The 144,179-nt window shown below is 39.3% G+C and overlaps 3 protein-coding genes and 1 pseudogene across 5 annotated transcripts; all 4 read left to right on the top strand.

The window, feature by feature from the left end:
• The first annotated feature begins 51,278 nt into the window (after positions 1 to 51,278).
• On the top strand, positions 51,279 to 53,534 carry LOC136233720 (dehydration-responsive element-binding protein 2D-like). Of its 3 annotated transcripts, XM_066023427.1 has the most exons (4): positions 51,279 to 51,504; positions 51,668 to 51,840; positions 52,176 to 52,273; positions 52,817 to 53,534. In XM_066023427.1, exons 2-4 carry the CDS (start codon positions 51,675 to 51,677, stop codon positions 53,360 to 53,362), a joined length of 810 nt encoding a protein of 269 aa, XP_065879499.1. In that variant the 5' UTR covers positions 51,279 to 51,504; positions 51,668 to 51,674; the 3' UTR covers positions 53,363 to 53,534. The 3 variants fall into 3 exon arrangements, 1 of the variants encoding a protein (XP_065879499.1); XR_010690932.1 differs by lacking the exon at positions 51,279 to 51,504 and having other exon boundaries at positions 51,821 to 51,840; positions 52,176 to 52,431; XR_010690931.1 differs by lacking the exons at positions 51,279 to 51,504; positions 51,668 to 51,840 and having other exon boundaries at positions 51,932 to 52,431.
• A 604-nt stretch (positions 53,535 to 54,138) lies between these two features.
• Positions 54,139 to 115,285, top strand: LOC136233735 (dehydration-responsive element-binding protein 2D-like; annotated as a pseudogene).
• Positions 56,810 to 58,223, top strand: LOC136232572 (uncharacterized). The gene is made up of 5 exons (XM_066021798.1): positions 56,810 to 56,955; positions 57,118 to 57,292; positions 57,756 to 57,853; positions 57,939 to 58,026; positions 58,195 to 58,223. Exons 2-5 carry the CDS (start codon positions 57,163 to 57,165, stop codon positions 58,221 to 58,223), a joined length of 345 nt encoding a protein of 114 aa, XP_065877870.1. The 5' UTR covers positions 56,810 to 56,955; positions 57,118 to 57,162.
• A 25,338-nt stretch (positions 115,286 to 140,623) lies between the features above and the next one.
• Positions 140,624 to 142,384, top strand: LOC136231967 (uncharacterized). Its single transcript, XM_066021004.1, has 4 exons — positions 140,624 to 140,772; positions 140,917 to 141,064; positions 141,566 to 141,772; positions 141,867 to 142,384. Exons 2-4 carry the CDS (start codon positions 140,925 to 140,927, stop codon positions 141,961 to 141,963), a joined length of 444 nt encoding a protein of 147 aa, XP_065877076.1. The 5' UTR covers positions 140,624 to 140,772; positions 140,917 to 140,924; the 3' UTR covers positions 141,964 to 142,384.
• The last annotated feature ends 1,795 nt before the right edge of the window (positions 142,385 to 144,179 follow it).

Raw genomic sequence — 144,179 nt, forward strand, 5'->3', positions numbered from 1 at the left:
GAACTTATGCACCCCAAACCGACACCGCCACCAAGGAGAACTTATGCACCCCAAACCTTGGACCCTCGGGTTCAAGAGGTAAGGTGGACTAATCCCATAATCATTAGAAATGCGGATAGTGATAGTGATGGGGACTTGTTTGATAATTACGATATGCCTAGGATTGCTAGGAATATGGGGATTAAGATTGATGATAATGCCATGTATGATAGACCTAGACATGATGTGCATGTGAATGATGTTGTTGGTCCCGCGCATGTGCGTGCCGGGAATATGGATATTGTGCATAATGATGTTGTAGGTGGTTTTGAGAGGGAGAATGTTGGTTTTAATGACCCGTATGTGGGTCGGGGTAATGCAAGAGGTGGATGTAGGGGCGAACCGAATATGAGGATGGGGTACAGTGGAAACTTTGAGAGGGATGACGCCTTCAAATTGAAAGTTGACTTACCGTCATTCAGAGGAGAACTCGACATAGAGGGTTTCCTCGATTGGTTGCTAGAGGTGGAACGGTTTTTTGATTATGCGGGCATACCGGAGGATCGGAAAGTCCGTCTAGTGGCTTACTGGTTGAAAGGAGGAGCTTCGGTTTGGTGGGATAATATGAAGGAAGGGAGAAGAAGAGGAGGAAGGGAGCCGATTAGATCTTGGCTTAGAATGAAATCGATGTTGCGGGAGAGATTTCTACCACCCGACTGCGAGCAATACATTTACAATTCTTATCGGAATTGCTCACAAGGTGCAAGGAGTGTGCACGAATACACCTCGGAGTTCTTACGGCTTTCGGCAAGGGCTAACTTGTCGGAAACCGAAAGCCAAAAGACTTCAAGGTTGAAGGAAATTAAGGCTAAGGTATAGCAGCGGAAATATAAAATTTTAGCCTACTTCCTTTTAACCATAGGATCCGTTAATCGTTATTTCATATAAAGAGGGATAAGAAGAAATACCTTTTGAAGAACAATCTACCGTTGTTAAAGAAGCGCCCACAATTCTTCTCCGAGTTCCCAAGCACGAAGTATAACACGGTGAGGTTAAGTTAGAATCAACCGTATGAGATGCAACCAAAATAGATTGCCTCTAATTAACCAACACAAGATCAAAGAGAAAGAAAGATAGATGAAATTAATCGATCGATGGAAGCCGTATGAATTCTTGTCCACGAACTAGGGGATGCGAATTCACTTTCTCTCTCTAATTGTATGTTTCGAAAATCACAATGAGGGGAGGGGTTAGGCATAGTCGAAATTCATGTAGTAGGGGGGTATATATAATAACTTGTATCTAAACCCTAGTTAGATAGGAATAGGTTACTTAATAGGAATTCAATTCGGAATAGGATTCCCAATTATTATCTTATAATACATCTAATATATCTAGGATAATAATAAATAACCTAATTGGATAATAATAGGAGTATATTAATCTAATTAAAACTCCTAACTTAATTATCTCTTACTTAATTTAATTCATAAACCTAATCAAATTAGGATTAATGGAATTAAAATAATTCCTTATTTATTATATATAAATTTCGGCCCCCCTCTATTTAAATGGGCCTTACTGGGCTCAATTGGGCTTCCATCTATTAATGACATCCATCTCTCTTTTGGTTCCAAGTCTTATGTGTGATCCATTAGGTTCTTACTACTTCTGGACGTATGCAACTATTAAATTAATTTCTTCAAGAATTATATTTAATCCTTGCATAACGGAATGATGTACTGAGTATGTTATTGGCAAGTCTGTAATCATTCCCCCAGAGTCCGTTAAGAAGACAGGTTGATTCTGTCGTTAACCCTTCCGTATTAATTACAGTATAATTCGATCCTTTATCAACTACATCCTTGAACTGAATCTTATGACTATGGGTGATGTCAAGTCACATATAGCGAGACGTTCATTTTACTTGTATAGGCCGAGTCAACTCAAATAGATAGGTTAAGTGAAATCTGTATTTCTTACTCTTAAGCTATCACCTTGCAAGGATTTAGAGTCGAGTCTTCCACAAGCGATCCTTGGATGTATCTCCCATTAATCGGGAGTGATAAATGCTCAATCCAATGTATAACTACCCTGACATTACCTCCTGTGACACCCAACCTTTGCAGTTCACACCCCAGAGTCATCTCTGTTAAGGATCGTGGGACCGCAGGATCAAAGTCTCACATTCAGTAATTCAGGATGACCAATTAACATTCCTTTGAGTCTGAGGATTAGTTATACCTATTAATACCAATGAGATGAACAGGTGACAAGGATGAATCTACCCATCCTGTTATCTCAAATCAGATCCCCAATCCTAATGAACGACGTTTCATCGGATCTATGTAACTGTCCAGATATCTATATATATGAAGCTTGTGAGATCAGCTTTCTGTCGGACAGAAGACATTGTTACATACAAGTCTCAACAGTGATATATCAATCCTAAACATATCACTTGACTTGGGGTGGTTTTAAGTTTATTAGTTTATTATAAAGTTTTGTCTCACTTCATGCTTGTATGAACACTTTATAATCACTTTAAACAAACTTACGGATTTCCTTTTATTAGACTTTATTTAGTGCTTAAAAGGTATTGCCTTTATATATAGTTATAAAACATATATCTCATTAAAACAAATGATATAAAGAACAATTCATTTACATTAAGTTTGTATCCTGCAACAATTGTCTATAGGACACTAAACCCCAACATACTCCCACTTGGACTAAAGCCAATTGTTTCTAAAACTTATCCCAGTAGAAGTTAAATGACGATCATGTACTTTCTGGGTTAAAGGCTTTGTCAACGGATCTGCAACGTTGTCCTCTGTAGGTACTCTTTCTATTCTCGCATCTCCTCTAGCCACAATCTCTCTTATGATGTGGTATCGATTAGGTAGTGCTTGGATGCATTATGAGACCGTGGTTCCTTTGCTTGTGCAATGGCTCAATTTTTATCACAGTACAGAGTAATGGGATTGACAATTTCAGGCACCACACCTAGTTCTGTAATGAACTTTCTAATCCAAACTGCTTCCGTTGCTGCTTCCGCAGCAGCGATGTACTCTGACTCGGTCGTAGAGAAAGCTACGCTTCCCTGCTTGGAACTTTTCCAACTGACCGCGCCCCCATTCAAGATAAACAGGTATCCTGATTGGGATTTAAAATCATTCTCATCTATGAGATGACTAGCGTCTAAAAATGCTTCAATTTTCAGATCTCTTTCTCCGTACACTAGGAACATATCTTTAGTCCTTCTCAAGTACTTAAGAATGTTCTTGACGGCAATCCAATGCTCGTCTCCCGGATTCCCTTGGTAACGACTCGTTACAAATAACGCGAACGCTACGTCAGGTCTAGTGCATAGCATAGCATACATAATCGAACCGATCACGCTGGCGTACGGGACTACAGCCATGCGTCGTTTGTCATCATCAGTTTTAGGACATTGATGATTATTTAACTTTACTCCATGTAGCATGGGTAAGTTACCTCGTTTCGATTCAAGCATGCTAAACCGATTTAGCACCTTTTCAATGTATGTAGCCTGTGAAAGACCAAGCAGTCTTCTTGATCTATCTCTATAGATCTTTATACCAAGTATATAAGCTGCTTCACCAAGGTCTTTCATTGAGAAGTTACCGGATAACCATACTTTTACCGACTGTAATAGAGCAATGTCATTTCCCATTAATAGTATATCGTCCACATATAGTATGAGAAATGCTATAGAGCTCTCACTTGCTTTCTTGTAAATGCAATCTTCTTCGCAATTTTGTTCGAAACCAAATTGTTTTATGGTTTCGTCAAAACGCTTGTTCCAGCTTCTAGATGCTTGCTTGAGTCCATAAATGGATCTCTGAAGTTTGCAAACTTTATTTGCATCCTTTGATATGAAACCTTCAGGCTGTATCATGTATACATCCTCAAGCAGGTTTCCATTTAGGAAAGCTGTTTTCACATCCATTTGCCAAATCTCATAATCGTAGTGAGCGGCAATAGCAAGCATGATTCTGATTGATTTGGACATAGAAATAGGAGAGAAGGTTTCGTCATAATCAACACCTTGTTTCTGACGATATCCTTTCGCTACCAGCCTAGCCTTGTAGGTGCTAACCTTTCCATCCATGTCAGTCTTCTTTTTGAAGATCCACCTGCACCCAATGGGAATTATCCCTTCGGGTGGATCAACCAAAGTCCACACTTGGTTAGTATACATGGAATCCATTTCAGAATCCATGGCCTCAAGCCATGCTTTAGAATCTGGACTAGTAAGAGCCTCTTCGTAGTTTTCAGGTTCGTCGTCCAACACGGGAACCTCGTTATCATCTCCAACTAGAAAACCATATCTAACTGGGAGTTCACGAACTCTTCGTGATCTACGAATAGGTGCCACTGGAGTCTCATCTAATGGGACTTCTTCGGGTACCTCAACCGCTTCTGTTGTTTCAGTCGGTGTTTCTTCCTGTTGAACTTCGTCGAGTTCAATCACGCTTCCCTTTTGTGTTTCTTCGAAAAACTCTTTCTCTAAGAAGGTTGCGTGCTTGGATACTATTACTTTCTGATCATCTGGATGATAGAAGTAATACCCTACGGTTTCCCTGGGATATCTAATGAAGAAACATTTATCAGATTTAGAATCTAGTTTGTCGAACGCTATGCGTTTGACATACGCTGAACAACCCCATACTCTCATAAATGAGAACACGGGTTTCCTACCAACGAACAATTCATATGGTGTGGAACTAGCGGATTTAGTTGGTACTCGGTTTAGGGTGAAGAGGGCAGTTTCTAAGGCATAGCCCCAGAACGTCTTTGGAAGAGAGGCCATGCTCATCATGGATCGTACCATATCTAATAGGGTACGGTTTCTCCTCTCGGATACACCATTGTGTTGTGGTGTATAGGGAGGTGTCCATTGTGAGCATATCCCACATTCAGTTAGATAATTCAGAAAATCATCAGAAAGATATTCGCCACCTCGATCGGATCGAAGCGTCTTTATTTTCTTTCCTAATTGATTTTCTACTTCATTCTTGAAGCATTTGAACTTGTCAAAAGCTTCTGATTTGTGCCTCATCAAGTAGATGTAACCATATCGAGTATGGTCATCTATGAAGCTTATGAAGTATCTGAATCCTCCTCTTGCTTGGACCGACATAGGACCGCATACATTTGAATGAATGAGTCCTAGAGTGTCTGATACACGCTCACCTTTATTGCTAAAGGGTGTCTTTTGCAATCCTCAGTGAGCGGAGCTTCGGAGGTGTCTTCAATGGTGGTTTGAAGGATATGGAGGAGGTGGAGAGGATTTCTCAAGATGAAAAGCTAAGAAAATTACAAAAGATAAAAGATATCTAATTACATTGGAAAAATCCTATTTATAGGCGTGGCTCGGGCCCTTTTCTTGACCTATTTTCGTGTCCTTATGCAGGTAGGAAGTCGTGGGGTCCATCGTGGCGTCGTGGGGGCGGAATTGGTCTTTTTGACCAATTCCCGCAGGTCTGCTCGCCGAGCAGGGCGAGCTGCTCGGCGAGCAGGCACTGCTCGTCGCGAGCAGGGCAACCTGCTCGGCGAGCAGGAGCAGTGCCTGGGCAGTGCCTGGGCGGTGCCGGGGCAGTGCCTGGGCGGTGCCTAGGCAGTGCCTGGGCAGCTCGCCGAGCAGCGCCTGGGCTGCTCACCGATGCTCAATTCGCCGAGCAACTGCCGGGGGTCCCCGAGACACGATTTTTGCCTGAGATTGATCATGTTTTAACCTTCACACGCACATAAACTCCAAACAACATTAGTCCAAAGGCTAAATTGACCCGCCAATCGCTTATTTTGAGCAAACGCTTCGTTTGGTGCGACTTTTGACGGATCAATTAGCTTCAAAAGATAACGGAATTATAATATGCATGCCATTTTGGTCGTATTTGCCTATATTGATCATAAAACGAGCCTGAACAACGAAAAGTAAATAAAATTTTTCCAATTTCTAACTAACTCACACAAAAGCATTTAAATGCGAGAATTGCTCGCTTATTAACTAAATAACGCTAAAAACCGTTCTAAAACCGTACCCAAAGATAGGGGTTTTTGACCCCTATCAGTGTCCCAAGAGGAGAAGTGCCAATATGGTTGAGCGATACAAAGATGATGATGAGTATGATGATGAAGGGGATGTTTGTTGTGACCCCATTGATGATGAGTATAAGGGAGAGTATGAAGGGGGGCAGGTCATACATATTGTGAGAAGACTCTTGATCTCGAGTAGAGTAGAGACGGACCAAAGACATCAATTGTTCCGAACTCGATGTCTAGTGCAATGTGTGAAATGTAATGTGATCATCGATAGTGGCAGCCAAGAGAACATCATTAGCGACACCGCGTCTAAGAGGTTTGGGTTGGTGATTGAGGTGCACCCTAGTCCGTATAGTGTGGGGTGGATCAAGAACGTGGGAGAGATGAAAGTCACTCAAAGGTGTAGGGTTCCTCTTGAGATAGGGCAATACCGGGATGAGGTTTATTGTGACATTGTGGAGATGGATGCTTGCCATCTATTGTTGGGACGTCCATGGCAATTTGATCGAGATGCTACCCATTTCGAAAGAAAGAACACCTATCGGTTTGTGAAGGACGAGGTTCGTTATGTGCTTACGCCACTTGTAGGGGAATCCAAAGGCAAGGAGAAATCTACGTTGATTGTTTGCCCAATTCATAAGGCGTTTATCAACGAGTGTGAGGAAAGTCAAACGGTTCTATGTAGTGATGGTGAAATCTAGCACACCATCGGAGAGGGTAGGTAGCGAGGGGGAAGAAGTTCCGGAAGAAGTTGGAGAGTTGCTTAATGAGTTTCGTGATGTATTTTCGGAGGAGTTACCATATGGGCTACCACCCCTACGGGACATCCAACACCATATCGATCTTGTGCCGGGAGCTAGTTTGCCTAGTCTTCCTCATTATCGGATGAGTCCCAAAGAGAGTGAAGTGATGAAGGAGAAGGTGGAAGAGTTGATAAGAATGGGCTATGTTAGGGAGAGCATGAGTCCATGTGCGGTACCGGCTTTGTTGACACCTAAGAAAGATGGGTCGTGGAGGATGTGTGTGGACAGCCGAGCCATCAATAAGGTCACTATTTGCTACAAGTTTCCGATTCCCCGACTTGATGACATGCTTGATCAATTGAGTGGGTCCAAGGTCTTTTCCAAGATTGATTTAAGGAGTGGGTACCACCAAATCCGGATGAAAGCGGGAGATGAATGGAAGACGGCGTTTAAGACGCGTGATGGGTTGTATGAGTGGCTAGTGATGCCATTCGGGATGACCAATGCACCAAGCACTTTCATGAGGTTGATGAACCAAGTATTGCGCCCGGTGATTGGAAAGTTTGTGGTGGTCTACTGATAGGGGTCAAAAACCCCTATCTTTGGGTACGGTTTTAGAACGGTTTTTAGCGTTATTTAGTTAATAAGCGAGCAATTCTCGCATTTAAATGCTTTTGTGTGAGTTAGTTAGAAATTGGAAATGTTTTATTTACTTTTCGTTGTTTAGGCTCGTTTATTGATCAATTTTGGCAAATACGGCCAAAATGGCATGCATATTATAATTCCGTTATCTTTTGAAGCTAATTTATCCGTCAAAAGTCGCACCAAATGAAGCGTTTGCTCAAATAAGCGATTGGTGGGTCAATTTAGCCTTTGGACTAATGTCGTCTGGAGTTTTTTGTGCATGCGCAGGGACAAGTTCGGGCGAAAAGACACTTTATTGGCATTCGGCAAACCGCGCGGGGGCGCATCGGGCTAGACTGCTCGACGAACTGACCTATTTTAGGCCAGCTCGCCGAACAGGCCCTCAGGGGCCTGTTCGAGCGAGCTGGCACGGCCAGCTCGCCGAGCAGGCCCTCTGGAGGCCTGCTCGCCAAGCAGGCAATGCCTGCTCGCGGCGAGCAGACCTGCGGGAATTGGTCAAAAAGACCAATTCCGCCCCCACGATGCCACGATGGACCCCATGACTTCCTACCTACATAAGGACACGAAATAGGTCAAGAAAAGGGCCCGAGCCACGCCTATAAATAGGATTTTTCCAATGTAATTAGGCATCTTTCATTATTTGTAAATTACTTTAGCTTTCCCCTTGAATTTCCTCTCCATCTCCTCCATCTTCTTCGACCTCCATTGAAGCTCCTTCAAAGATATTCTCGAGGAATATTCAAGGTCCGTCCTTAAGACCTAGGAAGCCGATTGCAGAGTAGACAGGTTCCTTGAAAGGGATTTTCGTATCTCCTTTTACTTTACTTTGTTTGTACTCTTTGATACAATCTATGAATCCTAGGCTAATTATATCCTGTGACATTATTCTTCATCTTTAATAATACTTTAGCTCTTATTTTGTTCTATGCTTATTGATTTAATCTTTGTCTTACGCTTTATTCAATTGGTTTAACTCATTCAAAAGCCCCAAAATCGAGTAGGCACATGTTGTGAGCTGAATATGACCTAGTCAGAGCCTAGGAGATTGACGACCTCTTAGTTGATTAAGCCCAAATTGCTGAGCCTTAGACCTAGTTTCGGCCTTACAAGGGAATCACGCACTAGGAACTTCAGGAGGGTAAGTAGGGTTAATAGCCTTGAATACAAGTGACTTAGATTAGGTTTTTAATCAATAGACCTAATAACCTAACTTCATTATTATCGTTCATACCATGTTCCTTCGGGTAATTGCATTAGTGAAAGATCAATTAGGAGTAGTTTAACTTAATTAGGCGTAGAATAACTTAGTTAGAACTAGTATAACTTAGCTAGGAGTAGCGTAATTCAACCTAGGAGTAGATTAACTTAAACAAACAAATTCAAAACCCACAAAGCCTAGATAACACCTGAGACCAAGTAATTCGATACTTGTGGTAAATAAGTCATGTGGATTCGATACCTGGACTTTCCAAATTTATTACTTGATAACGACGGGGTACACTTATCCCTTAGTGAGTCTTCTTCACCGAAGGCGCATCAAGTTTTTGGCACCGTTGCCGGGGACTTATTTCTTCTGCAATATCGAACCAAAGGTCGATTTGTTAGTTTAGTCATTCATTGTAAATATCCTTTGTTTATAACATCTATACTTGTCTATATACTTGTCTATATTCATACTTACGTATACAAATACTTGTTTGTTCGTTTATACCTAAAAGTACATATGATCTTTCTATACTTGTTTATATCTACCATGTCTTCTCATAACATGTGTAGTTGTTCATACCTAGTTATACTTGTTTATACAAACGTGTATCTATACTTGTTAAATTCATCTATACCTTTTTGTATGTGCTTGTTTATACCTTTTATACTTGTTCATTCTTATATTTATATTTGTCCATATTCTGAGTCATACTTATACATACTTGTTTATCTCTACTAGTTGTACCATGTACATCAATCTATATCTGTCAGTAATAAGAATACTTCTATAAATCTATGCAACCCTGTATGATGTGTATAATTTTCTTTCCGCTTTCATTTATTTCTTGTATTTATTTCTTCTCAGCATATGCCTACGAGATCAGCGAAAATACCGTGTGTCCCTCTTAACCCTGAACTTGAACGTACTCTTTGCAGGAGCAAACAAATCGGAAAGCTGAAGCAAGACGAGATCATCGAGCCTATCAAGATGACTGACAATGAACGAAACACTGAGAACACCGGGCCAGAAAATGACACTGGTCTGATGACTGAGATCCTGGCACCACACCGGCACCAGCATTTGTCCGGCATTGCCGCTCCAAATATTCCGGCTAATACATACGAAATCAAGTCCGGTATAATTCACTTGATCCAACAGACCGGACTGTTTGGAGGAGAAGCATATGAGAGCCCGAATGATCATCTGGATCGCTTCCTAATGTGCGCAGACACCGTAAGAACAAATGGGGTTCCCCAAGATGCTGCTAGGCTGAAATTGTTCCCGTTTTCTCTGACTGGGCAAGCTTTGGAATGGCTGAGAACACTGGAGCCCGGATCAATCATGACTTGGGCAGGGTTGGAGAAGGAATTCTTGTCCTACTACTTTCCTCCCTCGAAGACAGCAATGCTCAGGGGTGAGATCACATCCTTCCACCAACCCGAGCACGAAGCGCTCCACACATCTTGGACCCGATTCAGAAAAATGCTGCACATATGCCCTCATCATGACATACCCAAGCATCAATTGGTAAGCGTCTTCTATCACGGACTGAAACCCACCAACAGAGCTATTGTAGACTCCGCAGCGGGTGGAGATTTATTTAGGAAGACAGCAACAGAGGCATATGACATGATTAATGAGCTGGCCAGAAAGAGTGTGCAGTGGCAAGAACAGAAGCTCGCTGGCCCCACAAGGCAGCGGGTATTTGCTGTGGAAGAACAAGAACAAAATTCGAGTGTTGCGGATATAAGTAGGAAGATGGACGTCCTATTGGCTCAATTCAGCCAACCTCCCACCTGTGTGCACTGTGGCGGCGACCACCATGGAAAGGAATGTCAAGCAGGTAGCCCTTTCGCTGGAGACGGGATGGAGATGGTCCATTATGTTGGGGGACAACCGAGGTACAACCAGAACTATAACAACTACAACCCCAACAACCATAACTCCTACAGCAACAACAACAACAACAACTACAGGAGGCCTCAACACCCGAACCTATCTTACGGGAATTCAAATCAGAATGTGCTTCGACCCCCTAGCGGTTTTGTTCAGGAGCATAGAGATCAGGGGTTTGGCATGCCCCCATATCAACAGCAGAATCAAGGGCCAATGCAATCTCCTAAGGAATCTGACGATGTGGTCACTCTCTTAAAGGAGATCTCGGCTAGGCTTGCCAACAATGAAGCTTTCTGCAAGGATCTGAGCAATCAGGTAGCCCAGATCAATAGGGACAGGCAGGAAAGGCCACAGGGTTCTCTCCTAAGCACAACGGATAAGAATCCAAAGATCCTGAGAAAGGATTGAGTAAGGGGGAGAAATCGAGTTCTCCTCGGTTTAATTTCAAGCTTGAACAATTGTTTCTGCATTTTTTCCATTCTTTTTGTTTTGATTAAGTTTGATTGTTAGTCTTTGATTTCATATTTTTTTTATATATATTGTCAAACTTTGCACCCCATACTTTCTCTAAAAAAAAAATTTAAGAAATAAAAAGATAAAGATAGGGGATGACTCATCATCGCCTTCCTTATCTTCTTCTTTCTTTCCTTCTTTCTTTTTATTCACTTCTTCTTTCTTTCTTTTCTTCTCTTTTTCCTTTTCACAAAACCTAAACCCCAAATCCTCCATACTAATCCAAATTCAACAACTAAGATATGTATTCTTACCTATTTTTGATTTCTAACATGTTTCTAGGTTTAGATTTTAGTTTAGGGTGTTAATTTTTGGGATTTGGGACAAAACCTAAGTTTTGGGTTTTTATCTTTTTTCTCAAATAACCTTTTACTTGCTTTTAATTCTTGATATTCTTGCAATATATAGTTGCATTATGATCAATATGTGATTTGGGTATGATTTTTGTTCTTAATTTGTGAATATTTGGAGAAATTGCTCAATTTGGGAAAAATCTCCATTTTAGCTCAAAGTTCAACTATTTAGTTTATAGTTGACAACTTACCAATAGAGTTCTATATCACATTCTTAACACATTTTAGTCATTGGGTATCTCTAATTTTGCACGAATTTAAGAATTATGGGTGAAATTACATAGGGACTGAAAGCTTACGGTTTTGGTCCCTAAGTTTCTAAACTATGGTTTTACCTATTTATTGGTTATTTGGAGGTTTATGTTTATGTTTGTGAAGAGATTCTAACTAGTCCGTTTGGTCTATCTCTCAGGCACTATGGGAAGGAAAGGCAAGGCCAAGATCACGGTTGACAATGAAGCCGACTCTGACATCGAATTTAGTGACGCTCTGCAAGCTAAGTATAACCCACCTTTTGGGCTAGTCGATGAGAGAGAGGGGCTATTATATCGTTGGTTTTCTAGGCAAGAACTTGCCACTCTAATCATTGTTGACCAGAAATATCTAGCATCTATAGGTCTGGAAAAGGATTTCAATGAAATCCTAAAATTCCACGGTTGGCATAGACTAGCCACAAAAAGGACCCTAGTGTATTACAATTTCACTGTAGAATTTCTGACCACCTTAAAAAAGGAGTTGCCTGTGGGATGTGGTAAGCATTCTTTCAGACTGAACGGTGTACCCTACCGTCTTAGTGACACTACGTTAGCAGCCTTGATGGGAGTCTATAACCATCCAGAGGCAGTCTCGGGTTTTGAGGAACCCATGACAAAAGATAAAGCTTGGGAACAATTAACAGGCTTATCAGAATTTGACTCCCGCACTGCTAGCCCAATCCACCTCTTAGACCCAGTGCTAAACCTTGTACACAAGTTTGTGGCTCACAACTTGTTAGGCAAAACCGAGAGCAATAAGGTCTCAAAGACAGAATTGCTCATACTGTGGTGTGTGGCCAACCATAAACCCGTTGATAGTATCAAGGCCATCTTTGAAGGCTTTTCAAGCCAAACAAGTAAAAAACGCGGGTCTATTGGCCTTGGACATTTGGTTACCAACTTCCTTGATAACCAATTCAAAGATTTGGATATTCGGGAAGATGGTTTCCACCCCACCTTGCTTAACTCTGCATTTTTGGGAAAATCTACTTTCCATTCAGTTTTGAATATGAACTCATCTGGAGGGGCAAGCTCAAGTGGGAGAGTAAGAAAACGGGTAAGAAACCTACCACAACTAAGAGAGGGAGAGCACGACGAACCTGAGGAAGAAGAAGCTGCAGCAGCAGATGACCAAACGGAACACCAAGGGCCGGGGACGGAGGCCCAATTCCACGCCATTAACACCATGATGGCAGAAATGAGAGACCTTAACCTTCGGACCTTCAATAATGTTCAACAAATGGACCAACGGTTCACTACCTTCGACCAGAACATGGACCAAAGGCTCACGGGCCTTGAATACGTAGCGGCTGACTACTGTGAGCGCTACAACATGCAGTGGCCACCTTCCCCGGCCGATCAGTAAGTTGTCTTCTCCACCCTAACTTTTTACACTTGTTCTTTATGATTTGTGATGCAATGTTGGAACTTATTGCATATTTTTAGTGTGAGGAGGAGGGGTAGACAAACTTATAAAAATTGTATAATTTTTAAATTTTCGTTGCGTCGTGTCTAGTTTAGTTTTGCGCTTTTCTGGTTTTATTTATGTTTTGCATGTTTAGGACCTAAAACCGTGAACCTCCTTCGAATCTAAACTTCGTTATTTGTCCTTGAGGACTGAGAACCGAATCTAAGATTGCATGACAACTAGTTTAGGTGTAGGACACAATCCTTGTATCTGTAAAAGCATGAGCTAAAGTTTACATCTAGACCCTACTTTTGAAGAAATGCTAAAATCATTACTTAGGTAGATAACTTAAGAATTGAAGGCATGTAATGTTAAACTTGAGTTTGGGGAGAACTAGTAAACACAAAATTGAAACCCAAAGAATTGTGAGTTGAATTTGAGCCTAAGAGCGAACATCAAAAAGCTCTTTTTCTTGACACTTTTGTGTGAATGCTTTGACTTGTGGAAGATTACAGATTTTGTACCTAATACTGTTTTGAACCTACATGCAATGATTTGAGATGATAAACGATGAAATCAGCCTCATTAGAATTAACCTTTTTTTACCTTATTTTCTCTTTTTCATCCACTCTAGGAAGCCCCTTTGAACCTATATTTTTGTAGTTTATAGGTTTTTCTTTCGTTCTAACCCAATTTTTGCAAACCATCATTTGGTTTGCTACTTAACCCTAAGTTTTTGCAAAAGCTCACATCGAGCCTTTGTCGTTATAGCGCTTTATCTTTGTTTATGGCATCATAGTAGCAAGCCAAAAGGCTAAAAAGTGAATGAGCATCACTATCCAAAAAAAAAAGAAAAAAAAAGAAAAACAGAAAAACAGAAAAAGAAAAGAAAAGAAAAGAGACGAACAAAAAGGGGAGAACTTCATTCCCCAGTTCTTAAAATCAAAACGTCTCAAGAAAACGTCCTAAAAAGAGAATAATGATTGAATAAAAAGCTCAGTCACTTCATATTTGCTAAAGCCATTTGAACTTTGTTTTTCTAGCGCTAGAACTATTAACCCTTGTTCTACCTTTAACCCTCTAACCACATTACAACCCTAATTCGAGGCTGTTTTTGATATCATCGGAGTCATATAGCATAGTAGAGGAACTCGGATGAACGTGCAAAATCAACGTAATCCTAAGCAAGAACATAAGCCGAGAGTAAACACTTTAGCCACCAAAATTGTGTGAAATGAGTGAACTACCTATGGTGAGGTGTTTTACTGAGCGATCCCCTCAAGCTCGTTTAATTGAACATGTGTCCTTTTTCTTAAAACATATGACCTATGATAATTGAAATGCGGCTTTTGGATATCGTGTCTCTACTTTGTATTTCCGAATGCATGTAATTACAGATGCTCGAAATTGTGTCAAGCACCTAGTCAAACCGGGAGGTTTTCTAGCTTGCTTGTGATTGCGGGTTTAGTTTTTTTAGTTTACTTGGGGACAAGTAAAGTTTTAAGTGCGAGGAGGTTTGATAGGGGTCAAAAACCCCTATCTTTGGGTACGGTTTTAGAACGGTTTTTAGCGTTATTTAGTTAATAAGCGAGCAATTCTCGCATTTAAATGCTTTTGTGTGAGTTAGTTAGAAATTGGAAATGTTTTATTTACTTTTCGTTGTTTAGGCTCGTTTTATGATCAATTTAGGCAAATATGGCCAAAATGGCATGCATATTATAATTCCGTTATCTTTTGAAGCTAATTGATCCGTCAAAAGTCGCACCAAATGAAGCGTTTGCTCAAATAAGCGATTGGCGGGTCAATTTAGCCTTTGGACTAATGTCGTCTGGAGTTTTTTGTGCATGCGCAGGGACAAGTTCGGGCGAAAAGACACTTTATTGGCATTCGGCAAACCGCGCGGGGGCGCATCGGGCTAGACTGCTCGACGAACTGGCCTATTTTAGGCCAGCTCGTCGAGCAGGCTGTGCCTCTAGAGGCCTGCTCGCCGAGCAGGCAGTGCCTGCTCGGCGAGCAGACCTGCGGGAATTGGTCAAAAAGACCAATTCCCCCACGATGCCATGATGGACCCCACGACTTCCTACCTGCATGAGGACACAAAATAGGTCAAGAAAAGGGCCCGAGCCACGCCTATAAATAGGATTTTTCCAATGTAATTAGGCATCTTTCATTATTTGTAAATTACTTTAGCTTTCCCCTTGAATTTCCTCTCCATCTCCTCCATCTTCTTCGACCTCCATTGAAGCTCCTTCAAAGATATTCTCGAGGAATATTCAAGGTCCGTCCTTAAGACCTAGGAAGCCGATTGCAGAGTAGACAGGTTCCTTGAAAGGGATTTTCGTATCTCCTTTTACTTTACTTTGTTTGTACTCTTTGATACAATCTATGAATCCTAGGCTAATTGTATCCTGTGACATTATTCTTCATCTTTAATAATACTTTAGCTCTTATTTTGTTCTATGCTTATTGATTTAATCTTTGTCTTACGCTTTATTCAATTGGTTTAACTCATTCAAAAGCCCCAAAATCGAGTAGGCACATATTGTGAGCTGAATCTGACCTAGTCAGAGCCTAGGAGATTGACGACCTCTTAGTTGATTAAGCCCAAATTGCTGAGCCTTAGACCTAGTTTCGGCCTTACAAGGGAATCACGCACTAGGAACTTCAGGAGGGTAAGTAGGGTTAATCGCCTTGAATACAAGTGACTTAGATTAGGTTTTTAATCAATAGACCTAATAACCTAACTTCATTATTATCGTTCATACCATGTTCCTTCGGGTAATTGCATTAGTGAAAGATCAATTAGGAGTAGTTTAACTTAATTAGGCGTAGAATAACTTAGTTAGAACTAGTATAACTTAGCTAGGAGTAGCGTAATTCAACCTAGGAGTAGATTAACTTAAACAAACAAATTCAAAACCCACAAAGCCTAGATAACACCTGAGACCAAGTAATTCGATACTTGTGGTAAATAAGTCTTGTGGATTCGATACCTGGACTTTCCAGATTTATTACTTGATAACGACGGGGTACACTTATCCCTTAGTGAGTCTTCTTCACCGAAGGCGCATCATCTACTTTGATGATATCCTCATCCATAGTAAGACGTTGGAAGAACATGTGGAGCACTTGAGGACCGTACTAGCTTTGCTCCGGGAGAACCAACTCTTTGCCAACACTAAAATGTGTGACTTTGTGATGGAGAGCTTGGTGTTTTTCGGGTATGTGGTCAGTGGGAGTGGTATCCGGGTTGATGAAGAGAAAGTTAGAGCTATTCGGGAGTGGCCGACTCCGAAGACCGTTGGGGATATTAGAATCTTTCACGGGTTGGCTACTTTCTATAGGCGGTTCATTCGGAATTTCAGCGCTATTGTAGCTCCAATGACTGAGTATTTGAAGAAGGGTAGGGGCTTCAAGTGGGGAGATGAACAAGAGAGTAGTTTCGCCTTGATAAAGGAGAAACTAAGTACCGCTCCAGTGTTAGCATTTCTAGATTTTGATAAGCTCTTTGAAGTTGAGTGTGATGCGAGTGGAGTAGGAGTTGGGGGAGTATTAATGTAAGAGAAGAGGCCCATAGCTTATTTCAGTGAGAAGTTGTGTGATTCAAGACAGAAGTGGGCCACTTATGACAAGGAGTTTTATGCGGTAGTGCGGGCTCTCAAGACTTGGGAGCACTATCTCATCGGGAAGGAGTTTATGTTGTACACCGACCACCAAGCCCTCAAATATTTGGAAAGTCAAAAGCAACTCCGGAGCTCCATGCATGCTAGATGGTCCGCTTTCGTGGATAAGTTCCCTTATCAACTTCTTCACAAAGCGGGTCAACAAAATAAGGTGGCGGATGCCTTGAGCCGAAGGATAGCCCTCTTGAAAACAGTGGCCTTGGAGTTAGTGGATTTTGAGCACATCAAGGGAGAATATGAGGAGGATCCGGACTTTGGGCTTGAATGGGAGAAGTGTAGAAGAGGTACCGAAGAGAGTGTGTATCAATTAGTGGATGGGTAGCCAATTGTGCCTTCCAAACATGTCCATACAAGAAAGAGTGATTCGAGAGTTACACGGAGGGGTGTTGGGGGGACACTTTGGAAGGGACAAAACCTTTGAAGCGGTTAGCTCCCGTTACTATTGGCCTAGAGTACGGAGGGATGTGGCATACATCGTGGAGCGATGTGAGGCGTTCCAAACATCCAAGGGGTATGCTACTAACGCCGAATTACGTATCCAAGTCCCAATCCTGGAGGCCATTTGGGAAGATCTCTCCATGGACTTTGTGTTGGGGCTGCCGAGGACTCAACGAGGTATGGACTCCATCTTTATAGTGGTGGATAGATTCTCGAAAATGGCCCACTTTATCCCATGTAGGAAGACTAATGATGCCACCGCCATCGCTAAGTTGTTCTTCCGTGAGGTAGTGAGACTACATGGGGTCCCAAAGAGCATAGTGTCGGATAGGGACACGAAGTTTGTAAGCCACTTTTGGCGTACTCTTTGGGCCATTCTTGGAACCACATTGAAGTTTAACACCACAGCCCACCCCCAAACGGATGGACAGACCGAAGCGGTAAATCAGACCTTGGGAGATTTATTGAGGAGCAAATGCCGAGACAAACCCAAGATGTGGGATTATGTGCTAACCCAAGCCGAATTTGCCTATAACTCCACCGTGAGTTCCACTACCGGGAAGTCCCCTTTCGAGATAGTATACACCAAGGCACCCAACCACTCACTTGATTTGAGCGAAGTACCCAAGGGGGAAAAGAAGAGCGTAGCCGCACATACCTTGGCCAACGACTATCATAAAATGCTCCAAGAAGTCCGACATAGCATTGAGAAGAAGAATAGTCGGGTCAAAGTCGAGGTGGATGAACATCGAAAGGATGTACAATTTGAGGTGGGGGATAAGGTGATGGTGTACTTGGGGAAAGAATGTCTTATGCATGCCCCAAGTAGTAAGTTGAAGCCGAGGAAGTATGGCCCCTACCGGATCACAAAGAAGATTAGTGCCAACGCGTACCAACTAACCCTCCCCAATTGGCTTGGGAAAATGTCTTCTTTTTTTAATGTGCAGGACCTTAGCTTGTGGAAGCCGGAGGGAACGTTGCCAACCAAGGCCTCGGAGGCGGAGTCTGACTCTTTCCAAGAAGGGGAGAATGATGAGGGCATCCTTTCACTAAGCCCAAATCCGGATCGAGGCGGAACATGGGAGAATCCACCAAAGGAAGGCGAGAGCCAAAGCCATCAACAGAGCACGCGGGGCGTGCCTAGCAATACACGAAGCGTGGCGAGCCCCATCTCCGAAGGAGTGTCGGGTAACTCAGGGACGTGGGGCGTCCTGACCAGTACACGGGGCGTGGGTAGCAACTCTGAGCGAGAATCATCTCAGGAGGTAACATACGCGGGGCGTACGCCCTGGATGCAACGCGTGGAGTCCAACCCATAGAACCACAAAGTTCAAGAGTCCAACGACGCGGGGCGTAGTCTCGTAGACGCCACGAGTAAGGAACATCATCGAGCGTCCCCAAGTTCAGAGACCTGAGAGTGAGAAAGAGTAAACATATGTTATTCATCTGCTTTAAAGTATATCAATCTAAAATTATAGGCCTTTTGTTTATTTTAGATTGCTCCCACTATTTTGCCAAATTAATAGCCCTCCATATTAATTCGAAGAATTTCACAAATCCTTTAGTGAGCTAGGATCCTAACTCTTGAGATTTCGCCTTGAGTTTACCCAACAAGCTAGTCTCATTCGTTAGGTAGATTCATGTAATCAATCATATCTTAAATGTGATTCCTAGGTTATTGGGTTACTAACCACATTAGTAACTAATATGCTATTCATATTAATCCCAACCGTATTGCCCATTAGTTTATGAAAACATGAGTTTACCCATCCAATTATCATAATCTAATTTAAGTATTACCCCATATTCATGAAAAGTGATTTTTGATAATTCAGGTGTTACCATAAGACCCCGAGCTTGAGTTTACCCAACAACCCAAAGGCCCTCAGTACTGCCGGCTGAATTATAATATTAGGAAGGGACAACCGATTTTAATAACTTGCTTATTTACTTAACTTTTTAATGAGAGATTTTATTTTAGCTCTCATAATCTAACTTAGTCTTGATTTTCTTTAGCATACATCAGACACATACATTGGCGTTATGGACATATCATCTAAATTATTCCGTCGAGCCAGAGACGGAATAAAAGGGCAAACCTAAGGAAATACTAACTATTACATATTTCTCTTTAGGTCCTCCGTCTTCTCCATGTCGCCTTGAAATCACATATTAATTTCTATACTACTAAAGAAAAATTCAATTGAATTGAAGAGAATTAGATGAGAGGAGAAATTACAATAGATAGTAGAAAGGCAGGACGCGCAAACCCTATTTCAAAAATACCAAAAGACTAAAAGAGGGTCCAAATATGTCCATAACTCCAAACATGCATAGACTCAATTAAATAAATTTAATTGGTTGATTACATAACTATTTTATGTAATATTTATGTTAATCACATTAACTTATCAAATTAACTTTCATCCAATTTTACTTCTAATAGTTTCGTATCTTCTATATTAATTTTTAGATTAATACAACTATACAAAACTTTAATTATGCACGTCCCAATTATTTTTTATTTTAATTCATTTAATACTTTTGATTTACAAATAGTTAAAACAAACTTTTAAATAAATTTTCATTCGATAACCAAAATAGAAAACTATCAATTTCTGAAACATATATATTTAATTATATATAAAACTGATTTTAAACAATTTAAAATTTAAGTGGGTCTCGGGCCGGGCCCGAGGTTGGGCTGCTGCCGATTGGCAGTAGCCCTAGGGCGGCTGAACCGCCGCTGCCTTGCGGCAGCGGCGGCCAGGCGCCGCATGCGGCTGCTGCCGCGGGGCAGCAGCCGCGCGACAGTGGCCGGTCGCGCCGCGAGGCGCGACTCGAGCTGCTGTCGCATTTATTTATTTTTTTTAATAATTTTAAATATATATATATATATCAGTTCTAAAACGGTTTTAAAACGATTTTCAGAAAATAGGAAAACCTACTATAGATTTCCGTTTTATCTTTAGAATTAATAAAACTGATTTTATCAATCTAACTATAAAACCAATAGATTTTGTTATAATGATTATCAACCAAAATAATTAGGAACATACGCATAATCTATTTTAATGAACAAGTAATTAAAACTTATTTATCTTTAGGATTAATTAATCAAAAACTATTTGTTAATTAACCTAACAATAAATATTTATTCAATCCTATTGAAAAACTTCTAAATTTTCATATATGAAATAACGGATTTAACGATGGCTCTGATACCAATGTTGGAAAAATAGGCTAACGTATAGCAGCGGAAATATAAAATTTTAACCTATTTCCATAAACCATAAGATCTGTTAACCGTTATTTCATATAAAGAGGGATAAGAAGAAATACCTTTTAGATGTTCTATCTACCGTTGCAAACGAAGTGCCCACAACTCTTACTTCGAGTTCCCGAGCACAGAACAAAACAAATATAAGATCAAGTTAGAATCAACCGTTGAATAGCAACCAAAATAGATTGCCTCTAATTAATCAACACAAGATCAAGGATAAAGAAAGTAAGATGAAAATCAATTGAACGGAAGGAAGCCGTGGAAAATCTCATCCTCGAACTGGGGGTCGAAATTCTCTCTCTTGCTCTAGGGTGGAATTCGAAATTCTCTAGGGGTTTTAGCTTGTGGATTTCGAAAATCCTATAAGGGGGGTTATTTATAATCTCTTGTATCTAATCCCTAGTTAGATAGAATTAGGTTATTGAAATAAGAATTCAATTCGGAATAGAATTCATAATCATTATCCATTAATATATCTAATATATAAAGGATAATAATAATAACCTTATTGGATAATAATAGGAGTACTATAATCTAATTAAAACTCCTAACTTATTTATCCTTTAATTAATTTAATTCATAATCCTAATCTAATTAGGATTGATAAAATCAGAATAATTATTTATGTATTTACCATACATAAAATCGCCCCCCTCTAGTGAATGGGCCTTATTGGGCTCAGTTGGGCTTCCATCAATTAATTAACATCTGTCTCTCTTTTGGGTTCCAAGTCTTATGTGTGACCCATTAGGTTCTTATTGCTTCTAGCCGTATGCAACTATTAAAATTAATTTTCAAAGAATTATATTTAATCTTTGCATAACGGAATGATGTACAGAGTATGTGATTAGCAAGTCCGTAATCATTCCCCTAGAGCTATAAGAAGACAGGTTGATTCTGTCATTGACCTTTCAGTATTAGTTACGGTATAATTCGATCCTTTATCAACTACATCCTTGAACTGAATCTTATGACTATGGATAATGTCAAGTCACATATAGCGAGACGTTCGTTTTACTTGTACAGGCCGAGTCAACTCAAATTAGATAGGTTAAGTGAAATCTGTATTTCAAGTCTTAAGCTATCACATTGCAAGGATTTAGAGTCAAGTCTTCCACAAGCGATCCATGGACATATCTCCCATTTATCAGGCACTACAAGAAAACAGTGAGTTAGCAACCGAAATTTCGGTTGCTAATTCGGTTGCTAACACAGTTTAGCAACCGAAATTTGCCATTTAGCGACCGAACACAGTCGGTCGCTAAGTAGCAAGTTGGTAAATTCACCAACCGGAATCTTTTTTAATAGGTTGCAGGTATTGCGTCCGTTTATGCGGTTGCAAAAACGGTCGCAACATTTAGCAACCATGTTCGGTTGCTAACAGGAACCAATTTACTGACTAACTACGACAGAATTATTGTCGGTAATATTTTGGAAATTGTTGAATTTAGATATACCTACAGACTGCAATACTATATTCCATTGTAATTTATAAAAAAATTTATTACCAAATTATAAATTCCAATAAGAATGCAGTGGACCAAATTTTGTATTTTATAATAACAATTACAACTATAATTATGATTACAAATAAACTACACAAAAAGTAACATATTAATTATATTCCTGAAACTAGAAATATAATTTATATATATAATTTGAACTGTATGTCAAAATACATAAATATTAGATTCAAACCTCCTAAGTTAACCTAATAAGTTAAGTCAAAAATATAGATGGCCTGATTTGTGTCTCTAGATATGTCTATCTCTTCCACAGCTCACTGTCATCAACTGCATTAGAACGCAAGTGTATACCTTCAGGCAATCGTTCTTGTCATTCATAATGGAAACAACAATTTTCTCAAAGTTTGTTCAACTTCAACTTGGGTAAGAAGTTCAGAAGTTTCCCTACAATCAATTTAAATAAACAATATAACAAGTTAGTAATATAATAACCATTCATATATATTATAGCAATGGACAAAAATAACTCGAAATTAGTAAGCACGTTGCACCAAAATAGGCCTATGGTTTTTAGAAAGTCTCAATTTAGGATCCACGTACAAAATAGCACCAAAATAAGCTTAAGGTTTAAAAAAGGTACCAGTTTAGGCCTTGATAATGGACTGAGACAGTCATTGATACTACTCCGTTAAGTTCTGTCAATTGTACGTGGAGGGGCAAATCAAAACTTAATGGAGTAATAGGAACGACGTGTCCAATCCGTTATCGAGGCCTAAATTGATACCATTTTTTAAACGTTAAGCCTATATTGGTGCTATTTTGTACGTGGAGCTAAATTGATACTTCCCCAAAAACCATAGGCATATTTTGATACCTTATCACTATTCTCAATATAAATTAACAACTGTCAAAAGAACAATCTCTCATATAATTCCTAACCTTTTTAAGATACTATTTCTAGTGTTAATGTGGATAGAAACAGAAAAGCCAAATATAGAGAAATAGATTGAAACAACCAAACTTAATGCACAAATTAATGGAAAGTTGAAGCACTATTTCTAGAATATATGTGCATAGAAAGGGAGAATTTATGCATCAAGATCATCTACAAGTGTACAAGGGCTTTACATGATGCACAAATTACACAATATTTCTGCTCTTTACCACACTAATATTTGTACCATGCTTGACAACTACAGAGCTAGTGAAAGTAGAATATAAATGACAAACTTCATAACTCTTACAGTCTTACCTAGAGATTGATACCCGATTTCAAATTTCAATTTGAACAACTAAGAGTTCTGTTAGCTTTATAAAAGGCAAACATCATTCAACTTGTGAAAGGATACATTAAAGAAATATACTATAAGTAACCCAAAACATGGAAATAAGCATATCTTCATAAAAAAGAGGAAGTGCTTTCAAGCATATACGTTAAAGAAATATACTATAAGTAACCCAAAACATGGAAATAAGCATATCTTCATAAAAAAGAGGAAGTGATTTCAAACATATATTTGAAACTAAAAAGACAGTTGACAAAATGCACCAAAACTTTAAAAATAAAGGAACCTAAATGATAAATTGTGTCGACTACAGAAATCAAATGTACCTGTGTTCTTTTAGAAATACATGGAAGCAATAAATCTAAAAAAAATGTGCTTTTTAAGAGGTTGGTGCTAGTGAAATCAGATTTAGATTCTCTATAAGTTACAAGGCTATTAATAATCCCAAAAGACAATGTAGAACCATACATTATCAAAATCCTAGCAATCCTTGCTAGGATATTTGTCATGTCATTTCAAGACAATAACAGAACGATCCTGTGCTAAAAAATCATCTTGAGCCTAGGTATTTCACATTCTTCATTCGAAATAACAATCGAGTGTATACGACTGGAGATATATGACTGTTAGACTATTTTCAATTCGCAAAACAATCTTTTGCCTTCAATTTACTAGCTTGAGATTATGTTTACGGTTCAGAACTCATCAACTCCATTTTATGTCAGGGTGACAATGAAAATGCAAAATGACACACAATTAATCTAAAAGGAAGGAGATTGGAAAGTTAGAGAGAGACAAAATTCCGAATTCGGTGCAAGCAAGATTCAGGAACATTATAACTTGTTTTTACGAAACAGAATTCATGTAAATATTGTTAGAATTGCATAAAGCATCTAATGCTTAACCTATATTGTTTGCAAACTTCATAAAGTGATCTCCAAAAGCAAAAAGAGAAAAGATATAAAAATAATTACCTAAAGTATCTTGGAGCTTAATGCGGCTCAAAGCACTCCACAAATAAGCTGCAGAACATAAAAAAGGCCTGATTAAGGACCTACACCATCACAAATCACAACTAAGATCTTTGTCACTCAAAGAACACAGGAACTTGATTAAACAGGAAATTCAACCTTTATCTGCTTATTCCAACATGATCAATTTATCTATACACTTGTAATTGGCTGCTTAAAATCCATCTCTGAGTATATGCACAATAAGACAGGGAAGCTATATATCAATTTCTAAACCAGATATAGTTACATACATCAGTTGAAAGCAATTTCTATACCAATATCAACATCAAGGGCATGTTAACAAACTAAAACTACAATCTTGCTAAAACTTGAAGAAAGATAAAACAAAAGCAGCCAGAAGGCGTGAAGCTATCAGTTCAGTTAGATTGAGAGTTCCATAACTTTAAAAAGCCTCCAACAACCTATACACATGTAAAATTGACAAAAAGATGCAATACAAAATAACAAATGGTTCAATATATCCACAGACCACAATAACAATAATATATACATAATAAACAAAAACACATCTACCATATCTCAGATTCTGACCACAATTAGGGAAAACATAAGAATACTAATGACCAAAAAAAGCAAATGATTGGAAAGAACCCACATGAGATGTATGGCCAGATGGACGAGCATGATATTAACCATCCATAGGTAGATTAGAAAAGCCGAATCCCTAACCAGTTCTGTAATCTGCAAACAAGAAACACCTAATTAAAAATAAGCATACCAATTGGGGACACCTGACCATAAAAAAAGTCGAACCCACCCATAAAAATAAGCCGAATCGTAACCAGATACCTAAGTTGCAAGAATCGGAAGAATGGGATTGCAGAAACTGCTGATTTGAAGAGACCGACCAAAAGCTTCTTCCTGGACTCTGCAATTCTTCTTCCTGGACGACTCCAAAAAACGCTTCCCCTGGTCTCTCCTTTTCTTCTCAAAAACGTAGAAGAGACTGACTATGAGTAGTCATCGAAATCAAGGGAGAGGAACCGCCATGAAGAGAAAGAGAGATTAGCTTTTCAATTTTAGGTCATGAAGGGAGATGAGAGGAAAGATATTACGGGTTAGGGATTGAGAAAGAGGGGAGAACGGCGGCTTTGGAGAAAGAGATTAGCGATTAGGTTTTCTTTATTCTTATAAAGCACAACTTAAAAACAATTTTATTTTTCCTTTAATTTTTAGTATTTATTTTGCAACAGGCGAGGGTCGCTAAGAAAAAAATAAGGTTGGTAAAATGGGCCAAACTTTTACAGCGCCTTTTTGCAACAGGGAGACATGGTTAGCGACCGACTCGGTTGGTATTTAGCGACCGAATATATTTCGGTTGCTAAATTCGGTCGCTAATTCACTGTTTTCTTGTAGTGAGGAGTGATAAATGCTCAATCCAATATATAATGATCCCGCAATCACTTTATGTGATACCCAACGTCTGTTGTTCACACCCCAGAGTCATCTCTGTTAAGGATCGTGTTACACCAGAGTCAAAGCGTCACATTTCGTAATCCAGAATACCAATTAACATTCCTTTGAGTCTGAGGATTATTTACATCTATTAATACCAATGAGATGAACAGGTGACAAGGGTGAATCTACCCATCCTGTTATCTCAAGTCGGGTCCCCAATCCTAATGAACTACTTTTCATGGGATCCATGTCGGACAGAAGACATTGTTGCATGCAAGTCTCAACAGTGATATATCAATCCTAAACATATCACTTGACTTAGGGTGGTTTTAAGTTTATTAGTTTATTATAAAGTTTTGTCTCACTTCATGCTTGTATGAATACTTTATAATCACTTTAAAATAAACTTATGGATTTCCTTTTATTAGACTTTATTCAGTGCTTAAAAGGGATTGCCTTTATATAGTTATAAAACATATATCTCATTAAAACAAATGATATAAAGAACACTTCATTTACATTAAGTTTGTATCTCATTAAACCCCAACAGGCGCCCCACGGAAGAGATGCGGTTTAAGCAAGTTGAGGCCAGAGATGCAGAAACGCGGGGCGTACTCAAAGAGACGCTCCGCGTAAACCGAAAATTAAGCCGTTTATGAAATGGGAAGGTGGGCACGCGGGGCGTAAATGGGGGACGCTCCGCGTGAGCATTATTAAAGCATGCATAAACAGAAATAACAAACACGAAAAGAAGAAATAAACAAAACCAAACACAAAGCACAAGAAGGGGAAATAGATATATATAGGAAAATCAAAGAAAGTACAATACGAAAAGAGAAAAGGCAAACGAAACATGAAAGGAAAAACGGAAAGGAAAAACACACAAATGACAAAAACAGAAAAAACTAAAAACAAAGAGAAACTAAGGTGGAGGCGGAGGAGGATTGCCGTGAATGTTGGAGTGGGTGAAGAAGGTGTGGGTAAAGAGGAAAAGTGGTTATGGGGAGTTATAATCCAAACTCCCCGAGAATCTAATATATGATGGATTTATTAATGTGTTAAGAAAAAAAAAAATAAGCACCTTATAATTGTTTACTAAAAATATTAGGGACATTTTTTTTGCCCCTTGCACCTTTCTTTTTTTTATATTAAATTTCCTTCTGCAAATCACGCACATCATGTGATCCAGCTCTTGCCAGGTTCAGTAGGTGTCATATGATCGAGGCTCTTTCTGCACGTCATCCCTCCAAACTTCTCTTTTTAATGGTCGTCTGGCTCTGTGTTCAAAGAGAGAGAGAGGTGTAAGAATGGCTGCTTCAGAGGCGAGGAAGAAAGGTAACCATTGTAAACTTCTAGCTTGAAATTATTAACAAATGAGAAGAATTCTGAATAGATGGATTATTTAAGAAATGAACAGATCTAGAATAGTTCTTGCGAGCTGGGATGGTTGAGAAGGGAAAACAACTTTCATATGCATCTCATCTGATTCATATGATGATTTTAATTTTCTTTTTGCAGGAAAAACGGTGGTCAAGAAAATGGAAGAAAATTCATGTCCACATATGAGTGCTTCAGCCGATCTTCTGGAAACTCATATCAAATCAGATGAAAAAAAGGATTGCAGAATGTTGTCGGCGAAAACTCCCTTCTCAGGCTGAGGACAAAATAAGAGTTCAAGTAAGCTGATTTGTAGAATAACTAATCCCTTATTGCTTGTTAAATATGCATTATTTAAGGAAAAAAACATGAAGTTTTTGTATTGGTTCCTTTTAATTTATTGGTTTTGGCTTTCAATCGAATTATTTTTGTCTTTTAATCGAATTATTTATTGATGATCAATGCCTTTTGTTTAGTTTCAGATTAGCATTACAGTCTTGTTTAGTTTCGGATTAGTAACATTTATGATCAATGCCTTTTGTTTAGTTTGATTAAAATTTGTATATCAAGCCTTGCAAACTCTTGATATTCAACAGCGATGGTTATTTGAACCTTAAATTTAACTGATAAAAAAAAGTGATATCCTTGTTGTGGAATAAGAAGCCTTCGATCTTAATACATGTAATATATGCTTTTGCTAGGTGCATGTCAATGGGTTGGCCGATATACCTTTCATTGCTATGCTATAAACAACATAGCCTTTGGTGATCCCAGCAATAGACGATGTTGTTGATATGTACATGTTCCTGTGGATGATGTCAATAAAGGGAGATGATGCTTCCCAACCACAACAGCCTCATGTTTATAGGAACGATCAGGGTACAGAAGACCCAACCACAACTGCACAATGCTGGGCATTTTGAATTAGAAGAAGGATATGCAGGAGGGTAAGTATCAATTTAGGCACTACAAAATAGCACAAATATAGGTTAAAGTTTAAAAAATATACCAATTTAAGCCTCGATAACGGAATGTTTCTCTCTCCATGTAAAATTGACACATTCCGTTATGGAGACGTAAATTGGTACTTTTTTAAACCTTAACCCTATATTGGTGCTACTTTGTACCTGGAGCCTAAATTCATACTTTACCAGAAAGACGATAGACCTATTTTGGTAACTAATCCCTGGTATCATAAAACCAAACTTAGAAACCCTTCAAAACCTGCAAACAGAAGTTTTTTCGAATTCTAATGCTGATAAAGAATGTATTGAAGACAAAAAAGAAAAGGAAATAAAATCCATAGTGCAAGTAAATGTGACGTACCGTTTCTTCGAACAAGTTTTGTATAGTAGCAATGAGGCTGCCATCCCAATGCCATTCATTTTCATCTTCTGTAGTTTATAGGCTCTCTAAAATTTGGAGCCGATAATTCTCCTTGAACAAAAATCTCCATGTTGGGGCATTCTTGCACATTTACTTGTTCCAAAGATGGGAAGTTGAAGCTTTCATTTCCTAAGCAGAATCTTGTGAGTTTTGACAAACAATAAAGTTTCAAATGTTTCAGCTGACTGAATCCTATCTCTGCTTCCACTTCATCTCCTGCACCCACGGCGACTATTTGCTCCACCATTTCACATTCTGTTATTTCCAGTCTTGAGTTGCGACAAATTTAACAATCCATGACATTTGGAAACTTTCAAAGTAAGCCTAGAAGGGGTTCTTGATTGTTGTCTGTCTGCACTTCACCTGTTGGATTATTTTCCCCCTCATGCAATTTTGGTGAGGGAAGCCACATCAGAAGGAAACCTAGTAGGGGTTCTTGATCTCTTGCTTATTGAGCCCTTCACGTGGGTTAAGATTGCAGTCAACTATAAGGGTAAATGGAGGTAGCATTTTCTGAACCTTTTTTTCTTGTCTGGCGATGTCTTTTGAAAATGTCACACAGGATGTGGTTGAATTTTGAAGATTTCATTAGAGAGTCAGTCTTATAATTTATATGAGCTGCAGAGATCTTGCTGTTGAGTGGAAGGGTAATGTGTCAATGCTTCTCTTTTTTCTTATAATTTATATGAAGATTTGTAGTTTTTGATTTATTTGGCACATGAACTTTGTAGTCTTTCTTCAAAAAAAAGAAAGTAATCTTGAGTTTGATAGTCAGGCCAATTCATTCTCTTACTAGTTCATTTGGTTTATCACAGTTTATTAATCTCTTGCGCTACTGATTGTTTGGTGTTTTTATGGTCCTGCTTGTTGGTCCCTTATAACGTGACAAGGTTAGTTCCAAGGGGGGATAGGAACTATTTAAAATTTTGTCCGTTAAGGCTGACTTCTTTTCTTAAGAAAAGGTTTACACAGCGGCGCTAAGTAGTTTCAAGACACAAGTTTAGTCAACTTGTGACTAAGTCTGTTTCTTTACTTGAGTCCGGAGATAGCACTTAGAGTCAATTCCTAAACTCATCTTCTTAGTACACTCAACTCAGCGTGAGTTCGTTACTTAGTCAGTTTTATAGCAAGCAATATATAAAGGAGTTTAAGGGTTAGAAATATGTTACTCAGCAGACATATCCTGGTTCAGCCTCTCCGCCTACGTCTAGTCCCCGAAACGCGTTCCGAGCTTTTTGAATTCTCTACTGAGCTCTTTAAAGGTAGAGCACGAAACCTTTTACAATAGAAGCTGAGTATACAAGAGTACCTTCCTCTATACATCTACTCACTCCTATATCTACCGCTGAGTACTATAACCGAGTACTCAGCCTCTGCTTTCTATTCTTCTAGAAATGATAAAGTGTTTGTCCTAAATAACAATTGCTAAGACACTTTAGATGATTGAAATCACTCTAGACTTTTACACAATAATTGGAAATTGGTGTAAGATTTTTGCTTTGCTTTTCTCACAGAACTTCGTGTATGAATTTGGTCAGCGTTTCGACTAATTGAAGATCTGTATCGAATGAAGCAAATGAGAGGCCTTTATATAGTGACACTTCAAGCACCGGTAATTTCGAATTTTGAAATAACCGTTGGAGGGAAACGGCTTCCTGTCGTTGTCACTCAGTACGTGCTCAGTGTCGTCGACTAGATGTCACTAGATAGGGACAAGTGTACCCCATCGTATCAAGTAATAATCAAGTTAAAACCGGGTATCGAATCCACGGGATTTATAACTACAAGTATTAAACGACTCGGTTTTATACGTTATCTAAGCGGTGAATACTTTGGGGTTGATGTGGTAACCAACTACAAACTACTCCTAACCTATTGGTGAGACAGATTTATGTAACGGAAAACTCCACGGAATGATATGGGTGACGATAAGTTATAAATATAATATGCAATAACTCCGAATATATTCGGTTGACGATTTACTCTTGCAAAGACGACTATATGTAGTTCGACCGACCCGTGAAGTATTTAGACTACGTGGTTCCTAGTCAAGGCGTGTCTAATGCTGGGGATCAGAAACTAGGGCCCGTAAGTTCCGTGGTGTGTCAATTCCTACGGTTTCCGGTTTGTCACTCCCGGTAAGGCAACACCTATATGAATCCCTAAAGATAGCCCGAGTGGCATCGGAAATCGCGTTCCCCTACACAATAGTCAATTATGAGTATCAAAACAAGCAATAAACATCAACACGTATATATGAACGGAAATTGCAAATCATATATTATAAATATGGAGAGTAAGAATATCGAATACAACCAAGCCTAGTACATATGATGAGATCAAAGCTAATTAGCAAGTAAAGAGGGGAGAATCGGCCCTCGGAACTAGCTAACCGGACTCAAGACCGTCTCTTAGGTCTTGGAGGTGGAACTCTCGAGCTTGGTGAACGAAGGTGGAACGGAACTTCGAGGAAATGCCGGAATGAACGAACAAGCTCTCAAGGTGGGAGAGTTTTATTACATAAAAACTGAATCTCAAACTATATATCAAAATCTCTATCTACAAAAGTATTTATGAAGAAATATATGATACAAGGTATGTTAAGTGATAGAAGGTGTTGGCTCCTTAAATGAGTGCTAGTCACTGTTATTTATAGATCAAGCTAGGGGCAAGATTGTAATCCCACAAGGTGCAAGCATGGAGGAACATCATTTTGTGCAGAAATCCCATAATACGCCCCGCGTATGATGGTGTACGCCCTGTGTGTATGCCCATTCCATCAGAAATCTCCTGCATGTGGACCAATTCGGATCTTGTTGTCTCAAACACGCCCCGCGCATAGTGATATACGTCGCGCGTGTTTGAGCTCCTGGTGTTTTATTGCTTGAAATACATCATGTACGCCCTGCGTATCCCAAAACACGCCTCGCGTATCGATAGTTGACCTAGGAGACAATGCAGTCTGACTTTCAGGATTGGGCTTATCATTTCTGACATATGTCATACGCCTCGCGTAGGTTGGCATACGCCTCGCGTAGGTTGGCATACACCTCGCGTATGCTGACTAGATTCGACATGGTGCTCGTGGATAGGACAATTATTTCTGACTCCATGTTTCACGCCTCGCGTATTGAGTGGATTCTCACTCCTTGCTCGTACCTGAAATACAAATCTTAGGGGCCGAGTTAGCTTGACGTTTTATTTCATAAATTCAACCAAAAACAAAGATAATTAACTAACACTACGAATTTTATTCTTACTACGTTATTTTATTAAAACACTTCTTTTTTGTAATTAAACTTATTTATTTAGTCTCAAATTAAACCGTAAATCACGCTAAAAGATAGGGGTAAAATACCCCTATCAAACCTCCTCGGGCTTTAAAGTTTTACTTGTCCTCAAGTAAAAGAAATCGAAAGACAAGGGATTGAGATTATTAAGAAACAAACCGACGGTTGGTTTTACCAAGTGCGTGATTTCAAAGTTAAAGTTTTATGCAGAGTTTTCGGCGAGTACCTACGCAAACAATCGAGCGACCAAAACTTGTTTGAAACCTCCATAATTAAAATTAATAGGCAATAATAACGGGGGTTGATTATCTTTTGAGAACCCGATAGTACCTCACCAAGGGATTTCACTCTTACGCTCAAACTTTGGTGGGTCGGTGTTTTAGCACTCTTCTTTGCACTTACCCGAGATCACTTTTGAGTTTGCATTTTCATCCGGGTTTTTCCTCCTAAGTTATGGTTTAGACAATATTAAAAATGAAACCGAAGGGGGGTTGTAATGTGGGTGGCTTTTTAGTAGTTAATTTTTGGAAACTCGAGTTTAAATACCATTTTGGTGATCGCACCGTATTTTTATTTTGGCCTTAGCGAGTTCATAAGATATACTCGAAATTGCTCGGGTGGAGCTTGAGAATGCCTTTTTCTCTTTATTGTATTTTTATTTTTCTTTTCTCTTCGTTTTGAGAGCGGCACAAAAATGATTTCGAGGGTTTAAGGTGTTTACTTAGTAAGGCCTTGACTTATTTCGGGTGCAAATTGATTTCGTTGGTATTTAATCAAGAGGAAAAAGAGGGTTAATTGTTAAAAGGGTGGTAACAAGAAAAGTTGGTTAGTAAGCTCAAGGGGGTTTCCTAGAGGTTGATGAAAACGAGAAAAATAAATTAAGAAAAGAATTAGACTAAGTAGGTTCGTTTTATCATATATTGCCATTTTAACCACAATAGGTGTACTTAACCCGGTATTAAGTGCAAACCCTATGAGTCGAGTGAAGTCAAAGCTCTCGAAAAATTGCGAAAGAATTAGAGTTCTCGTACGAACTCTTTTAGGCTCAAAATTACCTCACGAAATTTCGGGTTTAAATTGTGTACTATCGAGTCTTCGCTAAACTTTCAAACATCCCGTTTTTATTGCCTTTTTAAATTTCATTATGCAGATGACATGTGGGTTAGGACTCGATGCTTTTGTTTAGTATAAACCTAGACTTTGCATAAATTCTAAAACTTCAAAATTAAGACTAAAATTTCATATTAAAACCGATCCTTTGTGTTCCGTCTTTTTATTTTAAGGACAAATAACGGAACTTTTATTTTATTTCCGAGGGGGAGGTAGTGTGTCGGGTCGGGATAGATTTAAGAGTCAATAAATTCATTTAATTATTTTGGTGTTTATTTGATTTTTATTTTTGTTTTGTTAGTGCAAAACAAACGTTAAGTGCGGGGTTGCATGTCCCTCCGCGTTATTAAAATGACGCCTATTCCAAGTGCGTCGCAAAAGAAACAAAAACAAAAATGAGACATGGAATTTAAAAATTAGGCTCTTCAAAGCTTTGAGTTCTACGGGAGGCGTGCCTAAGGGGTGCCCCGTGTAGGTGTTGCGTTTTGAGCTTATTTTGGGCAGAGACCCAAATACGCGGGGCGCACGAAGTGGGGCGCCCCGCGTGTTTGAGTTTCTGGGCATTTTATCTACGAAAAATGATGATCACGCGGGGCGTAAAGGCGAGTACGCCCCGCGTGAATGTTATTTATGGCAGAAAAACTGTGAAAAATAAACACGAAACATGAACGGAAACCATAAAAATACATTACATAGATATTAAAACAGAAAGCAAAGTTCATTACAAGAAAACAAAACGAACTAAAACAAAACGAACGAAAATAAAACGAGTTAAAATAAACACGAAAACACAAAACAAAGGAAAACATAGAAAAGGAAACTATGGTTGAGGCGGATGGGGATTGCGGTGGAGGTTGAAGTAGGAGGCGAAAGAGTTGGTGAGGGCATCAAAGCGAGCATCGAGATGGGCCCGATCCTCACGTTGTTGCGCCTCGATGGAGTTGAAGTGGGTGATGAAGGTGGAGTGGTCCATGAGGCGATTAGCCTCAAGGGTGTCAAAGCGGGTGTTGAGGGTGGCGAAGTGGTTGTCGAAGCGGGCTCGATCGGCACGTTGGTGGCCTTCCAAGGCGTCCAACCGAGCATAGATGGAATTGAAGTCATGGTTAGGCGGAGGACTGAAATTGAGGCCCATATCCGAATTCGAACCCGAACCCCCCTCCTCGTGAGAGTGACCCGCCCCCGAAGTCTCACCCGGGCCCGAAGTGGAACAGTTGAGGGACTTAAAGGCATTTTGGTCCATAGGCCGAGATCCAAGACTCGGGAGGTGCTCAAGGGCAGCCGTGCCAAGAGCGGAGGTGGCGAAGGTAGTGATGAGATGTCCCAACCCAATTTTGCCACGTTTCCGGGTGGAAATGTGATGAAGTTGGACGGCCACGAGAAAGGAAAGGTCGTAGGCACGGTTGTTGGCACAACAATAGAGTGCCAAAAGTTCGTCTTTGTTGACCTTGGTGGATTCGGACTTCCCCGAAAAGTAGAAAGAGATGAAGCGGTGGAGAAGTTGGAGGATGGGATCACGAATGAGGGCCGGACGGAGGTTGGAGATGTCGTAATGATCAGACCCGGTGATGGAGGTCCAAAATTCATGAGCGGAAGCACCCTCGGGCCAATGGGCGATGCCACCCTCCGCTTGTTGGGTGAAATGGTTGCGGATCCATTGGGTGTCAATGGAAAATGGTTGGTTGTGGAGGAGGAAGTTGAAGAGGGCGGCACCGGGGACGTTGTTAGAGGTGAGGGTGGTGTAGAACTCGATCACTAAAGAAGGGTAGATGAGTTGACGGGTGCAAAAATGATCGTACCACCCGAGGTCACGAAGACGAGCTTCGAAAATGCTACCAAGATCGTAGTGATCGAGTGTGCTTCGTTGGATGTACGGGAGCGCCATAATGTAGGCGGCGGAGAGTAGTTGGTAGTTGTGGGCTTCCTCTTCGGTTAGGAGATGAAAAGGAGCCTGGTATTAGCGGGTGAGTGGTGGTGTTTGTTCCCGTTCGGGTGATGGTAGTGGTTGTTGATTTTGGGCGGAACGAGAAGAACAGGCCCTAGTGGACCGTGGGGGACGCATGTCGGTGGTGTGTTTTCGCCTAACCATGGTGTGAGTAAGGGGTTTTAGAGAGTGTGGAGCAAGGTTGTGGGAAGGTTGAGTGAGTTGTGAGGGAGAAGAAGAAGAAAATGAGGGGTTTATATAAGGGGAGAGTGGGGAATCCAAGTAAAACTCGGATTCCCAGAGGGGTACGCGGGGCGTGAAGGGGCCACGCCACACGTATCCCTCCCCCTGAACTTATTTTTCGCAAAAATGGTGCGGTACGCGGGGCGTGAAAGGGGGCACGCCTCGCGTATCGCACCTCCTGCCCCTTTTTGATGGAAAAAAGGGCGAGGAAGCGGGGCGTACATGGGCATACGCCCCGCGTAAGAGGGGGAAGTTGAAGGATTTTTAGGTTTTTGATCAGTTTTCTGATTTTTAATTTTATGGTTTATGATTTTTTATGAGTTTTTATGATTTTTATGTTTAATTATTAATTGTTTTTAATATTTTTATTTTTAAATTGTAATTAAGGAAGTAGTTAATACAAAATTTATTGTGGAGGGAGTTTTGAATTTAAAAAGATGGAGGTTGATTGGATGGAAAAGAAGGTGGAGTGTGGAAGTGGAAAAGGTGTAGAGGGAAGAGGAGTGATGGGAGGTTTGAGGGAAGGAGAGTTGCCATGGGGAGTTGTAATTCACAACTCCTCGAGGATACGCGAGGCGTGCCATGGGGCACGTCCCGCGTGTCCTCCCACGTGGCGTTTATTCAAAAGGAGTTTACTCACCGATGGGTACGCGGGACGTGATAGGAGATACGCCCCGTGTAGTGTGTCTTTTATTGAGTAAACTGAGCAGACACACAACTGCGCGGGGCGCATGGGGTTGTACGTCCCGCGTAGATCAAAATTTTTGGATTAATATGGGATTTGTTTTTCCTTATGAAAAATAGAAATAAAAAATGAAGATAAAAAGTGATAAGACCAACTCAAAGAAATGAAATGAATCGGTCGGAAAACGAAATGTGGAAAGTAAAAGTGGGAACGAAAAACTCCCTTATTCGAGCTTGGGTTGCCTCCCAAGAAGCGCTGCTTTATAGTCGATGAGCTCGACTTAGAATTTCCTCCTAGGTGTATTCTTCCATTCGCGTTAAAAATTCAAATTCTTGAATAAACAACCCGTACCTGCAAAGCGGATTGTTAGCTTCAAAATAATTTAACAAAAACCAAAAACTGTATTTACAGAAATTAATGAAGAGTTTAGTTTGCTCCCTTTTTGACTCCTTTGGTGGTTCATAAAGAGCGAAATATTCCGAGGTAGAAGGAACCTCAAACTCTTCTAGTTTTGGATTCATTTCCATGGGTCCGCGCTCAACCGGCTCATCGATGTCCGTTTCCTTATAACTGAAACAACCTTTATTATTTGGGGAATCCTTTTGAGAAAACTCAATTAACTCGAGCTTCCCATTTTGACAAACCGAATTGGAATCTCGAATTGATTCGTCCGCAGCGGGATCAAGAGGAGACTTCAATCTGGCCAATAGATTTTCCAAATCCCTGAAATATGTCTCAGTGTTAGATAATCCTTCATGAATGTCTTTAAGCATAGAGATTACCACATCGAATTGCGAGGTTGGTTGTTGGTGCGAACATTCGTCCTTCATGTGGTCGTCCCACAGATGACGACTATGAGGCATCATACCATGAAACAAATCATTAATATCAACAAGAAGCAAAATAAATTATTCATAGAAAGAAAGTAATATCTACAAATGCTTAGATTAACAATAAAACGCTTTTGTCTAATATTTTAAGAAATTATAAATCCCCGGCAACGGCGCCAAAAACTTGATGGGTGTCACCTAGTAGTGTTCTTTTTAACGACGAAATGTATATCACGATGATTGCGCTATGACTATGGATATGGTCTTTCTAAGTGCTTTGTATCTACTAGATGTCACTACGTAGGGGCAAGTGTACCCCGTCGTATCAAGTAATAATCCGGTTAAGACCGGGTATCGAATCCACGGGATTTATAACTACAAGTATTAAACGACTCGGTTTTATACGTTATCTAAGCGGTGAATACTTTGGGGTTGATGTGGTAACCAACTACAAACTACTCCTAACCTATTGGTGAGACAGATTTATTTAACGGAAAACTCCACGGAATGATATGGGTGACGATAAGTTATAAATATAATATGCAATAGCTCCGAATATATTCGGTTGACGATTTACTCTTGCAAAGACGACTATGTGTAGTTCGACCGACCCGTGAAGTACTTAGACTACGTGGTTCCTAGTCAAGGCGTGTCTAATGATGGGGATCAGAAACTAGGGCCCGTAAGTTCCGTGGTGTGTCAATTCCTACGGTTTCCGGTTTGTCACTCCTGGTAAGGCAACACCTATATGAATCCCTAAAGATAGCCCGAGTGGCGTCGGAAATCGCGTTCCCCTAGATTAAGCTTGTCAATAGGTTTTCGAATGCCATTTGTCGAACGGGTGATGTATTTTGTGTGAGCTGGTTGGGGAGGATTTATTTGGTTAGGATGGGTGGTGTTTTCATAGTTGATAGGAGGGGTAGGATGGGTGGTGTTTTCATGGTTGATAGGAGGGGAAATAGATGGTGAGGGAAGAGTGGAGGCAGTAGCTTCGTTGGTAGAGAAACTATTTGCAGGGGATGTGTCTTGTTGGGAGGAAGAGTGATTAGCAGCGGAAGTTGGAGAGGAAGTTGAATTTTGTGAGAAGATTGGTGATTGAGGAGCTGTAGGAGAAAAGGAGGCAGAAGGTACATGGTGTTGAGGAGTTTGTTGGAGAATGGAAATAGATAGAGGACACCACTCTTCATATAAGGACTCAATAGATTTAACTTGTTTAGTCATCTCAGAAAACGGAAACTGATTCTCAATAAAGTGCACATGGCGAGAACAAAAAATTTGATTTGTTTGTAAGTTCAGACAATAATAGGGACTTTGGGTGGATGAATAGCCTACAAAAACACAAGGACATGACTTAAGATCAAGCTTATGACTCGTATATGGTTTTAGCCAAGGGTAGCATAAACATCCGAAACACCGCAACTTAGTGTAATTTGGTTCAACCCCAAAGAGTTTGGAATAGGGTGATGAATTTTTTAGTGTAGGGGTAGGAAGGCGATTAATAAGGTAGGCTGCCGTAGCAACAACATTTGACCAGAATTCAAGAGGCATTCTGGCATGGGTGAGGAGAGAAAGAGCTGTTTCGACAATATGTCTATGGCGACGTTCAGCGAAGCCATTGTGTTGAGGGGTATGTGGAGGGGTGGTTAAGCGAGAGATACCATGAGTAGCAAGAAATTCTTTTAAGGCATCATACTCACCTCCATTGTCAGAGTAAAGAGTGATTAAAGGAAGTTGGAAGAATTTTTCAACTAAAGCTTTAAATCGAATAAACACAGTTTTTGTATCTGATTTAAACTTTAAGGGATATAACCAGATGTATTTTGTGAAATGATCAATGAAGATAATATAATATTTGTAATTGTCATGAGAAAAGATGGGCGCCGTCCACAAGTCCATATAAACGTACTGTAGAGGAGCCGTAGAAGAAATGGAAGACACGGAAAAAGGAAGCTGATCACTTTTATTAGAAGCACAAGAATTACATTCTAAAGTTGAAATACTGGAAATATTAAGATTATTCCTAGAAATGAGATGTCGAAAGACTTTTTGAGAGGGATGTCCGAAACGATGGTGCCAGTCAAGAGACTCGATTTTTGTGCTTGCGAAGACTTGTGGAGACACAGACTGAATTTCATAGACCCCGGACTTAACTGGACCCTGGAAGAGAGACGCTCCTGTTTTGAGATCCTTCACAACAAAAGATGAAGATAAGAACTCAATTAAAGCATTATTATCGAGACATAATTGAGAAACTGAGATAACATTACGAGACATGGAGGGAACAAAGAGGACATTATTTAATTTTATTGTGTATGATAAATAGGATATAGACATAGAACCTATATGAGAGATTGTTAGAGCAGTACCATCACCAATAATTAGCTCCTCAGTACCATCATATGGAGTATGCAGGGAGAGGTTGTTGAGGTCATTGGTAACATGGTGCGAGGCACCACTATCAAGAAGCCAGGAAGATGCAGGAGCAACATTGGCCAGGTTGGCTTGTGGTGGAGTTTTGTAGTTTGAGGTTCGGTTGGGATTGTATGCAGAGAAAGATGGTGGTGTAGCATTCGGAAACTTTTGAGTGAAAATCGGGCATTGAGAAACAACGTGTCCTTGCTCGCGACACCATTGACACCTACCCAAATAAGGCTTTGGTTGATGTTTGTTGGAAGTATTAGGAATAGGTGTTGGAAGGAGACCTGTATTGCGGTTGAAGTTTCGACCTTGGTGTCTGGTTGTGGCTGCAAAGGCAGATGCAGGAAGATTCTGTTCGACTTTGGATTGTTGAAGAGTGAGTTCTTTATTGATCAACTTCTCGTGCAGCTCCTCGAAGGAAATTGGAGTATCCCTGGCATTAACAGACTCAACAACAGACTTATATGACTCATCAAGTCCAAAGAGCACACAGTCAATAAGGTCTTCATGCTCGACTTTCTTACCGAGGGCAGCCAATTGATCCGCACAAATTTTAATGGCTTGCATAAAAGCGGTAATCGATTGATTGCCCTTGGTAATACGATGGAGTTGATCTTTGAGTTGTTTTATATGGCCACGGCTTGGTAGAGCATATATTTTGGCAAGGATATCCCACAAATCCTTGGAGGTTTTGGCTTGAGAAACAAGGGGTACCAATGGTGGAGAAAGAGTTCCAATAAGAGCACCAAAGAGAAGTTTATCTTGTCGCACCCAGAAGGAGAAATCAGGATTGGGAGATTCATTATTATTTGTGATGGTAATTGTGGAAGGACATTTAAATGAGCCATCAATATATTTGAACAAATCATGGCCAATAAGAATAGCCTCGATTTGCAGTTTCCAAGAGATATAGTTTGTTGGTTGGAGTTTGATAGTGTTTTGAATATTCAAGAAGGTAAAAGGTTTGGCTGGATTAGTGGTGTTTGGGATTTGGGAGGAGAGAACGTCATCTGTTGCCATTGTGAAGAAGAGAAGAATTTGAAGTGGATCAAGAATCCGATACCATATAGTGAATAATAGAGAAGGATTATAATTCTCATTGATCAGGTGTGTATTTATACAGATTACAGGAAGAGAAAATGCCCTAGGTTTTGTTATAAACAGAAGCTATAAACAAGGAAACTACTTCCTATAATATCTATAATATCTAAGAGATAAACATGAATAACAAATATATAAATAAGATATATATTGAAAACAAATCTAAGGCTTGACCATGGGTCAATCCTTATCAGGTAATGAGCTTCTTTGATCTTTTCTTCTGTGAAAAAGAAATCTAAATCTAGCTTTGATTGTTTAATTTGTGATTAGGGAGAAATTTGAATAGATCTAAGGACTTTCATATGTATAATCTGATTCATAGGATGATTTTAATTTAGTTAAATTTTTCTTTGCAGGTTAAAGGATGGTCAAGAAACCCTAAGAAAATTCATGTCCAGATATGAATGCTTCAACCAATCTTCCGAGAACTCAAATTTCCTTCTCAGACCTCAGACGAGTTGAGACTGCATGTAAGTTGGTGCTGCCCCTGCTATTGCCTATTTACATACAGCCAAAATTTTAGAATACAAGAAACAGACTTATTGTTTTCTAAATTCCCTTTTCTGTAATATTTTTCTCTATTCAAAATTTGTTTGGGAGGAAGTTAATGAAAGGTAGAAAATAGTAATGGAATGTAAAATATCAAATTAACCTTGTTTAAGAGTTGTTTTTGGAGATTAAATAAAGTTTAATGAATGTTAAACTTTTACTTCCTTTGACCTCCAAACTCTCTACTCCAAATTTGGGATTAATGGAATTAACATAAAGTCAATGTCCATTATGATATGATTTATGTCAAACTTTCTATGAGCAAATGCCTTACTCAATCCGAATGAAGTAAAATTGTTCTACTGATGAACAGATGAGTTTTTATATTTGTTTATTGTGTTCAGATTATGGCGCGGTTTGTATTGATTTATTGTTCTATTGAAGTTGCATTATTATTGACCCTTAAACTCATTTATTTCTTTGATGCTTTTGCAGTGTGCATGACAAGGAGGTTGCAGAAATGGAAAAGAAACAAGAGGTTCATTTCATTGCTTGGACAAAAGCAATTAGAGAGAGAACAAAAGAACTAAAAAAGAGGTGCATTTCATTTCATTTCATTGAATGCCCAAAAAAGCTTGTTGCAAGAGGAGCTAAAGACTAAAAAACAGAAGAAAGATGATCTGCAACAAGAATATTATCAAAAGCAGAAAAACTTAAAAACCAAATTGAGGTATTTTTCTTTTGAATCCTCTTAAATTTGAATGGACTAAAACTAGTTTAATGTTCATTATGATTTATTTTAAACTTTGTAACTGGAATGTGCAGACAAAATTAAAAATCAGACAGCTCAGAAGGAAGAATATCTTGAAGAAGCAACCTCATTTGCAGTCTAATGTGATTATTTTTCCATGGGACTGCTGATTTGTTACCAAAGGAATACTCTCTTTTTTTTTGGCAATTGTTTATGCGTCTCTGCAGCCAGAGCACCGCCACATGCATGATATGTATTTAAATCACCAACCTGGTGCTCATTGGTTGTCGTCTGGCTACCGGTTTTGTATTATTTTCCCCTCTTGCAATTTTGATAAGGTGTTCTTGATCTCTTTACTGTTGAGTCCTTCACTTTGGTTAAGATAGAATCAGAAGATTGCTGTCAACTTTAAGGGCAAATGGAGGTAGCATTTTGTGCACCTATTTTTTCTTGTCTGGCTATGTCATTTGAAAATGTCCATGCTTCTTTGTTTACTTTCACTTCCATAGCCACCATGATTGCAGAAAGTTGCTGGCGAAACTCCCTTTCTCAGACTGCGGATGAAATGAGTAAGGGTCATCAGAAGAAGAATATGGAGCAATTAGAGTTTGGTTTGGCTGTAACTCAACAAAAGTCTTCCTCTATGGAGCTAGTTTATTTTTAGTTGTACTCTTTGGATATTTGTAATTGTTCATGCACTTTGCACTTTTTGTCATATTGAGTTGTTTATTTTAATTGTGATCATAAGAAAGGCTGCAGTGCATAAATTAGTTGGTGTCCATGTTGCATGGATAGGGAAACGGACATGGGAACATGAGATGTTATTTCTAAAACATAACCTTTATAAAATAACCTACAAACGAAAATGGACACGCACAATTAAAAGTGTTTGTGCAACATATGTTGGTGTTGGATTCTTTCAAGTTGATGAGATGACATTAGTCTGCTATCTCATATGGAAACTCAGATAACAAAACACCAGTAGGAAAGAGTAATGTTAAAGATTTTATTCATATGGCCTTCGCTAACAATAAGTTTCAGCCAAATGAGACTTATTTTGCCCTAATAAACCCATTTACTCCTAATAAACCCTATAAATAAAGTTAATTAAGTGGGATCAGGTTAATCATTTTCATTGATAAAAAAACAAGTTATAGCACCGCAAATAAGACATTATTTCCCCTATTTAATTAGATGCATTTCACATAGAAATGTTAATTTTTTTTTAAAAGTTAATACATCGTTTTATACATAAGAAAACATCAAGTACAACAACAAAAGTAAGAAATAAACCATTCTATAAGAACTGACTATGCCTAATACAAAATCCATGAAGGTAAACAAACGACTACAAAGAGCAAAATAAATCATTAAAAATACAGATAAAACAAACAATAGATGAAATATATACTTCATCAAACTCCAAATTTGCACAAAAACACCTATAATACATTTAAACTCTTTTTAATCTTCGAATCTGAGTCATTTCTTTTACAGTAGATGTAGTGATCTACAGTATGGTAACACGATATATCTTCTACGGTCTTTTTTCATTAATTTTAAGTGTATTTCATATTCTTTTTACACTTCATTATATATATATATATATATATTATTTTGACGGTGTCATTGAGACTGACCTCTAAATGACATCCTAAATTCATTAATAATATCCCTACTAAAATTGTTGACTAATAAAAAAATATTTTTGGAACCACGATTCGAATTAGAGGACGAACCATGTTAAAACAATCACTTGAAGTCTCATAGTTCCTCTAAAGTCAATTTTTTTATTATTTTGTAATTTTATGCAGGATTCATAACCATTTTTTTTGCAACTTTTTATTCTGTTCATTTAGTTCATAGATAAACCTTTTATTTTATTCATTTTTAATCCCTGATTTGAAACTTTTCATTTCTTTCAATTTAGTCTCTGAATAAACTTTTCAAATTTATTCAGTTTAGTCCTTAACGCATTGTATATTAACATTTTTTATTATATACTTGTGTTCATTGTTTTTAATTTTCTAAATATTAGTTTTATTTCCTTTTTGAGCCCTATGCATATTACACTAGTTAGTTCATATGTTTTTAGAAACACACTATAACATTCTTGCGTTTTGATAAAAATAACGACTTAGTCTCTCCATCCATAAATTTTATATAAAATCACAAGTTTACCCATATAACACTATGGTCACGGGTCACTTGGTCGGACCGGATGGCTCAGATTGATTGAACCGGATGATGTAATAAATAAATAAATAATATTTATATATATTAAATATATATAATTATTTTAAAATTATTTTCTATACATTATATATATCAAAAATAAATTATAAACAACTTTTGGTTTGTTATTTTTTATAATTTGAGTCTTAAATATCTAACTAATAAATTAATCAACGTATTCTATGCCATGAGATCTTTTTAAAAATATATTATAAACTCAAAACGGACAAGTGATGAATGAGAAATTGATACTCAAATTGAACGGCTTGAAATGATTTGGAAGAAAATAAAAGAAAATTAAGCATTCACATCCCACATTGGAAAGAAAGGAAACACTTAACTAGCTTATAAGTAAATGGGCTTTACACGGCTCTAACCAATTACTAGGGAGAAGACTCTGCGCACGGGGTACAATCGATTAATCACTGGGTTAGGGTCGCACCCGCACGACGTGGGTCCCGGAGGTTCTCTCATGCGCAGGGTGGTGCAATCGATTAATCACTAGGTTAGGGGCGCACCCGCACGATGTGGGCAAAGTGGGTCCCGAGTCTCTCCGGTCTGTTGGCTAATCAAATAACCGGACAGGCTCGGATCGGTCTCCTCACCGTCTCCCGATTCGACCGGTCAGACCTGTCCAAGCCTGACAACATTGGTTCTCACCAACGTAAAAATGCCAACTCACTTTGTTTAAACAAAATACCTCCCAAAACCAAAAAAAATTAGTTGCATTGTGGAAAAAAATCAACATTTTTAATGGAAAAACCAAAGTTTTAATCTTTTTCCAGAAAACAGCCACCCTCATCATAGCTCATTTCATAATTTATTATGCTATATATGATATATGTAAACAAGTTGGATTTTAATTCGATAAATACTATTACATGTATGCTATATACGTAATTCCAAATAAAGAATAAATCAATTCGAGATGTTGTCTCGATCAATAAAATTGATCAAAATAAGTTCAAATTAAAATGAAAATATTATTTAAGTTCATAATATATTTTTTTTGTATGAAGGTTGGGACGCGAAGGAAAGCCGGGCATCCTAACTAGGTTAGCACCCCAGCACAACCAACAACCCTTTTATTAGAAAAGAATAAAAAATACAGAATGGGGACGGGGACAAAAGGAAAAATAAAGAAAACAATCAAAAGAAAAAAGGATTACATAACACGAATATGCGCTACATTGCATAAGTCGTCAAAAACAAAAGCCTGACAGAAATATGGAGCTGAGTGCCACCAGCATGGAGAGGTTGCCGATTGCCCATGGTTCGCGAGTCTATCTGCTGGCTGATTCCCTTCCCTAAAAATATGAGTAGCCCTCCAATTCATTGCTGATAAATGTCTTCTGCATCTCTGCCAATCTCTCTTGATTTTCCAGGGGATCTCAGCCTGACAATTGTTTAGCAGCTGCACTGCATACAGAGAATCAGATTCAATCCAGATATTATGCCAATTTCTGTTCCACGCAGCTTCAATTGCATATGCAATAGCCTGGAGTTCAGCGAGGTGAGCCGGCGCATTCTGAATTGGGAAAGCGAAACATCCGACTACAAAGCCCCTCGAGTTTCTAAAGATCCCACCTGCGCCTGCATTACCTGAAACACTTGAAGCACCATCGGTGTTTACCTTGATCCAATAAGCCGGAGGGGCAATCCAACGAACAGTCACAAGATCTGGTTCCCGGGAAGGGCGGACAGAAATGGGAGTCACACCTTTGTATTCGAAGATCAGTCGATACAGCCTGTGCCTAATTGATTGGATTGAAGGAAGCTCATTCTCAAAAATAGCTTGGTTTCTAATATGCCAGATGAACCACACACACGAAACAACCGCAAAAATCCAATGTTTTCTTCTGCTGCGCCTTATGCGATAATCCCGCAGCATTGTAAAGAATTCCGCAAAGGATTCCACATACCTAGTAGTGATATCAAAAACATTAAAAATACTAGACCAGAGTTCTCTAGTAAAAGCACAGGTCACAAAAAGGTGAAAAGTGGATTCTTCATGCGATTTACACAGCTCGCATCTTTGAGCTAACGCAAACCCGCGGGCCTGCAGCAACGGCTGAATAGCCAACTTTCCGTGCAGCAGCATCCAATAGGTTGCAGCGCGTTTGGGAGGGACGAAAAGGTTCCAAACAAACCTGCTCCAAGTCACCTTGTCCCCTTGAATAAAGTTTAAATAAATAGATTTTGCAGTAACCTTTCCTGACTCCGAAGGTTTCCAAACACACAGGTCCGAGCCTTCGATATCTTCCACTTGGCTGATATTGAGCTGCACTTGATCCGGTAACTCATGTAAATTAGCCCAGACTCCGTTTAATCTGAAGTTCTGAATGGGGTCAACCAATTTAGCTTGTATTTTTTTGGGAATGCCAACTTGGTCTGCAACCGACGGCACAATCCATTTGTCTGTCCAAAACTTCAGCCTCGAGTTTTCTCCAATCCACCAAATAGAATCATCATTAATCAGATGAAAATTACTTCTTATCGAGGACCAAATGGAAGAGTTAGAGATGTATCTCTTAGGGATTCCAGAGTGCTCCAGAAATCTGAGACGAATCAGGTTGATGATGAAACCATGTCCCTGAATTAGGTCCCAGCTGAATTTTGCAAGCAAGGCTGTATTAAAAGTTTTCAGCTCTTTGATACCTAAACCTCCATCAACAATTTGCTTGCAGCAGATATTCCAAGGAACCACAATGAGCTTTCTTCGGTCCCTGTCTCCAGTCCAGAGGAAATTACGGATAGCTCTGTTAAGGCGATTCAAGAGCGAAGTGGGCCACCGATACAATAGGAAAGAGTGCACAAGAGCTCCAGTTAGAGCAGATTTGATTAAAGTAAGCCTGCCTGCAAAAGATAGAGAATGGCCCCTCCAGAGACTAAACTTAGAGAGGAATTTATCAACCAGGGGATTTAAGAACCCGGACCTAGGAGCTCCTTAAAACAACGGAACCCCCAGGTAGATAAAAGGTAGCTCAGCCTGACGGATTCCCAGGATGTCAGAAAGACAGGCTCGTCTTGAAGCTGAAATGAACTGACCAAATACAACCTGTGATTTGTTCCAATTAACAACCTGACCAGAAAATTCCTCATAGAGTTTGAAGAAGTCTCTGATGCACCTCATGTTTTTCGTCGAGGCCTTTGCAAAAATCAGCATATCATCTGCATAAAAAAGATGAGAAGGGAAAGCAGTATTATTGGTATATAACATCGGATCAAGATTGCCATCAGCAATCATTTTAGAAATCCATCTACTCAGAAAATCCTCAGCAATCCCAAACAGAGTGGAAGATAGTGGATCTCCCTGTCTAACACCGCATGAATAGGCAAAGAAGCCTTTGATTCCGCCTTGAAGAGAAATAGAAATTCTAGCGAATCTCAGAATCACCAGTATCCAGTTTCTAAATTTCAGAGAGAAGCCAAAAGATTCAAGAACGGCCAGCAGGAAATTCCAGTCAAGTGTGTCGAAGGCCTTTCTGATATCGATTTTGAGGGCCATATTACCCCCAAAGCACTTCTTATTAAGCATGTTGACCCCCTCAGATGCTGCAGCTATGCAGTGGTGGATGCTTCTGCCTGCTATGAAACCAAATTGGTTGTCAGAAATAATTCTAGACGCAATAGGAGCAAGTCTATCAGTAATAATTTTTGAAATGATCTTGTAATTGAAATTTCCCATAGCAACAGGCCTGAATTGATGAATTTCATTAGCTCCTTCCACCTTAGGGATGAGCGCCATTATGCTCGTATTCAGACCAGGTAGCATATGACCAGAGTCAAAGAAGCTATAGACCATTTGACAAACATCGTTACCAATTATGTCCCAAAAATTCTGATAGAATATGCCTCCAAAACCATCAGGACCGGGTGAGCTGTCCTTGCCCATGCTGAAGATGGCTTTGCGAATTTCATCCGCAGAAGGTCGCTGCGTCAGCAGCTCATCATCCAAGTCCGTAACACATTGCGGAATAGCTGATCTAACATCTCCATAGTTGATGTGTCTCACACTGCCAGTGAATAAGTCTTGATAATATCGTATTACATGGCTCGCAATTGTGTTTTCATCACTAATAATTGTGTTGTTAATTAGAAGATTGTCAAGAGTTGGTTGTACCTTTCTAGTTTTGGCAGACCTGTGAAAGTAGGCAGAATTACGATCCCCAGCTTTCAGCCATTTCTCCCTGCTTTTGTCTCTCAGTAGCAATTCTTGTCTGTATATTTGCAGATCAAGATCCTTTTGAGCCTCTAATTCTTGAGCAAACCAAGAATCATTAAGACCCTCTCTCGAGATGCAGTTTTGGATATCCTCAAGTTTTGTTTGAGCGTTTCTAATGTTGCTGTCAACCATCCCAAAAGTATCCTTGTTCCAAGTCCGAAGTTTAGGACGAAGAGATTTCAGTTTGTAACATAACAGTTGTGCCGGCGGAAGAGAGATATTGCAATCAGACCAATGCTCAGCCACCAGATTTCTCAGCGAGTCATGAGTGACCCACATAGAAAGAAAGCGAAACCTGCTTTTTCTGACAGCTCCAGAAACACATGAAAGAAGTATCGGGGAGTGATCAGACTTGCTTCTCGGAAGAATGTGGCAGCTTAATCTATCCCAACTGTCAATGAAATCATCATTCACCAAGGCCCGGTCCAGTTTGCATTCAATATGAGCAGCACCCCTTCTTCCATTAGACCATGTGAATTGAAGACCAGAACTGTCAATTTCCGTTAATTCTCCATTTCTTATGAATTCCCTGAAATCTCGGCAGCTGCTTTCCGAGGGACTGATTCCAGTTTTTTCATGGGCTCCCGTAATTGCATTGAAGTCTCCAAGGACTAGCCTTTTGCTGCAGACCTGCTTAGAGAGGAGAGAGCTCCAGATATCTTGTCTTCTAATGGCCGTATTGCTACCATATACAAATGAAATTTGATAACTCTCCTGATTCAGAGCATATTTGATAGAAATATATTGCTCATGATTGAAAATAATTGAACAGCGACCACTGCAGCCAATTTTGCAGAAGATCCAAATTGAATTATTCTGATTGCAGTCAATGCGTTGCATACCAATAGAGTTCCAGAAGTGGCAGGAGATTCTGTCGAAATCAACCATAGGTTCAGCTAAGCATAGCAGATCAAGCTGATTGGAGATACAAAGCAGTTTAAGAGCCCTCTGGGTTCCCTCATTTAGAATTCCCCTGCAGTTCCAGAATAAGATCTTCATCAGTACTAAACAGTTGATCGAGAGCGTCCTGCCAGACGCGATTCACTTTGTCTACCCTTAGGTTTCTTGCGAGCTATTATCCACTCGCTTCCCTCTGCCGCAAACTCATTTCCAGAGCAAATCTCCCTGTTATGTGACCGAGCCATGTGTTGCGTCCATTCAATCGATTCAGATAGATAGTTAGCCCCTTTGGGAGTCCCTGCCGGTAACTGAATTTTTGTGTTCTCATGGTCAGACTGAGCTTCTGTGTTCTCAGGGTCAGACTCATATCGCCTATCATCATCATTGGGATCATCCCAGGCATCACGAACTCCCTTCGCAGAACCTTGCCTGTATGTCTCAGGCTTGTGAATGGCCAATTGCAGCTCTTTCCTACTTTCCACATTATTCTCGGATTGTAAAGGTGGAACCTCCGCATTCTGCTGTACAGAAACTGCAGGAAGGGCAGGCCTCCAAGCGGAAGAGGGAGGTTTAGCCTTTGAAACCTTCAGTGCTTGAGGCTTGGGATTGATATTTCTCCTGCAAACAGAAGCATTGTGTCCAATAGAAGAGCAAATACTACATAGCATAGGCAGGTTTTCATACTCAATAAAAACCCAATGCTTTTGATTTTCCGTGTCAACCCGTATCCTATCTTGAATGTCCCTAGAGAGTTCAACATCAATGAGCACTCTAGCATAGTGTCCAAACTCACCGTTAACAGTGTTGCTATCAAATCTAATTGGGACTCCTACAGCTCTAGCAATGCTAGTAATAATTCTGGTATCCCAGAATTCCCAGGGCAAATTATAAAATCTTACCCAAACTTGCGCAGAGGTTGTTTTGTGCATGTCAAGATTGAATCCAGGGTACCACGGAGAGAACCTGATAATTCCTGGCTTTAACGAAATAGCTCCATGCTCCCAGATCACCTGCATCGCCTTTTCGTTGGGCATAACGAATTGGTAGAATCCTTTACCTAGAGATATCATTTTCCACTCTAGGCCATGCTTCCATTTTTTATTTAGCAGCTGTTTAAGGTCAGCATGCTTCCATGGTTTCTCACCTTTACTCAAGAATACTCTTCCGATGACCGAGAATTGCACGGCTCTGATCCTTTCCTCGTAAATCTTCTGTGGGACTTTCACTGCTTTAAATCCCCCTTCTTCCGTAACCAGCGGCGGAGAGGAGCAGGCCGAGCTGAGCAGCGGCGGCGTAGGTATCGACTTGGAGGGGATTGATTTCATGACAACATCCGCGAAGGAGGGTGCCGCAGGCAACTGTCTATTGACATCTGATTTGGAGAAGTCGGCGAAAGCTTTCCGGTCGAAAAGGTGAGCAATCGCAATGGATGCGCCGCCACCGGGGGATGAGGTCGCCATCGTTCGACTCTATTTTTGTGGTTTTCAAACAACAATGAAGTTCATAATATATTTAAAATATTCTTTATCAAAATTTGTATTTTATTTTGCCTATATGTAAAATAAAATTGGATTTTAATTCGACAAATAATATTAACATGAACGTTTTATATGTAATTTCAAATAAAAAATAAATCAGTTCGAGATGTTGTCTTGAATCAATAAAATTAATCAAAACAACTCAAATTAACATAGAAATATTATTTGAGTTGATAATATATATATTTAAAATATTCATAGTTAAAATTCATATTCTATTTAGTGTATACATGTATTAAAATTAAATTGCAATTTGATATGTACAATTACATGTATGTTATTTCAATTTTTTTTATGAATATGCTTCTATATTCGTTAGATGAAAAAAATCCAAATACAATAAAGAAACCATAAGGAATAAAACCTTACAAAATCCACGAAAGGACAAAGACGACTACAAAGAGCAAGAAAAAATCATAAAGGTATTAAAAAACACACACAAAAAAAAACAATGAACCATATACTTCTTGGAAATCCAAATTCGTAGAAGAGCAACTGCAATCCGATCTTCATCATTCAAGCCCTTTTGAACATTCGGATCAGAGTCCTTTCTTTTGTTGCAACCACATAGATCTATTGATCCATGTATAAAATAAATGGTTTCTGCTCTTGCTAAATCCGAAAAAGGTATAAATAAAACAATAATTGGGAGCACATATAATTCAGACACATAGAGAGTAGAACGTCCAATCATGTCCACGCGTGCACTACAAAATATGATGGGTGCCGATTCGAAACAAAGAGATCTCACCACGCACCTCGCATGCCCGGACGTGAAACTTTTCACGAGAAAACTAAACATATTAAGATTGATTGTAATTTTGTACGTTACATATTTCTACTCCAAATCAAAATGCCAATAATTAACAAACTTGGTGTACTCACTGTCTCTATGCAAGGAGAAATTATAGTATGTGCCTGGCATACCACCTGGTATGCCAGGCACATACTATAATTTCTCCGACTCAAGTTGGAGGAGGTTACGCAAATGTTAAAGGGTATTTTAGTCTTTTTAAGGTTAAGGATATTGTTGTCTTTTACCTTTATATATAAACAAACTTATACTCTGCTTCTAGGGTTAACGCTCAGTGTCTCCTTTCCTTCTTTTTCAGCCTCTTCCTCCTCAGCTTAGTGTAATTTCATTTCTTTCACCAGTAAGTCCGTCTTCATCATATAAGCGCTAGTCCTCGGCAAGAAAATAATTTGGCCGTGTGTACCGGAATAACAAGCTCAGAAAAGTCATAAAGATTTCAAATCAGAACATCTTGCTAGCGAGCCAATCCATACTGAGCTGTTTCTAGTCAAACCTCCTATCCATCTCTGCACCAGTACCTCCGTTATCACTGAGTGGTAATGAGAATCTTTGATCTTTTCTTATGTGAAAAAGAAATATGGATCTAGCTTTGATCGCTTAATTTGTGATTAGGGAGAAATCTGAATAGATCTAGGGATTTTTATGTCTATAATCTGATTCATATGATGATTTTAAGGTAGTTAAATTTTATTTTACAAGTTAAAGGATGGTCAAGAAACCTTTAGAAAACTCATATTCAGATATGAGTGCTTCAACCAATCTTCAGAGAACTCATACTAAGTCAGATGGAAAAAAAGGATATTCTAGTAACTATTGCAGAATGTCGCCGGCGAAAATTTCCTTCTCAGACCTCAGATGGGTTGAGACTGCATGTAAGTTGGTGCTGCCCTTGCTATTGCCTATTTGCATTGTTTTCTAAATTCTCTTTCCTCTCATATTTTTTCTCTATTCAATACTTTTAGCTCTTGTTTGGGTGGAAGTTAATGAAAGGTAAATGAGAGGATTTACCTTGGTTGGGAGTTTTGTTGGAGATTAAATGAATGTTAATGAAATTTAAACTTTTAGTTGCTTTAACCTCCAAACTCTCACCCCAATTTGGTGTTAATGGAAGTAACAGAAAGTTAATGTTCATTATGATTTGATTTATGTTAAACTTTGTATGAGCAAATGCCTTGTTCAATCATTTATTTCTTTTGTGCTTTTGCAGTGTGCATGGCTGGGCGGTTGAAGAAATTGAGTAGAAACAAGAGGTTCATTTCATTGCTTGAACAAAAGCAATTAGAGAGAGAAGAATATCTTGTTGCGGTATTTTTCTTTTGAAATCTCTTAAATTGAACGGCCTAATACTAGTTTAATGTTCATTGTTAAACTTTGTAACCTGAATGTAGAGGAGACAGCCAAGAAGGAAGAATATCTTAACGAAGCAGCCTCGTTGAAATATCAAGAACAACTTGAAGCCTCTAGTAAATTACTCTTGCCCAAAAATACTTGTTTAGTTCGACTTACATTAATTTCATTGCAGTGTTCTGTTGCATTAATGAGTAATATGTGGCTTCTCAAATTAGAATTGATGATATTTGGAGTCACGTATAAACTTGGAGTTATGTTGATACCTCTTGTAAACAAGATATGTTAATATGTGATTTTGGTAGGTGATAAATTGTTCTGGTCTGAATCTTATATTTGTGAGAGATTTGTTGATATGTTATTATCATATTTTCATTTTCCTAGAGATAAAATGTTAGTTTTAATTACATTCTAATGTGATTTTACATGATTTTTCCATGGGACTGCTCATTTGTAACCAAAGGAACAAGTTGCTTATAAGTTCTCTTCTTTTTTTGGCAGTTGTATAGGGTCTCTGCTCATTGGGTGTCAATATCAAGGATGGGTACTGTTGGGGAGAAAAAACAGGTTAAAAAACAAGCTAGTTCCAGAAAAGGGTGTATGAGAGGCAAAGGCGGCCCTGAGAAGGCACTCTGCACTTATAAGGGTTTCGTCAGAGAACTTGGGGGAAATGGGTTGCTGAAATTAGAGAACCTAATTCTGGTGCTCGTCTTTGGGGGAAATGGGTTAGGTACTCTTGAAACTGCTGCGAGGAAACTCTATGGTCCTGAAGCTAAACTCAATCTTCCCGATCTTAATCGGTTTCCAGCTTCTTCTCATAACACCAAAGTTACCCAATTGGAAAATCAAATTCAAGTTCCGCTTAATTCAGGTCCATCACCAATTATAACAGAGACTGATTCGAATTCGAGTTATATCTCCGATCCAATTATGCCGGGAAAAAACGAAGAGAAATTGGGGGGAAAGGAGGATAACCAATCGGAGATGGAAGAGTTCTGGGAGAATTTGAATGTGAATCTCCCGTTGGAAACTCCTTTCTCAGACTGAGGACAAAATGAAACTTCAAGTGTGTTGATGTTATTAGTATTAACCTGTCCCTCTTGCTTGTTAAATGTGCACTATTTAAAGGAAAAAAGTTGAATTTTTTGTTTGGTTCATTGTATTCCTTTTAATTTATTCTTTTGGCTTTTAATCTGTTGATTCTGTTTCAATCGACTTATTTTTGTCTTTCGATCCGATCATAATCTGTTTGTTAATGAGTGAACATTGATGATCAATGCCTTTTGTTTAGTTTGAGATTAGCATTACAGTTTTGTTTTGTTTCGGCTGGGCATTTTGAATTTGAATTTGAAGAATATTGAGCAATTAGAGTTGGAAGATTTAAGATAAACAAAGTTCGTGAATAAATAAACAAGATGCTTTCAAATAGTTCATCTATTACTCATTTATTATGTTTGTAAACGAACTCATCTAATAGCAAATGAAATAATATTAAGTTTATATATTTGTAAACTAACACAAAACTATATAGTTTTCTACAAAACTAAAATTGTTCATAAATGTTCCAATCAAGCCTGCTAAGCTTGGCTCATTTACGAACTGAGCTAGTAAATCGTGTTCACGAGTGACTCGTTTACAAATCGAGCCGAGTCGACCCAAGCTTTTATTCCGCCGACCACCGAGCTGCTCATGAACGGGTCGGTTCATTTACAACCCTACTTAGAGTAAAAAAAACAAGATTTTGGAGAGAAAAAAAATATTGTGAAAATAGAAGGAGAGAGATAGAAAAGCAAACATGAACAAGATAATGGGAGCAAGACAAAATGGCAGATAAAGATAAAAATAAACGCAAAAGAGCTGTAAGGAAAAAATAATTAATGGAAACATGACTTTAGGGAAGTTTTAATTATCTAGAATTAAATTCATTATTAATAATTATAGAATTTTAATATATTATATTACCTTAACCGTGTAAAATAACCGTCTAGTGACAAAAGTAAGATAAAGTAGTTAGTTTTTGAGAAAATAATTAGGGAAAATTCCGCAGCGGAACGAAATATTTAATTTAGATAAATAAATTGAAAACAAAAATAAAAGAGAATAATAAAATGGCATCTCAAATTTGAATTGATGATATTTGGAGTCACATATAGACTTTGAGTTATGTTGATACCTCTTTTAAACAAGATCGGTCAATATATGATTTTGTTTGTGATAAATTGTTCTGGTCTGTATGATAACTAAATAACATCATAGAAAAGATGTGGTGTTTGTTGAATCTTGTATTTGTGTGAGATTTGTTGATATCTTATTATAATTACAAAGTAATAATATATTTTTCATTTTCCTAGAGATAAATTGCTAAAATGTTAGTTTTAATTACATTCTAACGGATTTTAAATGATTTTTCCATGGGACTGCTCATTTGTAAACAAAGGAACACGTCTCTGCTCATTGGTTGTCGTCTGTCTACGACTGTTGTATTATTTTCCCCTCTTGCAATTTTTGTGGGGGAAGCCTAGTAGGGATTCTTGATCACTTTCTTGTTGAGCCCTTCACTTGGTTAAGATAGAACCAGAAGATTGCAGTCGACTAAGGGCAAATGGAGGTAGCATAATTCTTAATTGGGTGTCAAAATCAAGGATGGGTACTCTTAGGGAGAAAAAACATGTAAAAAACCCAGGACAAGCTAGTTCGAGAAAAGGGTGTATGAGAGGCAAAGGCGGCCCTGAGAATGCACTCTGCACTTATAAGGGTTTCGTCAGAGAACTTGGGGAAAATGGGTTGCTGAAATTAGAGAACCTAATTGTGGTGCTCGTGTATGGTTAGGTACTCTTAAAACTGCTATGGCTTATGATTCTGCTGCGAGGAAACTCTATGGTCCTGAAGCTAAACTCAATCTTCTCATAACACCAAAGTTACCGAATTGGAAAATCAAATTCAAGTCCCGCTGAATTCAGGTCGATCACCAATTATAACCAATAGGATGGGCGAATTTGAATGTGAATCTCCCGTTGGAAACTCCTTTCTCAGACTGAGGACAAAATGAGACTTCAAGTGAGTTGATGTTATTAGTATTAACCTGTCCCTGTTGCTTGTAAATGTGTACTATTTTTTTTTGTATTGGTTCGTTGTGTTCCTTCTGTTGATTCTGTTTCAATCGACTTATTTTTGTCTTTCAATCGGACCATAATCTGTTTGTTAATGAATGAACAATTGATGATCAATGCCTTTTGTTTAGTAATCTGTTTGTTTAATAAAAAAAATAGATAATTAATTTTATAATAATTTAGTATTTTTTTTTTTAATAAAACAAAGACGATGCAACGAGTCCATGACGAGCATACCAACTAAGTTAGCACCCCCAATCTCAGCAAAAGCAAAACCCAAATATATTAAAAAAGGAGAAAATTACAAACTAAAGAGAGATTTAGATATAAACAAGTATGCCCTAAATTACAAAGATCATCGAAAATAAATGAGGAACAAAAGGAATGAGTCGAGCTCCACTGCATGATTTAGATAAAAACAAGTATGCGTTAAAAATAACACGTTTATAAATTGGTGCAATTTCAAACCTAGTTGATGAAAAATGATTTTTTTTCATTGACATTGCAATTTCAAACTATATTAAGTGACTAGAACGATGGAGGTAGGAGCGATGACAAAACATGAAATTACACTTAAAAAAATCTCATTTTCATCAATTAAGTTTGAAATTATACCAACCCATAAATCGTTATGAATACCATCCTTATTGAAACTAAATCATGCACAGTCAATTCAAGCAAATAGGACGCCCAATCAGGCCCACATGTACACTAGAAAATATGATTAGTGACAATTCGAAACAAAGAGATCTCGCTTCACATCTCTCATGCCTAGGCGTGACACTTTTAACGAGAAACGAAAAATATTAAGATCAATTATAATTTTGAACCTTACATATTTCTACTACAAATCAAAATGCCAATAATTAACAAGGTGTACTCACCGTCTCTACTCTAGTTCGAGGTGATTTAAGAGTGACTAAGATATATCATTTCTAACAATAATCCTTATTTATTATTTTATTATTAAGATTATTATTTATTGTTATATCTACCTATATAGTGTGAGGAGAGAGACTCATCAATAATAAATTATAAATAAAAAAATAAAGTTAAAGGTAGTAAAAAGTAGAGAGATGCTCTCTATTAATAGAAAGGATTAAGAGACTCTTAGTAATTTGAGAAGCCATTAAGAGGCTGTTGGAGGTGATTTTTCATTCTCCCTCCTCAAAGTTGAACTTAAGAGACAACAAATTTGATTAAGGCTAATGTTGTCTTTTACATTTATATATAAACAAACTTATACTTAGCTTCTAGGGTTAACTCTCACTGTCTCCTTTCCTTCTTCTTCAGCCTCTTCCTCTTCGCCTTAGTGTAATTTCATTTATTTCACTTGTAAGTCGGTCTTCATCGTATAAGCGCTAGTCCTCGGTAAGAAAAGAATTTGGCGGTGTGCACTGGAATAACAAGCTCAGAAATGTCATAAAGATTTCAAATCAGAACATCTTTCTAGCGAGTCAATCATACTGAGCTGCTTCTAGACAAACCTCGTGTCCATATATGCACCACTACCTCCTTTATCACTGATTGGTAACGAGATTCCTTGATCTTTTCTTCTGTGAAAAATAAATCTGAATCTAGTTTTGATTGTTTATTTTCTGATTAGGGACAAATCTGAATAGATCTAAGGACTTTCATATGTATAATCTGATTCATCTGATGATTTTAAGTAAGTTAAATTTTTCTTTGCAGGTTATGGTCAAGAAACCCTAAGAAAATTCATGTCCATGCCCAGATATGAGTGTTTCAACCAATCTTCGGAGAACTCATACAGAGTCAGATGAAAAAAAAGGATATTCTAGCAGTGATTGTAGAATGTGGCCGCCAAAAATTCCCTTCTCAGACCTGAGACGAGTTGAAACTGCATGTAAGTTGGTGCTGCCCCTGCTATTGCCTATTTACATACAGCCAAAATTTTAGAATACAAGAAAGCACACGCATAGTTTTCTAAATTCCCTTTCCTCTAATATTTTTTCTCTATTCAATACTTTTAGCCCTTGTTTGGGAGGAAGTTAATGAAAGGTAAACGAGAGGATTTACCTTGTTTGGGAGTTTTGTTGGAGATTAAATGAATATTAATGAAATTTAAACTTTTACTTGCTTTAACCTCTAAACTCTCATCTCAATTTGGTGTTAATGGAAGTAACAGAAAGTTAAGGTTCATTATGATATGATTTATGTTAAACTTTGTATGAGCAAATGCCTTACTCAATCCTAATGAAAATAAAATTGTCCTATTGATGAACAAATCAGTTTTTGTATTGGTTTGTGTTTTTAAGTTGCATTATTATTGTCCCTTAAAATCATTTATTTCTTTTGTGCTTTTGCAGTGTGCATGGCTGTGCAGTTGAAGAAATGGAGGAGAAACAAGAGGTTCTTTTCATTGCTTGAACAAAAGCAATTAGAGAGACAAGAATATCTTGTTGCGGTATTTTTCCTTTGAAACCTCTTAAATTGAACTGCCTGATACTAGCTTAATGTTCATTGTTAAACTTTGTAACCGGAATGTGCAGGCCAAAATTGAAGAGGAGACAGCCCAGGAAGAAGAATATCTTAAAGAAGCAGCCTCCTCGAAATATCAAGAACAACTTGAAGCCTCTGGTAAATTACTCTGCCCAAAAATACTTATTTAGGTCGACTTACATTAAGTTCATTGCAGTGTTCTGTTGCATTAATCAGTAATATGTGGCATCTCAAATTAGAATTGATGACTTTGAGTTATGTTGATACCTCTTGTAAACAAGATCTGTTAATATGTGATTTTGGTAGGTGATAAAATGTTTTGGTCTGTATCATGACTGAATAAAATAACTGAAAAGAGGGGTGTTAGTTGAATCTTATATTTGTGTGAGATTTGTTGATATCTTATTATCATTACGAAGTAATAATACATTTTCCATTTTTCTAAAGATATATTGCTAAAATGTTAGTGATACAGATTGAAAGCGATAAATGAAGGTTTTAATCGTAAACCAACAAAGAGGTTCTTCTCTAGCTAAACTAGAAGGAGTGAATCCCAATAAACAAGGTATAAACCTTTGGTTCTCAAAGAGAATGATTTTTTATTGATTAAAAGTTACCTCATCCTTACAAAATGGGGGTTTAAATACATCCCCCTAAAGATAAGAAAAGGACAAGGAATACCCCTACTAGGGTTACAATGAAGTTAACAACAAAAGGGTAAAATAGGTAATACGCCCCGACAATCAGTACAAAGGTACAGGTACGGAGCATCAGGGTTGTTGGTGAATTCCTTCGGGAGGAAGTAAACCTGACGATCCGCCCAGGAATAGCTTGAGGATCCACCTCTCGTACGCCCCAGTGATCCGCCAACTCTAGTGCTCCCCCCTGGATCCGCCAGGATGCGTCTAGGATCCGATGCGCCTAGGATCCACCGGTTCTAGCAAGGATGTCCGCATCATTCTCTCCTTCTTTGAAAAAGCTAGACGCTGGTGTGTTCTTGTCATGCTCCAAAGGACCATCTGGCTTCCACGGGCTAAGGTCACGGACGCTGAACGCTGGTGAGATTTTACCAAGCCAATTCGGCAATGCTATATGATAGGCATTGGTATTGACCTTCTTGGTGACCTTATATGGCCCGTGTTGGTCCCTTGTAAGGTTGCAAGTATAGTTCCAAGGGGGGTTAGGAACTATTCAAACTTTTTTCGCAATTAGGGCAGACTTCTTTTTCTAAGGAGAAAGGTTTTAACAGCGGCGCTGAGTAAACAGCAAGATACTGGCTTAGTCAACTGGTGACTAGGTCAGTTTCTTAGCTTGAGTTAGTAGATAGCACTTAGAGTCTATTCCTGAGCTCAGATGTTCAACACGCACAACTCAACTTGACCTCTTTACTTGGTCAGTTTTTGGTTATTTTAAGCAAGCAATATATATAAGGAGTTAAAGGTAAGAATTACTTTACTCAGCAGATTTATCCAGGTTCGGCTTCTTCTAAGCCTACGTCCTGTCCCCGGAACACGTTCCGAGATTTCGAATCCTCTACTGAGCTCTTTAAAGGTAGAGCCTCAAACCTTTTACAATCTTAGCAACTGAGTATGACAAGAGTACCTTCCTCTATACCTCTACTCAATCCTAATCTCTTGCTTAGTACTATAAACCGAGTACTCAGCCTCTCCTTTCTATTCTCTAGAACTGATAAGTGTTTTGTCCTATACAATGATTTGCTAAGACACTTTAGACGATTGAAATAATCACTCTAGACTTTTACACAAATGTATGAATTGTAGTGTAAGATTTTCTTTGCTTCTTGCTTGCAGAACTTGTGTAGAAATTTGGTCAGCGTAATGGCTTGATCAAGTTCAGTATTGAATGAAGCTTCTGATGGCCCTATTTATAGAGACGTCTGGGCATCGGTCATTTTGAATTTCGAAATAACCGTTGGAGGGAAACGGCTTCCTATCATTGTCATCCTGACTTGCTCAGAGCTCTCGGCCAATCAGATTTGTGTATCTTCTGTCCTCAGTCAGCTCAGCAGACTGTCTCTCCTTTTATGGTAAAGTCAACTAGACAGCATACTGTGTTGTCTGAACTTTACCCAAAGTAGAAATACTTTGTCTGGAAGTTTTCCTTAGCCAGCTGCTGTCTTGTATGCTTTGTCGAATCTACTCAGCAGCTTCATCTTGAAGTTGTTCCCGAAGGTCTTCTAGATCCTTCTTTCATTGAGTTGCGTTTTGTCTAAAGTGACAATGTTTTGACAAACGCGGGCCGAGTTGTACTGAGTTGTTTGACTTGGGCCTTGACTTCCGTATTGGGCTTGGGCCTTTTAATTCTTGTGTCTTATAAACAATTTTAACTCAACATTGAACAAACACATTAGTAGAATAAATCAAAGCATTTAAACTTAGTGTGTTTAGAATATGTATTTCAATTATACTTAAATAATTTTGTCAAATCAAAATTATGTGGAAAGGTGTTTCAACAAACTCCCCCATTTTGATGTTGGCAAAACTATTCAGCGAGGAACTCAGTATTGAGCTCCCCCATGATAGTTGACCTAGTATAACTTAGCAAACTCCCCCGTAAGGGATGAGCTACTGACTTAGTTTTACTCTAAACATTTAACGGTTTGATCGAGTAAGTCTAAGGTCAGTTTTCAGATATAGGTCAGCTTATTCAACATATTCTAATTACTCAGTATTAAGCGGAAGGTTTAATCATTTAGAGTGCGCTGAGTAATTTGTTGTTCAATGAGTTCTTAACATACAATGTTTTATAAACACATAGGTCAATGTCAAACATGTTATCAGCATTTGATTCAGTCAATAAGATTTATAAGTATTAAACATAGCTGATTTAATTGAAGATAAATAATGACTCAGTACACAGTAACGTATATCATAACTCAGGAATAGAATTAAAGATGCAGATATGATATATTGATAGTAGTCAGTGTTTACACAACAAAACTTATAGATAAGGCATATAGATTACATCTGACTTAGTCTATACTGAGCTAGCCTATCTATTTCTTTTTCTTGTGTTGAGACTGACTTCGCTCATGCTGAGCTCTAGCTGCTTGTTCTTTCTCCCCCGTTTTGTCAGCATCAGGAGGAGGAAGTCTGAAGGCATCAGTTAAGACAGCTCGAGTCAGTTCTTGGGACAGCGCCTTAAGTTTCTCAGCGCTTTCATTTACGCTGTCAAAAATTGCAACTCCATCAGTGGATACCTCTTCGAGTACGTTGAGTTCAGCAGCACTGATCATGTTGACGTTAAACGCTTGAGCTTTGCTTTGCCAGATGAGTGCTTCAGTAAGACCAGCAAAGACTTGGTGAAAGGTCTTTAAAAGGGCGGTGTCGTAATACTGACGTTGAATATTGGTATGACGAATGTGGTTGAAGGTTTGGCATGTGATAGACAGCATCTCATTCTGTTTCATTGCGTCAGTATCCATCTCTTGCTTATTCAGATTTAGCAAGCGAATAGCCTCACCAATTTGCTCCACTGAGTACTGATTGTAAGAAACCATTTGCTCATTTGTCTTGAGTTGGTCGGTGTGAAGCTGAGAAAAGAGCATCTTGATTTCAGATGAAGTGGCATAGTCGGTGTTCACAGCTGACAATTTCTGAACTTGTTGTTGTAAAGAGTTCAAGTGTTGCACAGTTGTCAGCTGGATCTCAGCCAGCTTGGCGATTGAATCCTGCTTAGCTTGCTGTGCTTGAAAAGAAATGATGACGTTCAGCAAGTCCTTGAGTCCCTTAACTTCGTTGAGAAGCTGAGTGACCTGGGAGAGCTGAGTAGTCTCAATAGATGAAGACCCAGCAGCAGGAGGAGTGGAATGTTGAAGGTCTCTGATCAACGCTTGCACTGAGTCAATGAGCTTTTTGCCGGACTCAGTGGCATTCAGATAGCTTTGAGAGCCTTCAGGGACATCAGTGTGACCGGAAGGAAGAGGAGTGAAAGGAGTGACCTGGTCAGTGACTGGAATAGCATTTTCAATCTGCACTTGAGTTTTAGGTATAGTTGATTGATCGGCAGATAGATGAGTTGGGGAAGTAGTAATACGAATACTGTCTGTGCTGACGGGGGCGGAAATGTTTAGAGTCAGCACCATGCTTGGAGTAATAGCATTAACAGTAATCGGCTCAACCTGACTTGTTGAGGTGGCAGAGGCATTTTGGTCGGCATGTTCCTGTTGAGAAGAAACAGAGGCTTGCTTTTCTAAGGACGCTGAAGCAGTAGAGGTTTGTTGGCGTTTGAAAAATTTCAGCTTAACTGTAGAGGGGTCCTTAGTTGGCTTTGAAATGACAAAGTCAGGAAGAGTTGGTGGTGGCACAGGAGGTTCACTGACAGGCTTCTCACTGGCCTTAACCAACTTTCTTCTTCTACGAGGTGGAGTGACAGTTTGACTAGGATCTCCTGAGTGAGAAGGAGAAGATTCTTGTTGCTCATCATGAGGCTGGTCAGCTTGCACTTGGACTTGATCATCATTGTGTTGGTCAAGTACTTGCTCTTCTCCAGCAGCATGCTCAGTCTCATGTTCGCTGGCTGTCTCCTCAGAGTCCTCAGCATCATCCTGACCGCTGGCCTCTTCTTCTTCTTCTTCTGTACTGTCACCATCGAGTTCGTCCTCAACTTGGAAGATGAAATGATCATCCAGTTGTACCTCATGTTCGTCATGCTCAGCTACTGTACTTTGACACTGGGTGAAGTGAGAGTCACCAGGTACAACAAAGTCAGTAGGTATAGCATTGAGGGGAGTCAGTGTAGAAGATTTCTGCTTCTTCTGAGGTTGTTCAGTAGTTTCCTTAGTTGCAGGCTCACCTTGCCTGCTTCGTTTCTCCGCTGACTTCTGCCTTTTAGCTGGAGACTCAACATTTTTAGAAGGAGTCTCAGCAGTTTTTCTTTTTCGGGAAGCTGGGGCCTTAGTCCTTTTCCCTTTCTTTGGCACAGCAGTTCCCTCAGCTTGCTGTTCAGCAGCAGCAGCTTTACCTTTCTTCAAAGGCTGTCCGAATTTTAATGCTCTCAGCGAAGCCGCTGTGATCTCAGATCCTCGAGTCTTCTCTTCACCTTCGAGATCAACTTTTTGGTCAATCAGGATTCTGGTGATGATCGATCCTAGCCTCAGCGTACCAGAGCTGCGTAGGAAGCCAGCGACAAGAAAAACTGGCATATTGATTGGTTTATACGTCAGCATATGCCAGATGAAGCATTGTTCGAAGTTCGTTGCTGAGGTAGTGCAGTTGATCTTTGGGTAGATAAAATAGGTCAGCAGATAATGAGCCATCTTCTGGTGCCAACCCATAGATGAAGCTGAGACTTCTCCTGAGTGACCCTCAGGTTTGCAGAAGTTGACCTCGTACCCAGTACCATCTTGATCTCCAGATCTTCTCAGCCTTGCTCCCTCAGTTTTTAATTTGAGCAGATTTCCTAAGTAGAGAGGGTTGATGAAGATGGTTTTCTCTTTCACCACTGTACACAGATAGTCAGTGTTGTCATTTGCAACGCGGAGGTTGTGGTAAAACTCCCTTACCAGGTCAGGGTAGGTGTCATCCCTAATCGAAAACAGCTCCGTCCAGCCATTTTGTGAAATCCACTCGCAGAAGGGTTGTTCGTTTTGTACGAAGGTTTCAGATACCCATCTTGAGGGCTCAACTTTCCATTCACGGACGTTTTCGAAAACCTTTGAGTAGGTTCTGACTTTTATAGGCTTTTCCTGACCAGCTTTTCCTTTGCTGGGTGTTGGAGGATTTTTTGTAGGTTCATCGGAGCTAGGTTTAGAGTGACCAGCGCCGGAGATGTTGAGAGAAATCCTAGTCATTGTTGAAGATTTGAGAGCTTAGAGGGGTTTTTAGAGAGAAAGAATTTCTTTGCCAGAGAGTTCGATAAGCGTAAAGAATAAAAATGGGGAATTACCCATTATTTATAGAGGTGAGGAATGGATCTTATCGAATCCATGTGTCAGTTTTGCCTCGGGATTGTGAACCGACAATAATCCTGGCATTTATGACACATTCGGCGCGTACGTCATCCTAGGTGGCTATACGCGTGCTTTTGCAATTATTCTAACGGATATGACACTCAGCGTTTAGAATGCCAAGCGTTTGATATTCTGACTGGTCAGTATTGCATAAGGGATGATTTCTAAATTTAAGTTTAAACTAACTTACTCAGTGTGCAAGTTTACTCAGTATTTGCTGTTTAATAATTTCAATGAGTACACAGCAAAAACAATCATTCAGCATAGTAATTCACTCAGCATGCATATTCATTTAGTTCAGGAATTTACTGAAGAGGATTAAACATACCAATAGCTTCTCTCAGTATGCTGAACTGCTCACGGGCCAATGGCTTCATGAAGATATCCGCAAGCTGCTCGTTCGTTGGGACAAAGGTCAGCTTGATTTCACCCTTGAGTACATGGTTTCTAATGAAGTGATGTCTGATGCTGACATGCTTCATTCTGCTGTGTTGAATTGGGTTCTTTGAAAGATCAATTGCACTTTTGTTGTCACATTTGACTTCAATTGTCTTCGTTTGAACACCATAGTCTTCAAGCTGTTGCTTAATCCATAGGACTTGAGCAACACAATGACCAGCAGCAATGTACTCAGCTTCAGTGGTAGACAAGGCTACTGACGCCTGCTTTTTGCTGAACCAGGATACAAGATAGCTTCCTAAGAAGTGACATCCTCCAGAGGTGCTTTTACGTTCCAGCTTATCCCGTCCATAGTCAGCGTCAGTGTATCCGATGAGTGTGAAATCATGAGTATTGGGATACCATAAACCTGTGTTCACTGAGCTTTGCAAATATCTAAGGATTCTTTTTACAGCAATGTAATGAGATTCCTTAGGGTTAGATTGATATCTAGCACAGTAGCATACTGAAAACTGAATGTCCGGTCTACTGACTGTTAAGTAAAGTAGAGAGCCTATCATACCTCGATATAATTTGCTGTCTACTGACTTACCATTCTCATCAGCGCAGAGGACAGTGTCAGTGCCCATAGGAGTGGATATTGGCTTGCAATTTTCCAAGTCATATTTCTTTAATATCTCCTTGGCATATTTGGCTTGACTGATGAAGATGCCATTCTTTCCTTGTTTAATTTGAAGACCGAGGAAGAAGTTGAGTTCTCCCATCATGGACATTTCAAACTCAGTCTGCATTTGTTTGCTAAACTCCTTGCACATTGATTCGTTAGTTGCACCAAATATTATATCATCAACATAAATTTGGGCCAGCAGGGTATCTTTACCCTTTCTCTTAATGAATAAGGTTGTATCAGCTTTGCCCTTGACGTAATTTCTAGTCAGCAGGAAACTGGTCAGTCTCTCATACCAAGCACGTGGTGCTTGTTTGAGGCCGTACAGAGCCTTTTTGAGTTTGTAAACATGGTTTGGGAATTTAGGGTCCTCAAAACCTGGAGGTTGATTAACATAAACCTCCTCGTTTATAACTCCATTAAGAAATGCACTTTTGACATCCATTTGGAATAATTTAAAGTTCATGTAAGATGCATATGCACATAGAATTCTAATTGCCTCTAGCCTTGCCACTGGGGCAAAGGTCTCACCGTAGTCAATACCTTCTTACTGACTGTAGCCCTGAGCTACAAGCCTTGCTTTGTTCATGACTATATTCCCTTATTCATCCATCTTGTTCCTGAAGACCCATCTTGTTCCAATGGTCTTTTGACTCTTTGGATGAGGCACTAGCTCCCATACATCGTTTCTTCTGAATTGATCGAGCTCCTCTTGCATTGCGTTCATCCAAAATTCATCTTCCTCAGCATCAGCGAAGTTCTTAGGTTCCTGTACTGAGACGAAGGCTACATTTCTGAGGTACTTCCTGAGTTGATTCCTCGTCATCAGGGTATTCCCAGCAGAATCAAGGATTGCACTTTCTGAGTGCCCTCTTGGAATCCTTATCTCTTTAGGTAGATTCATGTCTTGTGCTGTCTGTGTTTCAACAATCTCTGCAGAAGTAGATGGGTCAGTAAAAGTAATCTTAGGTTCACTCTTACTCTTGGTCAGCCTTTTAGTGAATGACTCAGTAGCTGGTTCTTGGTCAGCGGTGGTTACTGAGTGTGGATCATCTTCGGTCAGCGGCTGGTATCTACCTGCAGGGTTAGTTTCGTCGAACTCTACATGTACTGACTCTTCTAAAACTTGAGTTCGCTTATTAAAAACTCTGTATGCTTTGCTGTTTGTTGAGTAGCCCAAAAAGATAGCCTCATCAGCTTTTGAGTCAAACTTTGCTAAGCTATCTTTGGTATTTAAAATAAAACATTTACAGCCAAAGGCACGAAAGTATCCAATATTGGGCTTTCGTCCTTTCCAAAGTTCATAGGGGGTTTTCTTGAGTATAGGTCTAACTAGAGCCCTATTAAGAATATAGCACGCTGTGTTAACAGCCTCTCCCTAAAAATACTTTGGAAGCCTATGCTCATCCAGCATTGTCCTGGCTATTTCAACCAGAGTTCTGTTCTTCCTTTCAACAACCCCATTTTGTTGAGGTGTTCTAGGAGCAGAAAAATTGTGGTCAATGTCGCTGGCTTCACAGAATTCAACAAACTTTTGGTTTTTGAATTCTCCACCATTATCGCTACGGATGTGAGCTAATTTTAGGTCTTTATCATTTTCAATTTTTCTAACCAAATTTGAAAATGTCTCAAAGGTCTCATCCTTGCTGGTCAGCAAGATGACCCACGTATACCGAGAGAAGTCATCTACAATGACCAAGGAAAATCTTCTTCCACCCAGACTCAGCGGCTGGACTGGACCGAAGAGATCCAAGTGTAGTAACTCTAACGGACGCTTAGTTGAGACAATATTTTTGCTGTGAAAAGATTGTTTGGTTTGTTTTCCAGCTTGGCAAGCGTGGCATAATTGATCTTTTTCAAATTTAAGTTCAGGCAGTCCCTCAACCAATTTCTTTCTTGCTAGTTTGGCCAGGAGGTCCATGCTTACATGACCAAGTCTCCTGTGCCATAGCCAGGAATTCTCTTCCTTTGATACTAAGCACACAGTTTTTGAAAACTTTTTCTCTAAGTCTAGCATAAAGACATTATATATGCGAGGGGCAGTTAAGATTAACTCATTTGTTTTACCCTCGTATATTTTACATCCAGTAGCATCAAATATAACTTTTATCCCATTATCACATAGCTGAGCTACGCTGAGTAAGTTATATTTGAGTCCGCTGACTAGGGAGACAGATTCAATAGTAGGATTACCTCCGATGGTTCCTGACCCTACTATCTTACCCTTCTTGTTGTCTCCAAAACTTACGCTCCCTCCTCGTTTACGCTCAAACGTGATGAACTGAGTTTCATCACCCGTCATATTCCTTGAGCATGCGCTGTCAACATACCACATCTTTGACTTCTCAGCACATCTCAGGCTTACCTGCATTGTAACTAGTTACTTTTAGGTACCCAATTCTTTTTGGGTCCTTGCTTGTTAGGTGCAACAGGTAAAGCATCATATTTTATTTTATGGCGGCATACATGGACAGTATGGCCATTCTTTCCACATAAGTCACAACTGACCTTCTGTTTAGGATGTTTCACTGACTTGTCAGCACCCCAGTGCTGAGCATGCCAGCACACTTTAGTGGTGTGTCCTTTCTTCCCACAAAAGTCACACTGGACTTTTCGCTGGGGATTCCATCTCTGCTGAGTACCTTGGTACTGAGTTCTCAGAGGAATGTTTCTTTTATTTGGAACCTTTAGTTGGTTCTGGATAGTTGTGACGTCCTTTCTCAGTTTCAATGAAACTGATTGGACTTCAGAGACAGACTCATGTATGATCTTCATGTTATCATGCAGAGCTGAATTGTCCTGAAGAAGGAATCTGAGGTCACTCAGTTTGACCTCTTCCACTTCGTCACAGCGCCTGCTGAGTGCTCTAACTTTCTTATTACACTTCTTGACAAGTGTGTAGAGATCACTCAGGGCATTAACCATATCGTTTCTGAGCTGGGGAAGAGTAATTACCTCATTTGATTGTTCTTCGTCATCTGACGCGACGGATAGGTCAGCATGCTCAGAGACGCACGGCTCAGCAAGTTCGTCAGCCATGAAGCATATCTTCGCTGACTCGGTGGCCTCAGTTTCTGTAGATGAAGACTCATCACTGTCGCTCCATGTAGCCACCATTGCCTTTTTGCCGTTCTTCTTGTCTTTCCTCAGTGTGGGGCAGCTTGACTTAATATGGCCGGTTTGATGGCACTTAAAGCATGTAATGGGCTTTGAGTTGTCCTTTTTGTATTTGCTGTCGCTTGAGTCAGCTTTATACTTATCAAACTTTCTGTAAGGCTTCTTAGAATATTTGTCATTTTCCTGAATAGCCTTTTCATCTTCCTTGTGAACATAGCCATCTCCTCATCATTAGTTGAGCTCCCGTCAGTGGAGTTAGCTTTCATGATAAGGGATTTCTGCTTCTTGTCTTCAGATTTTTCCTTCACCTCGAAGTTCTTCATAGATATCTCATGGGTCAGCAACGAGTCGATGAGTTCGTCATATTTGTAGGTGGTTAAATCCTGAGCTTCCTCAACAGCTGTCTTCTTTGCTTGCCAGTCTTTAGGAAGACTCCTGAGTATCTTTTTGACTTGTTCTTCCTCAGTGAAGATTTTCCCAAGTCTCTTGAGCTCATTAATGATGTTGGTAAACCTTGCATTCATGTCTGAGATGCCCTCATCATTGTTCATCTCGAACAGCTCGTACAGACTCATCTGCTGATTCACCTTGGACTCCTTTACTTTATTGGTTCCCTCGTAGGTGACTTCCAGCTTTTTCCAGATCTCTTGTGCCGACTCACAACCTGAGATTTTATTATATTCTGCAGCATCGAGCGCACAGTGAAGCATATTGATAGCCGAAGCGTGATTTTGAAGCTTCTTAAGATCATCCTCTGTCAATTTGGCCTCAGCTTTTACAACTGTTTGGCCAGCCACAACTTCGACAGGTACAAATGGGCCTTGGACTATAGATAGCCAGGCACTCATGTTTGTAGCCTGAATGAAATTTTTCATCCTATTCTTCCAGAAGGTATAGTTTGACCCGAAGAATAGGGGAGGCCTAGTAATGGACAGCCCCTCAGGCAATATCTGAGTTGTTTGGTTTCCAGGGAGAAACCGAGTGCTGTTTTCGCCCATTGTAGGGATCAGCTCAAGGTTGTTAGACCTTTTACAATGAGCTTTTAAGCTCTGATACCACTTGTTGGTCCCTTGTAAGGTTGCAAGTATAGTTCCAAGGAGGGGTTAGGAACTATTCAAACTTTTTTCGCAATTAGGGCAGACTTCTTTTTCTAAGGAGAAAGGTTTTAACAGCGGCGCTGAGTAAACAACAAGATACTGGCTTAGTCAACTGGTGACTAGGTCAGTTTTTTAGCTTGAGTCAGGAGATAGCACTTAGAGTCTATTCCTGAGCTCAGATGTTCAACACGCACAACTCAACTTGACCTCTTTACTTGGTCAGTTTTTGGTTATTTTAAGCAAGCAATATATATAAGGAGTTAAAGGTAAGAATTACTTTACTCAGCAGATTTATCCAGGTTCGGCTTCTTCTAAGCCTACGTCCTGTCCCCGGAACACATTCCGAGATTTCGAATCCTCTACTGAGCTCTTTAAAGGTAGAGCCTCAAACCTTTTACAATCTTAGCAACTGAGTATGACAAGAGTACCTTCCTCTATACCTCTACTCAATCCTAATCTCTTGCTGAGTACTATAACCGAGTACTCAGCCTCTCCTTTCTATTCTCTAGAACTGATAAGTGTTTTGTCCTATACAATGATTTGCTAAGACACTTTAGACGATTGAAATAATCACTCTAGACTTTTACACAAATGTATGAATTGTAGTGTAAGATTTGCTTTGCTTCTTGCTTGCAGAACTTGTGTAGAAATTTGGTCAGCGTAATGGTTTGATCAAGTTCTGTATTGAATGAAGCTTCTGATGGCCCTATTTATAGAGATGTCTGGGCATCGGTCATTTCGAATTTCGAAATAACCGTTGGAGGGAAACGGCTTCCTGTCGTTGTCATCCTGACTTGCTCAAAGCTCTCGGCCAATTAGATTTGTGTATCTTCTGTCCTCGGTCAGCTCAGCAGACTGTCTCTCCTTTTATGGTAAAGTCAACTAGACAGCATACTGTGTTGTCTGAACTTTACCCAAAGTAGAAATACTTTGTTTGGAAGTTTTCCTTAGCCAGCTGCTGTCTTGTATGCTTTGTCGAATCTACTCAGCAGCTTCATCTTGAAGTTGTTCCCGAAGGTCTTCTAGATCCTTCTTTCGCTGAGTTGCGTTTTGTCCAAAGTGACAACGTTTTGACAAACGCGGGCCGAGTTGTACTGAGTTGTTTGACTTGGGCCTTGACTTCCGTATTGGGCTTGGGCCTTTTAATTCTTGTGTCTTATAAACAATTTTAACTCAACATTGAACAAACACATTAGTAGAATAAATCAAAGCATTTAAACTTAGTGTGTTTAGAATATGTATTTCAATTATACTTAAACAATTTTGTCAAATCAAAATTATGTGGAAAGGTGTTTCAACAGCCCGTATTTGCTAGACCGAAGCTTGTTGCTTGGGGCGTTGGCGAGTCTCTCTTTGCCCAAATATACCATAACCTCATCCCCAACTTCAAACTGTAGGTCCCTACGATGCTTATCCGCCTTAGCCTTTAATTTCTGATTTCTCTCCTCAAGCGTCTCTCTCACCTCTTGGTGCATCTGTACATAATCCTTGGCCAGCTGGTTGGCAGTCACGTTTCCTTTAGGAAGATGGGCTATATCAAGGACGTGATTCAGGGTCTTCGTGTATACCACCTCAAATGGGGATCTCCCGGTTCCCGAATGTACAGAGCCGTTGTAGGCGATCTCAGCTTGGGCTAAAACCACATCCCACATCCTGGGCTTATTCTTACATTTGCTGCGCAGTAAGTTTCCCAAAGTTCTATTGACCACCTCTGTCTGTCTGTCTGTTTGAGGGTGGGTGGTGGTACTAAACTTCAGAGACGTATCAAACAGAACCCACAACGTCTGCCAGAAGTGACTGAGGAACTTCGTATCACGATCCGAGACAATGCTCTTAGGTACGCCATGTAGCCTAACAATCTCTTTGAAGAATAACTTAGCAGTCGCTGAGGCATCATTAGTCTTGCGACATGGTATGAAGTGGGCCATCTTTGAAAACCGATCAACCACGACAAAGATGGAATCCATGCCTCTCTGAGTTCTGGGTAACCCTAGGACAAAATCCATGGACAGATCCTCCCATATGGTTTCTGGTACAAGCAAGGGTAGCTGCAAGCCAGCATTTGTAGTGCGTCCCTTGGCGATCTGGCAAATATAGCATCGTTCTACTAAGTAGGCAACATCTCTCCTCATCTTAGGCCAGAAATAATGGGAACTCACTACTTCATATGTCTTGTCTCGCCCAAAATGCCCTCCCAGGGATCCGCCATGTAGATCACGAACAACCTTCTCGCGGATGGAAGTGCAGGCTAAGCAAAGTTGGTTGCCCCTCATGAGATACTCATCCATCAGGTGATACGCCCCATCCCCATGCTGGTGCTGACACTTTTCCCAGATACTGCCAAAATCAGGATCCGCCAAGTATTCTCCTCGGATGTGTTCAAAACAATCGGTCTCCAGGTTTACTGTCTTTATTAGTGACACCCTTCGACTCAAGGCGTCCGCCACCTTGTTCTGTTTTCCAGCCTTATAGATAAGCTTATAGGGGAACTTATCTATGAAGGCGGACCACCGAGCATGCATGGAGCTTCGAAGTTGCTTCTGACTTCCCAGGTACTTGAGAGCTTGGTGGTCAGTGTAGAGGATGAATTCTTTCCCCACCAAGTAATGTTCCCACACTTTCAACGCCCTAACTACAGCATAAAACTCTTGATCATACGTTGCCCACTTTTTCCGTGCCTCACAGAGCTTCTCACTGAAATATGCAATGGGCCTCTTTTCTTGCATCAAGACACCACCAATCCCAACTCCACTGGCATCACACTCAACTTCGAACAGTTTATCAAAATTGGGATACACCAGCACGGGCGATGTACTCAACTTTTCCTTGATCAGGGCGAAGCTCTCCTCTTAGGCGTCCGTCCACTCGAACCCCCTTCCCTTCTTCAAACATTCCGTCAACGGGGCGACTATAGAACTGAAGTTTTTAATGAATCGCCGATAAAAGGTTGCTAACCCATGAAAACTCCTGATGTCCCCCACGTTCCTCGGAGTAGGCCATTCTCGGATAGCTCTTACCTTCTCCCCATCAACTTGGACTCCATCGCCACTGACCACGAACCCAAGGAAAACTAGGCTCTCCATGACAAAATCACATTTCTTAGTGTTGGCGTATAGCTGGTGTTTCCTTAACAGGTCAAATACTGTCCGCAAGTGCTCCACATGTTCCACCAAGGTCTGGCTATGGATCAGAATATCATCAAAATACACAACTACAAAGTTGCCAATTATCGGGCGGAGCACCTGATTCATCAGCATCATAAATGTACTAGGGGCGTTACTCATCCCGAATGGCATTACTAACCACTCATACAATCCATCTCTGGTCTTGAAAGCAGTCTTCCACTCATCCCCAGCCTGAACCCGTATTTGATGATAGCCACTCCTGAGGTCAATCTTGGAGAAGACTTTGGATCCGCCAAGCTGATCCAGCATATCATCCAACCTTGGGATTGGGAACTTGTACTTGATGGTGATCTTGTTAATGGCTCTGCTGTCAACACACATCCGCCAAGACCCATCCTTCTTAGGTGTAAGTAAAGCTGGAACGGCGCAAGGACTCATGCTTTCTCTAACGTATCCCATCTCAATGAGCTCTTCCACTTTCTGCCTCATGATGTCATTTTCCTTTGGACTCATTCGATAATAGGGGAGGCTTGGTAAACTAGCCCCGGGCACAAGATCGATATGATTTTGGATGTCCCTCAAAGGTGGTAACCCACTTGGCAGCCCTTCAGGGAACAGATCTTGATATTCGCCAAGTAGGCGGGTCACTTCATTCGGCATCTCCCTTTCGCCCCTTTGGGAGGATTCGTGATTCGCCTTCACCATTACAACATACACCATCTGGCTCTCCTCACATTCGCTAATGAATGATTTGTGTGTGGGGCAGACCACCAAGGTAGACTTCTCATCGGCCTTTAGTTCTCTCATCATTGGCGTAAGTACGAACTTCACCCCATCCTTCATAAATCTATAAGTGTTCCTTCTTCCGGCATGGATGGCGTCTGTTAGGCATGAAATTGACTAAGTTTAACAGATAATTTATAAGGGAATTCGGGTATTTTTATATCATTTTGTAAGGATTAAGGGCTAATTAATGTCCTTGTGCAGATAAGCAAAGAAAAATGCTAAACTCGCTGGAAACAGCTTGTTTCGCTAATGCCAATGAGGAGTGGAGCCTTACTTTTGTCCAGCGGTTAAACGCCGGATTATCCAATGACGGACAGCGACAGATCGTTGGTGGCAGTGAAAGGAAAGCGGCAGGACAACATGTGAAAGTGTGTGGCGATGGGATTGCCCAAAGAAGCAAGATGATTTGAAGTCTCACCCCCTTGAGTGTTCAAGGGTTAATCTAAAAAGTTAATCATTTTAGTTTATTTTAATTGTAGTAAGTAGTTAACTTTGTTTGTAAAAGGGTACGAAAGTTGTACCGATTTTGGGTAGTCTCTGTCTTTTCCCTTTAAATAGGAAAACCAGAGAAGGTTTAGGGATCAGAATATTTTTCTTAGTTTTAGTTTTTTAGACAAGTAGAATAGAAGGAAGAAGAGAGCTCTCATGGAGTCTCAAGCTGTAACAAGAATCCTCTTCTGCTCACTGCTCGATATGAGTGAGTAGACATTTTGAATGGGCACGGCTTAGCCGGCCCGGTGATGTAAGTTTTACAACGTTTTTTATGAATATTTAGTATTTTGCCAATGTTGTGATCAATGAGGATTTAACTTTCTTGCGTAAGCATGTATGTATGTGTTAGATGAATGTTAGGACACTGCTTTCATCTTCACCGATATCTCTATTGATCTCCCAACTTCGAAGCTGACAAGTTAGAAGGTTGTGTCGAGGGTTTTCTCATCTAGAAATGCAGTTTTGTTCTTAATGCTAGAAAGAACGTATCTTTAGGACGCTAAAGATGTTAGTAAATCTTAGGAGTTTGAGAACACACGACAGTTGACTCAAACTCACTTCAAAACTGATACTTTGGCTTCATTGGCATTATCTTTTATTCATGGAATGTTGTAAGATGTAGCACACCGTGTTCGGTTATGTCGAGCCTGTTCTATTCCCTAAATCTTTGAAAAGTAACCTTATTTCCTTGATTTATCATTATGCCTGAGTCATTAAACAACCAATATCAAACAATCAACCATAAAGGAAGACACTGTTGTAACACACACTGTTTAGCAATGATTTCCAATATTTATTTGAATCACAATCCCTGTGGAGACGATACTCACTTATCACTTTATTACTTGTATCTAGTGCACTTGCTAGAGTCTCATAAAAGGACAATAAGTTTTTGGCGCCGTTGCCGGGGATTGAGAGCAACAAATTTATAGCTGAAATTTCTGTAACACAGGGTGTTTTTAATCTGTGTGTTAAGGCGTGCAGGAACAAAAAGGTCATATTTTTTTCGTTTATGCGTAGAGCTGCACCTCCTGTTTTTCCTATCAATCTCGAATTAGAGAGAACGTGTAGACGAAACAGAGCGGGAGCTCGACGTGCTAGACAAAGAGAAAGGCAAAGAGAGAGAATAATGGCTGGAAGGGAAGGACCAGAACAACCAGTTCCACCAAACCAAGAAGAGGAAGGAGAAAATAATAACCCTCCTGTTATGAGAATCAGAGACTACTCTAGGCCAACTACCGAGGGACACTCATCGTGTATCGTATTGCCCAACGAGGGAAACAACATGTTCGAAGTAAAAGGGTCCATGATACAAATGATCCAAGCCTCGGTGCAATTTAATGGGTTTCAATCTGAAGATCCTAATGGGCATCTTCAAGAATTCATCACCTTGTGCAACACATTCAGGTCGAACAGAGGTGTCTCTGATGACGTGATCAGATTAAAGTTGTTCCCTTTTTCACTAAGGGATAAAGCAAAAACATGGCTGCGAAATTTACAACCTGGAACGATCATGAGTTGGGAAGAGATGGCAAGAGCTTTTCTGATGAAGTATTTTCCGCCTCGACAAGCCATCAAGCTACGAAATGAAGTGTCACGCTTCATACAGGACGAAGATGAGTCGTTGGCAGAAGCATGGGAAAGATACAAGGAGCTGCTCAAAAGGGTGCCAAATCATGGTATCCCTATGTGGATGCAAATGCAGAATTTTTACAATGGCGCGACCAACGTTTACAAAATCCAGATCGAATCTATCGCGAATGGTAACCCAGAAGATCTAGAGCCACAAGCTTTATATGACCTAATAGAGAAAGTGGTCAGCACGAGTTACAACTGGCATTCGTCAAGAAGTGAAGGAAAAAGGACAGGAAACGAGGATGTCGTGTCAAAACTAACAAGCCAAGTAGAACAGCTTACTCGGCAGCTGGGAAAGATAAATGTCTCGTCCATTCACAATGAACCGCCATTTAGTGAACCACCATTCAATGAAAGTTGTGGTTTTTACGGAGGAGATCATTTCAATATCAACTGTCCTGGAGTTAAGCAAGGAAAGGCACACGGGCTGAATGCGACTACGCAGGGTACAATCAGAGGAATCAGCCCAACCGTTATTCTAACACCTACAACTCGGAAACCAGGAACCATCCAAATTTTGGATGGACAGGCCAACCAGACCAGCAAGGACCACCACAGTATCAAAATCAGCCGAGGTATCAACAACAGCAAGGAGGACATTACCAAAGACAACCTCAGCAGCATTATAAGCAACCTGTGCCACAAAAGGAAGAAGTCGAACCAGATATGAAAACAATGATGATGCAGTTCATGAAACAGACGCAGGCATCGATCAAAAATCTGGAAACACAAGTCCACCAGATCACCGTGTCCACATCAAAAGGAAAGGGGATAATGCCGAGCAATACTGAGCCAAATCCTAAAGGCGACGTCATGGCAATCACCTTGAGGTCTGGTAAGGAAAGTCAACCAGTTGGTTTATCTAACAAGGATGCTGAGCGTGCAGGAACATCCAAAGAGGCTGAAGGGGAACTGGAACAAGTTGTTCCTGGTAATGAAGAAACGAGGAAAGCTAACCAAGCAAGTAAGCCAGATCAAGAGGAGGAAAGAGCATGTAAACCACCACAGCCGTATGACCCATCGGTGCCATATCCAACGCGGCTAATCAACAAGAAGTTGGAGGAGCAGAATTCTAAAGTGTTGGACACTTTGAGGAAATTGCACATGAACATACCTTTTGTGGAAGCACTGGCACAGATGCCAACATACGCAAAGTTCCTCAAAGATATCCTATCGAACAAGAAGAAACTGGAGAACATTTCCATGATACAACTCAACAGAGACTGTTCGTCCATACTCCAAAACAAGCAGCAGCTTCCAAAGAAGCTAAAAGATCCAGGGAGTTTTTCGATTCCTTGTTCAATTGGAAAGCTGACTATTGAAAATGCACTTTGCAACCTAGGAGCTAGCATAAACCTAATGCCATATTCTGTATATGCACAACTCGGGTTAGGAGAACCACAACCCACTCGTATGTCTATTCAATTAGCTGATCGTTCTGTATGCTATCCTAGGGGAGTAGTAGAAGACATGTTAGTCCAAGTAGGAAAATTTATTTTGCCCGTTGATTTCATTATAATGGACATTGATGAAGATTTGCATGTCCCTATTATCCTAGGTAGACCATTTCTAGCAACAGGAAAAGCATTGATAGATGTAGGAGAGGGAAAGTTATTCTTAAGGATAAATGGTGAGGAAGTCATATTTAAAATGAATGAAGCAATGAGGCGTGCGAATAATAATGATGACACTTGCTGTTTCTTAGATGATTTTCAGAGTCTTACTACTTTGCAGGAACAGGACACATTAGAAACTTTATTGGGGAGAGAGGTGAACATATGCGAGGGAACAGGCTGTTCCATTGAAAGCAACTTTTCGACACCTCCGTTAGACCCTACTGTTCCAACTCATCAAGAACCACCAGAGGTACCAACTGTGCCTGTGTTGTTGAGCGATTTCCGCAAGTGCACGGTTTCGCTTGTAGTAATAAAAAGATATTGATCCCACAGAGAACGCTTTTTAACGAAAACTTATATTAATTCAGTTTAAATACAATTTAAGGTTTATAAAATAAATAAACGTTATTTGAAATTGGTTTGGTTTTGAAATTGATTGAACAAGAATTAGGGTAGAATGTGTAGAGTGTTAGAAATGTCTTCTGATTTAGGGATGAATTTACAAAACAGGAACATTTAGTTCTTTTTAGAAAAACGATTAAATGTATTCATTTACATTAAGCAAAGAAGTCAACTTTAAACTTTGTACATTATGAAAATGTAATATCATAAGCTCCTTCAATGTATTGGGCTTTGAACTGCTTTCGATCTTAATCCAAAGTATCGTGCCCTAATCAACCTGGTACTAATCTTTAACATTAAAAGTACCAACTCGTTTAGGTTGTTCAACAAAGTTTCCTTGTAATGATTTTGAATTTAACTACGTTTTAATGAAAACACCAGAACTCACTTTAGTGGATTGGTTACCATAAGTGCTACTTAAAAATGAATTGAAGAGAACCAACTTTATTAGATGAAATATGAATTGAAACAAGTTTACAGAGAACAGAAAGCATGGAAACTTTTGACGATTGCAAGTGAAAGGTTGTCAATTCTTCCCTTGGGCTTCGTTAGAGTTTGTCAGACTCCGGGGCGGATCCTCTACTCAATCTTCTCGTTGTATCTTCGTTATAGGGATGCGGACGGCCTCTACCAAAATGTAAACTAATAAGACCGAATCTAAACGCTACTGTGTTTGTAATTATCTTATAAACAATGTGTGTACACCATATTGCTTTTTACAGAATCGAACTCTAATCTCTGACTCATTTCTGAGTCAGAGTTTCTACATAAACTTTGCTCTAATCTAACTCTCTCAATATTACATTACATAACATCTTTTCTCTTCATATCAACTCTTTATTTATAGATGTTGAAGGGTTGTGATTGAAGTGATGTGTCCTTTGTGAAGAGTTGTATCCGTTGGTTAAGAGTCGTGTCCGTTGTGAAGAATTGTGTCTATTGTGAAGAATCATGTCCGTTGTGAAAGGACGTCTTTATCCACTTGAACGAACGCGTTTCTTGGATTCTAAACATGTGTTCATTATACTTTGGCAGAATTTCTGCACTTACCGAGAATGGAAATTCTCTGCCGAGGATGAGGGAGCATTAAGTTGAGCTTTGGACGAAGGGAGGAAGTAGCTGAAGATCGCGTGTCGCGGCCGTGGGTGGTGGATTCGCGGTCGCGGCTCGGTGCGTTTTTCACTTCTTTGCTCTCGTTCGTGTCCTCGACTTGGCGCTTTCGATTTACGTCGTCTTTGACTCCTTTTGAAGGGTTTTTCTTCTGTTTTTGATCCTTTTTCGTTCCTATTTGGATTTTACCAAATATTTTGGTACCTTGCAAGAAAAAAAGATATTTAAGAGTAAAAGTAATCTAAACAGATATAAATAACACAAATTCGTAATAAAAATGATGTAAATATTAATGATATTTTAGGTATATTTTGGGCTTAACAAATCTCCACACTTAATCTTTTGCTAGTCCCGAGCAAAATTTCACTGAACTTATTCCTTAACTAATCTCTTTTTGAAAATAAAACATATATCTTTGTGTTTACCTTTTAAATTAGTTAAGCCGAAAAGACTAACTTCGCATGGCAAATTTATACGCAAAATATCAAACTAACTTAGTATAAATACGATATATCATTCATCTTGTATTTCAATGTTTAAATTGAAGTATTCGGGACGATGTAAGCACGCATGTTATTGAGTCTTTCATCTCAAGGCATTTCAAAGCACCAAATTTCCTTTCCCAAACGTAAATTATTATATATGATTTGTGAATATTAAGTTTAACTTATTTGCTTAGTTACGCCCGTGATAAGGGTGGTCTCGATCGTAACTTTATATGCATTTTACTTGTGTTCGCTTAAGAGGTACCGACCATGCCATGGGTGGACGCAATCGTTACTTTAAACTTTAAACACGCTTAATTTTTTTTGTTTAAACGTTCCTTTCATACCTCGATGGTGATAAGGGTGGTCGCAACCGTGGCCAAAAGTACGCTTTTACTTATTTATTTCTTCCCTTTCATACCTCGACTGTGATAAGGTTGGTCTCAATCGTGGCCAAAAGTTAAGAATATGATTTATTTGATATGAATTATAAATTGGGAAAAAGAAAGATAGCACATTCATCCTATATTGACTTAAAATTCAACATGTATTATGGCTAAAGTTTCCTTAAAAACTTCAATTGGTGTTAATGTAAGACAAAATCAAAACCGAGCTAAAATTTGTTAGTTCAATTTAATGCCTATAAACCTAATTGAAAATTTAAAATAAGATTTATTGTATCATGAATTGCATGATATGAAATAGAGATTAAAAATAAAGAATTTTTTACTTAAATACATTCACTCGAGACAATTTTCACTTAAAATCGTGTCGAAGATTTGTGAAAAATTTGAAAAATATTACCCGTATAGAAATATTATTTCTATAGATAATGATAACCTAAAAATAATCATAAGAAAAATGTTAAATAAATTGTGTTGCAATATATGTTGCATTTGCATAAAAGAAGTGTTGCATTTATAAATTATTCTTATTCGTTGCATTTATTCGTACTGAAATAAAATGATATATGCAATATCTCATCCCACACTTAAATTGGACCATGTCCTCATTGGTGCAAAAATTGATAAAACACGAAAAATGGTACGAAAATAAGTCATACGAATGAAGAAAGAAAAAGTAGGAAATTAAAGTATCCAAATTATGATATTAAAATTGAAAATTGTACCCAACTGAAAAAGTAAAGCAATATAAGAGATAAAATAATTAAGAAGAGATAAGATAAAACCTTTTCTTGTGAAGATGAATCCGGTGGAGATGGTGTGGTCACTACGCCTCGATGACGGAAAAATGATAATAACCGGCGTCGGGTTGACGTGTGTTCTCTCCTTAAAATATGATATTGGTGCCCACCACGGATCATCTTTGGAATGCTTGTAACGATATCATCTAACCATACTTTTGTGCTTGTGTGTCGGAAACAACATGCCCTTGTGCTTTGCATCCTTTACATTTCCATCATCATAATGCATATCGTCATCCCCACCAAAATGGGTTTGCTCATTACCATCCTCTTTAATACGAATCTCTTCATCCCCAACTGCATAAATTGGAACCGCTGCCCTTCCGAATCTGAAATGATGCTGAATGGATCCATATTCAACATGCAACAAATTATTAGAGGTAAAGGAATCCTAATGAGTAACCTTCTTATGTTTAGGCATGGTGTGGAAAACTTTTAAAGGTGTGGTTGGGAAAGAAGTATATTGGGTAGGTAAAAATTTGGTAAAAGTAAAGGTGATATGATGTGGATTTAATTGTACGGGGAAGAGTATGGAGTGTGTAATTTGGGTAAAATGGAAGGTGATGTTAGGTTTGTGTAAGGGATAGGTACATATAGGGGTGAAATATAGGTGTTTAGGAGTTATTGAAGGAACAGGAAAAAGTTGAAAAATTGTGCAAAATCGGATCCTAATTCCGTCCTACAGATCGTGTGTCGTGACCGAGATTCATGACTCTCGATCGCTGAAATACGCGAACAAAACTCTGTTTGTGCAATTTTTTGAGTAAATATGTCCTATAAATGAAAACATGTATACCTGAAACTTAAAAGCACAAATGAAAACATTAAATTCAAGGTAAACCAAAGGTTTATACTTAGGAAATTGGAGAAATGAGACAAATAAATGCCTTAACAGAGTTAATGTAGAATCAATGTTCATTAATTCACATAAGGTAAATTAATCTTCTAAAATATAATGAATGTAAATTCATATAGATACTTATTCATGCTTAAAATATGAACCTTATACAAAATAAACCATCATTTAAATAATGAAACATTTAACCGTAGGCATTAACCTTATTCTAATTGATACAGGTTTATATGAAAAATTTGTATGTTTTATTTTAATAAGTTCATACTGATATATGCAATAATCAACACAATATAAGTTCATGATTTCATAATTAAATTTAAACTCAATGATTGCATGAAAATGAAAATTTATTAGCATGTGCAATAATTGATAATAATCATAATTTATTAGCATTAAAGTGATTCATACAGATTCAGGTGTTATCAGTGTAAAATCTGAATAGGCATAAATCAGAATGAAAATTTTTGATATATGAAATGAAATGAAGTTGTATTGCATAACACATGTGTACATAAATGAACAAAAACATATGTACAAGAAAGATTAAAAACAAACCTACATACAAAAACAAACAAATGAAAATGAAACAAATCAAATTATTAATCACTTATTTATATTAAATCTGAAACTTTGAAACTTATGTAGATGAATGAAATGATATACAGAGTCATTTTAACATCACATACACATTCATGTTTGAAGGTTATACTGACTCATTTTAATATTATATACAGATCCATTCTAATAACTTGCATAGTTAACATATACTAATCAAAAATAACCAAAGAATCAAAGTTGTATGCTATCAAAATTGAAAAATATATGTATAAAACAAAAATTAGAATTATCATATCAAATGAATGTTAATGAATTTGTTCAATATTTATTAATGAGTATACTGTATTAGTATGTAATATATATGAAAAGTCAGATTTTCAGAAACAGTTCTGAAATGAATACAGATTCATTAAAAATAATTGCAAATGCATGTTAAAAATTATATTGTTTCATTTAAACTTAAATTCGGATGTATTCGTATAACTTGATTGGTTAATGTATATTTAAGCAAAAAGAATCAAAGAATCAAACTTGATAATTTTATTAAAATTAGAAGACATATAAACTAGTTACAGAAAGAACAAACACAAAAACAAACCTATATACAAACGAAATATAACAAATAGGTTTATAATTTCTTCGTTCTTCATCATGTGTATGAATGGAAAATGGTGCACCATAGCATTCTGATAAATCAGGACGCTTGTTGCGTGCAGCAGTAATCTTCTTGGAAGATTTATGCTTGGTAGTTATGTGTTGGAAATAGGAAAAAGTGTCTGGAACTTTTTGAAAGGTTTGAATAATTGAGAAGAAATCAGAATGGTTTGAAAGAGATGAAAAGTATGGAATCTGATTTTCTCTAATTATTTATAATGATGTTAGGAAGGATTAAAATGTCTGTTGTTGGTTTTGAAAGGAAGAAAAAGTTTCTGTAACTTAATTTTTAAATGTGTGATAACTGAGAAGAAATCAGATTTTGTTTGATAAAGATGAATAGAAAATGTAAGTAACAAAAAAAATTTGATATTTTCCAATTATTTATAATCAATCCAAGACAAATCAATGTGTCTGTTGGGATTAAAAAGGTGTAAATTCACACCATTTGGACATGAAGAAACTTAATTTTTCAAAACTTTCAACAATGGTGCATGAATTTTTAAGGTACAGGTCTGATACACCATTTGGACCGAGAATTCAGGAGCCGCGGTCGCGGCACGCTAATTTTAATTTTTTTTTTTTTTGAATCGCTGAAGTTACCGAGAATTCTGATCCTCGGTAAGTTCAGAAATTTTTCTTTTCTCTTACTTTCCCTTGAAATTTTAAAATCCTGAATTCTCAACTGAGAATTCAGATTCTCTATAAGTTCAGAAATTTTCAAGGCTTTGAAAGTAAAATTCTCAACTGAGAATTCACATTCTCAGTAAGTTCAGAAATTTATTTTTCTTCCTTTTGCTTGGACAAACTTAGAACATGACTTAAATAAATTTTTATTGATTTTAAACTCGAAAAAACTAAAAATTAAAAATCATAAACAAATGTAAATTAAATTTAAAACAAGTAAAGATAAAAATAAAACAACAAACAAGATTAAGGATAAACAACAAAAGGTTTGAAAACTTACCTGGAAATAATTTCAATTTGGAATCAAAAAGTAGAATTGCATCCCAAACTTTGAAATTATTTTTATATTATTTTTTTTTTCTTTTTGTTTTTCTATTTTTTTTAGCATTTTCTACTTTTTTAGCGCTTTTTTTTTTCCTTCGTCTTCTCAATTTAAGGATCTAATGATTTCGGTTGAATGTCCGAACTTCTGGTTCAGCGTATGAAAAAAAACTACGCACATGAACCGAAACTTTCAAAACTATATTAAAAGTATACAATTCCTTCCTGGAGGATAAGGTAATTTCTTCCTACTTCCGGTATTTCTGTTGCGAAGATGTAGTAGTTTAAGGTAGTGATAAAAAGGAAATTATTTGGGTTTAGTGTAGGAATTAAATAAATTTCTTAACAAAGAGATAAGATTTTTGGTGAAGGGTTGAGTTTATAGAAAAGAGGTAAAGGTGTTTGGGAAAAGGTAAATTTTCTGGAAAAGTCATATGTCACGTCTGACATCCTGTTTCAAAAAATTTCTTTCCTCTCTGATGTATCTGCAAGCCGAATTTCTTTTCTATAGACTCATTCTGTGAATATATTGATGATCAAATCTCCAGTTTATTGTTGAAAAGACTTGAATTTTTTATATCTGCAAACATCTAATTGCAAACGTTAAATATCAACGAGGATTTAGTCCTAGTGACCATCCTCAAAAACAAAATAAAAACTATAAAAATAAATAAATAGATGTATAAACCAAAATTCGAAATAAAACACGAAAAACATAAATTTTTGTTAAAAATTTGGTGTTCCCCGGCAACGGCGCCAAAAACTTGTTGAGCGATTTCCGCAAGTGCACGGTTTCGCTTGTAGTAATAAAAAGATATCGATCCCACAGAGAACGCTTTTTAACGAAAACTTATATTAATTCAGTTTAAATACAATTTAAGGTTTATAAAATAAATAAACGTTATTTGAAATTGGTTTGGTTTTGAAATTGATTGAACAAGAATTAGGGTAGAATGTGTAGAGTGTTAGAAATGTCTTCTGATTTAGGGATGAATTTACAAAACAGGAACATTTAGTTCTTTTTAGAAAAACGATTAAATGTATTCATTTACATTAAGCAAAGAAGTCAACTTTAAACTTTGTACATTATGAAAATGTAATATCATAAGCTCCTTCAATGTATTGGGCTTTGAACTGCTTTCGATCTTAATCCAAAGTATCGTGCCCTAATCAACCTGGTACTAATCTTTAACATTAAAAGTACCAACTCGTTTAGGTTGTTCAACAAAGTTTCCTTGTAATGATTTTGAATTTAACTACGTTTTAATGAAAACACCAGAACTCACTTTAGTGGATTGGTTACCATAAGTGCTACTTAAAAATGAATTGAAGAGAACCAACTTTATTAGATGAAATATGAATTGAAACAAGTTTACAGAGAACAGAAAGCATGGAAACTTTTGACGATTGCAAGTGAAAGGTTGTCAATTCTTCCCTTGGGCTTCGTTAGAGTTTGTCAGACTCCGGGGCGGATCCTCTACTCAATCTTCTCGTTGTATCTTCGTTATAGGGATGCGGACGGCCTCTACCAAAATGTAAACTAATAAGACCGAATCTAAACGCTACTGTGTTTGTAATTATCTTATAAACAATGTGTGTACACCATATTGCTTTTTACAGAATCGAACTCTAATCTCTGACTCATTTCTGAGTCAGAGTTTCTACATAAACTTTGCTCTAATCTAACTCTCTCAATATTACATTACATAACATCTTTTCTCTTCATATCAACTCTTTATTTATAGATGTTGAAGGGTTGTGATTGAAGTGATGTGTCCTTTGTGAAGAGTTGTATCCGTTGGTTAAGAGTCGTGTCCGTTGTGAAGAATTGTGTCTATTGTGAAGAATCATGTCCGTTGTGAAAGGACGTCTTTATCCACTTGAACGAACGCGTTTCTTGGATTCTAAACATGTGTTCATTATACTTTGGCAGAATTTCTGCACTTACCGAGAATGGAAATTCTCTGCCGAGGATGAGGGAGCATTAAGTTGAGCTTTGGACGAAGGGAGGAAGTAGCTGAAGATCGCGTGTCGCGGCCGTGGGTGGTGGATTCGCGGTCGCGGCTCGGTGCGTTTTTCACTTCTTTGCTCTCGTTCGTGTCCTCGACTTGGCGCTTTCGATTTACGTCGTCTTTGACTCCTTTTGAAGGGTTTTTCTTCTGTTTTTGATCCTTTTTCGTTCCTATTTGGATTTTACCAAATATTTTGGTACCTTGCAAGAAAAAAAGATATTTGAGAGTAAAAGTAATCTAAACAGATATAAATAACACAAATTCGTAATAAAAATGATGTAAATATTAATGATATTTTAGGTTGTGTCTAAGCCAGAATTGAAGCCGTTGCCTGCACATCTCGAGTACGCTTGAACCACCCAGCGGAAGTCCTGTCATCATATCATCAAAATTAACTCCTGACCAAAAGGCGCAACTAATGGCGGTCTTGCGAAGAAACAAGGCTGCAATCGCATGGAAAATTGATGACATAAAAGGGATTAGCCCGGCAGTCTGTGTTCATAGAATCTTGATGGAAAAGGAACACATACCAACTGTTCAGCCGCAACGTAGGCTAAATCCCCACATGAAGGAGGTTGTGAGAAAGGAGGTGATCAAGCTTCTCGATGTTGGCATTATCTACCCAATATCTGATAGTGTGTGGACAAGCCATGTCCACGTTGTGCCAAAGAAAGGAGGAACAACCGTAGTCCTAAATGAAAAGGACGAGCTAGTACCCACAAGAACAATAACAGGGTGGAGAGTTTGCGTCGACTACAGAAAGCTTAATGAAGCCACAAGGAAGGACCATTTCCCCTTACCCTTCATTGACCAGATGTTAGAAAGACTAGCGGGCTACGCATTCTATTGTTTTCTTGATGGGTATTCAGGATATAACCAAATCGCAATTCATTGCGAGGACCAAGAGAAAACCACGTTCACATGTCCGTATGGGACTTATGCTTACAGAAGGATGCCTTTCGGACTGTGCAACGCTCCTGCCACTTTTCAGAGATGTATGATGTCGATTTTTCATGACATGGTGGAGCGGACTGTGGAAATATTTATGGATGACTTCTCGGTCTATGGAAGTTCATTTGATAGCTGTCTGATCAACCTTAAAGCGGTGCTCGCGCAGTGCAAGGAGACTAACTTAGTCTTGAACTGAGAAAAGTGCCATTTCATGGTCAATGGAGGAATTGTGCTAGGGCATAAAATTTCTGAGAAAGGGATGGAAGTGGACAAGGCAAAAGTGGAAGTAATCGAGAAGCTGGCTGTGCCTGCGAACGTCAAAGATGTGAGAAGTTTTTTGGGGCACGCAGGGTTTTATCGCCGGTTTATAAAAGATTTTGCAAAGATTGCACTCCCATTGTCAGCCCTACTCCATAAGGAAGTCGAGTTCTCTTTCAATGCAGACGGTTTGAAGGCCTTTGAGCTCTTAAAGACTAAGCTGATCAACTCACCTATACTAGCAGGACCAGATTGGGAGCAACCTTTTGAAATAATGTGCGACGCAAGCGACACTTGTGTGGGAGCTGTTCTTGGACAGAGGATTGAGAAGAGGTTTTGACCTATCTACTATGCCAGCAAAACATTGAACGTGGCCCAGTAAAAATATACAACTACCGAGAAGGAACTTCTGGCGGTTGTGTATGCTTTCGACAAATTCAGGCCCTACTTGATTTTATCCAGGGTGATTGTTCACACAGATCACGCAGCGTTGCGATACTTATTCGCGAAAAAAGATGCTAAGCCAAGATTGAACCGATGGTTGCTATTACTTCAGGAGTTCGATTTGGAAATTAAGGCTAAAAAGGGAACGGAGAATGTTGCTGCAGATCATTTGTCAAGGATAGATCACAAAGGCAGGTTTGAACAAACAGAAATCGTGGAAAGGTTTCCTGACGAGCATCTGTATGCGGCACAGTCTGCGCCATGGTTCGCCGATATAGCTAATTACCTTGCAACTTCGCTCAAACCACACAACCTATCCACGAATCAAAAAAGGAAGTTTTTCTCCGAAATCAAATATTATTTTTGGGATGACCTTTACCTTTTCAGGTTGTGCGCGGACCAAATCATTCGAAGATGCATATCGCAAGAAGAAGGACAGGATGTTCTCAGCCACTGTCATAACCGTGAAGCCGGAGGACACCATAGTGCAAGCCGTACCGCGGCAAAGGTTCTCCAATCAGGTTTTTTCTGGCCCACTCTTTTTAAGGATGCTAATGCATTCGTTGGAACTTGCAATGAGTGCCAACGAACTGGAAACATTTCAGCTCGAAATGCTATGCCCCTAAACAACATAGTTGTGTGCGAAATTTTTGACATTTGGGGCATAGATTTTATGGGACCATTCCCAACTTCCCAAGGGAATAAATACATCCTAGTGGCTGTGGATTATGTGAGCAAATGGGTCGAAGCAATAGCTAGTCCCACCAATGACGCCTGTGTGGTAGTCAAATTTCTGAAAAGACTGTTCGCCAGATTCGGGGTCTCGCGAGCGATCATCAGTGATCAAGGGACCCACTTCTGTAATGCGAAATTTGAAAAATTAATGGGAAAACTTGGAGTCTCACACAGGGTTGCCACACCATACCATCCACAAACCAGTGGACATGTGGAGATCTCCAATAGAGAAATAAAAAGAATCTTAGAGAAAACCGTTGGCAACTCTCGGAAGGATTGGGCAAACAAGCTCGATGATGCTCTATGGGCATATCGTACCGCTTATAAAACACCGATTGGAATGTCTCCTTTTCGTTTGTTATACGAGAAATCTTGTCACTTACCGGTGGAAATGGAACACCGCGCATTTTGGGCGTTAACATTTTTAAATTTTGAGACGCAGGCTGTTGGTGAACAGAGAAGTTTACAACTGAGCGAAATGGAGGAATTCAGGCTGTTCTCATATGAAAATGCGGTGAATTACAAAGCCAGGACCAAGCAGTGGCACGAAAAAAAGCTCATGAACAAGGTGTTTCATGAAGGACAAAACGTCCTTCTTTACAATTCACGATTGAGGCTCTTTCCAGGAAAGCTCAAGTCAAGATGGTCAGGACCATTCATTGTGAACCGTGCATTTCCACATGGATCTGTTGAAATTTTCAAATACGGGGGTGATCCTTTTAAGGTGAACGGACAAAGATTAAAACCATATTTAGAGAACGATCACACAAGGAAGATCGATACTTTTCATTTCCAGGATCCCCCAAGTCAGTAAAAGCTAGAGAACAGGGTATCCGCTACAAACACCAATTGTAGCACAAGTAACTTTGCATTTTATTGATTTTTATTTTTACTTTTTATTTTTTTTCTTGTGTAAATTGTGTTTGAATTTGACTTCATCATGAGTAATTTCTGCCTAGGCACAATTGTAAAACCTAAAAATCCTTCCAAGGGTGAGGTAGTACAATTGTACCTGTTTTGTAGGGAAGGGAATATCGTAGAAATTAGGGCGGTAGAAATTTGTTTATTAAAAGCTAGGTAAAGTGGAACGTCCACTCCTATGCCAAATAGGCAATCATACCGCCTGTTTTTCTCCTCGATATGATTGAACGGTTGGGGGGATATAAATGCTAAAATCAAATCTTGACCGTTCATCTACCCTCATTCTGATTCGAAAATACGCGCCTTTCTGCCAATTTGTCCAGGTGGCCGACTTTGATTCGGCCTCATAATGACAGATTGGCGAGAAGACGCCTCGTTTCCCCTACTTAAAGATGATTTATCTCAGTTCAGTCCGTTTATCACCATATTTCTTTCTTTTCTTTGAGATTTCTTTTCACAAAGGCAGTTCATGATCTGTGCCCTATACCACTGGAAAACCCTACTTAAACTTGAAAGCAAAATGAGAACCCGAGGCTCGGGCAAAAACGTGAAAATAGAGGGTTCTTCCAAGAAAGAAAAAGCAAAGGCAAAAATGGCGGACCCTAGCACTGTGGCGTTTGTCCCAGATGAGAAGCTGGTCAAGAAACTCTCCCAGTTTAAAGATGCCTCTGTTCAGGCGTACTATGATGAGTTAGCGAAACTTCAGTTCGGACCCATCCGAACAGTTTGCTGGGAATCCCTAAAAAGGCTAAAGCTCGAGGATCGTGTACGCAACCTCATGAAGTCCGGTCATTTTGAATGTTTCTTTGAAATGACGGAACCTGCCTATCGGGAACTAACACTCGAGTTCTTGGCCACCTTTAAGCATAACGCTGAGATAACCGAACCTGACGAAGAGGGAATATTTAGCTTCAGGCTCATGGGTCACTCCCAAAGGCCTTCGCTTAACTTGTTCAACTAGATGCTTGGTGCTGCCGACGATGACGATCTAGAATCCGAGAGCTATAAAGAGGCATTCACCACAACGCCTGATGTTTTCGACCCTGTAGCCTTCTAGGAATCACTTTCAGGACAGAAACATTATGACGGCAGTTCGACCAAGGCGTCCAATATCGATGATTACGCTATTCGGTATTTGCACAAGTTGATCTCCGGTACAATCTTCGCCCGGGAAAACCAAGCCACCATGCCACATGCAGATCTCACCGCGTTGTGGAGTATGGAAGTTGGACCGAGAATGAATTTGGGATTCTGGTTCGGAGAGTACATCAGCGCTTTTTCCAAGAAAAACTCGTCGATCATCTGTTGTGGAAGCATTGTCACCAGAATTGCGGAGTCAATCGGGGTTTTTAAACCTGAAGACCACTCTCGTCTCACGATTGTGAATCACCCTAACCCGATTGATCTCAAGAGCCTCCAAAAGATGTTATTCGGAAAAATTGTGAACGGGAAGTGGGTCTGGATGTCTGACTTTGTTACATCTCGGCAGACTGAGAGCCCGAAAAGGAAAAGCGAGCCTACTGTATCAGTGTCGTCAGATTCCGAGCACGTCAAGAAGCCGAAAGACTTGGACTTTTATAAGAAATGTGCAAAGATGACCTGTGAGGATGTAATGGATCGAGTCAATGCCCTGTTTGCCCAGAATCTGGCAAACCGCGAAATGATATTCGCCATGGAGCAAAAGTACGCGTCGCAACAGGGCGAGATCGATATGCTCAAGAGCCTTTGCATTGAGGAGCATGCCAAAGAAAGTCCCTCTGGTTTCTCGGTAAAAAGTTCGGTAAGACAAGTGCCCGAAACACCTGCCAGTGCCAATGTTAAGGCTAACGCTGCTACCTCCTCGAAGGAGGAGGGTATTCCTGCCCCTGTGGAAAGAGAGGTTAACTCCTCTCTTTCCCATCACGCCTGATCTGTCCCAATATTCGTTGTCCTAGCATCTGGTAACCTCTAACACCCTTACTCTATCATGTTTTGGTCCGCCTATTTTGTAGTCACCTTATCTACAATCTGCTGCCATGATTAATAACATTGAGGACAATGTTTTGTTTTCTTTTGGGGGTGGGGATTGTGTGCACCACAATTTATGCGGAAATAACATGATAAATGCTGTGATGTCTAGCGGAGAATTTCTGATCTGCTTTCGTCCCTGTGGAGGCGTCGTTGGGTTCGACGGGGGGAAGCTCCAATGCCAAAGTCAGTAAGATAGATCAAGGGAACAAACTGAATTGACAAAGGGTGTGAGAATGTACCTTGATAGCCTAAGGATGTAGGCTATATATAGCTAGGAAGTCGTAACCTTCAGCAACTAGAAAGTCGCCATTAATGCTCCATTAATGGCGATTACAAGTTATCCTTAAACTGGCGGTTTAGCTAATTGATAGCTCATTAATGGCCTTTATGGCCGAGTCGGCCTTAGCCGTTACAGTGACGAATCATGTAGATGAGGAGATCCGCCATATAGGTTCGCCAGCGGATCTCTTTGAGTGGGATCGTGGAGATCCGCCATCCGGATCTCCTTTGGGGATTAATACGCGGCGTTCTTTAGGTGAATATCCTTTTTGGTCCTTAGGATAATATCTCAATGTTATCAGAAGCCCCCCCAAAGTTCGTTTAAAGTCCTTTAGGGCTTTTGATCTTCTGGGCGCCGTCATGATTACCTGCATTAATGAACACTCCGCTCGATGCCAATCGTAAAGTGACACGTGTAAGGAGCGCTCTGTTCAAAGAAAGAAAAGACGCCTTCTTCTTCCTTCTCTCTTTCCCTCTTACTCATTTCATCTTCATTTTCATCTGCGTGAAGCTTTTTTCCTGGGAATTTCGAAGTTCAAAGCTTTTTGATTTCATGTAAGTTCATCTTTCCTTACTCGATTTGTTCTGAATGTTTAGGAGTTCTTCATCATCTTCCAGATCAACTTCGGAGCTCTTTAAATCGACCCCTTCTCCTGAAATAGTAGTTAATTTTAGTTGGACCACTTCGTCATCGGAGAACTCATCTTCCTCCGAGGCCTCTGTTAGCTCTGAGTTAGCTGGGTTGTGTAACTCGGCGCGTAATCGCTATCAGACTCGTTCAACCAGAAGTCAAGTTCTTTTTACTTCTGTTTCCGGTGCCGCTCCGGCCATTAAGTCTAGGTATTTTCCGGGGGCAATGGCCTCTTCTTCAATCCAACCTAAGAAAAAGAACCCTCGAGCGGAGTCAACTCCGTCTCGTATGAGTGCCGCGGATCTAGCGGATCTGGCGAATCGCTTCCCTTGGATCGTTAATTACGAGACTCAGTTAGCCGCACTACATCAACGACCCTCCTGTCCTCCTAGCGGTTTTCTGACCGTATATTGTAGTCATGTGGAGAGAGGGTTCCGACTTCCTCTTCCAAAGATGATGGCGGATATCCTCTCCTACTTTGATATTACTGCCAGCCAACTACACCCTAACGGTTGGTTGGATATCGCTTTAGACTGCTACCTCGCCTCAAATTTAGGAGTGGTTTATACGGGTCGTGTCTTTAGAGCTTTCCATAAACCCTCAAAACGGAAGTCCGAGTCTTATCTCACTTTCGCCAAATTCGGAGTATATTCGCCATTCAGTGACAAAATGTCCAATGTCCATTGTTGGGATGAGAAATTCTTCTATGTGAAGATAAAAGAGGGCGAATCACTGGGTTTTCCCTCGTTTTGGAATCCCAAGCCTTTACACATGACAGGCGATAAGCGAATATTGACCGATAGCGATGAAGTGGTGGCGGAGCTCATGAAGAAGGTCAAGGCGGATGCATGGACATACGCAAACGCTTTAGCCTTCATGATGAGTGATATTCTGTTGATTCGCCGTGAGGGGGAACAGTTCATTTACTCCAAGATTGCGCAATTTGACCAAGGTAACTTTTATTTCTTCTTGAACTTTGATTACTTTATTGTTTTCTTTGGCAGGGGTTTATCTAAGGCCAATCATGCTATTGCAGATAAGCGTAGGAAGTTTCTAGAGGCTGAGGCGCGTAGGAAAGATCAAGTGGCGAATCCCCAAAAAGATGACGGGAAGCGTCCCGCGGGAGTAGTGGTTGAACCGCCACTAAAAAGGAGGAAGCCTATAGCCACTAGAGGCCCTAAGCTTATGGCGGATGCCATGAGGTCCGCTATGCCTGTAGGGGAGATAGAACAGGTAAGTTTCCTTTTATCTTTATCTGTTCATCAAATTTTGGATCTGAGTTTTGATCCTTGAATATTTGTGCAGATGGCGAAGCCTGATCTGGGCGGATACTGGTCCGCCAAGTATGGTGCCCTGGGCCAGTTGGGCGAAGTGCAAAGGAATCAGAACCAGATCCCCGGTTCCATTCATGCACAAAAGGGGAAGACGGAGCTCCTCACGGTAAACCCCTTCACTACAAAGGATTTCGTTTCGCTGAAAAAGTTGTTCTTTTCTTTTGACGAAACCGTTTGTTTTTGACAGATGTATACTCGCATACGTGCCATGGAAGCTGAGCTTCTCCAGAACGTGGCTGATAAGGCTACCATTAAAAAGTTGGAGAAAGAGGTAGCGGATGCCAATGCGAAGATCGCCTCTGCGAATGCGAACATTGCCTCTGCCACGGCTGCTTTGGTTCTTAGAGACGCGGAGATCAAGAAGTTGAAGGAAAAGATCGTGACAGACGCTAAGAACTATGAGGTGGCGATAGGAGAAGCAGAGTACACGGCTGGTGAGCAAGCTTTCTACTATGGCGAACTACTCATGGCGTACTTCTCTCTAGCGCATCCTGAGGTTGATTTCACAGACCCTCAGTTCGCCGTTCCAGACCCAGATGATGTTGACAAATATAACAAAATGCTAGACGCTAAAGACTACCTCCGTGACTACGTGCGGAGATGGATGAAGGGACCCATGGAAGAAAGCAAACCTCCCACTAATGTGGAATTAGTAGAGCTGGAGGAAGTGCCCCCTAAGGCGGGTGAAGAACCAATCAATGATAACACCCTTCCTCTTGGTCCCACATCTTCCGTGGAAAAAGAGGCACCGTTGGTAGGCATATCTGAGGCTGGGGAGAAGGAGGCTTCTCAGGCAAGTGTCGTAAGCGAGAAGAGTGCAAAGGAGGATGCTCCTATTATTACTTAGCTGTTTTTACCTTTTGATTTGTAAAAAATCGTTAAGTACAATTTGTTTAATCCTTTATGGCAGCTATTTATGTTACTTTTGCGTAAGTAAATATATAGGCATCTAGGATTTATTTTAGAGTAGGTGGCCAGCCATACTCCATTGCAGGAACCTTTGTGAAGGTTAGAAGCTGTTTTATTCCATTGAAGGAAGTAAAGCTGCCTAGGGGATCAACTTGCTACCTATCTTTGAGGTGAAGTGATCCGCCCGTAGGACTTGTGAATCCCTTTTTTGGGAAGGATGTAAGAGAGTGTAAAGACCTTGCGTCCAAGGATCGTTTTAACTCTATCAAAAATGGGGATCATCTCAGAGATGGATCCGCCCATGAGATCGATTCGCCTATGTCTGAGGAGAAAAAGTGGCTATGAGATATCAATACTTTTTAATGCGGAGAGCGTTGGGTGCCCCCCTTCTTTTTAAGACTGAAATATTAATATTGCTGCAAGACAAAACCTTAAAAAGAACATAGAGAATGGAACAATATTTGTTTATTGATAGGAGAAATGCTTTAGTACAGTAAGCAGGTCTTATATATGAGCCTCGTTAAAACCTTTAATAAGAAAAACCACATGGGAAAAAGCTTACTAAAGGAAAAAGAGTACTCAACACCGTATGTACACTTTATTTTCTGACAAAATATTTGCGGAGATTTTGGAGGTTCCATGTGCGTGGCAATGTGTTCCCCTCCATGTCTTGAATTTTAAATGTGGCGAATCCAATCTTGTCCACTATCTGATACGGACCCGTCCAGGTGAGCCCTAGCTTGCCTTTCCCTTCTCGAGACTGGATTTTGTCGGCCTTGCGGAGCACAAGATCGCCCACATTCAAGTCCACAAGCTTGGCATTTTTGTCATGGTAAGCGGCGATCCGCTGCTTGTAGGCCGCCATACGTACGTAGGCCTGTTCTCTGCGATCTTCCACTTGATCAAGACTCTCCTTTAACCTGTCACTGTTGTCCTTCTCACAATAGAAGGCAACTCTATCACTTGGAACCTGTATCTCAATCGGGATCATGGCCTCTACCCCATGAGAGAGGGCAAATGGTGTTTCTCCTGTGGCCGTTCTAGGAGTTGTACGATAGGCCCATAAGACGCTGGTTAGCTGATCCACCCATTTTTTATCATGCTCCCCCAATCTCTTCTTTATGCCTTTTACGATCGTCCGATTCGTAACTTCAGTCATTCCGTTGGATTGGGGATAGTAAACGGAGGCGAATCTGTTTAGAATGCCCAATTCCTCACAGAAAGTTTTGAACTCGCCACAGTTAAATTGTGTCCCGTTATCGGTGATGATGGTGTGGGGGATGCCATATCTTCCCACGATGTTGTCTTTGACAAATTCCACCATTCGTTCAGCAGTGATGGAGGAAACAGCCTCGGCCTCTACCCACTTTGTGAAGTGATCTACTGCCACTACCACATACTTCCTCTGCCAGCGTGTAGGAGGGAATGGCCCTACTATGTCAATTCCCCAGAGGGCGAATGGCCGTCCTTCTATGATGGGCCTCTGGAGATTCTTGGCTGTATGTGATTCATTCGCATGAATCTGACAATTGTGGCAAGTTTCCACCAACTTTTGCGCGTCAAGTTCGGCCGTTGGCCAATAAAATCCTGCTAACCTGGACTTTTTCAAGTTTGAGGCGGATGCTTCATGGGCCCCACACGATCCCTCGTGCAGCTCCTTGAGGACCTGTCGTCCTTCTTCTGGAAGGATGCACTTTAACCAAGGATGGCTAAAAGATTTTCTATAAAGACCATCGTTGATTATGGAGAAATAAGCCGTTCTTCTAACTATCCGTCGTGCTTCTTCCTTATCCTCAGGTAAAGTTCCACATAGCAGATATTGGCGAATGGCTGATCTCCAATCATCTTCTACTGTTGTGAGTAGGGATACTTCCTCTTAGGCGAAGGCTAGAGCTATTTTAACTTCGAAGGGACATTGTGGATCTGTCCAGTTCTCCTCACTAGAGGCCATTTTGGCTAAATGACCCGCCTCAGTGTTGGACCCCCGGGGTACATGAATCAGTTCCCATTTAGTTTCTTTTGCCTCAAGGTGATCTAGCAATTTTTTGACTTCTGCTACGTATTTGGCCAAAACATCATCTTTTACCTCGACATTCTTGATCACTTGATTGACCATTAGTTTGGAGTCACTATAGATCACAATTCGCTCGGGAGTGATTTCTTTGAGTAGGCGTAATCCCAATACCAGAGCTTCATATTCAGCAGCATTATTAGTTGCATGAAAATTCAATTTTACTGCGTACCGTAACTTTATGTATTGGGGACCCTTGATCACAACGCCTATGCCAGCTCCATCCGCCGAGGAGGCACCATCGGTGTACATTGTCCATTCTTCCATTGGAGGCTTGGGATGATCTATCCCCTCTTCAGTGAATTCATTCACAAAGTCTGCCAAGACCTGACTCTTTAAAGCTGACCTGTTTTCATATCTCACATCGAATTCACCAAGGCGGATTGCCCATTCCATCAACCTTCCAGAAGTGTCCGGCTTCTGCAACACCTTTCTCATCGGTATATTCGTTCGAACCACCATAGTATGAGCCTGAAAATATGGCCTAAGGCGGATTGCTGTGGTGACAACAGCCAGCGCCATTTTATCAAGCTTAGAATATCTGGTTTCGGCATCTTTTAAAACCTTGCTCACATAATAAATCGGAAACTGCTGGCCATCCTCCTCTCGTATCATGACCGTGCATACAGCTTTATCCGTAACCGATACGTACATGTAGAGGTCCTCTCCTTTCACCGGCCGACTCATCATGGGCGGCTCTGTGAGAAACCGTTTGATCCATTCAAAGGCCTTTTCACAGTCCTCGTTCCATTCGAATGACTTTTGCTTCTTGATGACCTCGTAAAAGGGCTGACATCTGCGCGCTGAACAAGAGATAAACCTGCCCAAGGCTACGATCCGCCCGTTAAGGCGTTGCACTTCTCTGATGTTCCGTGGTGCTTGCATTTCTAGGACAGCCTTAACCTTGTCAGGATTTGGGCTAACTCCCTTCTCGCTGATCATGAATCCTAAGAATTTTCCATATGTCGCACCAAAAGTACACTTCTCTGGGTTCAGCTTAATATTGTGGCATCGGAGTACGTCCAGTACCTCCTTCACATCATCTGCATGCTTTTCTACGGTTGTGCTTTTAATGATCATGTCATCCACATAGACTGAGTAGTTATCACCTTTGCTTTCCGCGAATATCTTGTTCATCATCCACTGATAGGTGGCTCCTGCATTCTTAAGCCCAAAGGGCATGACTTTGAAGCAATAAGTGGCTTGGTGAGTCACGAATGAGGTTTTGATTCTGTTTGAAGGCTCTATGGGAATTTGATGATAACTCGACTTCACGTCTGTAAAGGAGTACATGGCATGCCCGGCAGTTCCATCCACGAGTATGTCAATACATGGCAAAGGGTAGTTGTCTTTGGGACAAGCCTTGTTAAGGTCTGTAAAGTCGATACATATGCGGTAAGATCTACCTGCCTTCTTTACCAGAACGACGTTTGCCAACCATTGAGTGTAAAGTACCTCCTCAATGGCGTCCGCCCGTTGAAGCTTGGTGATCTCTTCTTCTATCACCTTTTGTCTTTCAAGCCCATGGTTTCTCCGCTTCTGAGCTACGGGAATTGCATCTTTGTCAATGTTGAGCTTGTGAGTGATCACGTCGGGACTGATCCCGGGGAGAATTTCATCCTTCCATGCGAAGACATCCTCTGCTTCACGGAGTACCTTGGTGATTGCATCTTTAATTTTGCCCTTGAGCCCTTTAGCCATTCGCACCTGTTTTTCGTCCACCATAAGGTACGTTTCTGTCTCGCCCAATGCCATTGTGACGAGCTCCTCCTCATCCTCTTCTTTAGATTGGGGGCGAATCATTAGTGATGCCGAATACGTCTCCTGGGCCACCTTTTGGCTACCTCTGATCATTACACCTCCCTTGGCCGTGGGGATGTAAAGCGTTAAGTGGCGTATGGAGATAAGGGCTGCTGCTTCGGAGATAAAGGGCCATCCAAGGATGATATTGTAAGCTAACTGACCATCCAAGACAGAAAATTCCAGATCACCTTTCCAGACCTGATCATCGTCTGTAAGCTCGCAATCCAGAGTGACTTGGCCTTTCGTTTGGATAGTATGTCCCGTTACTCCTAGGATATCTAGCACAGTTGGCTCTACTTGGACCGGGTCAATCATGAGTTTGGCGAAAGCTCCTATGGTGATGACATTACACGAACTCCCAGTATCAATCATCACCCTTTTCATCTCCCAGCCTTCTACCATCATAGTGACGACCAATGCATCCGCATGGGGAGAGATTTCAGGACCAACATCGGCAAAGGGGCGATTTAACGATGCCCTATCAAGAGCAGTGGTTTTTGCCTTTTTCAGCATTGGTTGATATCCAGGTCCGCCTGCTATGACATTAATGGTACCCTTTCCCTTCTTCTTTGGGTCCTCTTTGGATCTATCGCCATCTCCCTTCTTGTCATCATTTTGGATGAACCGATCCAATTTGCCTCTCTCAATGAGACGCTCGATTTCCCGAGCTAACTCCCAACATGCATCGGTGTCATGGCCATTTTTCCTGTGATATTTACAATAATTTTTAGGATTTTTACCAGTATTGGTGTACTCTCCCCCTTTTGGTTCGGGGTATGAAATGCTCCGTTTGTGTTGACTGTTCTCGATCCACATAAGTACTTCACTTTTAGAAGTATTGAGAGGTGTAAAAGAGGTGACAAATGCCGATTTGTTCTTAGAACCTTTTCGCCGACCCCTAGAGGAGGAATCCTGGTGCTTGTCCTTTTCTTTATCCCGATGAGAATCGCCTCTGTCCCTTCTAGTCGGAGATAGAGATTCGCGGCGAATGTCATCAACCTCCATAAAGTCCTTGTAGCGCTCTATTAGTTCCGCCATGCTAGTAGGCTTCTTGCGAATTAGATCCTCTTGTAAACTTTTACAAGTGGTATTTTTTACCAGAGATTCCACTGCCATGGAGATATCTACATCCACGATTTGTATACACAATTTGTTGAAGGAGTTTATATAATCTCGAAGGGATTCATTTGCCTTCTGCTTTAATTCAAAAAGCTTCCTGGATTTGACCACTGGAGGGATACAGCCAGCGAATTTAGCACAGAACTCTCTGCTTAGTTGGTCCCAACTATCAATCGAACCAAGAGGCAGGGATTGAAACCACCCATAAGCGGGGCCTCCTAACGTGGTGACAAACATTTTGCACAGCACTGGCTCGGTTGCACGATTGAGGTGAAGTAATATTCGGTATTTTCTGACATGTGCCTCCGGGTTGTCAGCACCTGTGTATATAGCGAGATTAGGTATTTTAAAATGCCTATCCGTCTCCTCTGCCTCAATCCAAGCCGTGAAGGGCGAATCCCGATTGGAAAATGGGTTGTGCCTGGCATTCTCCTCATTCATGCGAAGCACCGCTGCTCGAACTCTATGGTCAAAATTCTCCGGATCCGCCCGTGGGCGACCCCTCCATGGAGATCTGCTTGGAGAAGACGACGAACTGGATCCTGAAGACGGATCCGAGGGGGATCGTCCGCCATGTCCGCCTCCGCCTCCATGCCCGCTCCCACCTCCACCTCCACCTCCTCCGCCTGGGGGAGCCTGACCGTTATCTCCTCCAGTGCCTCCTGAAGGAATATGCCCATCATTCCCCTGGGGTGGTGGTGGTGGTGGTAGCCCACTTGAATGGGGTGTGTTCGCTGGCCTTTTACTCTGTCTACGTCTAGGGGGTGACCTGCCTCTACGGGAAGATCTCGGTTCTCGAGGCGAAGGTGATTCAGACCGCCTGCTTTTCTCCTTTCTACGCTTCTTATGCTTTCGCCCTTCCGATCCGTCCAAGGAGAGGTTCGTCCGCGGTCGCCTTGGGATATCCGATCCGCCCAGATCAATCCTCTGGCTAGTAGACCCACCCGCCAGAGTTTGAGGGGCCCTTTGGCTTCCTCCTGCGCCAGCAGGGAATAACTCTCGATTGATTGGTTGCTCTCCTAACGTTGTCGTGGTGGTTACCTTGGACTCCGTATTATGGGCTTGGAGAAACGAAGAATTGTGGGCGCCTGGTCCTAGAGTCATCTGGGGCCAAGAGGATATTGTAGATGAAGGCGGCAAACTCCAAAATGGGGGAATGGTCATGAATGACCGTAGGCGTTCACCTGTTTCTGGGCCAAATTTTTCCCTTATAGCTGATGCACACATGTTGATGAATGCATCCGGAGGCATACTACTTTCTGTGAGCATTGGAATCAGTGCGACCAGCACTAGTTATTAGTGGTGTCTCAACCCCTGAGGAAGGGGTATGATCTCCATTTGTCATATTTCTTTTAATCGTGAGTGAAAACCCTTTATTTGTTTAAGGATTCCACGTTCACCGCACCAATTGATGTCTAGCGGAGAATTTCTGATCTGCTTCCGTCCCTGTGGGGGCGTCGTTGGGTTCGATGGGGGGAAGCTCCGATGCCAAAGTCAGTAAGATAGATCAAGGGAACAAACTGAATTGACAAAGGGTGTGAGAATGTACCTTGATAGCCTAAGGATGTAGGCTATATATAGCTAGGAAGTCGTAACCTTCAGCAACTAGAAAGTCGCCATTAATGCTCCATTAATGGCGGTTACAAGTTATCCTTAAACTGGCGGTTTAGCTAATTGATAGCTCATTAATGGCCTTTATGGCCGAGTCGGCCTTAGCCATTACAGTGACGGATCATGTAGATGAGGAGATCCGCCATATAGGTTCGCCAGCGGATCTCTTTGAGTGGGATCGTGGAGATCCGCCATCCGGATCTCCTTTGGGGATTAATACGCGGCGTTCTTTAGGTGAATACTATTTTTGGTCCTTAGGATAATATCTCAATGTTATCATGCTGTTAATCGGTTTGTTTAATTTAGTGATTTGATGTAGAACAAATACCCCTTGAGAATTGTTGTGCATATCCTTGGTAATTATTGTCTGCTTCCATTGTTTTCTTTCCGCTTATGTTTGTTCCATCTAGGGAATTGCTTGGTGTTATGTAGGAATCATAGAGCAGACTGTGCATGCTATTTGGTGTTAGGTTGTGTTAATTGCTTGTTTGCACTTCGTGTTCTTTAATTCAGGAAGTTCCAAAAATTTTTAAATCTTTAATTCCTCTGTCAAAATTAGTAATCATGGCCTTACTGCATTTTTCCCCGAAAATAGTGAGAACTTGAGCCTTATAATGCATCTATAGTATGCATTGATTTTTATGAGTGGGCCAACACTCACTATCTTTAGGGAGAATTTGCCTTGGTGCCCTGTTGAAACGGTGATTGGTTCTGACTTTCATAGGAGGAAAAAGGCATTTAGTTATTCCCTCTGCTACACAAAAGGCACCTGTGCTATGCACCCCAAATTATTAGGATAACCAAGTCGAGCCATAACCTGCTCTTTCTGAATAACCACGAATGATAGCCCTCTCCCTTCACTTATAACTCTAAAAAACCCTGAGTTCTGTCTTATGCCTCGAATTGCAAATTGTTTAAAATAAAAATCATGTGCTTAAGTTATGCGAATATAAGCAATTGAGCGAACATCGCTTAAGGAAAAGATTGAATGAACTAGGGAATATAATATGGGGAGGAAGGAACCTTTATTAATAGTCAAAAGAGTACTGGGTTATGAGGGAACAAGTTGTGTAGATAAAGTGTGTGTAAACAGCAATCATTATAGGCTGCGTATGTTAAATAAAGTGCAAAAAGACAGAATTCATACACTGAAATAGCTTTTCACTGTCAAACCAGAGCCCAAGCCTAACATTACAACCTTTATAAAGTCCTTTGGACTATGTCTGGAGGAACTTTGACCCATAGATTCGGGACCAATAGGCAAACTCGCACCCTAAGGGTGTGGTGTCTGAGCTGAGGATTGAAATCGCATTTGTTTTCCTATGGCAAGAAGATGCCATGCGAGTGTGAGTGAATTATTACATTCCTTAGTGAGGCATGTCTGGCTGTTGGTAACTCTTTGTGAAAGAGGAAGTCTAAATTTTAAGATTTGAGGAATTTCTTGAGCAAAAAGAACACAATTTGATGCCATGCGAGCGTTCTGTGTTTCTTTACTCCTCGTTCTCATTCACTAAACTAATTTCATTCCTAACCCTTTTTCTGATTCCTTCTTACAATTTGTTGCTTGAGGACAAGCAAAGGTTCGATTTGGGGGTATTTGTTAGGCATGAAATTGGCTAAGTTTAACAGATACTTTATAAGGGAATTCGGGTATTTTTATATCATTTTGTAAGGATTAAGGGCTAATTAATGTCCTTGTGCAGATAAGCAAAGAAAAATGATAAACTCGCTGGAAACAGCTTGTTTCGCTAATGCCAATGAGGAGTGGAGCCTTACTTTTGTCTAGCGGTTAAACGCCGGATTATCCAATGACGGACAACGACAGATCGTTGGTGGCAGTGAAAGGAAAGCGGCAGGACAGCAGGTGAAAGTGTGTGGCGATGGGATTGCCCAAAGAAGCAAGATGATTTGAAGTCTCACCCCCTTGAGTGTTCAAGGGTTAATCTAAAAAGTTAATCATTTTAGTTTATTTTAATTGTAGTAAGTAGTTGACTTTATTTGTAAAAGGGTACGAAAGCTGTACCGATTTTGGGTAGTCTCTGTCTTTTCCCTTTAAATAGGAAAAGCAGAGAAGGTTTAGGGATCAGAATATTTTTCTTAGTTTTAGTTTTTTAGACAAGTAGAATAGAAGGAAGAAGAGAGCTCTCATGGAGTCTCAAGCTGTAACAAGAATCCTCTTCTGCTCACTGCTCGATATGAGTGAGTAGACATTTTGAATGGGCACGGCTTAGCCGGCCCGGTGATGTAAGTTTTACAACGTTTTTTTATGAATATTTAGTATTTTGCCAATGTTGTGATCAATGAGGATTTAACTTTCTTGCGTAAGCATGTATGTATGTGTTAGATGAATGTTAGGACACTGCTTTCATCTTCACCGATATCTCTATTGATCTCCCAACTTCGAAGCTGACAAGTTAGAAGGTTGTGTCAAGGGTTTTCTCATCTAGAAATGCAGTTTTGTTCTTAATGCTAGAAACAATGTATCTTTAGGACGCTAAAGATGTTAGTAAATCTTAGGAGTTTGAGAACACACGACAGTTGACTCAAACTCACTTCAAAACTGATACTTTGGCTTCGTTGGCATTATCGTTTATTCATGGAATGTTGTAAGATGTAGCACACCGTGTTCGGTTATGTCGAGCCTGTTCTATTCCCTAAATCTTTGAAAAGTAACCTTATTTCCTTGATTTATCATTCTGCCTGAGTCATTAAACAACCAATATCAAACAATCAACCATAAAGGAAGACACTGTTGTAACACACACTGTTTAGCAACGATTTCCGATATTTATTTGAATCACAATCCCTGTGGAGACGATACTCACTTATCACTTTATTACTTGTATCTAGTGCACTTGCTAGAGTCTCATAAAAGGACAACAACGTCATTATCAAATTGCCATGGTCTGCCCAATAATAGGTGGCATGCATCCATATCGACCACGTCACAGCAGACTTCATCCCTATACTCGGCAATCTCAATAGGGACCTTACACTTCTAGGTCACTCTGAGTTCACCCACATCCTTGATCCATCCAACTCTGTAGGGGTCAGGATGCGCCTCCGCCAACAATCCAAAGTTCCGAACGGCACTGCTGCTCACAATGTTCTCCTGGCTACCACTATCAATTATTACGTTGCATCGCCTACTGTTCACAAGACAGCGAGTCCTGAATAGTTGGTGCCTCTGATCGCCCTCTACCCGGCTGGAGACTAATAAGCGCCGTATCACATGAATGGCGTGTCTCTCCTCATCCGCCTCGTCATCGTATTCCCCTAAGGGTTCACAAAACACTTCATCCCCCTCTTCATAATCATCTTCATATCTTTCCACCACGTTGGCGCTCTTCCGCCTAGGACACTCGTTGGACCTATGGCCTGGCTCATTGCACCTGAAACATTTAAAAGGGGTTGGCCTGGCGTATGGGTTGTTGTTCTTAGTTGGTATGGGTACCTCTTGTTGGGGTTTTGTGTCCTATAGTCAATTGTTGCAGGATACAAACTTATTGTAAATGAATTGTTCTTTATATCATTTGTTTTAATGAGATATATGTTTTATAACTATATAAAGGCAATCCCTTTTAAGCACTAAATAAAGTCTAATAAAAGGAAATCCGTAAGTTTGTTTAAAGTGATTATAAAGTGTTCATACAAGCATGAAGTGAGACAAAACTTTATAATAAACTAATAAACTTAAAACCACTCCAAGTCAAGTGATATATTTAGGATTGATATATCACAGTTGAGACTTGTATGTAACAATGTCTTCTGTCCGACAGAAAGCTGATCTCACAAGCTTCACATATATAGATATCTGGACAGTTACATAGATCCGGTGAAACGTTGTTCATTAGGATTGGGGATCCGACTTGAGATAACAGGATGGGTAGATTCATCTTTGTCAACTGTTCATCTCATTGGTATTAATAGGTATAACTAATCCTCAGACTCAAAGGAATGTTAATTGGTCATCCTGAATTACTGAATGTGAGACTTTGATCCTGTGGTCCCACGCTCCTTAACAGAGATGACTCTGGGGTGTGAACTGCAAAGGTTGGGTGTCACAGGAAGTAATTTCAGGGTAGTTATACATTGGATTGAGCATTTATCACTCCCGATTAATGGGAGATACATCCAAGGATCGCTTGTGGAAGACTCGACTCTAAACCCTTGCAAGGTGATAGCTTAAGAGTAGAAATTCGGATTTCACTTAACCTATCTTTTTGAGTTGACTCGGCCAATAACAAGTAAAACGAACGTCTCGCTATATGTGACTTGACATTACCCATAGTCATAAGATTCAGTTCAAGGATGTAGTTGATAAAGGATCGTATTATACCGTAACTAATACGGAAGGGTTAACGACAGAATCAACCTGTCTTCTTAACGGACTCTGGGGGAATGATTACGGACTTGCCAATAACATACTCTGTACATCATTCCGTTATGCAAGGGATTAAATATAATTCTTGAAGAAATTAATTTAATAGGTTGCATACGGCCAGAAGTAGTAAGGACCTAATGGATCACACATAAGACTTGGAACCAAAAGAGAGATGGATATGATTAATAGATGGAAGCCCAATTAAGCCCAGTAAGGCCCAAATACTAGGAGGGGGCCGAAATTTATATATGTTAGTAAGGAATTAATTTTATTCCATTAATCCTAATTAGATTAGGATTATGAATTAAATTAATTAAGAGATAATTAAGTTAGGAGTTTTAATTAGATTAATATACTCCTATTATTATCCAATTAGGTTATTTGTTATTATCCTAAATGTATTTGATATATTATAAGATAATAATTAGGAATCCTATTCCGAATGGAATTCCTATTAAGTAACCTATTCCTATCTAACTAGGGTTTAGATACAAGCTAATATATATACCCCTTCCCTTAATGAATTTCGACTAAGCCTATATCCCTCCCCACTTATGATTTTCGAAATTGCTTAAGAGAGAGAGAAAAGAATTCTATTCCCAAGTTCGTGAACAAGAATTCATACGGCATTCCATCGATTGATTAATCTTATTCATCCCTCTTTCTCTTTGATCTTGTGTTGGTTTATTAGAGGCAATCTATTTTGGTTGCATCTCATAAGGGTTGATTCTAACTTAATCTCACCGTGTTCACGAAAGAAGGAAAAACAATCAAAAGGGAGAAATTCGTTTTTCTTCGTCTACATCAGGTCAGTTCACTATTTTGAGGATTCCCGGAGATTGAACCGTCGGATCGTCGCGATTTTTGGACAGTAGCTTCTAGACATATTCTTCCACGTTTCCACCGAAGGGATTGTCGTTCGGAGGTCTGGAAGGTCTGTTTCGGATAGGGGCGGATTGGTAAACAGTTTACATCTCCTTTGAAGTTGTGGGCACTTCGTTTGCAACGGTAGATTGATCATCGAAAGGTATTTCTTCTTATCCCTCTTTATATGAAATAAAGATTAACGGATCCTATGGTTAAAAGGAAGTAGGCTAAAATTTTTATATTTCCGCTGCTATACCTTAGCCTTAATTTCCTTCAGTGGTATCAAAGCCATCGTTAAATCCGTTATTTCATATATGAAAATATAGAAGTTTTCAATAGGATTGAATAAATATTTATGGTTAGGATTAATTGACAAATAGTATTGATTGATTAATTCTAAAGATAAATAAAGTTTTAATTAATTGTTAATTAAAACTGATTATGCTTATGTTCCTAATTATTTCGGTTGATAATCATTATAACAAAATCTATTAGTTTTATAGTTAGGTTGATAAAATTAGTTTTATTAATTCTAAATGATAAAACAGAAATCTATTGTAGATTATCCTATTTCTGAAAACCGTTTTAAAATTTTTTTAGAATGTTTTCAGAAATTAATAGTTTTCTGTATTGATTATCGAATGAATAATTCGTTTAAATGTTTGTTTTTACCAATATGTAAATCAAAGTGTTAAATGAATTAAAATCAAAATAAATGGGACGAGCATAATCAACGTTTTATATGGTTATATTAATCTAAGGATTAATATAAAGATACAAAACGATTAGAAGTAAAATTGGATGAAAGTTAATTTGACGAGTTAATGTGATTAACCTAAATATTACATAAGCCGGTTATGTAATCAACCAATTAAATTTATTTAATTGAGTCTATGCATGTTTGGAGTTATGGACATATTTGGACCCTCTTTTAGTCTTTTGGTATTTTTGAAATAGGGCCTGCGCGTCCTGCCTTTCTACTATCTATTTTAATTTCTCCTCTCATCTGATTCCCTTCAATTCAATTGAAGTTTTCTTATAGTAGTATAGAAATTAATATGTAATTTCAAGGCGCCAAGGAGAAGACGGAGGACCTAAAGAGAAATATGTAATAGTTAGTATTTCCTTAGGTTTGGCCTTTTATTCCGTCTCTGGCTCGACGGAATAATTTAGATGATATGTCCATAACGCCAATGTATGTATGTATGTATGTCTGATGTATGCTAAAGCAAATCAAGGCTAAGTTAGATTATGAGACTTAAATAAAATCCCTCGTTAAAAAGTTAAGTAAATAAGCAAGTTATTAAAATCGGTTGTCCCTCCCTAATATTATAATTCAGCCGGCAGTACTGGGGGCCTTTGGGTTGTTGAGCAAACTCAAGCTCGGGGTCTTATGGTAACACCTGAATTATCGAAAGTTATTCTTTCATGAATATGGGGTAATACTTAAATTAGATTATGATAATTGGATGAGCAAACTCATGTTGTCATAACCTAATGGGCAATATGGTTGGGATTAATATGAGTAACATATTAGTTACTAATGTGGTTAGTAACCCAATAACCTAGGAGTCACATTTAAGATGTGATTGATTACATGAATCTAGCTAACAAATGGGACTAGCTTGTTGAGCAAACTCAAGGCGAAATCTCAGGAGTTAGGATCCTAGCTCACTAAAGGATTTGTGAAATTCTTCGAATTAATATGGAGGGTTATTAATTTGGCAAAATAGTGGGAGCAATCTGAAATAAATTAAAAGGCCTATAATTTTGGATTGTTAAACTTTAAAGTAAATGAATGACATACGTTTACTCTTTCTCACTCTCAAGTTTAATTAAACACTCTTAAAATCATGACTAACACCAATCTGCAAAATATACTTACCGATAACAAGTTGAATAGTTCAAAATTCACCGACTGGTTTCGTAACCTCAATATCGTTTTGAAGTTCGATAAAAATAGGTTATGTATTTGATACATCGATACCCCTTATCCCTGAGGATGATGCTCCCAATCGATGCTTATCAGAAGCACAAGGCTGATGACGATCATGCCGGATGCATCATACTTGCATCGATGACATCGGAATTACAAAGGCAACTATGCCTGTTCCATCATCATGCACCTAAAGGAATTGTTTGAGAAACAGACCAGGTGCGAACGCTACGAGATATCCAAGATGCTATATCGTAGTAGGATGCAAGAGGGCACATCTGTCATGACACATTGTGTCAAGATGATTGGCTACATTACCAAACTTTCTAGTATTGGATTTGCGATGGATAACGAATTAAGAATAGACTTAATTCTTCAATCCCTCCCAGAGAGTTATTCATAGTTCATTATGAACTATCAGATGAATGACTTGCAAACCTCTTTTGAAGAGCTTGCAAATATGCTCAAGTTAGTTGAGCCCAAAATAAAGAAAGGTAAGAAAGCCGTGCCCAACAAAACTAAGGGAAAGGAAGTGAAGAAGCCCAAAGGAGAGTGCCACTTCTGTGGTGAAGAAAGGCATTGGAAAAGAAACTGTTTGGTGTACCTAGCTACCCTCAAGAAGGGAAAAAGCCGGTACTCCAACATCTGGTATGTTCTATATTTCGATAAAGAACAAACATTGCGATTTTTTATAGAGATGGGATTTTCTATTTTTCAGGAATATCACAAAATGGGATTTATGTGTTAGATTTCTGTTTTCGCAATTGATACCAAAAGACATAAGCTAGATAATTCAACTTACTTGTGGCATTGTCGTTTAGGCCATATAAACAAGAGACGCATGCTAAAGCTACATTAAGATGGGCTTATAGATCCAATCGATTCTGAATCATTGGAAACATGCGAATCGTGTTTAAAAGGTAAGATGATAAAGACACCCTTTAGCAATAAAGGTGAGCGTGTATCAGACACTCTAGGACTCATTCATTCAGATGTATGTGGTCCTATGTTAGTCCAAGCAAGAGGAGGATTCAGATACTTCATTAGCTTCATAGATGATCATACTCGCTATGGTTATATCTACTTGATGAGGCACAAATCAGAAGCCTTTGACAAGTTCAAATGCTTCAAGAATGAAGTGGAAAATCAATTAGGAAAGAAAATAAAAAACACTTCGATCTGATCAAGGTGGCGAATATCTTTCTGATGATTTTCTGAATTATCTAACTGAATGTGGGATATGCTCACAATGGACACCTCCCTATACACCACAACACAATGGTGTATCCGAGAGGAGAAACCGTACCCTATTAGATATGGTACGATCTATGATGAGCATGGCCTTACTTCCAAAGACGTTATGGGGCTATGCCTTAGAAACTGCCCTCTTCACCCTGAACCGAGTACCAACTAAATCCGCTGTTTCCACACCATATGAATTGTTCGTTGGTAAGAAACCCGTGTTCTCGTTCATGAGAGTATGGGGTTGTTCAACATATGTCAAACACGTTGCGTCCGACAAATTAGATTCTAAATCTGATAAATGTTTCTTCATTGGATACCCTAAGGAAACTATGGGATATTACTTCTATCATCCAGATGATCAGAAAGTGATCGTATCCAAACACGCAACCTTCTTAGAGAAAGAGTTTCTCGAAGAAACACAAAAGGGAAGCGTGATTGAACTCGATGAAGTTCAAGAGGAAGAAACACCGACTGAAACAACGGAGGCGGTCGAGGTACCCGAAGAAGTCCCATTAGATGAGACCCCAGTGGCACCTATTCGTAGATCACGAAGAGTTCGTGAACTCCCAGTTAGATATGGTTTTCTAGTGGGAGATGATGACGAGGTTCCCATATTAGACGACGAACCCGAAAACTACGAAGAGGCTCTTACTAGTCCAGATTCTAAAGCATGGCTTGAAGCCATGGATTCTGAAATGGATTCCATGTATACTAACCAAGTTTGGACTTTGGTTGATCCACCCGAAGGGATAAAACCCATAGGGTGCAGATGGATCTTCAAAAAGAAGACTGACATGGATGGAAAGGTTAGCACCTACAAGGCTAGGTTGGTAGCGAAAGGATATCGTCAAAAACAAGTTGTTGATTATGACGAAACCTTCTCTCCCGTTGCTATGTCCAAATCAATCAGAATCATGCTTGCAATTGCCGCTCATTTTGATTATGAGATTTGGCAAATGGATGTGAAAACAGCTTTCCTAAACGGAAACCTGCTTGAGGATGTATACATGATGCAACCTGAAGGTTTCATATCAAAGGATGCAAATAAAGTTTGCAAACTTCAGAGATCCATTTATGGACTCAAGCAAGCATCTAGAAGCTGGAACAAGCGTTTTGACGAAACCATAAAACAATTTGGTTTCGAACAAAATTGCGAAGAAGCTTGCATTTACAAGAAAGCAAGTGGGAGCTCTATAGCATTTCTCATACTATATGTGGACGATATACTGTTAATGGGAAATGACATTACTCTTTTACAGTCAGTGAAAATATGGTTATCCGGTAACTTCTCAATGAAAGACCTCGGTGAAGCAGCCTATATACTTGGTATAAAGATCTATAGGGATAGATCACGTAGACTGCTTGGTCTTTCACAGGCTACATACATTGAAAAGGTGCTAAATCGGTTTAGCATGCTTGAATCGAAACGAGGTAACTTACCCATGGTACATGGAGTAAAGTTAAACAATCATCAATGTCCTAAAACTGATGATGACAAACGACGCATGGCTGTAGTCCCGTACGCCAGCGCGATCGGTTCGATTATGTATGCTATGCTATGCACTAGACCCGACGTAGCGTTCGCGTTATCTGTAACGAGTCGTTACCAAGGGAATCCGGGAGACGAGCACTAGATTGCCGTCAAGAACATTCTTAAGTACTTGAGAAGAACTAAAGATATGTTTCTAGTGTACGGAGAAGGAGATCTGAAAATATAAGGATTTTCAGACGCTAGTCATCTCACAGATGAGAATGATTTTAAATCCCAATCAGGATACCTGTTTATCCTAAATGGGGGCGCGGTCAGTTGGAAAAGTTCTAAGCAGGGAAGCGTAGCTTTATCTACGACCGAGTCAGAGTACATCGCTGCTGCGGAAGCATCAAAGGAAGCAGTTTGGATTAGAAAGTTCATTACAGAACTAGGTGTGGTGCCTGACATTGTCAATCCCATTACTCTGTACTGTGATAACAATGGAGCCATTGTGCAAGCAAAGGAACCACGGTCTCATAATGCATCCAAGCACTACCTAAAGCGATACCACATCATTAGAGAGATTGTGGCTAGAGGAGATGTGAGAATAGGAAGAGTACCTACAGAGGACAACGTTGCAGATCCGTTGACAAAGCCTTTAACCCAGAAAGTACATGATCGTCATTTAACTTCTACTGGGATAAGTTTTAGAAACAACTGGCTTTAGTCCAAGTGGGAGTATGTTGGGGTTTTGTGTCCTATAGTCAATTGTTGCAGGATACAAACTTATTGTAAATGAATTGTTCTTTATATCATTTGTTTTAATGAGATATATGTTTTATAACTATATAAAGGCAATCCCTTTTAAGCACTAAATAAAGTCTAATAAAAGGAAATCCGTAAGTTTGTTTAAAGTGATTATAAAGTGTTCATACAAGCATGAAGTGAGACAAAACTTTATAATAAACTAATAAACTTAAAACCACCCCAAGTCAAGTGATATATTTAGGATTGATATATCACAGTTGAGACTTGTATGTAACAATGTCTTCTGTCCGACAGAAAGCTGATCTCACAAGCTTCACATATATAGATATCTGGACAGTTACATAGATCCGGTGAAACGTTGTTCATTAGGATTGGGGATCCGACTTGAGATAATAGGATGGGTAGATTCATCCTTGTCAACTGTTCATCTCATTGGTATTAATAGGTATAACTAATCCTCAGACTCAAAGGAATGTTAATTGGTCATCCTGAATTACTGAATGTGAGACTTTGATCCTGTGGTCCCACGATCCTTAACAGAGATGACTCTGGGGTGTGAACTGCAAAGGTTGGGTGTCATAGGAAGTAATTTCAGGGTAGTTATACATTGGATTAAGCATTTATCACTCCCGATTAATGGGAGATACATCCAAGGATCGCTTGTGGAAGACTCGACTCTAAACCCTTGCAAGGTGATAGCTTAAGAGTAGAAATTCGGATTTCACTTAACCTATCTTTTTGAGTTGACTCGGCCAATAACAAGTAAAACGAACGTCTCGCTATATGTGACTTGACATTACCCATAGTCATAAGATTCAGTTCAAGGATGTAGTTGATAAAGGATCGTATTATACCGTAACTAATACGGAAGGGTTAACGACAGAATCAACCTGTCTTCTTAACGGACTCTGGGGGAATGATTACGGACTTGCCAATAACATACTCTGTACATCATTCCGTTATGCAAGGGATTAAATATAATTCTTGAAGAAATTAATTTAATAGGTTGCATACGGCCAGAAGTAGTAAGGACCTAATGGATCACACATAAGACTTGGAACCAAAAGAGAGATGGATATGATTAATAGATGGAAGCCCAATTAAGCCCAGTAAGGCCCAAATACTAGGAGGGGGCCGAAATTTATATATGTTAGTAAGGAATTAATTTTATTCCATTAATCCTAATTAGATTAGGATTATGAATTAAATTAATTAAGAGATAATTAAGTTAGGAGTTTTAATTAGATTAATATACTCCTATTATTATCCAATTAGGTTATTTGTTATTATCCTAAATGTATTTGATATATTATAAGATAATAATTAGGAATCCTATTCCGAATGGAATTCCTATTAAGTAACCTATTCCTATCTAACTAGGGTTTAGATACAAGCTAATATATATACCCCTTCCCTTAATGAATTTCGACTAAGCCTATATCCCTCCCCACTTATGATTTTCGAAATTGCTTAAGAGAGAGAGAAAAGAATTCTATTCCCAAGTTCGTGAACAAGAATTCATACGGCATTCCATCGATTGATTAATCTTATTCATCCCTCTTTCTCTTTGATCTTGTGTTGGTTTATTAGAGGCAATCTATTTTGGTTGCATCTCATAAGGGTTGATTCTAACTTAATCTCACCGTGTTCACGAAAGAAGGAAAAACAATCAAAAGGGAGAAATTCGTTTTTCTTCGTCTACATCAGGTCAGTTCACTATTTCGAGGATCCCGGAGATTGAACCGTCAGATCGTCGTGATGTTTGGATAGTAGCTTCTAGACATATTCTTCCACGTTTCCACCGAAGGGATTATCGTTCGGAGGTCTGGAAGGTCTGTTTCGGATAGGGGCAGATTGGTAAACAGTTTACATCTCCTTTGAAGTTGTGGGCACTTCGTTTGCAACGGTAGTTTGATCATCGAAAGGTATTTCTTCTTATCCCTCTTTATATGAAATAACGATTAACGGATCCCATGGTTAAAAGGAAGTAGGCTAAATTTTTTATATTTCCGCTGCTATACCTTAGCCTTAATTTCCTTCACCTCCTTGTAAGGCCTAGTATCTCCCCCAGATCCTCTTCCAACGTTGCTAAACTTTGCCCCACTGGCACTCGCCACCTGTTTGCCTTTGTCATAGGGCTTCATATTGCCTCCTCCTCCAGGCGTATACTCAACAGTGGCGGATCTCCTGGATCTCCCGGTTAGTTGGGATTCAGCCTTGAGGGCTAAATTCCCGGCATCTTGTACCCGAACCACCATCTGTGTGGCAATACGATCCTAGATGTTGTATGTCAACCCTTCTAGATACCTAGAGGTCTTTTGGCTTTCAGTTTCTGACAAGTTAGCCCTTGCCGATAACCTCAAGAACTCTGAGGTATATTCATGGACACTTCGGGTCCCTTGAGAGCATCCTCTGTAGGAGCTGTAAATATACTGCTCATAATCCGGCGGTAAGAACCGCTCCCTCAACATCGCCTTCATCCGTAGCCAAGATCTAATCGGATCTTTGCCCCCTCTTCTTCTTTCTTCCCTCATCTGATCCCACCAAACTGATGCGCCACCCTTCAAGCGATAAGCCACCAGCCTCACTTTCCTCTCATCAGGAATCCCAGCATACTCAAAGAAACGTTCAACTTCTGATAACCAGTCTAAGAATCCCTCTATATCCAGTTTGCCTCCAAAAGATGGTAAGTCTATTTTTAGCTTAAAGGAATCATCTCTATCAAAATTTCCTAGACCTGGGTATACTCTAGCAACATCCACACGTCGGTTGTCAACAGGCCCAACATCCCTCGTAGTTCTAACAGTATCATCATCCCCAATACCCTCAAAGTCATCACTATCACTATCAGCATTATGCACAAGGACATAGTTGGGTCTTCTTACCTCAGGATCCCTAGGACCCATTTGTGGAAGCTGCGGTTCAGGGACTCCTTCCTTTCTCTGGGTTGATCCTCCTGCGGTTGGTCGGATTAGAGCCAGAACCTCCAGTTTGAAGTTTTCTAGGAAGGTGGCTAGCTCCAGGAACCGTTGGTCGGTTTGCCTCTGCCGCTCATGGCTGGCTTGGATCTGCTCCGCGAGGTGCTCCCTCAGCTCCTCATACCTCCGGTCACTGGTCTCCATGGAATCTTGCGGTTGTCGGGGTTAAACCATTGCCAAAAGAAGTTTCGGGTCAGGAAACGATCGACTCTGATACCAACTGATACATATTGAAAGCGATAAATGAAGGTTTTAATCGTAAACCAACAAAGAGGTTCTTGTCTAGCTAAACTAGAAGGAGTGGATCCCAATAAACAAGGTATAAACCTTTGGTTCTCAAAGAGAATGATTTTTTATTGATTAAAAGTTACCTCATCCTTACAAAATGGGGGTTTAAATACATCCCCCTAAAGATAAGAAAAGGACAAGGACTACCCCTACTAGTGTTACAATGAAGTTAACAACAAAAGGGTAAAATAGGTAATACGCCCCGACAATCAGTACAAAGGTACAGGTACGGAGCGTCAGGGTTGTTAGTGAATTCCTTCGGGAGGAAGTAAACCTGACGATCCACCCAGGAATAGCTTGAGGATCCACCTCTCGTACGCCCCAGTGATCCGCCAACTCTAGTGCTCCCCCCCTTGGATCCGCCAGGATGCGTCTAGGATCCGATGCGCCTAGGATCCGCCGGTTCTAGCGAGGATGTCCGCATCAGTTAGTTTTAATTACATTCTATAATATGATTTTACATGATTTTTCCAAAGGAACACGTTGCTCAGTTCTCTTATTTTTTTGGCAGTCGTATATGCATCTCTTGCAGCCACAACACCGCCACATGCATGCTATGTATTTTAATCACCAACCTGTCATTGGTCGTATTATTTGGCCCTCTTGCAATTTTGATCTCTTTCTTGTGCATTAATTTCATGAGAGAGTTATAAGTCCCTTCTCTACAAATATCTCCCTTCTCTTCCCTTCACTATGACAATCATCATCATCAATCACTATCCATTTCTTCTATTAAGAATGCACTCTGCACTTATAAGGGTGTTCGTCAGAGAACTTGCGGCAAATGGGTTGCTGTAATTAGAGAACCTAATTGTGGTGCTCGTCTATGGTTAGGTACTCTTCAAGCTGCTATGGCTTATGATTCTGCTGCGAGGAAACTCTATGGTCCTGAAGCTAAACTCAATCTTCCCGATCTTAATCGGTTTCCGGCTTCTCCTCATAACACCAGAGTTACCCAATTGGAAAATCAAATTCAAGTCCGGCTTAATTCAGGTCCATCCCCAATTATAACGGAGACTTATTCGAATTCGAGTTATTTCTCCGATCCAATTAGGCCGGCAGAAAACGAAGAGAATTTTGGGGGAAAGGAGGATAACCAATCGGGAATGGAAGAGTTTTGGGCGAATTTGAATGTGAATATCCCCTTGTAGGATGATTCGATTTGTGCGGAGGCCGCAATCTCCCGTTGAAAACTCCTTTCTCAGACTGAGGACAAAATGAGACTTCAAGTAAGCTGATGTTATTAATATTAATCTGTCCCTGTTGCTTGTTAAATGTGCACTATTTAAAGGAAAAAATTATGAATTCTTCATTGTGTTCCTTTTAATTTATTCTTTTGGTTTTCAATCTGTTGATTCTGTTTCAATCGGATCATAATCTGTTTGCTAATGAGTGAACATTGATCAATGCCTTTTGTTTAGTTTGACTACAATTTGCATATCAAGCCTTGCAAACTCTTGATATTCAATTTGACCCTTAAGTTTAAGTGATACTTGCTCCATTCCAAAATATAAGTCATTTTAGGTTTTTTCACACAAAATATAAGTCATTTTAATTTTGAAAAACACATGGAACAAGACAAAATTTAATCCTTGGATCGGAAAACTATACTAAATTTTTTTGAAAAACTAGAAAGACTTATATTGTGGAATGGATCGGAAAACTATACTAAATTTTTTTGAAAAGCTAGAAAGACAAAATTTAATCCTTGGATCTTAATGCATGTAATTTGTGCTTTTTCTAGGTGCATGTTAATGGGTTGGCCGATATGCCTTTCATTGCTATGCTATAAAGAATATAACGTTTGGTGATCCCAGCAATAGGCAATGTTGTTGATATGTACCTATTCCCGTTGAGGATGCGAATGAAGACATGATGATGCCTTTCATTTTTTGCATAAACTTAAAGAACAAGTTTATCAACAAACGGACAAGAGGGAGCCACATAGCAAACCAAAGGGGGCAAATGAATTTTTTTCCCGAAAACAAACCACACTTATACAGATTTGTGGTTTTTAATTTTTTACTACAAATAGGATGTTAGGATCACATTGTAAAATGGGGAAAGCTTTTAGACTACATTTCTATGGTCTTTACTCTCTAAGTAATTAAAAAAGAAAGGAAGTATTAACTGTAACTAGATTCAAGTTTCAAACATAAATACAATGTACAAAACTACCATTTATTCCTTTAAATTATAGCATTCTATCTCATATTTAGCTCTATATTTTTATTTATTTACTGAAACATTATCTTCCTCTTGCGAACTCAAATGATGTTATTTTTTTTGTAATAGTATAAAAATAAAGATTCATGGTCTCAGAAATGGAAAAAAAATACTATTAGAAAATTGGTTCTCACCAAAGTAAAAAAGTGTCAATTCACTTGTTCAAACAAAATACCTTCCAAAACCCGAAAGACTGGTTGCATTTAAAAAAAAATCAATATTTTTAGTGGCAAAAATCAAAGTTATAATCCTTTTTCAGAAAACAGACAGCCTCATCATATCCCATTTCATATTTTATTTTGCGTATATATGATATATGTAAAATAAAATGGATTTAATTCGATAAATATTATTACATGTATATCATAATTCCAAATAAAACATAAATCAATTCGTTTTTTTTATTGAAGGCCGGTTAGCGAGAGAGTATGAAAAGACATCCCAGCTATGCTGACACCTCTGAAAATCACAGCAAACCCGAACAAATATTATTAAAGAAGAAAAGAAAAGTTACAAAGAACCAAATACAAAAGTTCAAAACAAAACCATGTCAAGCGAAGTAATAAGAACCACGTCCACAAGGTCATGCAAAAAAGTCGCGCAACAAAAATCAGGAATTAAATCCCACCAATACAAACTATCAACCATACGACCAAAAGAGGCAAGAAAATCAGCAACCGTATTTCCTTCGCGATAAATGTGAGAAATGACAAATTGTATGAAATCTAATTTTGATAAACAATTAATTCAACTCTAACGAACCACCCAAGGAATAGTAGTCGACTTACTACGCAACAACTGAACAACATAAGTCGAGTCACTCTCTAATCAAAGGTGACGGCAACCTTTGTTAAAAGCCGTATGAATCGCATGAATGGCAGCCTTCAAAATTCGAGTTGAATCCATAAAATTAATCAAAATAAGTTCAAATTACATGAAAATATTAGTTGAGTTCATAATATATTAAAATACTATTTATTCAAATTCGTATTTATTCTGCGTGCATGTGATATATATAATAAAATTGAATTTTAATTCGATAAATGCTATCATGTATATATTATATACGTAATTCCAAATAAAAAATAAACCAGTTCGAGATATTGTCTCGAATCAATAAAATTAATCAAAATACCTCAAATTAACATGAAAATATTATTTGAGTTTATAATATATTTAAAATATTCCTAATTAAAATTCATAATCTATTTAGCGTATACATCATATATGTAAGACTAAAATTAAATTGCAATTCCACAAGTACAATTACATATATTTTATATACGTAATTTCAAAATAAAAAAAAAACTCACACCCTAAATCCTAGTGAAGGGATTAATTGGGATTAACGGCAATTAATCCATTTGAGATATACGGGTTCGTGCGTACCTTATTGAATAGCATCTCTCAGAGTAGTGGAAGCGGATCTTAGGACCATGATCTTGTATCACCGGTAACAGACAACCACACAGCGGTAGCCGGAGAAGACTGAATAATCCGCATACTAAAGTGAAGAAGAAGAGAGAGAGAGAGGAGGCGCAGGAAGTTAAAATCCTAATGCTCCATCTCTTAAGATGGGCTTGGTCCATTCTATTTCGGACGGGTCGGATTATTAGATCCATACCCAATTAATCCTAACACCTAGAAAACACGTGAATACCCGACTTATATCGAAAATTTAAAACATAATAAACAATAAACACATAATATTACGATAGTACTAATTTATCGGACGGGGTAGGGTGAGACCACATCTCTTCCCTACACATAATCGGAAAACGAATCAAAATCTCTCCACGAACCATCCTTATCGAAATTAAACCGCACAGAGTCAATTCAAGTAAATATAGCGTCCAATCACGCCCACACGTGCACTAGAAAATGTGATTGGTGGGGTTTCAAAAAAAAAAAGAGCTGACCTTGTATCCTATATGCTGGGGCGTGACACGTTTCACGAAGAACGAAATACATTGAGATCGATTATCATTTTTATAAGAGAAATGTGGATTTGTCCGTCACTTGTTTAAATTGCAAATGTATTTACAAAAGCTCTGCCTATAAAGCTATTAAAGGGATTTAACCTATCCGATTGTTTGAGGGTATTATTGTCTTTCATATTTATATATAAACAAACTTATGCTTAGGTTTAGGTTAACTCATATCTATCTCCTTTCCTTCTTCTTCAGCCTCTTCCCTTATGTAATTTCATTTCTTCACCGGTAAGAAATTTTTTTGACGGTGTGTACCTGTATTTAACTCCGCCTGTGAGGGTCACTTGGTGGCCTTTACAGCCGGTCCCAAGCCCGGACAAAGGAGGAGGGTTGCGGTAGGTTTGTGGCGGCCAGCGTAAAACTTAGCCACATCTTATGACATGAACCATAATATAAATACCGTTGGGGCGTTCCCTACTCAGCGACGCGCTGCACTTCCTAGACCCGGGTGTAGTGATAAATGTGCAAGGGTTGCTAGGTCGTCGCCCCGAAGCGGCGCGCCACCCCAGGACCCGGGGGTGGTGTCAAATATGCAAGGGTTGCGGGTAAATAAGCTAGTCCACGGTAATGGTAGGGGTAGGGGTAAGGGTAGTAGGTTACGCTTTGGGACATGGAACATAGGTTCTTTGACAGGAAGATTAGCTGAAATTGTAGATGTTATGAAGAGGAGGAGAATAAATATATTATGCCTACAAGAAACCAAGTGGGTTGGAGCCAAGGCTAGAGAGATAGCTCCTTGGGGTTATAAGCTTTGGTACTCAGGAAAGGATAAGGGTAGAAATGGAGTAGGTATTCTTATTGATAGGGAGTATATTGATGAGGTAGTAGCGGTGTCTAGGAAGAGCGATAGAATTATGAGTGTTAAGCTAGTGATAGGGGATGAGGTTGTGAATGTCATTAGTGCATATGCGCCACAAATAGGATTAGATGTGTCTATAAGACAAGCTTTTTGGGATGACTTAGAGGAAGTGGTGCAACAGGTTCCTAGGGATGAAAAAATGGTACTAGGGGGTGATCTCAATGGACACGTGGGTTCTAGGCGAGATGGGTTTGAGAGTGTTCATGGAGGGTATGGTTTTGGAGATAAGAATGAAGCAGGAAATGATATTTTGGAATTCGCATCAGCCTATGACTTGAGTATCATGAACACATGGTTTATGAAGAGAACATCCCACTTAGTGACTTATCGGAGTGGCGGTAATGCGAGCCAAATTGACTTCTTCTTAGTAAGGAGTGCTTGGAGAAAGAGTTATATTGATTGTAAGGTGATCCCTGGTGAGAGTACGACAACCCAACATAGAGTAGTGGTGCTAGATTTTCGAAGTAGGAAATGTATAAGAAAACAAACACCTCAAGTAGAGACTAAGATTAAGTGGTGGAAATTGCAAGGGGAGAATCAACAAAAATTTGTGGATGAGATGACCAAAAAAGATATTTGGACTTGCAATATGGATTCAGATATAGATTCAATATGGAATAAGATGGAGCATAGTATAAGGGAAGTAGCGAAGGAAGTTCTAGGGGAATCTAAAGGTAGCATGCCACCGGGTAAGGACACATCTTGGTGGACAGAAGAAGTACGACAAACAGTAAAGAGTAAGAGAGAATCCTATAAACTATTGGGGAAATATAGGAGTGACGAGAACTACGAAAAATACAAAGAGGCTAAAAGGGAAGTAAAGAAGGTCATACGAGATGCTAGAGCAAAGGTGAATCGGGATCTGTATACAAGATTGGATACGAAAGAAGGGGAAAGAGACATATATAGAATTGCTCGGATGAGAGATAGGAAGACGCGAGATCTCGGAAAAGTTAAATGTGTGAAGGATGTGGACCAGAAAGTCCTAGTTGGAGATAAGGATATCAAGGAACGATGGAGGTCCTATTTTGATGACTTATTTAATGGAGATCGCCAACAAGATGTTGGAGATATAAGTATCCATCACGATATGATAAATCATGAATGCCTGCGGAGAATTCAAAAGGGTGAAGTCAAAATGGCATTAAGTAAGATGAAGTTGAAGAAAGCAGTAGGACCTGATGGCATCCCTATTGAGATTTGGAGATGTTTGGGAGAAAGAGGAATCGAATGGTTGACGACGTTCTTCAACAAAATTTGGAGAAACAATAAGATGCCATCAGAATGGAGGAAAAGTACCTTAATCCCTTTGTATAAGAACAAAGGCGATGTCCAAGATTGTGCCAACTATCGGGGAATCAAATTAATGAGTCACACTATGAAACTTTGGGAGCGAGTGATTGAACAAAGGCTAAGGAGGACGGTGAAGATCTCGGAAAACCAGTTTGGCTTTATGCCGGGAAGATCAACTATGGAAGCCATCCATCTAATGAGACAATTAATGGAGCACTATCGAAATAAGAAGAAAGACTTGCATATGGTTTTCATTGACTTGGAGAAAGCATATGATAAGGTACCAAGGGAAGTACTTTGGTGGGCCTTGATAAGGAAAGGCATTTCGCGGAAATATATTGACATCATAAAGGACATGTATGAGGGAGTATGCACGAGTGTACGTACTAGTGTTGGGAAAACTGAAGAGTTTCCTATTACGATTGGAGTGCATCAAGGTTCCGCACTAAGCCCATTTCTTTTTGCCATCGTTATGGATGAACTAACAAGTTCACTTCAAGATGGTATACCATGGTGCATGCTGTTTGCAGATGATATTGTGTTGGTTGATGAGACGAAAGAAGGAGTGGAGATGAAGTTGGAACTATGGAGGCAAACTCTAGAATCTAGAGGCTTTAAGTTGAGTCGAAGTAAGACAGAATATTTGGAGTGTAAGTTTAGCGGCCGTAGGAGTAGGGAGGCAGGGACAATCACCCTAGATGGGAGAGTTGTTCAGGCCTCGGATTGCTTCCGGTATTTAGGATCTATTATCCAAACGGATGGAGAAGTAGATGGAGATGTTGCCCATAGGATTAAAGCTGGTTGGTCGAAGTGGAAGAGTGCTACGGGTTTCCTTTGTGATCCCGACATGCCTAATAGATTGAAGGGAAAATTCTACCGGACGGCAATTAGACCAGCATTGTTATATGGTACGGAGTGTTGGGCAGTGAAACACTGCCACATCCATAAGATGTCGGTGGCGGAGATGCGTATGTTGAGATGGATGTGTGGTCACACGAGAAAGGACCGGGTGCGTAATGAAATAATTAGGACAAAAGTAGGGGTTACATCTATTGAGAATAAAATGAGAGAAAACCGACTAAGGTGGTTTGGCCATGTGAGACGTAGAGCGCTTGATGCGCCGGTTAGGAGAACCGAAGAGTGGCAAAGGGATGTAGTGGTGAGGGGTAGGGGAAGACCTAAGCAAACTTGGAGGAGGGTGATCGAGAGTGATATGAGTTTATTGGGAATTGAGGAAAATATGGTAGTGGATAGGACGGAGTGGAGGGAGCGAATCTGTGTCGCTGACACGACTTGATTTTCACTGTTTTATATGATGGTTCATGTTAGCCGACCCCGAATCATTTCGGGACTAAGGCTTTGTTGTTGTTGTTGTTGTTTGTTGTGTACCTGTATTTATACCTATAGGGGCTGGGAATAGCAAGCTCAGTAAAGTCAGAAAGATATCTTACCCCTGGCTTACTGACTTCCATAAAGAAATCTGAATCAAGCTTTGATTGTTTAATTTGTGATTAAGGAGAAATCTGAATAGATCTAAGTACTTTCATATGATGATTTTAAGTTAGTTAAATCTTTCTTTGCAGGAAAAAGGATGGTTAAGAAACCCGACGAAAATCCATATCTAGATATGAGTGCTTCAACCAATCTTCGGAGAACTCATCCTAGCAATGATTGCAGAATGTGGCCGGCGAAAATTTTCATTCTCAGACCTCCCATTGCCTATTTACAAACAGGCAAAATTTTAGAATACAAGAAAACAGACACATTGTTTTCTAAATTCACTTTTCTGTAATATTTTTTCTCTATTCAAAATTTGTTCCATTGAATACTTTTAGCCCTTGTTTGGGAGGATGTTAATGGACAAAAATGAGAGGAGTAACTGAATGTAAAATATCACATTAACTTTATTTGGAAATTGTTTTTGGAAAGTAATGAATGTTAAACTTTTACTTCCTTTAACCTCTAAACTCTCACCTCCAAATTTGGAGTTAATGGAAGTAACAGAAAGTTAATGTTCATTATGATATGATTTATGTTAAACTTTGTATGAGCAAATGCCTTGTTCAATCCGAATGAAAATAAAATCGTTCTACTGATTAACAGTATATATTTGTTTATTTTGTTCTTAAGTTGCATAATTATTGACCCTTAAAATCATTTATTTCTTTTGCAGTGTGCAGGGCAATGAGGTAGCAATTAGAGAGAGAACAAAGGAATGAATGCGCAACAAAGCTTGTTGCAAGAGGAGCTAAAGACTTTAAAAACTGAAGAAAGATGATCTGCAACAACAATTTATCCAAAGCAGAAAAGGTTAAAAATCAAATTGAGGTATTTTTCTTTTGAATCCTCTTAAATTGAATGGCCTAATACTAGTTTAATGTTCATTATGATTTATGTTAAACTTTGTAACTGGAATATGCAGGCCAAAATTAAAGATCATACAGCTCAGAAGGAAGAATATCTTGATGAAGCAACCTCATTTGCAGTCTAATGTGATTATTTTTCCATGGGACTGCTGATTTGTTACCAAAGTAACACCCTCTTCTTTTTTCAGCAGTTGTTTATGCGTCTCTGCAGCCAGAGCACCGCCACATGTATGATATGTATTTGAATCACCAACCTGGTGCTCATTGGTTGTGGTCTGGCTACGGGTTTTGTATTATTTTCCCCTCTTGCAATTTTGGTGAGGTGTTCTTGATCTCTTTATTGTTGAGGCTTTCACTTGGGTTAAGATAGAATCAGAAGATTGCTGTCAACTTTAGGTGTCCATGCTTCTTTGTTTACTTTCACTTCCATAGCCACCATGATTGCAGAAAGTTGCCGGCGAAACTCCCTTCTCAGACTGAGGACGGAATGAGGAAGGGCCATCAAAAGAAGAATATGGAGCAATTAGAGTTTGGTTTGGCTGTAACTCAATAAAAGTCTTCCTCAATAGAGCTAGTTTATTAGGAGCTAGTTTATTTTTAGTTGTACTCTGATTCCTAAGTCACTTTGAGGTACGACTTGGGGATGAAGACAATAATAAATCCAAGTTAAGATGTAAGCTTAATGAAAAATGAATGAAATAGTATACCTTGAGCTGAGCTTATTCTATTTATATTGTGATTGAGAAGGATGTGGTACGTGTCACCAATTGATAGGTGAACGTGCACCCGGATGGGGCTTGATATCCCTCAAGCCCAATAGGCCAGTGATTCACGAGATCAAGTGTGATTATCATATATGTGATATATAAAATAAAATTGGATTTTAATTCAATAAATGCTATTACGTGTATTTTATATACGTAATTTCAAATAGAAAAAAAAATCAAAACAATAAAATTAACATGAAAATATTATTTGAGTTTATAATATTTTTAAAATATTCCTAATTAAAATTTATATTCTATTTAGCGTATAAATCATATATGTAAAATTAAAATTAAATTACAATTCGATAAGTACAATTACGTGTATGTTATATACGTAATATCAAAATAAAACAATCTCAGACACTAAATCCTAGAAACATGCGAGTACTCGACTTATATCTATAATTTAAAGCATAATAAACATTAAACTCATAATATTATGATAGTACCGATTTATCGGGAGAGGTAGGGTAAGACCACGTCTCTTCCTTACACGTAACCGGAAAACGAACCAAAATCTCTTCGCAGACCATTTTTTATCGAAATTAATCTGAACAAACTCAATTCAAGCAAATAGGGCGTCTAATCACTCCCACACGTGCACTAGAAAATATCATTTGTGGCGCTTCAAAAAAAAAAGAGAGCTCGCCTTGGGCACGACACTTTTCACGAGAGGACGAAGCACATTGAAATCGATTGTCATTTTATAAGAAAATGAAATTGCAATTGTGTTTATAAACGCTCTACCTATAAAGTTTTTTCAACCAATAATTAGACCATGTTTTTTATTACTTAATTTCAGTAACAATCAGTTCAGTTCAGTTCAGTAACAATCAGTTCAGTTCTGTTCAACATTCAGTTTCAACATTCAATTTCAGCATTCAGTTCAATATTCAATAACTTATCATTATTTATTATAATTATTATTATTTATATATAATTTATTATTATGGTTTATAATATATATATATAATTTATTATTATTATTATTTATAATTATAATTATTTATAATTATAATTATTTATATATGATTTATTAAATGTCCCAACTACATTTTAATCATCTTCGCTAACTTCATCATCATCGTCATCTTTATTCTCCGCTAGACGTGATTGAATGGAAATTGTATTTGTTTTTAAATGGAAATTTGTATTTGTATTTAATTTCATATGGTTTAAATTGTATTTAAATTTATGTTTGTATGTAATTTGTATTTTAGCTAAAATTAGACTCATTTAATTTAATTTCATAGGATTTTATCGAGACGGGCTTTTATTTGATATTCAATTTAGTTTTATTAAAGTTAATTACAAATAACTATCATGTGGTTTGGCCGATTTACATATCAGTACCTGTTGTTTTTTTTTTTTTGCAAACACAACCATTTTTTGTTATAGAAATTGGGACGAGACAGACCTTGAGCGGGGAGAGCACCCATGGCCCAAGAACTGTCAAACCCGCCATATATTAATAAAAGAAAATGTGAGTGTTTGAACAAGAGAAGAGGAAGGAGAACAAACCAGAAGAAGAGGGAAGGAGAAAAGTTTAGGAAAGATCAAGAAAAACACAAATGAAAAAAATTACAAATGTCATCATTGATAAACATGTGACAAAAAACAGGAGCCGAAGGCCACCAATTGATCACTGAGGAAGAGACTCCAAATTTTGCCAGAGCGTCAGCAACGCGATTTCCTTCCCTAAAGATGTGTGTAAAAATAATGTTCATCCTAGAACAAATGCCAAGATAGTGCAACCATTCTTGTCGAATACTCCAAGGAACATCCATATAATGAAGTCGAAGTAGATTAAATGTACATGGAGTCTGACTCTACCCAGAGCTGATGCCAATTTTTCTCCCAAGCAAGTTCAATTGCGAATATAGCGGCTCTCAACTCAGCCATGTAAGCAAAAGAATGAGGGGTAGAAAAATCAAAACAACCTTTGGGAAAGCCTCGATAATTACGAAAGATACCGTCCGCTCCTGCCTCGCCAGAAGTACCAAAAGCAGAGCCGTCCACATTGACTTTAACCCAACCCGGAGGAGGTTTAAGCCAATGAACTGGAATAATGTTGGGAGCCAGAGGCGGCCTTGGAGAAGCCAGAAAATGGGATAAGATATCATCATCTCTCCTCAAAGAGCAAAAACCTTTAGAAGAGGCCAAAGGCTCTCGAATCATTCGAAATAGGGTGATCTTTGAGTGTTGAATAGAAGGAGAAACCTCCTTAAAGGTTTCTTCATTCATGCAGTGCCAGATTAACCGGATACAAGAGACAGCGGCAACACGCCAAATCATCGACACCTGTGAGCCAAAATGAATGCTACGAAGAGTGCTGAAGAAGTGGATGAATTGGGAATGATGAGGTAAAGCGCAATCAAAATGAATCTCAAGGGCCCTCCACAGAGAATCTGCAAAAGAACAGCTAATGAATAAGTGGTTAATGTACTCAGCATCCCTACCACAAAGAATGCAATGAGAGGCAAGAGAGAAGCCTAGATGCTGCAGAAGGTCATGAGTCGAAACGCTTCCATGCAAAACTCTCTAGGATGTGAAGGAACGAGAATGGGGAGTGTGAGCATTCCAAACAAATTTATACCAGTCCATCGAGTAGGAACGAGGACTGATAATCGAATAGTACTCTTTGGCAGAGAAAATACCCTTCATAAAGGGCTGCCAAACGATAAATCAAAATCATCTCTACCCCTGTGAATAGATCAAATACTGTCTTGAACAACCGAAGGCAGAGTGCCTAAGCCAAGCCAATCCGAATTGACCAAAAAATCATCAACAGAATTAAAACATGAACGCTTATCCTGGTGATCAAGACCCAATCTGTCCGCCACCGATAGAATGATCCACCGATCAGTCCAGAAATTAAGTGATGAAGACTGGCCAATCCACCAAAAGGTTTGGTCCCAAATGTATGAATAAACAATCTTACAGGAAGACCAAATCGAGGAAGGAGCAATAGTAGCTTTAGGCAAACCGGAGACAACCATAAATTTAGCATTCATAAGAGAAATAGCAAGATTGTTGCCTTGAATTAACTCCCAACACATCTTACCCAAGAGAGCCTAGTTAAAGATCCTAAAATCCTTAATGCCCAATCCACCATCCTCCAAACTTTTGCAACAAGTTTGCTAGGGAACCGTGATTAACTTCCTTTGATCAATACAACCCGTCCAAAGGAAATTCCCAACACTTATATTGAGCTTTTTCTATAAACTCATTGGCCACTTATAGATAAAAAAAAATGAATGAACCAGAGAGCCAGTAATAGCAGACTTAATAAGAGTTAAACGTCATGCAAAGGAGAGAGAGCTATCTTTCCATTTGCTAAATTGAGATAGAAATTTGTCTGCAAGGCAGCTGACATGACGGGCGCTAGGAGCACATTTAAATAAAGGGACTCCTAAGTAACTGAAGGGGAGAGACTCCAAATAGATGCCAATACAGTTAGCAAGCCGAACCCTCCTCAGAGGACTCATTTGAGAACCAAAAAAGATAGCAGATACCAAATTTGCCAGTTAACGATCTCAAAATGAAAATTTTGAAGAATTAAAGTTGTCTAGTATCATATTTACTATGGAACCATATTTTTCATTTTTCAAAATTATCATTTTTGGAGTTTTCTCTCTCTAAAATTATCTCTCTCTCATAAAAAAACACCTAAATGACCTCAAACCTAAAAAGTTCAAGAATTAAAGTTGCTTAAAATATTATTTATACTCTTAAAAAATTTCATTTCAAGGTCGTTATCGGCCAAATTCTGACAAAGGCCCTGTTTGGGAATTAGCTGTTAGCTGTTAGTTGTTAGCTGATTACATTAGCTGATTTGACTAGCTGTTTGTGTAGACCTGTTTGGTAAAAATTAGCTGATTGATAATAGCGGTTTGTGCAAAAAGACGAATAAGAGCATTTCTTTTTTTAATACATAAAAATATATTTAAAATAATTAAAAGTATTTTCATGTCTTTATTAATTCATGCACATTACATCATATGACCTATAGTGTTCTATGTATTGAAATTTAAAATTTCTATCATTACACCATATGATCAATAAGAAGAGAATCTTATAGTTAGGCATGAAATTGACTAAGTTTAATCACAATACTTATACAAGAATTGGGGTGTTTTTATGTTATATTGCAAGAATAAAAGGGCTGATTAATGTTTTTTATAGATAAGCAAAGATTAAAGCCAAACTCATTGGAAACAGCTTGTTTCGCAACTGCCAAAGAGGAGTAGCGCCTTTCTATGATCCAGTGGTCAAACACCGGATATTCTGATGACGGACAGCGACAGATCAGAGGTGGGCGTGGCAGAGGCAGCAGGTGGAAAAGTGTTTCGGTGGCATTTCCTAAAGTAACATAAGGACAAGATGTTTCGAACCTTGAGTGTTCAAGGGTCAAAAGGATCCATAATCATTTTCTATTTTGTTTTAGTTGTAGAGTGTTGACTTATTTCCGTATTACTTTTGTAAGGGTACTTTGGGGTACCCGTTTTGGCCCGATCTTTCTCCTTTAAATAGATGTAGCAAAGGAAAGATAGGGCATGTTCTTCATCGGAATTTATTTTGTTTAGAACAGAAAAGTCACTCTTTAGGCGTTCGATTAGAGCTCCAATGGAGTTTCTGAATGTATCAAGAAGTTCTGATTGCTCACTGCTCGATATGAGTGAGTAATCCATTTTGAATGGGCACGGCCAGTCCGGGCCGGTGATGTAAGTTTTATAACTCTTTCAATGAATGTTTAGTATTTTGCCAATGATGTGTTGATGAGGATCTTTATTTCTGTGCTTCGGCATATATGCATGTGATAGATGAATGTTAGGATACTACTTGCATCTTCACTGATATCTCTATCAATCTCGCAACCTCGAAGCAGACATGTTAGATGGTTGTGTCAAAGGTTTTCTTAACAGAAATGCAGCTTTGATCTTAATGCAAGAGAGAAAGTTCCTTTAGGACGCTATGGGCTCTAGTAAATCTTAGGAACTTAAGAACACACGAAAGTTGACTTAAGTGAGCATTAAAGCTGATACTTTGACTTTATTGGTATTGTCACAAATTCGTTGGAGTGTTGTAATGCCTTGCACAACCTGTTCGGCAGTGCCTAGCCTGTTCTATCCTTTAAACTGTCTTCTATTTGTCATATCCTTCATAACTTTAGCACGTTTTTGTCTTAACTGTCCACACTAAAGCAATCAATCCTACTAAGAAGATACCTTTACACACACACCCTGTTCAGCAACGATTTTCTCATATCATTTTGATCTCAATCCCTGTGGATACGATACTTGACTTATCACTTTATTACTTGTATCTAATACACTTGCTAGAGTCACATCTGAGGACAACAAGTTTTTGGCGCCGTTGCCGGGGATTGAAAGCAACAAAATTTATCTGAAATTTCTGTGAAACAGGGTGTTTTTAATCTGTTTGCTAAGGCGTGCAGGAAACAAAGAAGTTCTCAACCTGTTTATGCGTAGAGCTGGACCTCTTGTTTTTCCTATCGATCTCGAATTAGAGAGAACGTGTAGACGAAACCGAGCGAGAGCTCGACGTGCTAGACAAAGAGAGAGACAAAGCGAAAGAAGAATGGCTGGAAGAGGACCGGAACACGTTGTTCAGCCTGGTCCTGAAGGAGAGGGAGAAAATAACAACCCTTCTGTTATGCGAATCAAAGATTATTCGAGGCCAACCACAGAGGGACATTCATCTTGTATCATGTTGCCCAACGAGGGGAACAACATGTTCGAGGTGATGGGATCCATGATACAGATGATCCAGGCCTCAGTGCAGTTTAATGGGTTTCAATCTGAAGATCCAAATAGGCATATTCAAGAATTCATCACGTTGTGCAACACATTCAGATCAAACAGAGGTGTTTCTGACGACGTAATCAGACTAAAGTTGTTTCCTTTTTCCCTAAGGGATAAAGCGAAAAACTGGCTATAAAATTTACAGCCAGGGACAATCACAAGTTGGGAAGAAATGGCACGAGCTTTTCTAATGAAATATTTCCCACCTCGACAAGCAATAAAACTGAGAAATGAAGTGTCACGGGTTGTACAAGAAGAGGATGAGTCGCTAGCAGAAGCCTGGGAAAGATACAAAGAGCTATTGAGAAGGGTACCAAATCATGGTATCCATATGTGGATGCAAGTGCAGAATTTCTATAATGGTGTGACAAACATCTACAAAATCCAGATTGAATCCATAGCCAACGGTAACCCAGAAGATCTTGAGCCACAGGCTTTGTATTATCTTATTGAGAAGGTAGTCAGCACAAGTTACAACTGGCACTCAGCCAGAAGTGAAGGGAAGAAGATGGGAAATGATGATGTTGTGTCAAAATTGACAAGTCAGGTAGAACAACTTGCTAGACAGCTGGGCAAGATAAATGTGTCTTCGATTCACAACAAACCACCATTCAATGACATTCGCGATTTTTGTGGAGGTCTTCATTTCAGTATCAACTGTCCCGGAGTTAAGCAGGGAAAGGGCGCACAGGCAGAATGTGATTACGCAGGGTATAATCAGAGGAATCCACCTAACCCGTATTCCAACAAGTATAATCCTGCCACAAGAAATCATCCGAACTTTGGATGGACATGCCAGCCAAACCAGCAGGAACAACCAAGATATCAACAACAGCAGGGAGGACACTACCAAAGGCAACCTCAGCAGCATTACAAACAACATGTGCCACCAAAGGAAGATGTAGAGCCAGATATGAAAACAATGATGATGCAGTTCATGAAACAGACACAAGCATCAATAAAAAGTCTGGAAACACAGGTTCACCAGTTAGCTGCATCTACGTCAAAAGGAAAGGGAATAATGCCGAGCAACATAGAGCCAAATCCAAAGGGCGATGTCGTGGCAATCACCCTGAGGTCAGGTAAGCAAACTCAACCCATTATTTCGACTGATGTAGATGTTGAATGCACAGGAACGTCCAAAGAAGCTGAAAGGGAGCAGGAACAGGTTGTTCACAATGAAGATGAAACCAGGAAGACAACCTATACAAGTAAGCCGGATCAAGAGGAAAGTGAAAGAATGTATAAACCACCACCGCCGTATGTTCCACCTGTTCCATATCCAACGCGTCTGATCAACAAAAAGCTGGAAGAACAGAATTCTAAGGTGTTGGACACCTTAAGGAAGTTACACATCAACATTCCTTTTGTAGAAGCACTGGCACAGATGCCGACATACGCCAAATTCCTCAAAGACATCCTGTCTAACAAAAAAAAGCTGGAAAACATTTCCATGAAACAACTCAACAGAGATTGTTCGTCAATACTCCAAAACAAGCAGCAGCTACCCAAGCAGCTAAAAGATCCAGGGAGTTTTTCTATTCCTTGTTCAATTGGAAAGCTAAATATTGAAAATGCACTATGTGACCTAGGAGCTAGCATAAATCTGATGCCTTATTCTGTATATGCTAAGCTTGGATTAGGAGAACCCCAACCTACTCGTATGTCCATTCAGTTGGTCGATCGTTCAGTATGTTATCCTAGGGGAGTAGTGGAAGACGTGCTAGTCAAAGTAGGAAAATTCATACTGCCCATTGATTTCATTATAATGGACATTGATGAAGACTTGCATGTTCCTATTATCCTAGGTAGACCATTCTTAGCCACGCGTAGAGCATTAATAGACGTAGGAGAGGGACAATTATTCTTAAGGATTAATGGGGAAGAAGTCATTTTCAAAATGAATGAGGCAATGAGACGTGCAAACAATAATGATGACATATGCTGTTTCTTGGATGATTTTCAAAGTCTTTCTACTTTGCAAGAACAGGACACACTAGAGACTTTATTGGGAGAAGAGGTGAACATATGCGAAGGAACAAGCTGTTCCATTGAATCCAACCTACCGACACCTCCTTTCGATCCTACTGTTCCTACTCATCAAGAACCACTAGAGATACCAACTGTGCCGGTGTCTAAACCAGAATTGAAACCATTACCTGCACACCTCGAGTATGCTTTCCTTGAACCACCCAGCGGAAGTCCAGTCATCATATCCTCGAAGTTAACTCCTGATCAAAAGGTGCAACTCATGGCGGTATTGCGAAGAAACAAGGATGCAATCGCATGGAAAATTGATGATATAAAAGGGATCAGCCCAGCAGTCTGTGTTCACAGAATCTTGGTGGAAAAGGAGCACAAACCATCTGTCTAGCCGTAGCACAGACTAAATCCCCACATGAAGGTGATTGTGAGAAAAGAAGTGATCAAGCTTCTTGATGCTGGCATTATTTACCCAATCTCTGATAGTGTGTGGACCAGCCCTGTTCACGTTGTGCCTAAGAAGGGAGGAACAACCGTAGTTCTCAACGAGAAAGACGAGTTGGTGCCCACAAGAACAATAACTGGATGGCGAGTTTGTGTTGATTACAGAAACCTCAACGAAGCCACGAGGAAGGATCATTTCCCTTTGCCCTTCATTGATCAGATGTTAGAGCGGTTAGCAGGATGTGCCTTCTATTGTTTTCTCGACGGTTATTCAGGATACAACCAGATCGCAATTCATAGTGAGGATCAAGAGAAGACAACGTTCACATGTCCGTATCGGACTTATGCTTACAGAAGAATGTCGTTCGGGCTGTGCAACGCTCCAGCCACTTTCCAAAGGTGTATGATATCCATTTTTCATGACATGGTGGAGCGGATCGTAGAAATATTCATGGGCGACTTCTCTGTTTATGGAAACTCTTTTGATAGCTGTCTAAACAACCTCGAAGCCGTGCTTGTGCATTGCAAGGAGACCCATTTGGTCTTGAATTGGGAGAAATGCCACTTCATGGTTACGGGCGGAATTGTTCTCGGGCATAAAATTTCAGAAAAAGGGATGGAAGTGGAAAAAGCGAAGGTGGAAGTAATAAAAAAGCTGGCTGTTCCGGCCAATGTAAAAGATGTGCGAAGTTTTTTGGGACACGCAGGGTTTTACCGCAGGTTTATTAAAGATTTTTCAAAGATTGCGCTACCCTTGTCAGCATTACTTCATAAGGAAGCGGAATTTTCTTTTGACGCAAGCTGTTTGAAGGCGTTTGAACTTTTAAAGAGCAAGCTGATCAACTCGCCCATACTGGCAGGACCCGAGTGGGAGCAACCTTTTGAGATGATGTGCGACGCAAGTGATACTTGTGTGGGAGCCGTTCTTGGACAAAGGATAGAGAAAAAGTTTAGGCCAATTTACTATGCAAGCAAGACGCTAAACGAGGCCCAGCAGAATTACACCCCTACAGAGAAGGAGCTTCTTGCAGTTGTGTATGCCTTCGACAAATTTCGACCTTACTTGGTGTTATCCAAAGTAGTTGTGCACACAGACCACGCTGCGCTATGCTACTTGTTCGCGAAAAAGGATGCTAAGCCGAGGTTAATCCGCTGGCTATTGTTGCTTCAAGAGTTTGATCTCGAGATTAAGGATAAAAAGGGAACTGAAAATGTCGCGGCTGATCATTTGTCAAGGATTTCTCACCAAGGCAGCCAGGAACAACCAGAGATTCTGGAAAGATTTCCAGACGAGCATCTATATGCCGCACAGCCTGCGCCGTGGTTTGCCGATATTGCTAATTACCTTGCGAGTTCGCTCAAGCCGCACAACCTGTCCACTAATCAGAGGAGGAAGTTTTTTTTCTGAAATTAAATATTATTTTTGGGAAGACCCTTATCTTTTCAGGTTGTGCGCTGATCAAATTATTCGAAGATGTATATCTCAGGAGGAGCAACAGGATGTTCTGAGCCATTGTCATGACTGAGAAGCTGGAGGGCACCACAGCGCTAGCAAAACTGCAGCCAAGGTTCTTCAATCAAGTTTTTTCTAGCCAACACTTTTTAAAGATGCCCATTTATTTGTTAGCACTTGCAATGAGTGCCAACGAACAAGCAATATCTCGGTTAGAAATGCCATGCCCCTCAACAACATAGTTGTTTGTGAAATCTTTGATATATGGGGCATAGATTTTATGGGTCCATTCCCTACATCTTTTGGGAATAAATATATCTTAGTGGCTGTAGATTATGTGAGCAAGTGGGTTGAAGCAATGGCTAGTCCTACCAATGACGCCCGTGTGGTTGTAAAGTTCTTAAAAAGGCTGTTCGCCAGATTCGGTGTCCCACGAGCGGTCATTAGTGATCAAGGAACCCACTTTTGCAATGCCAAATTTGAAAAGCTGATGGGCAAGCTTGGAGTCTCTCACAAAATTGCCACACTGTACCATCCACAAACAAGTGGACAGGTGGAGATTTCCAATAGTGAAATCAAAAGAATTTTAGAGAAAACTGTTGGCAGTTCTAAGAGAGACTGGGCAAACAAGCTTGACGATGCTCTTTGGGCATATAGGACAACCTATAAAACACCAATTGGAATGTCTCCGTTTAGATTGTTATACGGAAAATCTTGTCACCTGCCGGTAGAAATGGAACACATGGCCTTTTGGGCTTTAACATTTTTAAATTTTGAGCAACATGCTGTTGGAGATCAGCGAAAACTTCAACTCTGTGACATGGAAGAGTTCAGGCTGTTCTCGTACGAGAATGGAATAAACTACAAAGAAAAGACCAAGCAGTGGCACGATAAAAAGATCCAGGAAAAAGTCTTTCACGAAGGACAAAATGTCCTTTTGTACAATTCAAGGCTGAGACTTTTTCCAGGAAAGTTAAAGTCACGATGGTCAGGACCATTCACTGTAAACAAGGTGTTCGAGCATGGAGCTGTGGAGATTTTCAAAAATGGTGATGCTCCTTTCAAAGTGAACGGGCAGCGTCTCAAACCATACCTTGAGAATGACCACAGGAGGAGGATTGACACTGTTCATTTCCAGGACCCTCCTCACCATTAATCAGACACACAGGGTGTTCGCTGCAAACACCAATTGCAGCAGGGAAGTACCCCTCCAACAATTTTTTATTTTCATCATGTGTTAAGTCATTATCCTGAAAACAATTACACTGTCTCATTTTTACTTTAACCGTGAATTCAATATATTCACAAGGAAAGATATAAAACTTCTACCCTTGTCAATAAGGGTGAAGTTTTAAGTTTTGCTTGTGTAACATCTCGAGGGATGTGGAGCTAGTCGTAAAAGTTTTTTTGGGGGGGGGGGGGAATAAATTCAAAATTATGTTAGGATAAGGGACACGTCAAATCCACTGTCATTAGGCGGTAATTTCAGCCTATTCGTCCCCTCGGTAAAATACAAAGTCGATAGAGTGCCGTAAATGCAAGAGTTATGGTGCCCTCGCGTCTTTTCGCTTGGGGTAATCATCTCTCAATATGACTTAGACCAGGTGGAAGATTAGGAGACGGTCTATAGGGCGGTAGCTCAAAAGGTCTGTCTCCTCTTTTCTACTTAAAGGATGCAGACTGCTGGGTACCCTAATTCGTTTTTACACACTATTATCTCTCACCTTTACCAAGATTTTTGTTTCTCTCATACACGGTTGCGGAGGCACCTATTTAGTTTGATTTACAGATGAGAACTAGAGGATCGGGAAAACAAGTAAAAGTCGAGGGGTCGACCAAGAAGGAAAAAGCAAAAGGGAAGATGACGGAACCAAGCACGGTCGCTTTCGTTCCGGATGAAAAGCTTGTGAAAAAGCTCTCTCAGTTCAAAGATCCTGAGGTGCAAAAGTACTACGAAGATCTGGCTTAACTTGATTTCGGGCCCATAAGAACAGGTTGTTGGGACACCCTGAAATGGCTAAAGCTTGATGAACGTGTGCGCACGCTCATGGAGGCAGGCCATTTCGGCTGCTTCTTTGAGATGAAGGAGCCGGCATACAAAGAACTAACGCTAGAGTTCCTGGCTACTTTCAAGCACGATGCTGAGATCACTGATCCTGAAGAAGAAGGGAAGTTCAGTTTCAGGCTTATGGGTCACACTCAGAGGCCTTCACTCAACTTGTTTAACCAAATATTAGGCGCTGCGGACGATGATGACCTGGAGTCCGAGAGCTACAAGGAAGCATTCACCAAGACCCCTGATGTCTTTTACCCTACTGTCTTCTGGAATTCTCTTACAGGTCAGCAACATTATGACGGGAGCGTCTCTAAAGCATCAAATATTGATGACTATGTTGTTCGCTACTTGCACAAGCTGGTATCCGGCACAATCTTTGCTTGAGAAAATCAAGCCACTATGCCGCATGCAGACCTTACAGCCTTGTGGAGTATGGCGATTGGGCCAAGATTGAATTTAGGTTTCTAGTTTGGGGAGTACATTAATGCTTTTTATAAGAAGAACTCATCGCTCATCTGTTGCGGGAGCATTGTCACTAGAATAGCTGAATCTATCAGAGTTTTTAAACCTGAGGACCACTCTCAACTCACTATTGTAAACCACCCAGACCAGATTGATCTCAAAAGTCTGCAGAAAATGTTGTTTGGTAATATGGTGAATGGAAAGTGGGTTTGGATGTCGGACTTTGTTGCCTCAAGGAAAGTTGAGAGCCGGAAGAGAAAAAATGAACCAACTATGTCGGTATCATCGGACTCCGAACAAGTGGAGCGGCCAAAGGATCTGGATTTTTATAGGAAATGTACAAAGCTTTCGAGTGAGGACATCCTTGACAGGTTCAATTCCCTGTTTGCTCAAAACCAAGCCAACCGTGAGATGATATTTGCACTCGAGCAAAAGTATGAGTCACATGAGGTATCGATAGACATGCTCAAAACCATCTGTATTGAGGAGCATGGCAAGGAGAGTCCATCCGGTTTTTCTGTCAAGAGTCCGGTAAGAAAAATGCATGAAACACCTGCTAATGCTAATGCTGATGCTTCCTCGAAAGGGGAGGGCATTCCTGCCGCTGCAGATAGAGAGGTTAACTCCTCTCTTTCCCAGCCCGCCTGATCTGTCACCTTTGTTGCTGTCCTAGCATTTGGTAACATCTAATACCCTTACTTTTTCAAATTATGCACTCTGCCTATGTTATTCTGCTATTATTGTCTATCATTTGCTGCCATCCTGATAACATTGAGGACAATGTTCCGTTTTAATTTGGGGGTAGGGAGTTACACATCACAATATATGCAGAAATAACATGATAAAAGTTTATTCAGGTTGTTAATTTAATTGATTTGATGTATAGCAAATATCCCCTTGATAATCTTTGATGTAAATACCCTGTGTAAATCTGTTTGTTGATGTCTAGTCTCATTGTTTATTAAATCTTTTCTCCATGTTTCTCATCTCCATGATTATTCATGCTCTATTCGATTGTTTTGTGTTCGCGGGAATCACTGTACAGACTGTGCGTTTTATGATGGATTTGTCTAGTTTTAGTTGTTGAATTTTGTCTCCCCGAGTCTGGAAGTTCCGAAAATTTTGAAATTTTTAAATCTTCTTTCACAATTAGTAACCCTTGCCTAAATGCATTTCCCCAAAAATAGTGAGAACTCGAGCCTACAAATGCATCTAAATTATGCATTAATCTTTTCTGAGTGGGCCAGCACTCACTATCTTTAGGGAGAATTTGCCTTGGTTTGCCCTGTTGAAATGGAGATTCTTTCTATCAATCATAGGAGGAAAAAGGCAATTAGATTCCCCTTCCGCTACACAAAGAGCCACATGTGTTTTGCACTCACATTTTAGGATAACCAACTTGAGCCATAACCTGTTCTTTCTATAAACCACGCAAAGAAACCTTTCCATTCACTGATATTCCTAAATAACCTGAATTCTGTCTTGTGCTTCAAAACCAACTGCTTAATTTGAAATCATGTGTTTTAAAAAAAAACACACACAGATCAGGAAAACAAAGGCAATTGAGCAGATAATGCTAAAGATAAGATAGAAAGGCACCTGGGAATGATGTGTTTGGTTAAAAAGATCTTTAATAATTAATATAAATAGAAAGGGTAGTTTGTTATGAGAATAAGGCTGTGTGGGTCGGGTAAGGAAAGAAATGATAAGATGTTGAATGCTGAGTAGGTTAAATAATTTGCATAAAGACAGAATTTATACACTTAAATAACCTCTCACTGTCAAACCAGAACCTAAGCCTAACATTTCAACCGTTGTCAAGTCCTTTGGACTATGTTTGGAAGAATTTTGACCCATAGATTCAGGACCAAAAGGCAAACTCACACCCTAAGGGTGTGGTGACTGAGCTAAGGAGTGAAATTGCATTCTTTTCCCTATGGTAAATAAATGCCATACAAGAGTGAGTGAAATATTCCAGTCCCTAAGTGAGGCATGTTTGGCGAATTGGTTGCTCCTTGTGAAAGTAGAAGTCTAATTTTAAGCTTTAACGAATTTCTCAATTAAAGGCACTCAGTTTAATACAAGCTTTAACTTTTCAATAAGATCATAGCTTGCATCTGTCAACTACCCCGCTGAACAAAACAATTTCTGTTCTCATTATCTTTCTCTGTACTATTTCATTCCTAACTTTTCTCTGTTGAATTCTTTTTCTTACATTTGGTTGCTTGAGGACAAGCAAAGATTCAATTTGGGGGTATTTGTTAGGCAAGAAATTGACTAAGTTTAATCACAATACTTATACAAGAATTGGGGTGTTTTTATGTTATATTGCAAGAATAAAAGGGCTGATTAATGTTTTTTATAGATAAGCAAAGATTAAACGCCGGATATTCTCATGACGGACAGCGACAGATCAGAGGTGGGCGTGGCAGAGGCAGCAGGTGGAAAAGTGTTTCGGTGGCATTTCCTAAAGTAACATAAGGACAAGATGTTTCGACCCTTGAGTGTTCAAGGGTCAAAAGGATCCATAATCATTTTCTATTTTGTTTTAGTTGTAGAGTGTTGACTTATTTCCGTATTACTTTTGTAAGGGTACTTTGGGGGTACCAGTTTTGGTCCGATCTTTCTCCTTTAAATAGATGTAGCAAAGGAAAGATAGGGCATGTTCTTCATCGGAATTTATTTTGTTTAGAACAGAAAAGTCACTCTTTAGGCGTTAGATTAGAGCTCCAATGGAGTTTCTGAATGTATCAAGAACTTCTGATTGCTCACTGCTCGATATGAGTGAGTAATCCATTTTGAATGGGCACGGCCAGTCCGGGTCGGTGATGTAAGTTTTATAACTCTTTCAATGAATGTTTAATATTTTACCAATGATGTGTTGATGAGGATCTTTATTTCTGTGCTTCGGCATATATGCATGTGACAGATGAATGTTAGGACACTACTTGCATCTTCACTGATATCTCTATCAATCTCGCAACCTCGAAGCAGACATATGTTAGATGGTTGTGTCAAAGGTTTTATTAACGGAAATGCAGCTTTGATCTTAATGCAAGAGAGAAAGTTCCTTTAGGACGCTATGGGCTCTAGTAAATCTTAGGAACTTAAGAACACACGAAAGTTGACTTAAGTGAGCATTAAAGCTGATACTTTGACTTCATTGGTATTGTCACAAATTCGTTGGAGTGTTGTAATGCCTTGCGCAACCTGTTCGGCAGTGCCTAGCTTGTTCTATCCTTTAAACTGTCTTCTATTTGTCATATCCTTCATAACTTTAGCACGTTTTTGTCTTAACTGTCGACACTAAAGCAATCAATCCTACTAAGAAGATACCTTTACACACACACAATGTTCAACAACGATTTTCTCATATCATTTTGATCTCAATCCCTATGGATACGATACTTGACTTATCACTTTATTACTTGTATCTAGTACACTTGCTAGAGTCACATCTGAGGACAATACTTATGCAAGCAAACAAAAATTAATCAACTAACCTCCTTGGTGAAGAGCTTCTTCAAAAAAAAAATTCTTCTGCAACAAACAGATTCCTAGATTTCTTCCTAAGGTAGCAAGAAGCAAAAAATTGAAGAAAAGCGCAGGAGAAGATGAGAGGATCGAATGAAACGTTTATTTGGCTGGAGGAGGAGTTTATCTATTAGGGTTAAAAAAGTCCATTAACCTTAGGGTTAAGGTGCAAAAACACCCCTAACGTTTTGGGCTAGGAGCAATTTTATCCCTAACGTCTAAAATGGTGCAATTTTACCCCTAGCGTTGGAAGCCAAGAGCAATTTTACCCCTAACGTTAATAAATTTGGTCAATTTGAGAAATAATTCATCAAACTGTCTTCTTGGTCATAAATCTTGTTATCTACACTTCATACGTGTCATTTTATTAGTAACAAATCACAAACATTCGTTGGGATGTGAAAAAAAAAATAAAAAAATATATTGTCTTCTTGTACGGATTGACAAAAAAAATTCAAAAAATCCACTGAATTTATAAATATTAATCTCAAATTCTATTATTAAATTATAAAAAACATGAAATCCTTTTTTAGAACAAATTATTATGCAATTGGTGCAGAATAATGAACAAAAATATATGTGTTTTATAATAATATCTGAAATTGACCCAATTTATCAACGTTAGGGGTAAACTTGTTATTGACTTCTGACGTTAGGTGTAAAATTGTACCGTTTTAAACGTTAAGGGTAAAATTGCTCCTGGCCCAAAATGTTAGGGGTATTTTTACACCTTAACCGTTAATTTTAATATTGCAAAAAGCTAATTGAAAAAGCTCCTAAAACGAGCTTTTTCTAAATTAGGGTTTTCATCCCAAAACTCTTTCTCAAACCTCTCTCCACCAAACACTCCAATCAGCGGTTTCAGTGGTCAAACCGCTAAAGTTGGTCAAAACCGTTTTTTTTTATCCCAAAACGCTCTTTACCAAACAGGGCCAAACTGAACTCAAATGCAAAATTTTTACAAACCACAAGGTTGCATTTGCAAAAAAAAAAAAAATACCACAAGTACCGGTCTGCAAATCGGCTAAACCACATGATGGTAGTTATATTAGAGCCATTATTATTATAAGTTTATGAATGTCTAATATTATCATTACTCCTGTTTACTTCTATTAACCTCCTCCCAAACAAGGACTAAGGTTATTATTGTCTTTTATATTTTTATATAAACAAACTTATGCTTAACTTTAGGTTAACTCATCTCTGCCTCCTTTCCTCCTTCAGCCTCTTCCGTTCTCCTTGGTACAATGTCATTGCTTCATCTGTAAGTCCATCTTCATCGTGCTAGTCCTCCGCAAGAAATTTTTTTGACGGTGTGTACCGGTATCTACACCTCTAGGGGCTGGGAATAGGAAGCTCATGAAAGTCAGAAAGATATCTTACCCCTGGCTTCCTAACTTCCATAATATCACTGAGCGGTAATGAGAATCTTTGATCTTTTCTTCTGTTATAAAAAGATCTGAATCTAGCTTTGCTTGTTTAATTTGTGATTAGGGAGAAATCTGAATAGATCTAAGTACTTTCATATGATGATTTTAAGTTAGTTAAATCATTCTTTGCAGGAAAAAGAATGGTCAAGAAACCCGAAGAAAATCCATATCAAGATATGGGTGCTTCAACCAATCTTTGGAGAACTCATCCTAGCAATGATTGCAGAATGTGGCCGGCGAAAATTTTCATTCTCAGACCTCAGACGAATGGAGACTGCAGGTAAGTTGGCGCTGCCCCCTCCTATTGCCTATTTACAAAGAGGCAAAATTTTAGAATACAAGAACGCAGACACATTGTTTTCTAAATTCCCTTGTCTGTAATATTTTTTCTCTATTCAAAATTTGTTAGATTGAATACTTTTAGCCCTTGTTTGAGAAGAAGTTAATGGACGGAAATGAGAGGAGTAAGGGAATTTAAAATATCACATTAACTTTGTTTGTGAAATGTTGTTGGAGAGTAATGAATGTTAAGTGAAAGTTAAACTTTTACTTCTTTTAACCTCCAAACTCTCACCTCTAAATTTGGAGTTAATGGAAGTAACAGAAACTTAATGTTCATTATGATATTATTTATGTTAAACTTTGTATGAGCAAATGCGTTGTACAATCCGAATGAAAATAAAATCATTCTACTGATTAACAGTATATATTTGTTTATTTTGTTCTTAAGTTGCATAATTATTGACTCTTAAAATCATTTATTTCTTTCCTGCTTTTGCAGTGTGCAGGGCAATGAGGTTGAAGAAATGGTAGAGAAACAAGAGGTTCATTTCATTGCTTTGAAAGAGCAATTAGAGAGAGAACAAAAGAACGAATGCCCAAAAAAGCTTGTTGCAAGAGGAGCTAAAGACTTAAAAAACAGAAGAGAGATGATCTGCAACAAGAATATATATTATCAAAAGCAGAAAAGGTTAAAAACCAATTTGAGGTATTTTTCTTTTGAATCCTCTTAAATTGAATGGCCTAATGCTAGTTGAATGTTCGTTATGATTTATGTTAAACTTTGTTACTGGAATGTGCAGGCCAAAGTTAAAGATCAGACAGCTCAGAAGGAAGAATATCTTGAAGAAGCAACCTCATTTGCAGTCTAATGTGATTATTTTTCCATGGGACTGCTGATTTGTTATCAAAGGAACACTCTCTTCTTTTTTCGGCAGTTGTTTATGCGTCTCTGCAGCCAGTGCACCTATTTTTTCTTGTGTGGCTATGTCTTTTGAAAATGTCACACAAGGATGTGGTTGGATTTTGAAGACTTCATCACTGAGTCAGTCTTGTAAGTTATATGAGCTGCAGAGATCTTGCCCTTGAGTTGAAGGGTAGTGTGTACATGCTTTTTTGTTTACTTTCACTTCCATAGCCACCATGATTGCAGAAAGTTGCCGGCGAAACTCCCTTCTCAGACTGAGGACGGGGCATGAGAAGAAGAATATGGAGCAATTAGAGTTTGGTTTGGCTGTAACTCAACAAAAGTCTTCCACTATGGAGCTAGTTTATTAGGAGCTAATTTAGTTTTAGTTGTACTCTCTAGATATTTGTAATTGTTCACGCACTTTGCACTTTTTGTCATATTGAGTTTGTATCAAAGACAACATTGCATAAATTAGTTGGTGTCTATTTTGCATGGATATGGAAACCGACGTGGAACATGAAACGTTATTTCTAAAACATAACCTTCATAATAACCTATAAAAGAAAATGGATACGGACACAAGATGGACATGGAATGGAGAAACGCTACTAACTTTTACGGAATGGAATGGAATATGATTTTCCAAGGAATAGAATAGGAGAGAATAGAATAACTATTCTTTAGAAATAAATATTGATGGGATGAGATTATATGGAATATCTAATGTTGTTGTTTAAAAGACAATTTTACCCTTCAAGTGTAATTTTTTATTTATGTTTAAATTTTAATAATTATCATAAATTATTCAAATATTTGATATATATTATTGATGAAAAAACGTAAAAAATGATAAAAACTGTACAAATGTGAAAAACACGATAAACGAAAAAAAACCCAGTTAATAGTACAAACGTGAACAAAACCGTAGCTATTCACGTTTTTCATGTTTCACTTTTCTAAATTTTTACCTTTTTCACATTTCACATTTTTATCGTTTACATGTTTTAACCGTTTGCAATTTTTTTTTTTGCGTTTTTCATATTTTTCCATTTTCCATGTTTTTGCGTTTTTGACCGTTTTTGTGTGTGTGTGAAATGTAGAACAAATTATCAATATATATGATAAGGTTAATTTGGGAATCAAAGAAAATATGAGTGATGAAATAGCTGTAGCTATTCCTAGGTTTCATTTATGAATCATTATTCCAGTATTTGTAGAATACAAAATTCCATGGAATAGCTATTCAATGGTAAAAATTGAACCAAATGGTGGAATATGGATTATCTAAGAATATCTATTATATTCATTCCCTATTCCGTGAACCAGATGGCACCAAAATATCGATGTGTCCATGCAACAGGTTGGTATTGCATTATTTCAAATTGATGAGATGACATTAGTCTGCTATCTCATATGGGAACTCATATAACAAAACCTCAATAGGAAAGAGTAATGGCTCTAGCAACAAGTTTCAGCATCCGAAATCAGACTTATTTTCCCCTAATAAACCCTAAAAATATATAGTTATTAAGTGGGATTAGGTTAATCAATTTCATTGATAAAAAACAAGTTCTATCAATGGTTTTCTAGCACCCCAAATAAGGCTTAATTTCCCCTGATTTAATTAATTAATTAATTAGGTCCATTACACGCATTTCACATAGAAATGTTAACTTAATTGGATTAGTTAGATGTGATTTCCATTTTGTGGTTCATGGATCTCTACAGTACCACCAATCCAAGGTAACACGATATATCTTCTGCAGTCTCTTTTCATCAATTTTAAGTGTATTTCATATTCTTGTTACACTTCATTTTCTATATATATATTAATTTGACGGTGTCATTGAGACTATCTGACAGCACCAAAACGCGAGACTCTAAATTCATTAATAACATCCCCAACAAAATTATTGACTAATAAAATATATATTTTTGGAATGAAGATTAAAGAATGAACCCTATTAGAACAATAGTTTGATAGTTCCTAAAATCCATTTTTGTTAATTTGTTATTTTATGTAGGGTTTATAACCATTTTTGCAACTTTTTATTATGTTCATTTTAGTACATGGATGAACTATTTAGTTCGTAGACAAACCTTTTATTTTATTCATTTTTAGTCCCTGATTTGAAACGTTTTGTTTCTTTCAACTTAGTCCCTGAATAAACTTTTTAAATTTATTCAGTTTAGTCCTTAACGCATT

Source organism: Euphorbia lathyris, chromosome 6, assembly GCF_963576675.1.
Source record: "Euphorbia lathyris chromosome 6, ddEupLath1.1, whole genome shotgun sequence".
Taxonomy (NCBI): domain Eukaryota; kingdom Viridiplantae; phylum Streptophyta; class Magnoliopsida; order Malpighiales; family Euphorbiaceae; genus Euphorbia; species Euphorbia lathyris.

Coding starts and splice junctions, on each gene's coding strand:
- LOC136233720 (XM_066023427.1), top strand. CDS start 51,675: ATGGTCAAGAAACCTTTAGAAAACTCATATTCAGATATGAGTGCTTCA. Junction 51,841..52,175: donor CAGATGGGTTGAGACTGCAT/GTAAGTTGGTGC, acceptor GTGCTTTTGCAG/TGTGCATGGCTGGGCGGTTG. Junction 52,274..52,816: donor GAGAAGAATATCTTGTTGCG/GTATTTTTCTTT, acceptor TTTTTTTGGCAG/TTGTATAGGGTCTCTGCTCA.
- LOC136232572 (XM_066021798.1), top strand. CDS start 57,163: ATGAGTGTTTCAACCAATCTTCGGAGAACTCATACAGAGTCAGATGAA. Junction 57,854..57,938: donor GACAAGAATATCTTGTTGCG/GTATTTTTCCTT, acceptor CGGAATGTGCAG/GCCAAAATTGAAGAGGAGAC. Junction 58,027..58,194: donor AGAACAACTTGAAGCCTCTG/GTAAATTACTCT, acceptor TGATTTTGGTAG/GTGATAAAATGTTTTGGTCT.
- LOC136231967 (XM_066021004.1), top strand. CDS start 140,925: ATGGTCAAGAAACCCGAAGAAAATCCATATCAAGATATGGGTGCTTCA. Junction 141,065..141,565: donor CAGACGAATGGAGACTGCAG/GTAAGTTGGCGC, acceptor CTGCTTTTGCAG/TGTGCAGGGCAATGAGGTTG. Junction 141,773..141,866: donor AGGTTAAAAACCAATTTGAG/GTATTTTTCTTT, acceptor TGGAATGTGCAG/GCCAAAGTTAAAGATCAGAC.